The sequence below is a fragment of the Pollicipes pollicipes genome, unplaced genomic scaffold, assembly GCF_011947565.3.
Source record: "Pollicipes pollicipes isolate AB1234 unplaced genomic scaffold, Ppol_2.1 Scaffold_7261;HRSCAF=8764_pilon_pilon_pilon, whole genome shotgun sequence".
Lineage (NCBI taxonomy): Eukaryota > Metazoa > Arthropoda > Thecostraca > Pollicipedomorpha > Pollicipedidae > Pollicipes > Pollicipes pollicipes.
Genome location: NW_023597054.1, coordinates 13155546 through 13267903, shown reverse-complemented (window position 1 = coordinate 13267903; position 112358 = coordinate 13155546). Strand labels below are relative to the sequence as shown.

The 112358-nt window shown below is 53.8% G+C and overlaps 6 protein-coding genes across 7 annotated transcripts; 1 reads left to right on the top strand and 5 right to left on the bottom strand.

The window, feature by feature from the left end:
• The first annotated feature begins 16735 nt into the window (after nucleotides 1-16735).
• LOC119111928 (neurofilament heavy polypeptide) lies at nucleotides 16736-30624 on the top strand. Of its 2 annotated transcripts, XM_037235806.1 has the most exons (7): nucleotides 16736-16889; nucleotides 18762-18796; nucleotides 20626-20710; nucleotides 25750-25955; nucleotides 26682-26867; nucleotides 27643-27840; nucleotides 29479-30624. In XM_037235806.1, the coding sequence occupies exons 1-7, from the start codon at nucleotides 16787-16789 to the stop codon at nucleotides 29773-29775; spliced, it is 1110 nt and encodes a 369-aa protein (XP_037091701.1). In that variant the 5' UTR covers nucleotides 16736-16786; the 3' UTR covers nucleotides 29776-30624. The 2 variants fall into 2 exon arrangements, with proteins under 2 accessions (XP_037091701.1, XP_037091702.1); XM_037235807.1 differs by lacking the exons at nucleotides 16736-16889; nucleotides 18762-18796; nucleotides 20626-20710 and adding an exon at nucleotides 25131-25392.
• A 1661-nt stretch (nucleotides 30625-32285) lies between these two features.
• On the bottom strand, nucleotides 32286-37183 carry LOC119111061 (sodium/hydrogen exchanger 1). Its single transcript, XM_037234887.1, has 3 exons — nucleotides 37154-37183; nucleotides 32672-34473; nucleotides 32286-32322 (listed from the first exon to the last, which is right to left on the bottom strand). The coding sequence occupies exons 1-3, from the start codon at nucleotides 37181-37183 to the stop codon at nucleotides 32286-32288; spliced, it is 1869 nt and encodes a 622-aa protein (XP_037090782.1).
• Nucleotides 37184-39785: 2602 nt separating this feature from the next.
• Nucleotides 39786-56702, bottom strand: LOC119111059 (aspartate aminotransferase). The gene is made up of 9 exons (XM_037234886.1): nucleotides 56590-56702; nucleotides 54691-54823; nucleotides 54261-54395; nucleotides 53551-53742; nucleotides 52333-52372; nucleotides 43299-43389; nucleotides 41701-41804; nucleotides 41092-41245; nucleotides 39786-40007 (listed from the first exon to the last, which is right to left on the bottom strand). Exons 1-9 carry the CDS (start codon nucleotides 56668-56670, stop codon nucleotides 39786-39788), a joined length of 1152 nt encoding a protein of 383 aa, XP_037090781.1. The 5' UTR covers nucleotides 56671-56702.
• An 18272-nt stretch (nucleotides 56703-74974) lies between these two features.
• On the bottom strand, nucleotides 74975-88043 carry LOC119111058 (nucleoredoxin). Its single transcript, XM_037234885.1, has 7 exons — nucleotides 87966-88043; nucleotides 87407-87517; nucleotides 86026-86151; nucleotides 82630-82881; nucleotides 81600-81700; nucleotides 75237-75432; nucleotides 74975-74980 (listed from the first exon to the last, which is right to left on the bottom strand). The coding sequence occupies exons 1-7, from the start codon at nucleotides 88041-88043 to the stop codon at nucleotides 74975-74977; spliced, it is 870 nt and encodes a 289-aa protein (XP_037090780.1).
• Nucleotides 88044-88905: 862 nt separating this feature from the next.
• On the bottom strand, nucleotides 88906-97455 carry LOC119113242 (proclotting enzyme). The gene is made up of 6 exons (XM_037237595.1): nucleotides 97424-97455; nucleotides 96646-96838; nucleotides 96035-96152; nucleotides 93434-93599; nucleotides 92869-93008; nucleotides 88906-89192 (listed from the first exon to the last, which is right to left on the bottom strand). The coding sequence occupies exons 2-6, from the start codon at nucleotides 96762-96764 to the stop codon at nucleotides 89037-89039; spliced, it is 699 nt and encodes a 232-aa protein (XP_037093490.1). The 5' UTR covers nucleotides 96765-96838; nucleotides 97424-97455; the 3' UTR covers nucleotides 88906-89036.
• On the bottom strand, nucleotides 96880-108073 carry LOC119111057 (uncharacterized). Its single transcript, XM_037234884.1, has 5 exons — nucleotides 108045-108073; nucleotides 102885-102983; nucleotides 97959-98424; nucleotides 97549-97638; nucleotides 96880-96907 (listed from the first exon to the last, which is right to left on the bottom strand). Exons 2-5 carry the CDS (start codon nucleotides 102979-102981, stop codon nucleotides 96880-96882), a joined length of 681 nt encoding a protein of 226 aa, XP_037090779.1. The 5' UTR covers nucleotides 102982-102983; nucleotides 108045-108073.
• Nucleotides 108074-112358: the final 4285 nt, after the last annotated feature.

Genomic DNA, 112358 nt, shown 5'->3' with positions numbered 1-112358 from the left:
GCAAAATGCATAACTGCGGTTTTCGTGCCTAGTTTTCCGGTTCGAAGATCCGAGGGTGTTCATGCAACAAGCCCTCATAGGCTCAACGACTGCTCATGATTCCACTAAATTTATCACGTAGTTTATGCAGGAGCTGCAAACCGCGAACAAAGCTGCAATGCACACTGGAACTTAGACCAATTCAGGCCACTGATAGACCAGATGCCAAGCAGTCACATTGGCGCATGCTCGGCTAGCTCGCCGGCAGTTTCGCGGTCATGAAACGGCCAGGCTGGCAGCTCATTTCGGCTGTGGGCGTCATTGAAGCGATAGAGTTTGTAGTGATCACTTTAACAAGTTTAATAGACGCTTGACCGAATGCTTTGCAGAAATAGCTTTGGGATCAAAGTTCTTGCCAACCGGTAGCTTACTGCGATGACCTCTATCCTGACCCCATCACCCGCAGCAGTGCAATCCCAGTGGGTCTGATAGTTTCGACCGAAGGATTTTAGCGTGTCAGGTAATGCCATTAAGCGGCCGCCCTGTGCCAGCCTAGCCCTGTTACGACCCTTTCAGTGCGCTGTCGCAGACCAGCTAAGATATACAATATGAACAAGTCATAAAACAACAGTTAAACGGCAACGACAAAGTAGCGAGAATTAACGAGAAATGAGGGTGCACCGTCACTGGGATGCGAACCCACATAGGCCACTACCCTGAAGGCCAGGTGTTTCCCGCGCCGTAAACAGCTGAGTTGCGGACACACTGTTGTTTAGCTGGGAAGGTTTAGCTAGCTCCATGTGCGGTTTAGTGAAAGCACGGAATATTTTGCTATTGGTAATACCAGCGACAACAGGATTTAGGCCGTTTGCATGGTCAATGTGCAGCCGACGCATAAAAGCAGGTTCATATGAAGATGCAAATACATGTAGTAACTGGCGACCAGTATGCGAGGAAACGTTACTGCGCAATTTTTAAAGAATGCAAGTGCTAAATTAGCGTAAATTTGTGTGTTTGAAAGCTACGAATGAAGCAAAAATCTTCATACCCACCCACCTACCCATGTGTTTGTTCGATCATAAAACTACTATCCTCATATTCTGTTACGACCTCAGCTTCTCAACTTTCCATATTGCGATGCTGCTTGAAACATAGTATTTCACTTGTCCATGACTGCTGCCAACTCATTAGCAAACTCGCGATCAAAAGTTCTCCATGTTTCGTAGTTTCCCAGCATGCTCATGCCTTCCTGCTTCGAAGCTCCCGTTGCTATGGATATGCAGGTATCAATAGATTTGAAAAAAAAAAACAAATGCTTCGTGCGTAGGGTCAGAGCAAGAGCTTACAGGTGTTGTTTTCTCAGCTTTCAGAATCATGCAGTGCGGTGCGAAAAGCAACGATGGCTTAAAAAAGCTAATCGCGACCATACTTTAACGTCGGGCGTTTCTGAAAGTTCCTATATTGCAAACGTCCGTAATGGGGTGCGGGGCGATTCCTTGTCGGGTCTGCTGGGTGGCAGTTCGCGTGAACCACGTGGGCGGACGTCAGCGGGACAGCTGCACTAGGGGGCGGGCCCGGCGTAAAGCGGTGACGGTCACGCTGCTCCAACCCGGCGAAGTTGGTCTGTTGGAGACCCGCCGCCGGCCGCTGGATCTCCGTGTCCGCTTCTAGCTGTTGTGGTCGGAGGCGGTGCCGTGGGCGACGGCAGCGCACCCTGTTGTCGGTGCCATGGAGAGTCGCTGGCGCCCCCTGCCATCGTCGGAGCCGGAAGGATAACACGCGTCGGCGCCGCCGGCTGCCGCTCGATCGATCTGACTGACGCCAGGGCGGCGTGACTATCGCCATCTATGCGCCGAAGCAAGAACCAGTGGTGTGGAGGTGGCGGGACGATCGCCGCTCCTGGGTGGTACCGTTCGAAAGTTCTCAGAGCGTGGTTAGCGTAAGCCGGGCCCCATCTGGCCGTGCCGTGACTGAGAAGGAAAGACGTAGCGTTGCCAGGTAACCGGGCTGTGAAACCGGCGTGTTCAGGGCCCTGCGGTCGATCTGGCGTTTTTCGCTCACACAGTTACCGTTGATTGCCGCGGGGAATGGTAAAAACGACTCGGATTGGTTATATAGAGAAGGACATGCAGTGGCAGATGCGTTTGGACGCACAGTGCCTGCGCATAACATGACCTAAACGTACGAAAAGGGCACATGGTACCCATTCACACACCTATTTCCACAATGAGTTCCAGGACAAGGGTGCAAGTTATGGAGACAAGCAACAATTTAATTTGCAACGTTAACCTCCTCCAAAAAAACAGCACTTCATGATATTCCGCACGACTGCAACACGTGCTAAATCACACACACATTACAAAGGCGCCCTGCAGCTAGCAATGCTCGACTTCGGCTGGCGTTCCCGCAGTCCGTCGGCTTGAGCCAGGTCACGGGTGCGGCTTTACACTGACCGGCTGGCGCCCTGGGAGCCATGATCGACTCGGTCCACAGCCATATAGCCTGCAATCACCTGCTTGATAGACCGGTCAATGACCGCTCGAGAAAAGCAGCTCGAACTGCCCTCATTGCGCCGGGATCGGGACCAGGAGCCGGGAGCCGTTAGCCGGGAGGTACGAGCTGGGAGCTGGGAGCCAGGAGCTAGGAGCTCGGAGCCGGAGAGCTGGGAGCTGGGAGCTGGGAGCCGGGAGCCGGGAGTTGAGGGCCAAGGTCTTGTGGCTGGGAGCTGGGAGTCGGGAGCTGGAGCCGGGGCTGGGAGCCGGGAGCTGGGAGCCGGGAACTGGGAGCTAGAAGCCGGGAGCTGGGAGCCGGGAGCCGGGAGCCGGGAGCCGAGAGTTGAGGGCCGGGGTCTAGTGGCTGGGAGATGGGGAGCGGGTGCTGGAAGCCCGGAGCTTGTGAGCCGGGAGCCGGCAGCTGGGAGCCGGCAGCTGGGAGCCGGGAAACTGGGAGCTGGGAGCTGGGAGCTGGCGGCCGGGAGCTGGGATCAGGGAACTTGGCAACCGGGAGCAGGGAGCCGAGAGCCGAAAACCGGAGCCGGGAGTTGAGGGCCGGGTCTAGTGGCCGGGAGATGGGAGGCGGGGGCTGGAAGTCCGGAGCTTTGAGCCAGGGAGCTGAGGAGCTGGGAGCTAGAAACTGAGAGCTGGAAGCCGGGAATCGAAGCTGGAGCAGGGTGCCACAGTTCAGGAACTGGGAACTAGGGTCTGAAGCACGGATGTGGAGCGGAGGGCTGGAAGCCAAGACACGTGCGTCTGGAGGCTGTCTGAAGTCGCTTGGCCCACTCGGAGATCGGCGTCGTTAACACCGTCCTTCAGTGCGTTTGCTTGGCCTGGTTCACTGTCTGGCTTGACGTGGCTTGGCTGGATTCGCGTGTTCTGCCCCGGTCTGTTCCGGTTCATAGTGATCGGATAAGGCGTAATTTGGTTTGGTGTGGTCTGGTGTAGTCTGGTGTGATGTGATGTGGCAATATGGTGTAAGCCGGAGGCCGGCGTATATATATATATATATATATATATATATATATATATGTGTGTGTGTGTGTGTGCATGTGTGTGTATGTGAGTGTGTGTATAAAGATATATGATCAATAAAGGTGGCTATATACCAGGTGCAATCGTGCTAAAGAGAATGCCGTTTTTTGCAAATCTGCTTCATGTTCATATGGTTCCAACTAAACTAGTCTAACCATATGACAGCCAAAAGGCCTCAATGCGTTCGAATTTATCTTTTTTACGCGGCGTGGTGTTGCTAACGCCGGCGTCAAATACCACAACAAAGGGGGAAGTATTGACGATTACTGAGACGTAAGCGCTGCTTCGTCTTTCATTTTCGCCGTCGACTGAGTGAGCTGGCCGTCCTGTGCCATTCGCCGTCGCTGAGCGTACGGGAGCTGTCCTATGTCAGCTCGCCATCGCTGAGCGGGTGCGGGCTGTCCTGTGTCAGCTCGCCATCGCTGAGCGGGTGCGGGCTGTCCTGTGTCAGCTAACCGTCGATGAGCGGGCGTGGGCTGTCCTGTGTCAGCTAGCCGTCACTGAGTGGGCGTGGGCTGTCCTGTGTCAGCTAACCGTCACTGAGCGAGTGCGGGCTTCCTGTGTCAGCTAACCGTCACTGAGCGGGCGCGGGCTGTCCTGTGTCAGCTAACCGTCGATGAGCGGGCGCGGGCTGTCCCGTGTCCGCGAAGTGAACAATGCTACGAAAGTCCTGAAACTTGATCGTCACCTGCAACGGTCCAGCACACTGTCTGTGTTTCAAGCTGAGTGTTTCTGCAACCTACTGTGGGCTGGTGCGGTTGTGGTGTGAGTGTGGTGGTCTTGCTTGTCTATATCCTTTGCAAAATGTCGGCATTTATACACGTGCGCATCAGCATGGAAAAATGAACATGCGGGAGAGAAGCCCATGTTTCCGGCGCCCGCCCGCCCATCCCCCCCCCCCTCCCCCCTATCGCCTGCGCTGTTGGAACTGCAAACATTTTTACTGGACGGCCTCTACTAAATAACCTCGTGCAGCGCATCATTAGGGCGCAGCTTGGGTCGCGGGACTGGGTCGAAGTATTGACGTTATCGAACTTGATATGCATTGTTCTTAAATGATATGACACTCGTAAATGCAGACGGCGTTTAGAGGGTTCCACTAAGATTTGTTTAGGTCATTTACCAGGATCCCTTTCGCATTAGGCGCTGTGCATCACTGTGCATCATTCTGTGCATCGTTTCAATAGGAGGAAGATGATAATTATCAGGCGTGCGCTATTCTAGCCTTTATCTTTAAAACTCCCTTAAAAACCAGGATGCCTCGAAACACGTGGTGGACGTCATCGGTTTTGTAACCGACAATTCCATCTCCGATAGAGAATAAGACGCTCATGCACTACGGCAAACAATGTTTTAGCCTTGTGGGCGTTGCGTGTTGGTATGCTCGGAATGTTCGACGGCAAGGTTCAGCTCGAATTAAAATGGCGTGGTTCTTATCATTGGTAAGCATTTCCAGGCCCCGGCTAATACTCAACCAACCGCAAATTCCAGTAGTCTGACACGCTGCCACCCCACTCCATCTCGTCTGGCAACCAACCAGAATGCGGCAACGTAGTGACCGCAAAATGCCTTACGTCACTGGTCACCACTTCAGTACAGCATAGGGGCGCGGAAATCGGACCAGATCAGGGGGGTGTGCGAAGGGAAAGACTCCAGCTACCTGACGGTTAAACACTGACCCTATCGGCGTTTTCTGGAAAGAAAGCACCAACGAATATTATGCCCACCCTAGCTTTGAAGAACTTCCATTGCCCCCCCGCTTCAACAGATCAGGTCTGCTTTTTAGCGCCATGCTCGCGGTCCGCGGCGGTACGGGGCCCGATCTGCGTGCCGCACCGCTCCGTCTCCCCCGGCGTCTGGCACGAGGTGACGGCCGGGAGCGCCGCTGGGTGCCGTGATCCGGACAGCTTCCGATCGGACCGTCGCGCCGCGCCGTGGGCTCCAGCGTCGGTGCAGGCGGCGCTGCCGGTATCGACGGCCGTCGCCGTCGGATCCGCCGCCCCGGGCCAGCGTCACTGCGTCTGGCACGTTGCCAGGGCAGCGGCCGGCCGCGGAGACCGGCTCCGCGCGCGGAGCGAGCCGCCTCGAGGTAGCCGCGGGTGCCGACGTAGCCCCCCGGCCGCGCCGGCGTCACGGAGCGCGCCACCCTCGAGATGGCCGTGGGTGCAGACGGAGCCGCCGCGCCGACGCCGCGGGCGCGGAGCCCGAGTGCACACAGCGGGGTGTGCGGCAAGTGCGCACTCACTGCGAGTCACGGGATCAAAGCACACGCAACAACAGGGCACTCAGGGTCAGGGCACACACACACACACACGCAACACACACACCACACACACACACACACACACACACACACACACACACACACACCACACACACACACACACACCAACACACACACACACACACACACACACGGTGCAAGACTCAAAGTCAGAACACACATACATGGGTGTTGGAGCCGAAGTCCGAGGCAAACACATCGGTGGAAACAAGGTTGGGGGCAACACTCGCTGCAGGGCACGTCTGCGACGTCGAGTCAGACGTCCTGCGCAAGGCTGGCACGCGCCTCACCCAACGTTACTTAGGCTCACAGGCGGACCAGTTTCGGTACTGTTTGTGCCGTTGGGTCCTGTTGGGCCTGTCGGTATTATTATTATGATGGGACACTTGTCATGCATTGGTTGGACGTTGCAAGCCCATTAACCCGTAGATGGCCAATCTTGATTGGTGAAGCGGAAGTTAAATTGCACTTATGTGGTGAAAACTTCGTCAGTCTACTTACCCTTCCACTGCCGAACCAGGGTCTCCATGGTATAATTAGCACGCTGCGCAGCGCTGCACTGGGAAATGGAACGAGCCTGTGAAGAAATTAAGGTGCATCATTTGGACTTTGAAGCGCAAACATGCCCATCGCAGTCAAAACAGTGGAATGCTCATAGGTGACCCGTGTGCGTTTGGGTAATATTTTTAAAAGACCAGGCCATGTAGTCTACGTCACTTCCAAAATAGCTTCGCCTGGTAATACTGGCATGAAGTGACTCAAACGCTGTTGTCAACAGCGCTACCCTATCTATTTTTGTCGACGAAATCAGAACGGTTCAGTCTGAGAAAGGTGATGACCTGTTTCAAACCATGACATAGCGCAGGTGCTTGCGGGGAATGTGCCAGCGGCTAATAACGAACTTTATTTACGGCACGCCACCGCACATGGTGGATGCAGGCAGGGAAGGGACCATCGCTAACAAGTAGATAACCCCATTTCAGATTCGTTACATTCCTGTTATTTATTGCTTTGTTATCTGGGAAACCGATGTTTTATGTGACGCTTGTGGTGTCTGACTCTGCCGCGGTTCGTCAAGGAACTGTCTGGGTAGGGACCGCGCCTATCGCTGGGTGTCATCGAGCGCGTCTGGACGAGTTCCCGTTGCTTATGGCAGATTCGGAACCTGCAGGTACAGGACGAGGGGCGTCTCGCTCTTTGCAATGGCTATTTTGAAGGCTGGAACAAATGCTCTCGCGCGTAATCAGAGGTACATGACGTGCTCGGCGTTCTGCAACCTCATCTCACAGTAATACAGTGAGCAGGGAGGAGGGTGGGGAGCCCTCAGAGTGATGGGTCCCCGCCCCACCAGCCAACTATACTGGGCTTAGTTCGCCCACTTTCCGGGCAATTCCGTCATGCATCGATTGCCGGCTGGTCCCTATTGAGTGGCCTTGGCTGGGCGGGCTGGACCGGCCCAGGCAGCCGCTGCCGCCGGCCGCTGCTGCCGCCGCCGCCGTCCGCCGCCGGAAAGGTCACTTGCCCTCGGCAGGTGACGGAGGCCGGCAGCGGAGCTGGGAAGCCCTCCGAGCGCCGGCGTTCGGAGAGGCCGCCGCGCCGCCGCCGCGGAACCGGGCACAGACGCGGCGCGTCGGCCGGGATGCCTGGCCCCAGCCACGGATCGACCCGTCCCAGGCGCGCAAACACGGTGCCGGAATGCGGCCGGCGGCGGCGTTGCCACAACCGAGGCGGCCTTCGGACGGGAGGCGCCACACTGGCCCCCTGACCGGCCGCTGACCCGCCGGCGGCGCCGCCCGGTGGCCGGTCGGGGACGAGGCGTCGCCGCCGGCCGCCCGCCTACCCGCCCGCCGCATCGATTACCTATGGCATGCATGTGAACGCGGGGAATGCGCGGCATGCGGCCCCAGTCCCGGCGGCGCCTCGGGGGGGGGGGGGGGGGGAGGCTAGAGAATGAGGGAGGAAAAGGGACGGGCGGGGTGGTGAAGAACTGGTGTGGTATCGGGCTAGATCTAGGGTCCTCGCTTTTACTGGGAGTCGGTGTGAAGATGGTGCCGATACCGGTCGCTTTAGCAGATCCAGTTTAAGACAGCCCGGACTAAAGGGTCCCCAGTGTATGAAGCTCGAAGAGTGTGGAAGTTAGTTCCCAGAATGCGTAAGCCGGATGGAGCGAAAGTTAGCTTCCATTGCGCGTAGGTTGGAGAGTGCGAAAGTTAGTTTCCATTGCGCGTAAATCAAGGAGTACGGAAGTCAGCTCCCGAGTGCGTAGGTGGGAAAGTACGGAAGTTAGTTCCCACTACACGTAGGTCGGATAGTTTGGAAGTTAGTTTTCATTGCACGTAAGTCGGAATTCGCGGAATGTAGTTCCCGGTGTGTCTAAGTGGGATAGTGTGAACGTTAACTTCCAGTGTGGCTAAGTCGGAAAGTGCGGAAGTTGATTCCCAGTGTATGTGGATCGGATGCCGCGGAGGATATTTCCCAGTGCGCGTACGTCGGATAGTGCGGGATATATTTCCCAGTGCACGTACGTCGGATAGTGCGGAAGGTATTTCCCAGTGTGCGTACGTCGGACAGTGCGGAAGGCATTTCCCAGCGCTCGTACGTCGGAAAGTGCGGAAGGTAGCGCGCGAGTCGTGTGGTGTTCTCAAACTGAAGTGAATGTTCACATGCCATTTGACGCGACATGGACGCATCCTGTGCAATTTCAGAACCGCACTCTACCTGCCAACCAGCTTTGCCACCTCTAAAATACCCTTCTGACCCTGCTATCTGCCTGGCGGCCGAGATGCGGCAGACACCCCGGCTGAAGGCGGTGGTCTGTGCAGCGTCTCACACTCCAAAAGTGATTGTGGGCTCCAGGATAGCTTGGGATTTTTACAGCCTTGTTTCCCTGCATCAGTGTTGGCGTAACGTCACAAACTCTGTTATTGGGTCCCGAGGACCACCGAAGTGTAAACAGTGACACCCTGTGCAGCGAACGTTCTTGACGACTTGGGGTCGGTGGTAGGAGCGACCTCAAAGCGCCTCCTGACTGTGCTGGCCAGCTCGCACCCGCCGCGCTCTCAAACTTGTGCGGCCACTCGCGAGCAGGACGGAGCAGTTAATTGACACGTTGGCGGTAGTAGTTAGGGTGTAACGTTCCATCCACCGAATTATTATATCCGGAATTGTTCATATCCGGGCCCTTCCGCGTCGATGCAGCTGGAAAGCTGGCGTTGCGCCGGCCCAAATTTCGTGCAGGAACTGTTCTGAATTTTTACCTATGCATCGGTTGCTCTTGATGTTGGAAGGCACATGTCTGTGTCTGATTGGAGCTGTTTGGCGCACAGTGCGGACGCGACAGTTTTAATCCAGCTTCGGAGGCCGGTTCTGCGCATGGGCCACCGCTGCTTGTCATTTACTAAAAATGGCTAATCACCGCGGTAATCACTGCCTGCTGTTCAGGGCGGAGGAACACGTCCATGACCGAGTTCAGGCAGCTTTTGTCGGAGCTGACCACTGTCTGCTTGGCTAGGTAACACGGAAGCCCTTCGGTCTCCACGGAGCTTGGGTCTGACTCAACCGACGCCAAGCCCAGAGCTTTAGCCGTAACAAGCTTGGTCTGAAACGGCCGCGGTCAACCCAGCGAGGAGCGTCCCTGCCCAGCTGGCTACCGGCAGTGTCGATACCATGTCATCCCCCCGACTCACTCAGCATTTAACAACCCAGCGAGGAGCGTCCCCACCCAGCTGGCTACCGGCAGTGTCGATACCATGCCATCCCCCGACTCACTCAGCATTTAACAACCCAGCGAGGAGCGTCCCCGCCCAGCTGGCTACCGGCAGTGTCGATACCATGCCATCCCCCGACTCACTCAGCATATAACAACCCAGCGAGGAGCGTCCCCACCCAGCTGACTACCGGCAGTGTCGATACCATGTCATCCCCCGACTCACTCAGCATTTAACAACCCAGCGAGGAGCGTCCCCGCCCAGCCGGCTACCTGCAGTGTCGATACCATGCCATCCCCCGATTCACTCAGTATTTAACAAGCCATTTTCTTATCCGTCTTCCCAACCTCCAGATCGTCGTGGTGTTTTTGCTGAACGCACACAGCCATTTTGCGAGATGGTGACCTTGACGACCTCTTACTGAGAAGGGGTGTCACATGCGCCCCAACATGGGCACACATTGGCTTGGGTCATACTCGGTACCGCTACGTACCTATATGATGGTGCAATCGCTATTTATCGCCGTCTCGTTACATAGATGATGTATAAACGTAAATAAATAAATGAATCAATATATATATATATATATATATATATATATCAGTAGTCCAAGTTATTTGCGAAACCGAACAGACCCTTATAATGTTTTTTTTTTGTTGCAATGGCCAAGTTCACAAGGTTTGTTTTTGGTTTGTTCGTTCGTATGTTCGTGTTTGGTCGATTGGCATCCCTCAGCGAAAACCAAAGATGCGGGCCGTATTCAGCGCTACACGACATGGATTATCTCATATTTTACATAAAAACCAACCTCAAAGCGAAGCGAGCGTTGTTTGCGCAATGCAGCGATTTCGACAAACAACCCTCAAATCATTGACCAATGTGTCGTTGGCATGGGTCACAATGTGTCCTCGTTGAATGTGCAGACATAGAAATACAACCTCAACTGTATATACATATATATATATATATATATATATATATATATATATATATATATATACATATATCATCTTCTACAGTTCAGCTGCAGTTTCTTCTGCTCACAACCTGTATTAACGTAACATCAGCCTCTGAATCACCCAACCCGCCTGAATCCACCGAGGCAAGTATGATGCCACTCAGGCTCCATGTTCAGAGTCCACCACACAGACGACAGCCACCTCGTCCGGCTCCCAGGTCACCATCACCTAGTGGGAGTCGCACGACCCTGACGTGACCTATTATTCTGGACCCTCGGCCGACCCCTCTTCCGACCACGTGATCTCCGCTCACCAGCTGATCGCGACGTGAGGAGGGCATCAACCATACGGGCGATACCGACTGATCGTGGCAGCCTCCAAGCAGGCCCGACGCGAGTCACAACACCACAATACACATGTGTACCTGGCCAATATACGGTCGAATCGAGAGAAAACAAGTTTGTGATTTAGTGAAATGGATAGAGGCCTTTAAGGACAGCCCTATATGTTCATTCGTTATAGTCGAGCTTCTTGTAACGAAAAATGAGACATTATGCCTTTCAAATAAACATGCGTGACACCCAGCCAAGTATGGGCTGCGCCTTGTGTTGCCATTTGAACACGCGTGGGGCGCGTCGCAATGCAAGTTTCCCGTCCGTCAGAGCACATGACCGGCGCTTGGGGGTGCCCTTTACGCGTCCGTAGGAAGGGGGGGGGGGGGTTCCGCTGCAGGGGCTTATCCAAGGATCATGGATTGGGGGACGCAGAGGCGATGCAAGCGAAGAAGTTTTTAAGCTCGGCTTCGGCACATCCACGCTGTCCTTAAATCGTAGCTCTCCTTGGTTACATGGCGAAGTTACCCTTAACGGGCGTGTTCGCTATCCTCGAAAGACTGTTGGTCTCGGCGTGTGGGGGAAGGGGAGGGGGAGGGAGAGGAGAGGGGAGGGGAGGGGAGGGGAGGGGAGGGGAGGGGAGGGGAGGGGAGGGGAGAGAGGGCCATTTGAGTTGAGTTTTAGTTTTCCTGTCGCTGAGCTCCCAAATCCGCCAGCATTGGGAGCTCAGCGACAGGAAAACTATGATAATGTCACGCTCAATATTTTTTTGGTGTTTTTGAAGTGAAAACTTCCAGTCGGCAATTCACTATATTATTCATATTATGTTATGTTTCGCCCGAGATCGTAAACGTGCTTATCTTGTGTGACAGCAACCTTGCTGCTGTCCATGACATCTAAAAGTAATCTGATGACACAGCGGGTATTTCTTATCTTTCTTTTCACTGAAATCGCCACTATCGCAAGATTTGGCCGGTTGATACTGCTCTGCCAAAGCCAACTGCACGGAGCCGGGATCGGCGCGGAAGTCCGTGAATTGGCTCGAGTTCTGTCTGGTTTATTACCAACCTGATACCGAAGCGATCTTTGTTCGCGCGGTGTAGTGATTTCGACGACCAAAACTTTTTTCATCAGTGTGACCAATATGCCGTCGGTAAGAGTAACAATGTCGTCTCGAGCAATGCGTGGCCAAAGAATGTAATCGTAAAGGTCATAAGTTGAGTCTTAGCTTATGCATCCTGCGGCGCAAGGGCAGCTGTGAAGGAAAACAAGAATTTCCAACCGGGCGTCTGAAAATAGAAGATACATCTCTCCCAGAGGCAGGAACATCGAAGGCCTGCCAGCTGGTGTCTGGCATGGAGAAGGCACCGCTTGCGGTTCCCATGCATGCATTCCAGAACGAATTCAGAGAATAGCGTCACTTGGAGCTCCTGAAGCTTTCGCTGGCAGGGAAAGCACCGTCACCCGCACCGGCAGCGCACGAGCGGAGCGAGGCGGCGCGGAGCGCCAGGCGGACCTCCAGCTCTGACCAGGAGCGCAGCCAGCTGGCTGAGGCCGACCAAACCAGCGGCGGGACCGGACCACCAGTCGGACGAGACCTGCGCCGGAAGAACGGCCTCTGTCGAGATGAGAGCAGCGCCAGCAGCCAGCCGGCCGGCAGAAGTGGCGCGTCGTGGCCGGCGCATCGATCGCCTCCTGACGTCAGTGGTCGGTGGCTGCATTCCTGCCGGCGGCCGCGGGTGGCGCCGACCGCACTCCGCCCTGGGGCTCGCCGGCCGCCGCACCGTCGCCACAGGTCACGCCAGGTCACGGCGCCGCTCGAGCTGTGCCGCCGCCGCCGCCCAGTGGTCCCGTCCGCCTCCCGTGTGCACGCGTGAATGCTGCGCACCAGCCGCGCACTTGAGCACAGTAGCACGCGCTCTGTATGCATGCGCGCACAGGCTTGTTGGCGTGCTACATGCACTCGTGGGGGAAATGAGCTGTTCACTGTACACGTGCCTGCAGCGTGAAGGGCTAAAGCTTGACACTTGAGAGGTTATGTTGATTGTTGTTCCTTGAGGCGTCTTGTGTCGCACTTCGAGTGCAACAGAGCTGGAAGAATATTTCCCATAATGGACGCGGCAACATGAGGTAAATAATATAATTTGTCACGTGTGGCCCATAATGAAATATTTTGTTAAATCTTTGCCGGTTGCTTGTTACAAGATAACAGATAAGCACATCATGGCTCGTGAACAACGACTGGGCTTTCGCAATGTTTTTGCTGTGCTCTCCCTGGGCGAGATTAAAGTGTCGGGAGCTCTGGACTTGGTACTTTAAATTGAACCGTAACGTGTTCTAATATCACATTGAGTCAAATCGTCTTGAATTTGATTCCCTAGAAGGATGCCATTTTTTTTTTGAGAGAATCGCTCCGTTTATTGATTTCAATATCTTTTAACTCTGTCAAATCTCGGGTCCTGGTATGTTTTGAGGTAGCGCCTATGCATTCGCAAGGCATACGTTGTATCGCCGTCAAGCTTCAGGTCGCCTTCAGGCATGTTTGTTTCGGTTCAGCTGCACCTCCCATCACATTCAGTGACATGCGAATTGCAATGGCTCATGATATCACAATAGAGTTATTTTACTTTGTCTAATTCTTTTTAAAGTGTCGACAATAACCGAACGTAACTTGCCCCTACAGTGGCTGTTGCCATAATCATGTGCATCCGAAACGAGCGCGCTAATGCCCGCTCCACATCACCAAGGTCCGGCCACGCGCTGCTAATTAGCCGGCAGGTCTCACCTCCATTGAGGAGGCACTTGTTTTCCGCCACACACTTGGCATGCGCGCGGGCGTTCCGTATTGCTTCTGTCATTGTCGGTCGTGCTCGCCCCTCGCATCAATAGTGCATTGAGATCAGGCTTGACTGCACACATGGCTCGGGCCACTTGCGTGTCGTTACCGGGCGTTCATCATTGATTGCGCCGTGTCGTTACCGGGCGTTCACCGTTGATTGCGCCGTGCGAGGGCATTTGACCAGCCGGAAAACAGCCCCACTGACCTAGCCCTCGGTGGCTAAGTGTTTAGCTAGAGGGCCAATACAGAGGTCACTAGACACAGCACGGAGGCTTGGCTCGGTACAGGAATGTTGCTGGATACAGGCACTAGTGATGATGGGAGTGATGGAGGCGGCTAAATATATCAACTCGCCAAAACGTTAACACAGATTGGCGTAGAAGAGCAAAAAGCTGCCCCATGAAGCCACCGTTCATTGCATTATACCTATATCGAGCATGTCATTCACGCCACGAATTAGCTGTGACCGAGGCTCTGTCCTATAAAGAGAATCATGCCCGGAATATTTAAGGATCCGTAGGCCTCGCGCCACATGCAACTCGCCGAAGCACTTGCTATGCATGCATTCATCATGCATGAACATCTGCACATTCGATTTGTCAATTTATGTACTTCCACGGCCCCTAGGGAGTCTGCTTTTCCACAGTGCTGCTCCCCATCGTCATAAAGCAACAGGCGCAACGTGCGTGCCCACTGGGTTAGATCCCAAGATATCGGTGGCTAAGTGGCCCAGCGCCCGCACCCCGCACCGTGCACGCACCGCTGCCGAGCGGCGGGACCACGGGCGCTGACGGCGGCGCCGGGCCGCGGCCAGGTCTCCTCCAGATTCGTCGCCTCGGAGCCGCACAGACGCCCAATGTCGGAGCTGCACCCGGAGAGCGGCAGCCGGCCGGGCTCGGCCAGCGCTGCTCGGGATGGCGCCACCAACGGGGTACGCGCCGCGGCCGGCCCGCCGATGGTCCCGCTCGTGTCGGAGAGTTGCTTCGCCGGTTTCGGTCCAGACGCTCGTTATCGCGGCTCCGCCGTCGAGCGCCGGTGAATCGGGGTCTCTTTGTTCTAGATCGATGCGTCCGGTTCGACGCGCTCCGTCGACTCGGCCGACGGCGCAGGACGGGCGGCAGGGCTGCCGCTTGGCGGCTTCCAGGTGCCGCCGCTGCCGACGGCTGATTCGCAGGGCTCGCTGGATGCCGAGCGGCTGGTCGGCAAGGTGTTCAGCTCGGTGCAGCAGCAGCTGCTGACTTGCGACGTCGCCGTCGGCGACGACGCGCCGGCCGACCCGCTGGCGCTGGCGGAGGCCAGCGCTGGCACCGTCGACACGGTGTCGGGCGCTGTCGGCGCCACGGCGCTCCACGACGACGGCGACAGCGGGGCGCACGGACACGCCTCCGACGATGACGACGTGGTAGTGTCGCCGGCACCGGCGCCGCGGCCCGACAGCGCGACGGCCGCCGAGATCGCCGACGAGTCGCGGCCTGAGTCGGTGCTGTCGGCCAAGTCGTCGCGGCCGCCGTCGGTCAAGTCGAGCGTGTCGTCGCGACCGCCGTCGGCGCGCTCGGCGGTGGCCGCCTCACCGACGCCGTCGTCGGCGCGCGGCTCGCGCGCCTCGTCGGCCCGGGCCGGCTCGGCGGCGGGGCCGGACGGCGCGGTCGAGTCGCACCGCTCGGTCAGCCCGGAGGTGCCCGAAGACCACTCGTCTCCGGAGGATGCTGATAAGGACAGCGACGCGGCCTCGGTCGCGGCGGCGTCCCCATCGAGGCCCGAGGAGGCGGCGGCGTCTTCGCGACCGTCCACGGCGGCCAGTGGTCGCAAGGCCTCCGAGGCAGGCTCCGAGCACAGGCCAGACTCGTCGGCGTCGGTGGCGGAGACGGGCGGCCAGCCTGCGGCCGCCTCCGCCGCCGGCAGCGCAGCGCCCTCGCCGTCACCGGACCCGGCCGCCCGCGTCTCTCCGGCGCTCTCGTCCTCGCCCAACAAGGCGGCGTCCCCCGCGCCCAGCAGGGGCTCGTCCGTTGCCGCTCGCGACCGAACACCCTCTCCCGACTCGGCCAAGGGTCCCTCGCCATCGCCGTCCCCCGCTCCCACTAAGGAGGCGCCGTCCCGCGCGTCCTCCGCACAGTCCGCCGCGAAGCCGTCACCGTCGCCATCCCCGGCGCCGAACGGCAGCCGAACCCGACGCCTGCTTCGGGCCGGCCGGTGTCGCCGTCGCCGTCGCCTCGTCCGATGAAGGAGAAGAGCCGCACGCCGACGCCGGCGTCTGACAACGAACGCGCTTCCTCGGCCGCTCAAGCGAAGGAGGCATCCCGCACTCCGACGCCCGCCGCAGCGAAGGAGAGCTCGCGCTTGCCGTCGCCGGCTCCCGCGACGGAAGCGGCTCGCACGCCGACGCCGGCGTCGGCCAAGGCTCCCTCGCCGGCGCTCTCGTCGACTCCAGCCGGGGAAACGAGCCATCGGGCGTCTCCAGACGCCAGCCAAGAGGTGCCCGCCCCGACCACCGACACCACAGACCCATCGCCTGCGCCGTCCCCCTCTGGAGTTTCCGAACCGGCTCCGGAATCGGCCGAGACTGCAGCCTCAAACACCGCGGCCGAGGCTGCTGAGGCGGGCGCGGAGGCCGTCGATGAAGCGGAAGAAACGGGAGCTAAGGCAACTGACGAAACAGCAGAAGCCGGGGCTGAAACCACTGCTGAAACAGCAGCAACGGGACCTGAGGCAGCTGAAGAAACACAAACGGGCACGGAAGCGGAGCCGGAGTCGGAGTCTAAGCCGAAGCCGGAGCCGGAGCGGGAGCGGGAGCCGGAGCCAGAGCCGGAGCTGGAGCCGGAGCCGGCACCGGCACCGGAGCAAGAGCCAGAGCCAGAGCCTGAGCCGGCGCCGGGGTCGGAACAAGGGCCGGAGCCGGAGCCGGAGTCAGAACCGGGGCAGGTCGAGACGGGCGCGTCTGAGGCAGCGCTGGCGGCGGCGCCGATCGCGGTAGCCGCAGCGACGGCGGCGGCGGCGGCGGCGGCGGCGGCTACCGGATCCGACCCCCCGCCAGCAGAGGAGCCGGCGGCGCAAGGTACCACCGCGCCCGCCGAAGAGCGCACGGGCAGATCGGCGGACCGGAGGAGAGCCTCGCCCAGGAAGCGGCCCGCCGCCGGCGCCGGCGGCGGACCCGTCATACGTATGACGCGCGCCCAGGCCCTGCTGCTGGAGAAGAAGAAGCAAGAGGAGGCAGACTTCAAGAAAAAGGAGATACGGGGCCGGTCGCTCTCGCGGAAACGAAGAGGTGGGGGAGTTCTGGGGAAATGTTGCTGAACATGAACAGCTTAAGTTTTACCCGGCCCATGCTTTCGAAAAGCCATACAATCGTCCCCGAATAGGCAATGCTTAATCTATCGCGGAACAGAATGTTTCCTCAATAACTTAATTCATGCCTCCGTGGGTAACACAAGCGCAGGATGTTTGGTGATAATGGTTTTAAGCTCCATGAAGGCTATAATTAGCCTAGCCGGTGCGAGATTTGCGACGTCTATGACTTTGTACAATTACGCAAGTTGAACTGCGACATATTTTATCGAAGCTGTTCATGAAAGATCAAGGTTAGGCTGGATCTTTCTTCACATATGTCTTTTGCGCACGCCGGTCTTCCTCCTATTTTTACCAGCAACCAATACGACCGCGTTTCTATGGCATCACATGTTACACGTTCGGGTACCCTCCCAGATAGCCATAAAAATAATGATACGAATTAAGTTTCTCCTTAGATGCCCGCGAGCACTTAAGCACATAGCTGCGTGAAGTTGCGGGACCAAGTGAATTGTGTCAGTTGTTGGACGACATGGCTACAGTAAGTAGGTGTCGGTATTTCACGTTGGTTCCGGTATTTAAAAAAACTTTAAAATGATTAACATTGCGTCGTCTTTTCTGAGGGCCCGCTAGATGGTGATTTACGACATTCGTGAAGGATTCCTCTTCACATCAATGAAGAGGGCTCACGGTCTACTGATAAGACAGAGGGAAACGTCTGCTGATTTTCCTGTTCATATTAGAGTTATCTGTTACTCTATACGAGAAAACAGCCAACAAACATCAAGATGACCGATGTTGCTCTGCCAACCGTTGTAACTCCGAGTCTGAGTTAACACAGCACTGCTGCTCGTTTTCTTCGTGGCTGTGGCCATTCATTTTTGGATGCTGGGCTGCCTTCCGAGACCTAACGAAGGAGGAAAAACACACTTTGTTGCATTTTTGTTCGGTATATCGGCACAATACTGATAAACATAACTACGATAATGCTAAGATGAACTAAAACTAACTAAAACATGAGGGTACCGGAATAAGGAAGCATGGGACGCCAAATTTGGCGGGCTAAATGGACTGCTTTATATATATATATATATATATATATATATATATATATATATATAACAGACAGCTGCACATTTTATATTCTTTAGCACGATAAGTTCGAAAGTACTTGTGCAAATACAGGTGTTTGACCTAATGACATGCGAAGATATATATATATATATATACATATATATATATATATACATATATATATATATAAATATAGATATATATACAGTATATATATATATATATATACATATATATATACATATATATATATATAAATATAGATATATATACAGTATATATATATATATATATATATATATATATATATATATATATATATATATATATATATATATATATATATATGCATGCTTTTTTATCGCCGTTTCATCCTGTTTTATGCGACACATGTAGTGCAGGCAGTGCGGAAATAACCGCCTTTGGATCGTGTGCCTTGTTAAATGGACACGAGTTGAAATTTCTGAACATCAAATGCAGCTCGTTATGGGTGCATTCGTACATTTATTTCGCACACGATTCAAGCTGTAATTTCATGTTGCTTGGTTACTATCGGTTTCCTTGATTAAGCCGCAACAATTTCAGGATTATGCAGATCGCTTCTCGGAAGCTGGAGGTTTCGTCAGTGATGCCGCATTGAAAACGAGTCATTGAAGCTTTGTAGGCAGGGCTGCTCAGCAGTTTTCGGTTTTCACGCCGCACTGGTTGTTCGGAAACCTCAGTGCTTATCTCTGCGATAAAAATCTATCTGAATCTGACCGTTTTGCTCTGGTTTCAGACGCTGATCGGGACTCGGGTGTGGACGAAGGAAAGGTAAGTGAGCTGCTTACGTACATATGATGCGGCGACGCTTTGCCTTTTCTTGCTGCTCTCACCTTTTGCTTTTATGAACGCTTTAACTACAGATTCCGAGTTATTCGTATTCCGGGGACGTTAAAAGGAAAGTGAAAGAGCGCGCCCTATCTCGAATTTCAGGTACTTTATGATGGTCATGTTTGAGAATGCAAGGGACTTGAATGTGTTTCCCTTCTGATATTGAAATGCGGTCTTGTGCATTTATGTGAGCTGCACAGAAGTCATAGGATCACAGGAACTGCGTCATTGCTCATTAAATTCACTAAATTAGTAATTATTAGCGTGTAGAAGGAAAAATAATCGATATAAAACATTATTAGACACTTCAGACCAGATATCTTGACTTCATCATTGTGTCAAGAGCTATGTGTCACACATATCCGACCACCTAACGCTCTACAGTAAATCTGATATGTAAAATATAACAACTGTTTTATCACACGTTAAATGTTCTACGTGAGATACCTGTGTTGGTGTCTTATAGACGGACAGCATTAGGTCAGCTAACTCTACTTAAGATACCACCGTGTGTAGAAAGCACGTGATGGCATCACTGCACACGTGGTGGCATCACTGCACACGTGGTGGCATCACTGCACACGTGGTGGTATCACTACACACGTGGTGGTATCACTGCACACGTGGTGGCATCACTACACACGTGGTGGTATCACTACACACGTGGTGGCATCACTGCACACGTGGTGGCATCACTGCACACGTGGTGGCATCACTACACACGTGGTGACATCACTGCACACGTGGTGGTATCACTGCACAATATGAAATGTTATTCCGTGCTGATGAAGCTCCCCCCGAAAAATAATATTCATTGAACTTTAACCACCTTGATCTACCTGTTTCTGGCACTAACGATTTTTGTTTTGAAGAACAGGTGTAGAACCTTTAACTTATTACTCACTGACCCAATCACCCAAAAATCAGCATGCTTTTAAATGCGCAGAAATAGACGCAACACGACCATGGTGGTCGACGCGCCCTTTAACCCCAATCAGCAATACAAACATGTGTAGAAGACTTTGACATCTCATGATACATATTTTTGTGACATCATTTTTGCGGGTGCTTTGCTCTCATTGGAAATATGGTGTTAACAGACAGCTGCACATTTTATATTCTTTAGCACGATAAGTTAGAAAGTACTTGTGCAAATACAGGTGTTTGACCTAATGACATGCGAGTGTGTACATTTAATACCATTTTGGCGCGATCCAAATGGTTTGTTCAGTAGCTTTTCAACATTACTTAATAAATACAATTGCGATGCTGTCTTTCGGAGCACTTGGCAGCTCTGAAGGCCTCCTAGTATAATGCTTATGACGGCACTGGCAATATGTTAATAGTTTTGATCAGGATACAAAAATTTCAGATGACATGACGGGAAGGAGCAAAACGTGAACCAAAATACTGTTGTGTTTATATTACTGGAAACTTGGATTTTGCTTTAGATATTTTCTTGACCTGTTACCCAGCTTATTAACATATTATTTGGCCCAATGCATGTACCTTGCATCTATTGTGGCAGATAATACACTCATAAAACGCAGGCTTGCGAAGCCTTTCAACCAAGCTCCATTAATCTGACTGATTGGCGCACCAGCAGCTATACTGCATACCCAAGGATAGCTTTTCATTACAAAATACGAGCACATGAGTCTGAAACGTGCGTAATTGTACGTTCAAATGCCAAGGGCGTAGATTCATTTCATGTATAATCCGATTTCCAAAGATTGCTGGTTGTTTGCTACATTCTTCTGGTTTTACAGGATGTCGACCAATCAGTTTCCCCTCAGAAGAGCCGCTCTCCGACCAAACGCGTCCAGCCGGCCACATCTCAAGAGAAGCAAAAAAGTAAGTGACTCATTTAGTGGCATTTGTACGGTGACGATATATATATATATATATATATATATATATATATATATATATATATGCATATATATATATATATTAAATCGCTACATCGACTAGGCCACTTTAAACACAAACATGCTGTGCACCCGCCAGCTCACGGATCCCGACTCTCTCCAGGTCGTACGGTCCTCCACTCATCGGGCCACAAGGCCCCGACTCTCTCCAGGTCGTGTGGTCCCCCACTCAACGGGCCATAAGGTCATGACCCTCTCCAGATCGTGTGGTCACCCACTCACCGGACCATAAGGTCACGACTCACTCCAGGTCGTGTGGTCACCCACTCACCGGGCCATAAGATACCGACTCACTCCAGGTCGTGTGGTCACCCACTCACCGGGCCATAAGGTACCGACTTTCTCCAGGTCGTGTGGTTCCCTACTCGCAGGGCCATGAGGTCCCGACTCTCTCCAGGTCGTGTGGTCCCCACTCAACAGGCCATAACGTCCCGATACCCACCAAACCGTAGGATCCGTTGTGTAAAAATCGTCATGGTGATAATCGTGTAGATCAAATACGATTATATTAATCGCATTTGAAATACGGTTGCACATTATATGCCCGTTACGCCATAAACAAGTTTGAACCGCTATACAATGCTCGTACGGCAAGCGCGCTGGATTTTCAGTAATGCGTTCTGGGCTACAAACAAGCTATTTGTGACAATAATGATGTGAGATGCATGGCTATGAGCAATATTTACTGCTATCTTGGGAGCACAAAGGCTGTTTTGCTCGAAAAATGAAAACAATTAGCAATGATATATTTCAAGACAGTGGCCCAACCATGTCATATTGTAAGTTCTCATCCGACAATAATCGGCCTACAATGCAAAGGAAACTGTAGGTTAAAGGAAGGTATGAGGCAATCGTGGTGCCATTCCATGAAAGCACTCAGTTGAATATTTTCATAATCGATCTTAATGATTGCTTACGCTCTTCGTTTAACCAATAGCTCCTAGTACATTGATGGCTGGCATATTTTGACCTACATGCTCGCAGTACCAAAGACCATGAGCTACATAAGCTGCGAAAATAGTAAAGCAGCACATACAAGAAATTATCCATTTAATCTAACTGGCGTCAGCACTCATTCAACAAACGATCAAATAACAGTTTGATGCCCACATTATAGGTAAGCGACGTATCGCGATACATTTATGATGCGAATGCATCGTTGATATATTAACTCCAAATCGCCGTCAGCAAAGTAAGTACTTACATAGGTACCTCACAAATATAGCAGAGTAACGGTTATCAAAGTAGTCAGTATATCAAGACAGATCATCAAATCTGTCTCAGTCAAATGACAGCGCTCAATCAAAATGCACACGTGAGTGGCTTTGTTTTCAATGTTTTTAGTTTAGTACGCGGACTTATGTGACGCACGAGGCCAAATCATTATCAATATGCTGTGGTTTATTTTTGGGCCTTCTTTTTGGCGTACAAATTATCCATTATCTATCGGATAAATTGTTTATCTGTAAAGGAAACGGATGGCTCTTTCGCCATCCAGCCATACTCCCCAAGCAGCACCAGAGGTGGTAAATCGGGTCTCTTCGAATGACCTTCAGAAGAACGTTCAGAACGAAAGTTCGAAGTCTAGCTCAGGTCAGGCACTTTACTCCATTCCAAGAACCAATCTGGAAAGGCCGGCATCTGCTGGCAGCAATGTGCCGCTACCTGGAACTTACTACCTAAAAGCGAACGATGCGCGTGGCAAACATATGATACAGTATGTGTACGCGAACTTGAGAGACCCAAACGACTTATCACTACCGTTGCATGTTAGGGAGAAATACAAAGAGATAGAAAAGGAGAGGTCGCGAGGATTTCAACCGCCGGGTGGTTGTCGTGGAGTAAGTCCTAACAGGCAACATTCTGGAGGATCTCAAAACAATTCAGCGATCAAGCCAACCAGACCAGCGAGTGCCAACTGTGAGAGAAGAGTTGCTCATAGTCAGGGAACTGCGCTGCATGCACAGTACCATCTGAAGCCGAATAAGCCTGATGCCGAAATTTCTAGGGGATTGACCACCGTGAAAGCCAACCAGAAAGCAAACACCACACAGATTCAGCAAACGCGAAGCAGCAATGCTGTCACATCGCCGAAGCGAGGATCCAGGTCTCGCAGTAAGACGGCATCTCCACGGCGTCGGAGGCCTTTCTCTATAGCGGCAGACAGCAGCGACACCGATCCCATAGAAAACCAGCGCAGTGTTGAATCGATTGCTCGCAGCCCACCACGTATGGCCCGCGGCAGGAATGTTCGCCGACAGCAGTATCTGGCTACGAAGTTCAAACTAGCCGCCAAAAACTCCAAGCACACGCAAACATTCGTTGCTGCTAGTGGTTTAAGCGTGGAGGAGTCATCGGGATCGGCAACTACTGTGATCTCCAGACACCACTCAACGACTCAGACGGACGCCTTGGGCAAGAAGGCCGCCGAAACTACCAGCAGTCAGCCGGACTGTCAGACGTCCACCAGTTCTGCGCCACACGCATCCGATCCGGTCTCCGAGGACCAACCCGCCGTCGATGCAGATAAACCTCCGATTTCCCCACAAAGCGCTGTCAAGCCAGAACAGAAGACAGCGGTACCAGTCCAGAAAACTCCGGAGAACATGGAGTGGAAGAAGGCCAAAGTGCGCCTCAGGTCGACCCCCGGAAGCCCGTCGCCGCCGCCGCCAGAGAGCCGGCATCGCGTGCGGTCGGCCGACCGTGTTCGGTCCGTCCCCATTGAAAAGCCCTCGTGCCTGACTGGAGCTCGGGCCACCTCTGGGCAGAACGCGCTGACTACTCAGCACAGCTCTGCCGGGCGGTTAGGCTCTCCAGTGTCCGAGAAAAGGTTTGCTTCGTCTGCCACGCAAATTGACGAAAATCCTACCAAGAGTACCGGCGTTCAGGTCAAGATTAAAAAACGCTCCTCCTCGCACCATCACTCGCGGAATCAGAGACGGTCACCGTCCCAGAAAAGTATAAATTCCAAGATGTCTCTACCTGATGACACCAAACCGAAAGATGAAAAGAAGAGAACGAAGAAAAAGAAAAAGAAAGTGAGGAAAAGTCGAGAACCGTCCGTTCGCAGTCTCCGCAGCTTGCACAGCTATCCAAGTGATGTGTCCACGGGAATCTTGAAGCACGTGAAACTAATGCCTGCATCACCGGCTGCCTCCCGAAGCGGAAGCAGGAGAGCTGCGTCAGCTGCTGCCATGGTTAAGACCAAGAAGAAAAAGTCAAAAAAGAAAAAGAAGACAAAGCAGACTTCAAGTAAGATTGCCAGATTTTTAAGGCAGTTGAGTAGAGATAAGGAAGCCATCCAAGTCATCAATAAAATGGCGTCCGCACATAAGAAGAAGGCTTCTAAATGACTGTACACACATTCCAAAAAGCTGCCCCTGCTTAGTCCCTTAAGTATCACCCTCAGCAATTAATAAAATAATAGTTCGATGTACACGTCATAGATATGCAACGCTCCGCGATTAATTCGCAAGGTGTAATTGCATGCGCATTTTTTGCGCATGACGATAAACTGCCGGCAATAAAATCGTTGGCGTGAGTCTGTCGATTTCTCGGTATTCAGACAGGGTTGCGAACGGGTTAAGAAAGCAAATATCTTGCCAGCACAATTTTTCACAAGAACGTCACCATAAGCTTTGCTGATCTTTCATCCGTTGCATTTCGTCACAACCTCGTTCCTTTGCTCATCCAGAAAAGTAAAGCTGTATGCACTACGCTGATGTTGTTTTGGCATAGAGCACTTTCAGAATGAACTCCTCTCTTAGCGTGCTCAGTTTAACCTGGCAAATATATGAAAGTTGTTTTGATGTGTTTTTACCCAGAAACCTCGAAAAAGGAGGCAACTGTTCAGCAAGCGATGGAAATTGTTGGCACCCGGTAGTGCATTCAAATGTTGCAAGTTTGATGTCTTGCGACCTCATACTTTTTATTTAAATGTTTGAATCGGTGAGGAGGACGAGCAATGGTGGCGCAAGTGCAACGCTCATGAGCTTTCAGTCGTATCTCTGGCAGTTGAAGGCGTCTCTGAAAAAGATCAAGTGCACTGTTAAGTGAAATTCAGTATCGAGCTCAGCTGTATGGGGTCAAATCCATTGCTGTTGTGGAAAATCGTATTCTTTCTTCGCAGTTTATGCCGCGTCAACATATCAATATTTAAGTTTGGTCGATACGTCGACGTGCCAGTATGGAAATTGAACACGATGCCTCGTAGATCACGATTGTTTTGGTATTTTGTGAATCCGCTTTGGGAGTTATGCACGCAGATGAACTACCTGAAGCCTATGTCACGTGTTGGATTAGAAGAAAAGGTTATGAATTTCATGTTAATCCCAGAAATACCGAACAGCAACTCCCTGTCAATGTAGTAGGGCATGGAAATCCGTAATATTTTGGAACAATTTAAAATTCCTTGTCAATTGCTAATGTAAAACAATTTTATTGCACCTATCGTTGATTTGTTGGCCATGAAAAGCCCTCATATCCGTCCCGTTGTGTATCGAACTTTGTCCGGGACGATAGCTTACGGTCCACCACCCCGCGTTCCGGACCTGGGGACATCCAGCTATGACTATGCAGACAATTTGTGCAGCGTGAACAGAGAAAGTAAGCCAATGCTAGCTGAGTTTTCTGATGACATAATGGCCATGTATATGCTTTCGGCGCTTGATATCACAGATTGAATTGTCCGTGTGAGTCCGCATTGAAAAAATGTATAGGTTATTTCCCCAGGTATTTTCGTTTAACACCTTGAAATATTTGAGCGAATGGTATATGCGTAGGCATGGCCCCCAGATCAAATACTGAAGTTAAATGGACTTACTTCATCTCCAATTTGTAGTTGATCACGAAGCTGAGGACTGGGGTCCTAGCTTAACGTTGAGCGCCGCAGCACACTCAAGCTGTATAGATAACTTGTGTCGCCCGTGGGACGTGTGTTACTGTACTTTCGGTACGTTTCAGAAGTACCCATGAACAAGGTGCAAGTGGGGACAGCTGCTTCGCCGAACATAAAGAACGTCAAATCTCGCATCGGGTCTCTGGCAAATTCAAGCTACAAACCCGGTGGAGGGAACATCAAAATCGAAAGCCACAAAATCGACGTGAGCAAGGCCTCGACAAAAATCCAGGCGAAGTCTAGCTACAAACCCGGTGGTGGCACCAAAAAGGTAAACATTAAAGAGGCAAACAATTATAATTGTAAATCAGATAGACCCATAAAGTCTAATTACAAAACCGGTAGCGGCACTACAAAGATAAAATTTAAGCGGTGAATGATTATAGCTGTGCATCGGATAGACGCAGATTCTCGGTCACCCAACATCATGTGAGAAAACTAGCCGCATAATAGTGATGATTTGATCTAAGTTTGGGTGCGTTTCATGATGAGGATCCTGTGTTCTGGTGATGCCAATATCAGTTCGCTTTATGGACTAGCTGCCATAGGTGTGAGGGACGAGGCTAAAAGGGGAGGGAGGGGGTGGGGACACGGAGCCCATGCCCTCCCCGCGTTAACGAATGGGTTTATACTAAATGCTGAGAATTTCGCGGGAATTCAGCCCAAAGTCAGAGGAGATCGGAGACAACTTTACATTTTTCCTTTTCCGTAAGGGACGTCCGGGTACACGCATATAGGTGTGCTTCGGATTTATTAACAGTTTTAAAATAGTCCAGCTGCTTAGTGTGCCTCGGGTGGACAGTTGTTCGGTACGGCTGGACGTGCGCGCTGCAAAGGGCCTGGGACCCCGACGATCCCGCCACATGACCCTCCGAGCTTCCCACTTTATTATGTCCCCAGCGTGATAACGAGCAGCCACCCTTGCTCCGGACCCTCCCCTTCGCTTCCACCTCACTGGCAGTCAAGCACGCGTGTGACCAACGCACTGTACTTGCAGATCGAGTCAAGGAAGCTGGAGTGGAAGTCGGAGTCGAAGGTCGGCTCCATGGGCAACACGAACTACAAGCCGGGCGGCGGCAATGTCAAGGTCAGCAACCAGAAGCTGGAGTTCAAGGAGCGCGCTGCACCCAAGGTCGGCTCGCGGGACAACATGCAGCACAAACCGGGCGGCGGCGATGTCAAGGTACGCCCTGACGGTGGCAGCGCCACCTGGCTGCCTCCGAGCTGCAGGCAGCGTCACTTGCTCAAACGGTGGCGGCTGGCAGTGCCACCTGGCCGTGCCGAGGTGGCGTCCACTGGGCACAGAGGTCGCTAGGGGTCACGCTCGGACAGCGGGGTGCACCGGTATTGGCTGGAGAATGCCACGGAATGTCTGGGATGTTTTCACGCACGGCACTGGTGCACTGGTGTAAAGTATTCTGAAAATTTGCCCGTTCTCATTCTACACCTGCCCCAACGTGTCACATTAAGTGTCTGTTTTACACTGATCAGCCGTAAAATCATAAGACATTCAAGCATGATGTGGTTGATGTGCCAACGTTCAACAAAACATGCTATGTATGCTGTGTGCATGAAGCTTGTACCACGTTGAAAGTTGTGACCGCTGAAAAGAACGCCTGCTCAGCTGATATATGCTCTCAGTGTCACCACCACGAGCTGTTTACCCACTTTGGTCGTCACGTTACCACCAGAATAGCGGGTATGGCATGTGCTTCGTTTGTGATGCGTTCAACGTCCAACGGTATCGCCACACAGAGACGGGCATTCGTTTTCTGCAGCACCTCACAACACGGCACGCGGTCATTTATTTGTGTGCTGCGTGCAGAACATGACGTCACGGTGTATGGTCATGCTATATTTGGATGTGTTTGGGCTGCGAGGAGCACCTCGCGAGAGAAGCATGCGGCGACTGCACCGGCTGCACTGCACTCATGCCCTGCGGGCCGCCGCCCTTTCAGGTTGAATCCATCAAAATTGACATGTCCGCGGTGGGCAGTAGAATTGGCTCGCTGGATAACGTGAAACACAAGCCGCAAGGTGGCGACAAGAAAATCTTCAACGACACTGAGTACATTCGCCAGATTAGCTCTGGCTCTGGCGAGGGCCGTAGCAGGCGCAAGTCTCAGGCCAGCTCGATAGATGACGCCACGGAACCGGTGAGGGGTTGAGCCCGGCTCTGACGGTGAGTATTCCTTTACAGGTGGATTTCGGCTTACTAACATAGCGCCTTACAAGCCTGCAGGCCCTGGTGAACAGCTGGCCGCTACTAACATCAGCACCTCAAGTCTCTGTCTGTAGTGTTTAGAGCCGTCGGTCCTTTTGGATTGTACATTCAAGGCACATCCATATGTTCAGGTGGTTGGAGGGCAAGCTAATAGCAATCTTGACTGAACGTGATTTCTGTACTCTTTTCTTTAGCTCCGCATGCTTCTACAGTCTTTGCTGCCCCCTTACCTGACTGACGAAGTATGCCATGTTCTCAGACGCGATGCCAATTACCGACAGCACGTGAGAATGCGACAGGACGTGGCCTTTATTTTTGGGGTGGCATACGCACCACGTATGCAAATTTGGGCCGTCATTCTTAGCTCATTTATAGAGGGTGCATGAAACCCGGTGTGGAACTGCAGCACAAACAGGGTTGTGTTGGCAGCCTTCAACAAATTCAACATGTGTGTGTGTGTGTGCGTAGGTGCTTTGGGACACGCGTCACACGTGACCGATGTCTTTATCGACGAACATTCATGCACACAGCGCAGATGAACAGCTCAGTTTCCGACCCGCAGCGCATAACTCCTCGTCAGAAAATGCGCAGCGCCGACACATGGAGAACCACTTCCTTCCATTCCTGTTTCTGAGGCACCTGCGCATCGACGCTGGTGGTGGGCGTCGTGGGTTGAGGGGGAGCGGGAGGGGGCCGCTCCTCGCCGGTTGCATTTATCCTAACGCCAAGCTAAAGTTGTGACCATATGATAGCCTACTCGAAAAAGGAGCACGGTGGCTGGATCTGAAGCTTCCTCGGTATCTTTCAAAGGCGTTGCTAACTTGTGGCCCTCGCACCCGTTCCTGTAGGTGATCTGCATTGAGCCCCAAGTGCCCCGGTTTGAGAACGTCGAGTTTCTGGCCATGGCGTGCATGGCGAACGTGGTCCACTCCTCGCCCGCCTCCTACCTCGTGCTGCTCTTCAAAACGCTGCACTATCTGCGCTGGTTCCTGCCCATGGTGTACTAGGTGACCTGCCTGCCGCTAGCCAGTCCCAGCTGTGCCGCCTGTGCCAGCCGGCATATCTCGACCCGTGCGGCACACATACGTACTCCCGGTCAATGGACCTGCCACACGCTCAGTGACGGTGATTTTCTGGCCATGATGGCAATTTCTGATGGAAAATAGCACGAGTAGTTTCTGTCGTATGCTTTTCATGTTCTTAGTATGTAAGCAAAATATCAATTGCACTGTTGTCACATTTCGACTCAAAATTTTAAACCCACGCGCGCACATGATGTCGTGAAGAGGACATGGACGACAAAGCGCATGGGCGTTTTATATTTTGTGATATTTTAAAGCCCCCGTTATTGCTATTGTTACCTGCCCATCACCGACGATTTGTTCCACATCTATCTAATTTTCCTTACCTCACATTATGCAAGTAGAAAAATCAATATTCATCGCAGTCGACGGAGAGCTCGTCTTTACATCATGATTGGGATGACTGGCAAACTTGGTGCTGTCTTGGTTGTCGCCTGCTTATGGCTTCGAATGGTTGTATTATGATTGGTGCCCGATGACTGTTTCAGAGCACGGGTCCGTCTTCGCCAACAAAATCTCCCAACAAATCTCCAGCAAAGTCTCCGTCTTCACCCGCGCAGCCAGATAACCCGAAATCTCCCGAAGCTGATACCAAGCCACCGCAGCCTGAAGACTCGTCCCAATCTGCGGAGGCCACATCCCCGGCGGAGGAGACCAAGTCCCCAGAATCCGACGCCAAGTCTCCGAACCCTGAGGCCAAGTCCCCAGAATCCGAGGGCAAGTCCCCAGATTCCGGGGCCAAGTCCCCAGATGCGGAGGCCAAGTCGCCCGCTCTCGAGGCCTAGATGTGCTGCCGCGCGCGTTCCGTCAGTCCGCGGCTCCCCACGCACCGGCTACCGGCGCGGCTCGCTTGCACGCACCTGCCCGGCTTCGCTGCGCGGAGGAGGGGGAAGGGGGGGGGGACGTTCGGTCGACGTCCGGCGGGCACCTCCGGCCCCGGCGCCAGCCGAGCTCGCCGTCGTTCGCTGTGTTCGTGTGCGTGCGCGTGGGTGTGCAGGTGTAGGCTGCGCTGGCTGGCTGACTCGCTCGCCGCGCTCGGGCGGCTCGCGAGGCGTCGCTCGCTCCCGTCGGCCCTCCGATGGGTGGCTGGAGCGCCAGCGAGGTGGCGCCGAGTGTCGGGCCGGGCCGGCACGCCGGCTCGGGCTGTGACGTTCCCCGCCGGTCGCGGTCGGCCAGTGATACCGCCGCCGCCGGAGACTCGCGCTTCTGGTCTTGTTTTAGTCTTTAGATGTGGAGGCCGGTTGCCGCTGCCAGGCTGGAAATGAGAATGCGATGCGCGTATGGGTGGCTCTCGAAGGAACGGCTTGGAAGGATGGCGGCTGTTGCTGCATGCCGTTTATATTGGATACTTCTCTTAAGCTTTCCATTGAACACATGCTGCCGTTTAAATGCAGACTATATTGCATGCCGCGTAAAATTTTAGACTAATATTGTAGAAGGCCGCTATTCTGTTAAATGTTCCAGCACTGCGTAGTTTATTTTCGAATGTCTGTTTACGACGTTTACTGGAAACTCAGCAGTTTTTTGGAAGGCTAAATATGAACATATTTGGCAGGCCGGATGGCTAGCTGCGGCTTTCAACGCCTCGGTGCTCGTTGTTCTGTTCACCTCTGGTGGTGTAGCACTGAATAAAATGACACGTTATTGTGCACTTGCATTTTACCCGCTGATGCGTCCGACGTTGACCATGGAAGACTTTTCGAAAGGAAGACCGAATCACACAATATTCGGTCTGCTAGGGCATTTGATTATCAATGATCTAAAAGCGTCAGTCAAGATGTATGTTTGATTCCAACGGACACGTCTGGCATCAGGAGCGTAGCTTTGCAAAATGAGTTGATGGGTGAGGGTGGGGGGGGGGGGGGGGGGGGGGGGGGGTAGCTGGGCGATGAAAAATGACGCAACCTACCCACAAAATGCGCCAAAAAAGGTTCTTCCCCAAATTTGGCCCACTTTCTGTGTCAAGTTGGGGGAGTGGGGGGGGGGGGGGGGGGGGGCTGCAGCCCAAAGCTGAATAGGAAACTTATCCCCGTATTTCAATATACGTATGTGACTAAAGTCAAGCGACCAGCAGCTCGGTCGTCCCGCTGATTTGGTTTCTGCGACGAGGTGGTGTTCGCGAGCAGGCGTCGGTGATGATGTCAGGGCAATCACTGTGCCGGCCCACACATACCGCCAGGCCCCGGACCGGGTGTCGAATCGGAATGCAACGAATCTAGTCATGCCCCCAAACAGAACCGGTCTCCTGCTTTATTGCCACTAAACGCCCCAGCCCGGGGTCTGGGCCTCTGATTGCGGAGCTCAGTCTGCGAGCGCTGGCATTACGAGAACATCAGGCACTAATTTGCCGTATTGCTGCAGCGGCCGCTGCCGCTGCCGCCTCGGGCGATTAGCGGCAACGTGGGAGATCAGTGCTGCTTATTGGAGGGAAAGGCCGTGAACCAGCATTTCTGCTGCCGTTGCCCCCATGTCCGTCGGCACTCGGACGATATTTTGAGGGGAGAAGGTAGGCGATATGACACCATACTGCCGCCGGCATCGCATCCGTGAAACCGGCCGTTATCACTACGCCTATTTTGGGGGAGAAGGTAGACGATATAACACCATATTGCCGCCGGCATCGCATCCATGAAACCGGCCGTTATCACTCAGCTTTTTTAATGATGTCGATGGTTCATGGTGACATACGCGGGGATTTGGTTAAACGCAAGTCTAAACGCGTTGTCCACTTTGCTGTTGACACGATGCGCATGCGTGACTATCCACTAGCAATGCCTTAAAATGGTTTTCATAAGGCATAAAACGGTGTAAAATGGCTCAGCTAAAATACATGCTATGAAATTGTTCGACTCCTGGCATCTTCTGACCCGTGTTAATCATCCAAAACAGTTGCAAAAATGACATAAGATGCAAATTTGGTACAGCACAATGCCATGCATGTACATGATATGGAAACATGAATGATCGTCCTTGCCACGGATCTCCATATCATCAAGTCCTCAATGCGTTAATTGATCTCATTCCCGCCGCACGCCATCCTAACTCCTTTCTTCCGACTTGTCTGCACAAAATTCCAACAGTCAAACAGAAAATGTTCTCATTTCTATGACCCAGGTGCCATGTCATCGAGTACGGCAATGCGGCGTAGTGCACTCATAGTCAACATCGGCCAACTTATCAGGCCGCCCTGCGATGTGGATATGGTACAGTCAGCTCACAGTCGGCTGTGCGGTCAGCCAACAGTCGACTGCACGTTCAGCCCACGATCGGCTGTACAATCAGCCCACAGTCGACTCTACAGCCAGCCCACAGCCGGCTGTACAGTCAGCCAACTGTCGACCGCACAGACAGCTCACAATCGCCAACGCAGTGGGCTCACAGTTGGATGTACCGTTAAGTAACGGTCGTGCGTACCGTCGACCCGCGGTCGCGGACAGTACCGCGAGCTCAAAGGCGGGCTCAGCTCACAGTCGAGTGTACTGTAGGCCGCCCCCGTCCAGGGTAATTAAATCGCCGCCGCTGCCGCGCCGCTCCTCGTCTCGCCTGGCGCGGCCGTGCTCCGACGGCTCGCTGCCCAGCCGGCGCCGGCCGAGCCCGGCCGAGCCGCGCCGCGCCGCCTCGCGCAGCGCGCCGACCACCGTGCCGTGCCGCGCCTCGTCCGGCGCCGTCTGCGAGGCGCGCAGCAGCAGGCGCGCGTCCATGTCCTGCGCCATGTGCACCTGGTCTCGCGCGCTCAGCACGGGGTTGGGCAGCTGCGCGTCCTGCGTGACGTGACGGCGGTAGCTGAAGCGACGCTGCGCGGGCGGCGCCAGCGCCGGGCTGCCGCTGGCCGCGTCCGACACGGACAGCGAGGAGCTGGCGGTCAGCCGCTGGCTGCTCTGGCCCATGTTGGTCACGTCGTTGTAGTTCTGCATGGCGTCCATCATGACCAGCCTGCTGAACGTCTCCATGATCTTGGGATCGCGCGCGCGGTTGTGGTGTCCGCGCGTCAAGCACGGGAGCAGGTACTGGTGGTTGAACTGTTTGAAACGGTGGCGCACGTTGTACGTCAAGGGGTGGCCGACGATGTTCTCGACGCCAGCCTTCAGGTGGTCCAGCGTCCGCTCGTGGATTCGCTCGTTCATTGTTAGCTTCCGCTTGTTCGCGCGCTCGACACCCAGCCGCTTCACCAGAGGCTTGATGGTCATGCCCTGCACGAACACGGTGAAGTACACGACGGAGATGGTGGTGGTGAGGAACATCTGCTGTTCCTTCACCAAGTGCGGATCGATGAGCATGACGAGGGCGAAGGCGACGGCCCCGCGCAGGCCGCCGTACGCCATCACGAACACGTCAACGGCGGCGATCGGACGCAGACGCAAACGGTTGGCAAAGGCGGTCAACACGACTACACTTATCGAACGGAAGACAACACAGAAGAGGATGGTGGCCAGTACAAAGGCCAGGTTCCAGTCGTGGTGGTTATGCACGGTGGCCACTCCCAGCAACATGAAGATTGCCGTTTCCGAGCAAGAGGCCAGCATCTTCATCATGTACTTGATCGTAGTGTGCGACTTAGTGGATACGTTCGTAATGACATAGTTCTTCATCGTCAGACCGCAGAAAGTGATGGACAGAATGCCGGAAAGATGGAAGATCTCGGCGTTCAGGTACGCCAAGAACGGCATGGTGAACACAAAGATGGGCTCCATTACACGAGCCTTGTCCGTGAAGCGAGTGAGGAAGGCGGTAACAAAACCCCACACCACCCCGATGAACGTGCCGCCTACAGCCGCCGAGGCGAACTTGACGAACCCCTTGCCGATGTCCGTCATCCGGAAGGCGCTGTGACCGAGAATCATGTACTCCTCGAACATATGGTACAGGCCGACCGTGACGGCGTCGTTCAGCAGGCTCTCGCCGAACACGACGATGTATAGCACATCATTCACCTGGATCTCCTCGAACACAGCGAGCACGGCCACCGGGTCCACGGCAGAGATGAGCGCCGAAAACAGCAGGATGTCCAGCAGCGACGTCTCCACGCCGTACACACCCGTCATGCCCACCAGGTACAGGCCGCCGGCGATCGCGAACGTGCTGAAGATAGTGCCGACCACGGCCATCAGCAGGATCGTGCCCAGGTTGTCGAAGAAGAGCCGATTGGGCATGAAGTAGCCAGCGTCGAGGATGATGGGCGGCAACATGTAGAGGAAGAACGTGTCCGGGTCCAAGTGATGCGAAGCCTCGATGTCGCCCAGGCACACGTACAGCAGTGCGCCGACCCCGATGCCGAGTCCGATGAGCAGGCACGACTCCGGCACCATCCGCGACATGTGAGGCACACTGTGAAACGCCATCTTAGCCAGGCCGGCGATCAGGATCCAGCAGCCGATCACGAACGGCGCCTGCACATGCTCAAAGTCCACCTTGCCCACCTCGAAGTAGCGCACGTGTGTGTAGTGCCGATTCGGGTCGTACGGACCGAACAGCGGGTCGTGGTACTCGAGCGTGGCGTTGGGCGGCGGCGGCGGCGGCGGCGGCGGCCCGCCGGCCACCGCTCCGCCACCCGTGCCGTTGCCGTTCGCCGCTCGCTCGGCGGGGTCGGCCGGCGGCGCGGCGTCCACCAGCACCAGCGGCACCAGCAGCAGGAGCGCGTGCGACCACCGGCGACGCGCGGACATGGCTGCCGACCGCCGCCGCCGACGAGGGCGCCCCCTGACGGCCTGGCGACGGTGGCGCCGCTCGGCCGCCGGATGTCGGCGGCGACCGCTGGCGGATGCGCCTCATTCCCGCCCAATGCTGCCCAGAATCGCGACGTAATGGTACTCAATGCGAGCGCGCTCGGCGCGGGCGGACGCCGCCGGCTCATTTTCGCGGGTCCGTGCGCCTTGGCGGGGCACTGAACCCCACTTCCGAGAGCGGCACCAAGGAGGTCTGAAGCGGCAGAGGCCTTCTCGGGAGCTAGCTGTCCGCCAGTGCGAGGAAACACGACCCTTCGTTTGTCGAGTTCATGGCTGTTGCTAAGGCCGGGATACAAAGGGCTATTTACCTGCCCTCTCCGCTCGAAGTGAGGCGAATGATGACGAATGCAACATATCTGTCTTTGAACTATGCAGGCCGCGTTCCAAAAACGTTATACCATTGTGCAACGGGCTTAAGCGCATTTAGTTGGCTGTCATTTTGACCAACAAGGGCCACTAGTAAAATTAAATCTATTGCCTTAACTCTCAAACAAGTATGCTTCAAATCGTGCACTATTACGTACAATCCGTCATTGTTATCTCGGGTGCATGCCAAAAATATCACGGCAACCTTTTGATCCGATGCTGAACATCCCAGCTCGATGACGTCTTTCGTGGACTTAGCACAGGCATACTAAGGTAGCAACGGCATGCAGCTGGAACATCACGGATTGCCACAAACTTTTCGTTTACCACGCTGGGACCGTTTCGAGCAAAACATACAGATGTTTGTATATATATATATATGTATATATATATACATATATATATATATATATATATATATATATGCTTATATATATATATATATATATATATATATATATATATATATGTTCCAGACATATTGACGTTTTTTACTGTGGTAGTCTGATAGGACCTGCAGTGATCTATTGCTTGAATGTAAGAAACACATGTACCCGACCACCTTTTCCCTGACGCTAAGGCATCTAAGCATTTCTTACAGTGTATTCAGGTTTCTTCTTTTGCGTATGTGTTGGGGTGAATCGTTGTCAAATTGAGTTTTAGCGTCAGCAAAGAATTAAAAAAACAACGCACATTTTCTTGTCAAACAAATCAAAGGGCAAACCCAGGAATCATTTGATCCAAAAATGAAGAAGAAAGCATTTGGTGAGTGAAGCATAACTATTTCTTACTAAAAAGTATGGGCAGTCAACAAACTTATTTTCACACTCAGTCACCTTGCTACCTACGCTTTTTGTTTGGAATAGATTCAACAGGTTTTCGGCCTAGAAAAGTTGCATGCGGGACTGGACGTTGTAAGCAGCGCAATACCAGGCGTACCGAACTCCTCCCTGTGGCCTGCTTACGTGCTATCCAAACAAGCGTTTTATTCGTTTCGAAGCTGCACTGATTACGTGCTGTTGTGCGTCACGCTCCGATGGCCACGCAGCGCGAATATTTCTTTTTCCGCTTGCGTGTCAACAGACGCAGCGCGCTTCACGAACTTGGCGATCACACGCGATCACGCGCTTGGCGACCACAGCCGATCATATAACCCGCCCAACGAGAACAAGCGTATACGGAGCAGGGTCGTTACACTCGCACGCATCCCAATGCGTACAAACAGTATACTGCACGCACTGCCTATGTCCGTCCGCCGGTCAGAGACCCAGACCTGCTGCGGCTCTGACAAACAGGAAGCTCTCGTTGTCGGGTTTATTGGCACGTCCTTGACCCCGTCATCCTGTGAACCACATTTGGCGCTAGGTGGGCTCATTGGGATCACCACCATGAGCTGCCGAAGGCTGTGGTCTCCCACCCACATACAACGCAGGTCTCATCAGACTGATTTGCGCGTTGTGGGACCTTCAGGCGCCATGTTTACACATGCACACTTCTACGAAGATGCTCACCGAATCGGGATTACTTGTACGTGTACGCGCCGCGTATATGAGGGGGCACGTGAATGCCAGGAGTAATAATAAAAACGGCGAGTCACAGGAGTCGTGTCCACAGAGTCCGACACACGCATGATATAGGGTCATCGATTTACGCAGAGCTTGATGGGCGCACGCGCCTTCATTGCGTGCAGGAAAACACAGGCAACAGCGCTGCCTGCTCCCGCGCCACAGTCCGCTCTGAGTCAGCGGGCGCTGCCGAGGTAGCCCAGCGCGCAGCGGGGCCGATCGGCGCCGTCTGCTGCACGGTGCCGGCCGCGGACGAGCGTCCCTGCGCTGCTGGCGGACGTGCCGCGGCCAGCGCCACGGGGCCGAGGCGGCGCTGAGGAGTGTCCGGGAGGCAGGCCGGTGTAAGCCGACCCGGCGCCGGCACGTGACGAGCTGCTGGCACGAGGAGGGCAGAGGTGGGACGGGGAGGGCGGACGCGGGCACTGCCGAGTCGCCGGCGCCGCTCTGTGCACCCGAGGCGGCATGGAGACAGGCGGCGCCACTTTGGTGATGCTGCTTTATTAACGTACGTGCTTTGCATCGAAGTTTCGGGCGAACATGCTTGCTGTCAAAGCGGTCAGGCTTCAGGCAGCGTTGATAGCTTTAGTGCTATTTCAATGAATATGTGATTATCGTGCTATTATAAATCACAACAACACATGTAATATTAGCAAACTGTTTGAACAGTAAGATGCACATTTGAACACATCATAACAATCATGATGATACATTTCAATAAATATGTGATCATGTTATTATGTATCACATAACATGTCACAATAATAACATACACATAATACTAGCAAACTGAGCACTGAGATGCACATATGAATGCATCATTCAAACATTTAGCTCAATCGACGTTTGGCACATGTATTTATACCGTGAAAGATTCAGTGAAATTATATAACGTTTAAATCAAGCTGGAAATTCAGTCAAGTCCTGAGCCGTGTAGCCAACTGCCAAAGGTGCGTGCAGCTGCCACAGCCCTCTCCCACAACCGATCCAGGGAACATGTCCCTATCTGACGCCCGGAGCTGCCTGATGCTGACAGTGCTCACTGCCATGAGCTCCAGGCCGCATCGCAGGCACTGTTTGGTACCGGGACAGCTGAGAGGCAATAAGAAGGCGAATCGAGACCACGGGTTAAGGCTCAGCGAGGCGCAATATCCGGCACCCCGTCAGGTGTTAAGCCTGGCAGGCGGCCGTGCCATGCACGGTAGCCAATGAAATTAGCTCACATTTGGTTCGGTGCGACCACCGCCAGATTGGGCAGCGTCACGTCGTCATGGGTTGGGCCGTGCTTGGGATCCATGCACGAACCAGCTGATTAGCGTCATCACACTAACGCTGCCAGAATGAAGGGAAGCGAGGGGAGCATGCGGGTAATCGCTAATCAGGCAGGGTTACCAAGCTGGACAATTAAGCACCACCATTACCGGAGAAGGGGACCAGGCACGTAACGCGGCTCGCGGACAAGAGAGGTGAATGACACTTCTCCCGAACAAAGGAGATGAATAACACTGCTCCCGGTCAAGAGAGGTGAATAACACCGCTCTCGAACAGGAGAGGCGAATAACGCTGCTCCCGGTCAAGAGAGGTGAATAACGCTGCTCCCGGTCAAGAGAGGTGAATAACGCTGCTCCCGGTCAAGAGAAGTGAATAACGCTGCTCCCGGTCAATAGAGGTGAATAACGCTGCTCCCGGTCAAGAGAGGTGAATGACGCCGCTCCAGGTCGAGAGCAGTGAATAACGTTGTTACCGGACAAGAGAGGTGAATGGCGCTGCTCCCGGTCAAGAGCGGCGAAGAACGCTGCTCCCGGTCAAGAGAGGTGAAAAACTTTGTTCCTAGACAGGAGAGGTGAATAACGCTGCTCCCGGTCAGGAGAGGTGAATAACGCTGCTCCCGGTCAGGAGAGGTGAATAACGCTGCTCCCGGTCAAGAGAGGTGAATAACGTTGTTCCTAGACAGGAGCGGTGACTAACGCTGCTCCCGGACAGGAGAGGTGATAACGCTGCTCCCGGTGATAAGGAGAGGTAAACAACACAAACTGCTTCAGGAGATGACAGGAGGCGAACAACCTTGCTCCCGGAAAGGATCAAAAGCAGCAGCACTGCTCCCGGAGAATACGGGAGAGGAACAGCACTGTACCCGACCCAGAAAAGAGAGGTGGGAAACAAACATCCCTTCCAAAGGATGGAGAATACTAGAAACTTTAGAGGAGGTAAAGTGCATACAATACCCATGTGACCAATTGATTTCGCCATCGGGGAACCTGACACTCCTTGAAAAACACTAGTAACCATACAAAAGACTTCGGCTAGCCTACCGTGAAATCATCGCTGTGCCTTTAGGTAAAACTTAATTTTGACCTTAAAACATGCATTTCGAAGCAGCCGCAAAATCCAAGGATAAAAATGCTGATCAGCCACGACCGTGGCTTGCGGTATACTGCATAAAATCCGCATCTGCATACTACATCCTCCGGTAGCGTTCGCATACTATTCAACCTTTTTAATCAACGTGCTTTCCATGTAATTCTACCGTAGTCATAGTCACAAACTGCAGATTGCATGGAATGCCGTACGCGCAGCGGGTGCGGAGTGGGCGGCGGCGCAAAGCGTTCTCCGCCAACGCCGCCTACTTCACCGGCTCCGATTGTGCTGCCACCTTGTAGCGAATTCCATAAACACTGAATACAGGGCTTGCCGGTAGTTTGGAGTTTATGGGATGGTGAGACATATTTGACGATCGCCGATGCCCTTTTGATACTTATTTTCCCCATAAAAATATCAAAAATGCTCTGGCGCAGTGAATTAACAAATGAGGCACGTTAGTCGAGAACAGCAAGTATGTGTCTTTGCAGGTATCTCCGTAATGAATGATATATGTCACGTCATTTTTGGAAGACTCATACAAAGCAGTTCTCTTCATCTACAGTGTATTATCCAACACTTCTGATATACAATACCCAAGACACGCATAGAAACTCTGCTACATAGTACCTGCCTTTACAAGCTCTCTGCCACTAACACGGCGATAAGTGCTCTACCACAGCGAGAGGTTCCCCACCACTGCCCCTGACCCCTGCGCCGTCTCGGTCGCAGGTCCCTGGCCTCTGCACCGTCTCAGTCGCAGCGCTGACAGCCTCTACCACGCCGTCAGACCGCACCACCTCCGACCACGTTCGAGTGGCGTCTGACCCAGGCCTGCAGGCGGCGCACCCCGGCCACCAGTACGGGGCAGTGACGCTCGATGAACGCCTCGTCTACCGGCCGTCCGTCGGCGACCGCCTCCAGCGCCGCCGCACCGTCGAAGCAGACGAAGCAGAAACGCGTCACTAGGGCCGAGTCGGGCATCAGGAAACACGAACTGGCCATCAACTGCAAGGTGGAGCAGAAGGTCAGGTGAAGCAGGAGGTCGGGGTGAAGAAGAAGGTCGGATAGAACAGAAGGCCGGGGTTGCATGGTGCTTTTATGTCGGTGACACGGCCTGAGTCTGTGACAATGGGTTTCGGTGATGGCTACACCACTAGTGAGCAACACTAAATGCCCGGCATTTGTCCCAATGACACGCCTTTTGCATGATTATAAACAATGCTTTACCTTGCGCGCCCAAAATGCAAACGAGGAAAAAGGGGTAAAAATGCACGAGTCCTACGACTTTGAAAAAGAAAACTAAGGAAACCCAAGCGTGATAAGAAACGTGAAATGTGAGCGCATCATGTGTTAGTCTTTTCAATGCTGCTGTCCAGAGGTGATGCTTTTTGAAAATCCTCGCCAGGAACATTGGGGGCTGTGGTCCATTACTGCTACATAATACACCCAACAGGCATGGAAAGTTGCGCTCATGTTTAGATATATACCGCCCAAATTCCCAAAATATGCGGCCGTTGACACGTGAAAGAAAAGCTACCTGCGCTCCGCTTCAACTCATCATGCAAATGTGTTGAAAAAGACGACGATGGATCAAAACAAAGGACGCGCTATAACGCCCAGCCTGATTTCATGAATAAGTTTGACCACGGCCTGCAATGCAAACCGTTCTCCTGGCGCCCTCTACACACGGAGATCAAGCAGCTTACTCCTGGCGCCCTCTACACACGGAGATCAAGCAGCTTACTCCTGGCGCCCCCTACACACGGAGACGAAGTAGCTCACTCCTGGCGCTCTCCACACACAGAGGCGAAATATCTTACTCCTGGCGCCCTCTACACGCGGAGGCGAAGTAGCTCACTCCTGGCGCCCTCTACACACGGAGGCGAGGTAGCTCACTCCTGGCGCTTCTACACACGGAGGCGAAGTAGCTCACTTCTGGCGCCCTCTACACACGGAGGCGAAGTAGCTCACCCCTGGCGCCCTCTACACACGGAAGCGAAGTAGCTCACTCCTGGCGCCCTCTACACGCGGAGGCGAAGTAGCTCACTCCTGGCGCCCTCTACACACGGAGGTGAAGCAGCTGACTCACAGCGACATCTGCCTCCTCGAGCATGGCGTCCACCATCTGCTGGCCGGTGAAGAGGCCGCGGGCCGCTAGCCCGGCTCGGCACACCTCGAAGTCAGGCATGAAGTAGTAGCCCGCCTGACTTGGCGTGCCTTTGACACCGACGAGCGCCAGCTCTCTGCGGAACCGCAAACGTAAGACAGCGGTCGGTACGAGCGAACTCGTCAAACGCTGCGCTCATGCGAGCTGGCATCTTCCGACGCCTTTGCTAGTCTGTCGCCCACCAGCATGCATCTAGGCAATGAACGCCGAGGTTACTGTAATGCATGATGCGTCTTGGGTGACAACGCCTCACAATCAGCACACGCCTAGCCTTCCATCGTTGGGTGCGTTACCTGCGGCGGCCAGCTGACCATTCCGTGACAATCGCAAACCCAACACCACGCCAAGCCAGCCGCACGCGCGCACCTGGCGCAGAAGGAGCCGACGGCTTCCAGGAGGCGGGCGCAGTCAGTAGCGTATCGTCGCAGCTCGGGGGCCTGCTCCGGCTGCAGGGCGGCGGCCAGCGCGTACTGGACGGGCGCCGCCGCGCAGCTGAACGTGTTGGAGCCGGCCGAGCGGACGGCGGCCAGCAGCGGCTGCAGGCCGGGCGGGTAGTGGGCGTAGCCGAGGCGCCAGCCGCCGGCGCTCAGCCACTTGCTGAAGCCCGACATCAGGATCGTGCCCTCGGGGTACACCTGGCGGCGGAGGCGCGCGGTTACCAGGTGAGGCAGGGGTCGATGCACACTGCTGACCTGATTGGATCCATCGGAGGTCACTTGCGCTGAGACGTGGGAACGACTAGGTGTTGGGTAAAATCTAGTCGATCTGTAACATGCAGTGGTGTTCCGCCACGCGACACAGCAAGGTTACACAGCGACACATCCGAGCTTTTCCGCTGCCTCGTACTGCTTACGTAAGCGCATGCGCCTGGGTGGAGAGCTCGGCGTGGCAAGTGTAGCAGTGGTCAGTTCAGCTCGCCTTGAGGTTAGCGTCGTTCCAAGGATATTCTACCGAAAGCGGTCATGCCTGCAGCGATGCCACACCAGCGTTTCTTCTTTTCATCGCCCGCGGACGCGTGAGCAGCACATTTCGAAACCAGTCTGGTTCGCTTCCGACTTGTGAATGGAACGTGCTAATATGCGTGACTCGCCGAGCCGTGACCCTGGGCGACGTATGCCACGTGGGCTTAAGGCGCGGCAGATGGTAGCTGGGCCCAGAAGAGGGATCAATGATCTTCAAATGGTCCCATCGTGACTCCGTCTCCGCAGGAATGTGACTGAGTGCAGCAGAGCCGACGGGCGTTTGGCCGAGGTTGTCATTAGATATTTGTGAAAACTAGTGGGAGATCGTATGATTACGAAGATTTGCACTGGCATGAATCCCAACACGTAATCAAACATTCTTCTTAAAACATGCGTTCATATTAAAGAATTAAAAAGTCTTGTTCAGATAAAGGTATATCTAGGGACCGAATTAAATCAGATTTTTTATGCTGTGTCTTGCTTGCTAACAACATGGTGCCATACAAAGGAAATGTACTTAAGCGGGAGGGGCTTACTGCACCTTATGCACCTTTGACAGAGTAGCGTTTTCTTTTGTAAGGACATTACACGAAACATGCTCAATGCGATGCATGCTTCATTAACGAAGTCACCAACCGTAGTATGATCTGGAACGCTCCACTGGAAATGTGACTTTGAAATTCTGATCCCAATGATATCAGTCCTGTTTGTCACATGCGACCGGAGGGATGCACACACCGGGGTTAAACGACCAATGGTGTGACTTACAATCCTGGAAAAAAGCTACACGGCTCTGTTTATTACAACTGGCCGTCAAGGTGCACATCCCGCGAGCAGATGCCTCTCAGTCGGAACGCAAACACCGAAGACGGACCCCGGGCCGCTGAACAGAGGACGACCTGCGGGCCCGACCGACCGGTGGTCAGGCAGGCAAGGTCCGAGGCCGCCGAACAGAGGACGACCTGCGGGCCCGACCGACCGGTGGTCAGGCAGGCAAGGTCCGAGTCGGCGCCGAACAGGGGATGACCTGCGGGTCCGACCGACCGGTGGTCAGGCAGGCAAGGTCCCAGTCGGCCGCCGAACAGGGGATAACCTGCGGGTCCGACCGACCGGTGGTCAGGCAGGCAAGGTCCGGGTCGGCCGTGTCGTCTGTGACGTCAGACGGACCTTGGCCATGCTGACGTGGCCGCCGCCGAAGGTGAGTCGGCCGTAGATCTCGTCGCAGAGCACGATCACGCCATGGCGCCTGCAGGCCGTGCTGAAATCGAACAGAGCCACCATGCTGACAGCTGGACAGCAGGGCAGCTCGGGAACACATCGCGTCCGACTTAGGGGTCGGCAAAAGGGTCATTGTTGCATCGAAAGTTCGCAATTGAGCCTGATCAGGATTTGGACCAACGTTTGAAGAGATTGTCAGTCGGCCGGTTATTTTACCAGGCGATCGACATTCGCCAGTGGCCAAGAACGGATCTATATAGCAGGGCACACAAAGGGTACATACCCTCCCTTTTAGGTCCCGTATAGCCTGAAGGGCCCTTTGTGACCGACGATCCAGAACACGACCGGATGGCCCGAAGAGCCTGAGAGACGGGGCCGTAGGTCGCGCTTTAGGGATCCCCGTCCCGTAAGACCGGAGTTCCTTGGAACTAAGCTATGAAGGATCCCCATAAGTAAGTCGGAATGCCTTTTGTAACAACTGGAGACCCCTGTGATAATGCGAGCCTAAGGCCTCCAACACCGAACACTCAGCTCCGTATTGGTCTGAGCCTTGGGGGCCTACTTCCCAAGCAAGGATAAGGCTTAGGCCAGCGATTTGCTTTGCTCAGAACCTCTGACACAATGAGAGAATTCGCTGTGTCGGTCAAGGGCCCACAGTGTCTAACGGGAGGTCCTGTGTCGACAAGGGGCCCCGAGTCGGTCGGGGACACATTTGCTGAACAAGGACAGGGACGGGACTCCGAATGGTAGAAGGCCTCCTGCGTTGGTCGGGGCCCTTTGACAATGGAGGGAGATGTGAGAGCTTGCGATGCGAGATCTCAATGAGACAATGGAAGCGCTCTTTTTCTGTCCGAGGCCCTACGCGGAACCATTTCAGCCAGAGACCCGATCAGCGAAACTGGAATCCCTCTGCTAAAATATTGGAGCCATTTTCCCCGTAAGGGATCCTTTTGTGTCAAGAGGGGCTCCCTGGGCGATCCAAGGCAAACTGCCCCGATCAGAGGATCTCCCGCATCAGGGAGAGGACCGATGTAGCGTATGCCACTCCAATGGCATCCGAATGGGCAGCGTTTGTTCAGTTATTGGATTTTAAGGGCGCGTCAACGGCAATGGCCGTTTGCGTCCGACGTCCGGCGTTGCAGTTCCCATAGGCTGCGTGGCATCAATCCCGAGGCCAACAGCAGGCGGTAATAAAAAAGGGAACGAAAGCGACCACGTTTCAAAAGAAGAATTGCTTAAACGCTTTATAAAATCAACTTCTACGTTTGGAGGGTAGTCCGAGCTGTAAATCTCACTTGAGTGGTTTTCGGATTGGTAATTGGGAGTGTAGTCCGAGCGATTTACGGCTCGGACTACACTCCCAATGTAACAGCTGATTTCATAAAGCGTACAAACATTCTTTTTTGAAACGTGATCGTTTTCGTTCACCCGACGACCACCGCCCGCTGCTGGCCTCAGAACCGACGACACGCAGCATATTGAGACTGCGGCGTCGGACGTCGGAGTATTTGCTTATGAAGTTTCGGGAGCGCGCATGTTCAAGACTATATTACATAGTTTTTCACTAATAGAATAAAAGGTGTGGAAAGTCACATGGTGGACATGGGTTCGCGACGTCAATGCAGAGTCTAACACCATTACCATCTACAATATACGTTCAATCCACTAGATCTTCAATACTCTGCAGATCCCCGAAAATCTCCGGCAAAGCCACTGATTTTTATTGTTTCAAAATAAATCACTGAGCCGTTGATAAATAAATTGGACCGGTGGCTTCTTTGATATTGTCATTTATTGCCTGATTAATTCATTTCATTGCCTTTTAAATAAATACGTAATTGCATCTTTCGGTCGCTTCTGGCCTTTGTTTCATCTAAAGAGCTTTAACAAATAAGCCGAAGAAAATCGAGCCTGTCAAAATCAAGTGCGTCAAGTCCAGCAACTTTTATAGAGAGGAATTTTCACCAGCAGAAGGCCATCCGTCATTCCTGATGCCCCCTGCTTATCAAGACTACGGCTGTGCCCGTGATAGCAGAGGAACCTTAAGTTCCACATACTCAAATTTACGTTGGAACAGAAACTGTACACATTTGCATGATTTGGAAGACTTCCTCGGACTTCATGAACAATATGGGAGTATTCTCTGAAGGCTGTTTGAAGAGGATCACGACAATCTTAAACTTTCCACGCAACATTGGACACGAGGCGATACGAAAACAGCAGGAGACGCGGATAAAATAAACAACACCAGCGTGAACGGACCATTTTAACCGTTTCCTCCAGTTTAACTGACGACAGCGACCATTCCATTTTGCGGGTGCTGCAGGTTCCAAAACGATTCGATTCGTCGTGGTCTGCTCACACCGGCCATTGAGTTACGGACGCCAGACACACACACACGTGGCCCTGTGATACGCCCGGGGCTACGTGTCGCCTATCTGCCGTCCATCTGACCGCGTAATAACTTTACTGACTGCTTCATACTTTGCAATAGCTATCGCGGCTGTGGACAGGATAGGCTTGCTTTCTTCCGCCATTTCCCGTCCAGCCACGCTGGGCGTGCTTTTAGAGAAGAGGAGCCGGTGCATTCCAGCTGAATGCTTGGATGCCCAGCGCATAACTTATGTTTTGCCATAGCTGTCGTCGAGTACCAGGGGTTTGTGGGTTGCATCTCTTTGTACACGCAACTATTTACGATGATTTAAGCTGCCACTGAAACCTTAGATACGACTTACATTACGACGTACAGGTCGTCGTGGATTCCAACCTGAACACCCTCGAGCACGCCCATGGTGTTCAAATTGTAGAGCACACGCACATTCTTCCAGATGACGTCACTTACTTTTGACCCGTGCCAGATGGGCATGAAAACAGTATAAAAAACAACATAGGCCTCGTCAGGCTCGTCTCACGCAGACGACACTCCCACGGTCGAGTCGAATCGTCATCGATCAAGGTCATGACCTTCTCGGAACGTGAGGTGGATAGTGACACGCCGTGCAGGGACACTATCTGGGTAGGGTGTTTACTGGAGACTTACGAGGCGTGACGGAATGCGGGCTTCCCTATCGACGTTCCACACAAAGATGTTTGGTGATCGCTACGACAGGCGTAAAATTATCGGTAACCGCTAGACAACGTATCAAAGTCGCCGTTGATCATCCATAAAAGAATATGACTTCCCACACCGCAAGAGCATCAGCATCACTCAGGGACGGAACTACATCTTTGGCATTGAGGATGGAAAGGGAACCGGCAGGTAGTGGCATGATTCGGAATATGGGGGGGGGGGGGGGAGGGGCGAGGATATGAATTTCACGGTCCAGGTGAGAGGCAGCTATGGAATCCATGCTCCCTTCCTCACGTCCATCCCAGAGGAATCCCGCCAGCTTTCCCTTGGACCAAAGTCCTTACACTTTTTACGTTTTGCAGGTACTTTATGTTTAAGTTTTTACAGGCTCTTTAGTTTAAAACATCCGTAGTGCAAAACATAAAAAACTGGTCCCCAAGCCATCACTAAACGATCCCCAGCATAAGAACGCCCCCGAATCAAAATCAGCGCCCCTTCACGCCGACGAGGACTCTGCTGGCCGGATGGCCCCTATGATTCGACTTGGCACCCTCTTGATGAAATCCTGACTACGCAACTCTGCACGGGTGGTGTCGAATGCGCTACAAAAAGCTGGACTTTCACACCGGAAAAAGGGATATGAATTTCGTCGAGCTTTTTGCTGAAAGGAGTCTTGTTATCAAATGGACAGTATTCGAATACCATTTCCCATATATATATATATATATATATATATATATATATATATATATATTCTATAATTTTGAAGTCCAACAATGCGTGAAAAAACGAAAGCATTCTATCGATAAAGATATGTGTCTGCAAGCTGATCATGAGGCAGAAGTGGAGCTTAAAAGTCGCGGCGACCGTGTAAAACGTCCATCGCATGAACAGGAGGCAGCTGTCGATCGCGCAGAAATAGCATGCATATTTTCGGAATTTCAATGAAGAAAAAGCAAGCGTGGATCCATTGGAGCGAACTTCTCACTGATAGCGAGGCTTGTCATCCGTTATCCAGCCCTTAAACGAGGTGGTCAACGTCTGAGATCGCAATACGCGACAAAATCACAAATATTGCGCTACAAAACGTAGCAAATGCTACAATAATCAAACGTAAAGCGGAGATAGAATTAGGACAGTATTGATACGATCAAAAGCTAAAAATGGAGGCATTTACCTACTCTTCGCAGCAAAGGCGAGTAAGGTCTTCCATCTCAGTGCAAAAAATGTGACCACGGTTTAACTTACACCGAGGTTCTCGTTGGGAGGGAGGCTTATCATGTGATGCCCCCCCCCTCTTTCTTGTACTACTTTAGAGTTCCACGTTTAATGCCTAGAAATCATAATGGCAATAAAAATGTTTTGGATAACGAGGAGTGATTTATGACAAAAGATGTACAGCGTATCTGCTCCAATCGCTTTGAACGCTATCGGTGATCTCGTCAATCGAGTGATCAGAACTATAGGATGGCTTTTCCCCACTCTTAAGGTACGGGGCGCCGGAACTTCTCAGCACCAACACCCTTCCATGTTACAAGAAGTTTGGAGCCCCACCAAGCATAAGCTCCGAGAACATTTGAGGCGCATAAACTTAATGAGTATCAAAAAGGCCTGAATAAAGTTGAAGAGGCTGAAACGATCACAGGCTTCACAACGTAAAAGGGCACAAAATCGCCCGGGTCCAAAACAAAAAACTTATTAACAAACGCAAATTGTTGCTGGTATGGTCCAAAATCCATCATTCGCTCACACAGGCCCGGACAACCTGAAAGCATTCGCGCCCGAAGTCATAAGACATTCTGTTAGCTCAACGGGCTGGCGAAGTTCCGAGACGTTTAAGGTGGCCAGGCAGTGGTTAGAGGATCTCTGAGACGTCACGGGGTCCAGAGCGGTCTTAGATCCACCCAAGGACAGACAAGGGGCCCGGTGTATGCCCGGGAGACTCAAGGAGCAGGGACCGCGAGGTTCACATTGGCGCCTTAACGTTACGAAAACAGATGACTCTGCTGCCGGTACTGCCACCTAGCTGAATGGAAGTAAATGCTAAACCCGGGCAAGCGTCGAAACGACCGTTGTAAGCGCAGTCATGTGGTAAAATAGCTACATTATCGCACCATTAACACATTCATGGCATCATAGCATCTTGCCATTTACAAATTATAGTCAAATCTAGCTTAAATCTATCCCATTTCCGACGTAGCTTTAAACTTTTTTCTTCTATATTTGCATCTTCTTCGTACCTTAATTTGTAGGCACAAGCAATGATTACGATGATTAATGATTTAGATGCCTGCAACGGTTTGAAACCTTTTAAAAATTATTTGAATGCAGGACACAGCCATCTTCCTCTACGTTTGACAGGTCCTGAGCAATGTATCTCCGATTAACATGCGCTCAGGTGGGGGTCCAGTTGACCCCTCGAGGGTTTTTCCGGAATGGATTCCGAACGGCGTGGTGCAGCCACGCCAAATTTGGAGTAGCTGTGGATAATTGAATGGTGAATCGTATGATATAAAAAATAGGCGTACCTTATAAGATCGCTGACCTATGGCAGGTCAAAATCAAGCCAAGGATTCAGCGAAGTCAATTTCTAGGGAATCGTTGAATCTGGTGGAACAGCGGAGCTTTAGACGACGCTATACATCTCTGAGATACTTTCTTAGGTAACACAATAATCAAATGAACAATTACATTGACCTAGGGTCAGGCATGAAGGTTACACCAACGTCGAAACCAAGCTGTTTTATTTCCCTAGGGCCCGTTACATGGGATAGTTTCTGGTGCTCATTCCGAATCTGTTGATAACAGGAGCCACACTGTACATCTTCCATGGATTTCTTAAAGGTCAAAATAGATCACTGACCTGAAATGACCCAGGCCAACATTTCGTTTTTGGGAACATACTGCCTAGCGTGATCTTTGTTACTTATTCAAGTGCAAAACTCGAAGCGGTCTTAGATAATTTTGGTCACCATGACCTTCGAAAGGTCAAAAAAGTCACTGACCTTAAATAATAATGTGATCTTTTACTTAAACCAGGAAGCTAGGTTCTGGAAACACTTTGGAGACCACCCTGGAGTTTGACCTTGTTTGACCCTATTTGACTCGAAGATCATGACCTAGTAACCTCAAAACTTGACCTAAGTGAGATCACGTAAAAGCTTATACACCCTGTGGATTTAGTATCTCTAGCTTTCTCCTTAGTTCCTGAGATCTCAGGGTGTCAAATTGACCCTCCTGAATTCGAAGGAGGTCGTACTGCTCGATTTGCTGGCAGATTACAGTCTTTGCAGACGAGACGATAACCCCCAATTGCTGATTTCAGGGCAGCTGATGAGATGACGCCCAACTTTAAATTCGTAAATATTTTAAGAAACTTGATTCTGCTATTTTCCATGTGGTTTGCTGTAATTACTTGGAGTGATGTAGGCATTTGAGTTGTAGCCTTGCTGTCCGCCTACTTAGCAAGGCTTCGAGAAAATCAGCTGGTCAGCGTTGGAGCACAAGCGGAGATTTGCGTGTTTTCGGAGGCCTTGTGTTCGTGCTGTTTGCACCTAACGCCAAATGCAAGGCTCATATCAACCAAAACGAAGGTCCTAAAGGAATGAAAAACGACAAAAGTCTATCTTTTCTATATCGCCCTTTGACACTCAATAGTTGGACGCGGCGTTGCTGTGCCAAACTTTTCATAGCTGCAGAGAACTGAATAGCGCATTTTTGGTGTAAAAAATTAGATGCACCTTGTAAGGTCGCTGACCAATGGCAGGTCAACGTCAGGCCATGGCAGTCAGTGGAGGGCATTTCTAGGAAATCGTTCAAGGTGATGCCACAACGGATTTTTAGACCAAGCCATACATACCTGAGATAGTTTTTTGTGAATAAACCAGTCGAATTTAGACGTAAAACCATTCCATCGATCTAGGAGCATGCATGAAAATCACAACAAAATCAAAACTGACGTGCTGTTTTACTTGGGAGCTTGGTTTTATAGGGAAGTTTCTAGTGCTCATTTATAATCTATTAATGACAAGAAGCGCAACAGATATGCTCCATGGACTTTTTGAAAGTCAAAGTATGTCACTAACATAAAATGAACCAGATCAACATTTGTTTTTAGGAGCATACCGCCTAATCTAACCACTAACGCTTATTCGAATGACAAAATAGGAGCAATCTCGTTGGTATTTGGTCACTCGACCTACTAAAGATCAAAAAGGTCACTGAACTCATTAAAATTTTGCTTAGAACAAACATCTAGCTCCACAGCGGTTGCATGGGGGGGGGGGGGGAGGGGTCTGGGGACACTTGAAACGCCAATCTAAAGTCTGACCTTGTTTGACCTTATTCAACGCCAAAGTCATAAGCTAGAAACTCCAAATTTCGACGCCACTGAGTTCATGTACAGGCCAATCTACCCTGTAAATTTGATGCCTCTAGCTATCTTAGCTTTTGAGATCTCAGGGGGTGAAATTGATCCCCGAGAGAAAGGTATTCAACCGGCCACCCGGGTGCGTGTTACGCTCTTTGCTCAGAAGAGAATGAGTGTCTGTCGTCGACCTGAAAGCTTGTGCATTGTGTACTAGGCCCTTCTCTATTCTTGACTTAGAGCTTCGTCGATTGGTAGTGGGGATGACGAATGTGTTTCATCTGCCACCACAGGAGCATCCGATCGTATGCTGCTGCGAATGCAAACTATTTAGGATTGACTGTTTACCTTTTCCTAGCTGAAGTTGTTCCATCTGATGACATTAGAAGTGTCGATGAACGCATTTGACCCACAGGCAAATAACGTGGACTACAGTCCACGTGATTTCCATGTAGGTCAAATGTAAACTTTCAGGAATGCCCTGGAGTGGGTCACAGGAATGCCCTGGAGTGGGTCATTCGTGACAGCGGCCAGATGTGTATTTGGGATCACCCTGCTTTTACGAAAATACACACCTTTTATGAAATAAAACATTTATGCGTCCTATTTCAAACGTATTTGATTAAAACAAATGACATATACTGCCAAATAACATTTTTTAAAGATTTAGTCCAACCCATTTGAATCGGTGAATTTCTGGGATCAGAGCTCGCGCTCAGCAGTGCTTGTTATGTGAACCCCGACCCATACCACCCGATCGTGAAATATCATGTCAACGGCAGAATTGGGTGCCGAAAGTTTAACGTGCCTCAACACTCGGCTCGGTCCGTCCTGCCTTCTGACGCTACCTGACCTTTAGCGCGGCCGCTGCCACCGGTCGCAGGCCATGCCTGTCAAGGCCAAACAGCGAGCGCCTAACTCGACTGAAACCCACCCCGCCACTGGCGGGTGGATCGGAAGGCAGACGCTCTGACCAACTGAGCTACCGGGACGCACAATGACTCCAACCAGCCCTAATTAGGTAAAGTTCTGATAAGAATTCATGCCGCATCAGGCCTGGTAAATTTTATGGACAACAATTCACTATTCGTGTCAATTGTTGAATACACACCGACAACACCGGGGTACATATGCGCTCGTTGGGGATGTCTTGTTGCAGCCCAGAGTAAACGTTAAGCTCCACATGTGACATCAGCACATCTTACGTGTATCAGAACGGGACCAGCAGAAGTCATGCGTTAAAACATGTTTTTTCAACCAAAAATGGCGCTACACCTCGCCTTGAAGAGCTTGGGGACATCCTCCATTTTGCGCTGTTCGTGCCAATGAGATCGTGTGACCGCATAGGCTGTAGGCCGGAGCTGCTCTGGGCCCAGACCCATGAACGAAGAATTACTAACTGGAAGTGTTACTCCACATTCACCCGAAGTGGGCCTGGGACCGTCTATCAGGCCGCAGCACCCAATTACGTCGCAAGACTAGCGCTTGACACAGACTGCCCGACAAGAAAATCAGAGCGAGCACGGTAAATGTTTAGTGAAGCTTACCTCAGTGCAGCCAGCTCTTGCTCCGTGTACACCGTTCCCGCTGGGAACGAAGCGTTTGTTTCAATAGTAATGGTCACGGTGAGGAGGGGCTGGTTTTCGACAAACAGACATCGTAGTGGGAGCTACCTCCATGACAAACAGACATCGCAGTGGGAGCTGCCTCCGTGACAAACAGACATCGCAGTGGGAGCTGCCTCCATGACAAACAGACATCGCAGCGAGAGCTGCCTCCATGACAAACAGACATCGCAGTGAGAGCTGCCTCCATGGCAAACAGACATCGCAGTGGGAGCTGCCTCCATGACAAACAGACATCGCAGTGGGAGCTGCCTCCATGACAAACAGACATCGCAGTGAGAGCTGCCTCCATGACAAACAGACATCGCAGTGGGAGCTGCGTCCATGGCAAAATCTGGTCTCATTTAGGCTTGGCACACTGCATTGCGGAGGTTCTTAACACTTTTGGAAAACTCCGGAAGTCGGTGCGAACAGGCCGTAGTTCAAAATGCATGTGTTGCGTCGCATACCAGTCCAAACGTCTACGAAGATCTACCATGCGACATTGTAAAGGGGTCCGTCCATAATCAACCTTACGCAACTGAAAATTAAATACCGTTCATTACGTCACCCATTTCCACGCCGTTTTACAGCTCCCTTTAATTAAGCACTGGTTATGCTAGGTGAAATCAACTCCCCGCCCTTGTTATGTTGTGCTCAGCATAACATCCCAAAAAAGGTGACGCCCCAAATTGACCTAGAAGCGCGAAAACAAAACATACGGTGTGCTGCTCATCATGACAAGAAGCCTACGGCATCCTGCGTAAACGGTCATAAATTACCTTTAAACTTCTTAGCACAAAGTTAACAACCACACCTGAGCGTGACGTTACGCTGTATATGCCCTCCGTAACCCTTGTTACGCCTATGTTACCTTTCACTCCACCCGCTTTTTGCGGAACGTAATTTATGAACTGCCACTTTCATAAAAAAGAAGCCGGGCGCTCGTCGCACGATCTTTTTTTGGAGCGCCAGCGACTGCAGTGGCCATATGGGCGCTCGCGGATCATTTCACAACCAAGATTCGAACCCGGGCCCCATCGTAGGAGCCAAAGGTATTAACCATTCGGCAATTACACCCCTGTATGAACGGCCCCCAACTGAGCCCGCAACTGCTGTTGGTAGACTTGGCGTTTTGCTGGGCGGCACTCTCCCACTCACTGGGATTTCCTGGGTTGGTGAGCACGAGCATTCTGTGCGGCTTCAGGTTTCGTGAGCTGAACAGGTTATCCAGATCCGCTGGCGTCAGCTTGTAATGGCTCTCAGCGTGCGTACGCAGAATAGTTGCCTGATGTCCCGCTAGGCGGCTCTGCGGCTCATACGTGGTCCAGGCGGGTGCCACGAGTAAAATGTCTGTGGGTAGCAAGCAGTCGGTGACAAGGATTTTCCGAATAATCCGACGAGTCATTGAGGAACGCCGCCAGACAGCCAGAGGCAATGCTAGGAAGCAGACAAAGGGCGGAGGATGAGTAGGTCATCGTGAGGGTCGATCAAATTCGTCTTAACGCTGTGCAGGGGGTAAAATTAATATTCAATATTCACGTACTGGCTCAGAACGGATTTCCACCCGGAAATCGCAAACTGGACCGCAAACCATCGTGGAATGCCGTTCTGAGGTTTCAGCTCCCGCACCCGGTAGGCCTAGTTGCGAGGCTTTTGTGACGATCGCGCAGATACCTCAGTTGACTGTTCTGTGTAACTCATAGCATACCACGGCGAAGCAAAAACCGCTGTCTCCAGATGCGCGTTATTGCATCGCAAATATGCAAAGCAGTAACGGGCACCATATGCACCCCATTCGAAATGAGCTAATGTCTTGAGACACGTGGCCGTAATGGATGTGTAAACAAACAATGCCACAGGCGACTGACCTCCACTGAAGACGTTCATGGTGAGATAAATCAACTCCTTGGAGCCGGGACCCACCAAAACTCTGGCGGGGTCCAGGTCAATATCATCATATCTCTTGTGCAGACCACAGATGGCTTGCCGCAGCTCTGGAATGCCTGAAAATGCGTACGCTTGATGTCTGCTTGCGAGTACCATAAAAATGAGTGCTGGCAGCTATGCGTGTTTCTCTCAACTGTCTCAGATAGATGGGCATGTTCGGGCCCGGCTTGGATGCGTTGATCTGGCAGGACATCCGCAGGCGGCCCACGCCCTCTGCTCACCACCCACCAACAGATAAGCCGATAGCAGATAACAGATTCCCTCACCACTCACGGGGAGGCAGTGCTGCTTAGCCATCCCCCCCCCCCCCCTAGCCACAGGGCAGCCAGCATGCCTTGCCCTCCCGCTCACCGGCCACCGGTAGGTAAGCGTGCTCGGCGGCGTGTTCTCTCAGAGCGGTGACGGCGCAGGTCGGCACAGGGAACGGCGCCTGGCCGAACGCGAAGTGGCTGATGTCGCGCCCACTCCGCTGCAGCTGCTTCACCTGCCGATCAGAGGCACACACTCAGCTGCAGCTGCTTCACCTGCCGATCAGAAGCACACACTCAGCTGCAGCTGTTTCACCTGCGGATCAGAGACACACACTCCGCTGCGGCTGCTTCATCTGCCGACCGGAAACACGCACGCAGCTGCAGCTGCTTCACCTGCCGATCAGAGACACACACGCAGCTGCAGCTGCTTCACCGACCGACCAGAGACACGCACACAGCTGCAGCTGCTTCACCGACCGACCAGAGACCCACACTCCGCTGCAGCTGCTTCACCTGCCGATCAGAGACACACACTCCGCTGCAGCTGCTTCACCTGCCGACCAGAAACACGCACGCAGCTGCAGCTGCTTCACCTGCCGATCAGAGACACACACTCCGCTGCAGCTGCTTCACCTGCCGATCAGAGGCACACACTCAGCTGCGGCTGCTTCACCTGCCGATCAGAGGCACACACTCAGCTGCAGCTGCTTCATCACCGATCTACCAGAGATACACACTCTACTGCAGCCGCTTAACCTGCCGACCAGAAACACACACTCAGCTGCGGCTGCTTCACCCGCGGACCAGAGACGCACTTTCAGCTGCATTCAGCAGGAAGGCGATCTGGAGGACGGTGGTCACGTGTGGTCTAGAGGCAACTGGCCATGCATGTTATAGAGGCAGGCGGTCTCATGTGGTCTAGAGGGAGGTAGCCACATGAGGTCTAGATGTATGCGGTCGCATGTGGTCTAGAAGCAGCCGATTGCGTGGGGTTTAGAGACAGGCGGTCAAGTGCGGTCTGAAGGTACGTGGTCGCATGTGGTCTAGGGGCACGTGGCCGCCCGTGGTCTAGAGGCAGGTGATCATCTCCGGCCTACAGACGGGTGGTGACGTGTAGACATCAGGCGAGTGGCCACCTGCTCGGTGGCCTCTGCAGACGGCCGCCTCTGACCCACAGACGGGCAGTCGCATGTAAACCACACATGCCTAGGGCGCCTGGCCTACCTGGAACTGAACTGAACTGGACTGGACTGGGCTGGGCTGGGCTGGATTAGAATGGACTGAACTGCATTTGGCTGAACTGAACTGGGCTGGGCTGGGCTGAGTTGAACTGGATTACAATGGACTGAACCGCATTTGGCTGAACTGAACTGGGTTGGGCCGGGCTGAGTTGAACTAGATTAGAATGGACTGAACTGCATTTGGCTGAACTGAACTGGGCTGGGCTGAGCTGGGCTGGGCTGGGCTGGGCTAGGCTGGGCTGGGCTAGGCTGCGCTGGGCTGCGCTGGACTCGGCTGGACTGCACTGGACAGGACCGGGCTAGGCTGGGCTGGGTTTGGCTGGGCTGGACTGGACAGGACTGGGCTGGCCTGGGCTGGATTGGACAGGACTGGACCAGACCGGACTAACTTCTCCGAATCGTCGGAGCTACATGAATGAGAAATGCTGTCAATTTTATTTTATTATTCAGTACGGATCACAAGATAAAAGATAACATACAAGTACCCATCGCTAGCTTCCCAACCTCGAGCGACATGTACAACTGACGTGGTGAGAACAATGAACGTAGCTTGCGAACAGTGCGCAAGTAAATACAGTGCTCATGGTGTGTTCAATGCGTGCACATGAATCCAAGCAAGTCCAAGGTGTCAACAACTAGTCACCATGGCACTTAGGACGAGCCGACAGCCCGGGCACCACGATATCCGCGTCGCACACGCGGCCTGCACTCCCTTGACCATCCACTCCACCAGTCCCACCGCGCCTCGGTCAGCTCACCTTCTCGTTGAAGGCGAGGTTGGACGCGCCGCGGTCGCTGCGCACCTGCTCCCTCACCAGAGACTCGTCCCACTGCGACATGGTGGCGGGCGTCGGGTGCGTCGTCGGCGGCGCGGGACCGGCGACTGGCGTCGATTTAGACCTCGTCGGAGGGGCGCCGCCGCCGTGGAGACTGCGCAGACGCATCTGCTCCTGGCATCACCGACCGGCCATCACTCACTCGCTCACACAGACGGCCGCAGGACAACAATGACGGCACCGGCTGGCGCCCGATGCGCATGAATGAAGTCTTAATAAATAGAGAGCAGGCAGCGGTGTTGCGTAACGAAGTGAGCGGAATGCCATGCCACTCCCGAGTGCCATGCTGTCATGCACACTTATTCACCCCGCACCAGTGCTCCTAACATAAGCTAACGTGCTCCGAAGGTCATGCCAAACTAGCATTTCCCTTTCAGCAAGAAAGACAACAGTGCAAAGCAGGTGTGTCTTTAAGTATCGCACCTTCAGTCAGCTGATTGTTTCCCCGGGAAAAGTACTCCCGACATGTCAGATTCCATGATGACCGTCGTGAGCGCGCCGCCGGCCCTCGATACACCCGCCTTCACCCCCTCGCCTTCCGGGCGCCCCTCCGGGTTCTCCTTCCCGGCGCCTCCTTCGGGCGCTCCCTCCAGGCGCCCCCTCCAGTTGCCTCTTCCGGGCGCCTCCTCCGGGCGCTTCCTCCGGACGTCCCTTCTGAGCGCTCCTTCCGGTCGCGCGCTCCAGGTGCCCCTTCGGAATGCTTCTTCCGAGCGCCCCTTTCGGGCGCGCGCTCCAGGTGCCCCTTCGGGATGCCCCTTCTGAGAGCTCCATCCGGGCACTCCCTTCCGAGCGTTCCTTCCGGTGCGCGCTCCGGGTGCCCCTTCGGGATGCACCTTCCGAGCGCTCCATCCGGTTGCTCCCTCTGGATGAGCCCTCGGCAACCCGCCTGGTCAAAATCAAATCCCTCACCATCTCGCGGAGGTTAGGGGCCGTATAAATATAAATTCGTATAAATTACGTTACACGTGGGTTATGGGGAGGGAAGGGAAGAAGATGTTGCGTGAGCAAAAATAGCAAGGGGTAGGGCAGCGTGACAATACTCTCAGATGAGGTTGAAAATCATTCCAAAATTCCTCACAAACAAATTTTACACTCTTACAGACGGATACCGTGTGCCACCTCACCACACCTCTAGCTCAATAACGGGAGATAATGTTTTTTCAATTTTGATTTTTTTGGAAATTTGATCCGAACACTTTGAGTGGATGGATTTCTAGGATCGGTGCTCAAGCTAAGCAGTGCTTGTTGTGTGAGCCCTGACCCCTGCCATCTGATCGCGCAATTCCAGGCAACGGTAGAATTTAGTGGCGAAAGTTTAACGTGCCGCAATGCTCGGCACAGTCCGTCCTGCCCCCTGACGTCAGCTGACCTTTAGCGCGACCGTTGCCACCGGCCGCACCCTATACCTGTCAATAACAAATGGCGAGCGCCTAACAGCGCTTGGACAAATAGACGATGCATTTTCCGGACATGCTTAAAGAGTGTCCTACCTTATGGGGCATATTTAAAAAGCATACTCTCGTGAAATCTCACGACTAGTTGCGTGTTATAAGAGCACTGGGTAGTGACACTGCAGCATCGCCAATATATAATAAAGATGCAATTCTTAAGTTACTTTAATTACTTTCGAGCCCAAATTATGCTGCGAATGCTTTGTAACCTACGCTTCTTTGCTGCATTCGCGACCACCGTCGTCGTCAGAATAACCGTGCGCACTTGGCACCTTTACTGGTGGCAATAAAAGGTTTGTGATTTACCAAACGGGCAAGAGCATGTTACTGAGGGCCTGATTGGTTAAAGGTTGAACCAGTGCACCACATGAATCATGTGATACTCCCGTTCCCAAATCCAAAGTGCGCCTCGAAAAGAGCCGCTGTAGTAAACGCCATAAGGAGAAATCAGATCCACAGTATAACGAGTCGCTGAACTCGCGGATAAAAGCTTCATATCCGTACATCTTTTTGCAGAGACAGAGTGTTTCAAGCTTTCATAGCAGCTATTGCGCACATTTAACTCATTAGTGTGTTGTAGACATCACAGAACACACCAGTTGGAAAAAGGGAAATAAATTGCTTTACTTTCACATTGGTGAACAGAAAGTCAAATGACATTTCTCTCGCAGGGTTGGTTACTTCAGATAGAAATCCCGACCCACTCAGAATGATTTCGGAAAAACCCTGGTGTTATTGATCAACTCGTATGCGTCTAATGTAGCAATGAATGAAATGTGCAAAAAGGTGGGATGCTCCCTTTAATATATCGCTGCGAGGCAACGGGCTATTCCCCAGCGTAATCAATGGCTAACCAGGGGATGGGAGATGAAAAAAGCCAAATATACGTAGCGTAACCTGCGAACTTACAGGGGAACGGCGGCGGAGTGGGCGAGGAATGGGGTAGCGAGGAGACGAGAACCCCACTAACCTCCCAGGCGACCAGGATATGACCCCTAACGGCACCTATCCCACGGCCAACGGCCGGCCGTGATCCGTCCGGTGGTGATCCGCCTGGTCGTGATCCATCCAGTCGTGATCTGTCCGGTCTGCTGCCAGCGCAGCAGACGGGGCCCGGCTGCTGATGTTCGTCATGAGCTCTGATCGGCTTAGTCTTGTCCGTGACCTTTCAACAGCTAGGAAAACTGATCAGTTGGCGATGCCCTTCTTAGCCACAACTTTTCCTCTGTTAGAGGAAGCTGTGTCCGCACTTGTTTATTTTTGTGCGTATTTATATCTGTGCCTGTGTCTGCAAAAGACTTCCCACTGTTTTCACCGCTCTCAGACACGAGTAGCGTCATCAACAAGCCATCAGCCTTGTATCTTACCACACCTGGACCTTTGATAAAATCAGCTGGAAGATCGGAACACAGATTGTCAACCTTGACCAAATGCCGAGGTACCCAGCCTGCTGGCATGCTGGGTACCCCAACAGCCTTCAGCGGATTATTGGCGAATGCAGCTGAGGGCCGGGGCACCTGGTCTGCTGGGGTGGTCTCTGGCGTCGCACGCAGCCTGATCTCTGGCGTGGCACACTGCCTCTCGCCTGATCTCTGGCGTGGCACACTGCCTCCCGCCTGATCTCTGGCGTGGCACGCTGCCCCCCGCCTGATCTCTGGCGTGGCACACTGCCTCCCGCCTGATCTCTGGCGTCGCACACTGCCTCCCGCCTGATCTCTGGCGTCGCACACCGCCTCCCGCCGACGGATTCGGCTCGTGTCATCAGGCCCACATTAACTTCTAGTTTTTGAAATATTAAATCAGGACGGACTGCCTGCCACAGGTCAGCGACGGGCTCAGAATGGGCAGGTTGACTATGCTCAATTATTGACTCGTTGCCGATCAGTTTATCGTAATGTTTACCAAAAAAACTTTACTCTTCATTCAACTTGGGTATCTCTTTGATCTTTGAACTCCCTTTGAACGTCCTTGGCAGTATCCAGATCGCTACGGCCTTTTCTGACCGCTCTCGAATTCCTTGACATTCCAGCGAGTGTTGTATTCTCACCCTACACCCAAATGTGCAACAAGTCTATTTCGTCTGGGTTGGGGGACAATGTAAACGAATAAGTAAGCTGCACTTAGAACCGATTCCGTCCGGATACAAGGCACCTTATTTTGCTATCATGCGCACTGGCATTCCCATCCAATTTTACCAACTTTGTCATACAGTGACTACCAGTTTCGTAAATGAACTCAAGCGATAACCGTCTACGATGTTCTGGGGATGCTTCTCCCAACGAGCAGCCATCTACCTGCGTTGCTCCACGCGACTGATCCGTAGACTCCGAACAAGCAGCCATCTAGCTGCGTTGCTCCACGAGACTGATCCGCAGTCCCAGAACAAGCAGCCATCTAGCTGTGTTGCTCCACGAGACTGATCCGCAGTCTCAGAACAAGCAGCCATCTAGCTGTGTTGCCCCACGAGACTGATCCGCAGTCTCAGAACAAGCAGCCATCTAGCTGCGTTGCTCCACGAGACTGATCCGCAGTCTCAGAACAAGCAGCCATCTAGCTGTGTTGCCCCACGAGACTGATCCGTAGTCTCAGAACGATGCCAATGGCGTGGGCGCAGCCAGTCTTGGCAAGGGGGGGGGGGGGCACGGGGCATCATGAAGGACCGTCAGTAAAAAGACCACTTTCTCCCAAACAACAATAAGTTTATTTCGAGGAGCCCGATTCTCTTCTTTTTTATCCAGCCATGCCAACGGGCCCTCGTGCATTGAGGGGGCCCATGGGTTAAACACCAATGAGCAGCGACACCTCAGCTTTCCCGAGCAAGGGGCCCCGTGGGTAGATCACTAGGAGACCCATTACCTTCTTCGGTCAAGGCTGGGGCCTTCCAATCTAAGCTTCCAACTTTCAAATAAAGATACTGGTGTGCGTCGGCATGTGGTGGTGTAATAAGCCCGTTATTGGGAGCGAGGGTATGCAATGACGGTGCCAGCCCGACCCTCCTCCAGACGCCATTCATGAGTACTTTGTGAATGTAAGCCCTACGACTGCCGTCCGTGCAGGTATCAAAGCCAGGTGTGATTCTGCCACTCTGGTGCATGTCAGCGACGAGTCGGGCAAGGGCGTGTAGTTTAGAAAATGCTTGCATAAAGCCTTTATTTACTGTTTTGGCGGCGTGGGCTGCTCATTCCTTGACATCATCAAACATTGACAGCAGGGTGTCAAGTGCGCGGGAACACGCCCCTGCACAGTCCTCCACAAAACCAGCCGCATGGGAACACGCCCCTGTACAGTCCTCCAGAAAACCAGCCGAATGGGAACACGCCCCTGTACAGTCCTCCACAAAACCAGCCGAATGGGAACACGCCCCTGCACAGTCCTCCACAAAACCAGCCGCATGGGAACACGCCCCTGTACAGTCCTCCACAAAACCAGCCGCATGGGAACACGCCCCTGTACAGCTCTCCACAAAACCAGCCGCATGGGAACACGCCCCTGTGCAAACCTCCTTGACCGACATCCACTGTGCCAGCAACAGCTAAGATTATCGAACGTGCTGTGCACCACCAATGTTGTCAGGTACGTTCGCAGCTTTGCCACAGAGACCGCGCCTGTTGTAGGAACGAATAAAATACTTGGCGTGGTTGGTAGCGGCGACCCGCCGCGCTTGTCCTGACTGATTTTTCAAGGTGTTTCGAGGTCGTGGACCATCAGGTTCTCTCCTTCAAACTCAGCCTACCGCGCCACCTTCACCGCGTCCGTTGCGACGCGGGGATGCGCGATGCCAGCAGGGTCACATCGCGCTTCATATTCACACCTTGCACGAGAATCGTGCCATGTGCCGCGGTCAAAGGAGTCTGAAAGGTCTCCAGAAGCTCCATTTCAAACGTGAGCCGAACAGCAATGTGCTCTAAACCCTCAAAGATGTTTTTGTGGTAGCATATGTATCTCCGAAAAACATGCGGCAAGACGGGAATTTTGAAATAGGTCAGGAAATTAGGAAATGGGCGGGGTGGCTCGCCCCTGTATCCACCCAAAGCCTTTGATAAATATACAGCTGACAAATAACCGGTCAATTTAAGTGGTCGTATGGAAAACATTTATAACACTTAGCAAGTAAAACAACAATAATATCCACAGCACTGCGTGTGATCCTGATTAAGTCAAGGGATTCTGGAGACTGCCAATATGTGCATAGATCTTTGGATATGTAGTGATCACAACTACTTTAGGTGTCATCGAGAGGATAATGGGTCTGATAATCCCAGAGGTCAATATAATGTGACGGCAAAAATAATCAGCCATTCATCACGAAAGTCGCCTTGATGGCAAGCTCGTTCATTGCAAAACAGTTATTTTGCAGCCATCACGCTGCTTCCATCTGTCGTATAAAATCTGGTCGAGTGAGACAAATACCTGCTGCTCGGACAGTGACCGCTCTACCAAGCAGTTCGGCCAGAAACAGCGATTACCGAAGTGTTCACCGGAAACCGCCATGAGCACCGTTGGCCGAGATCGGGGGCAGCTGTGCTCGCATCCGTATCCTAATCAGCCAAGCCGCCCAAACCAGTTTTCAATCCAGCCACGTCGTTCGGAGCCGTAGCGCCCTGAGTTCAGCGACACTGAGGCCCGCTGTCCCCACCCTGGTCAGACGGACGGTTTGAGGCCCGCCTGGCTCGCTCTGAGGAGGGGTGAGGAACGCCCGGCACGCCAGGCGAGACGGCGGCATCGACTGACTGGTCGTCCGAGAGGCCCTCGCGTTACTGACGGGGCTCCGACGCTGGTCATGCGGTCCGATGCCACCGTCATGACTGTGGCTGTCGGGACCGCGGTACTGGAGCTGGGGTCCGTGTCGGGGCGGGCCGCCGCCGGGGCGGTGACACCTGGCGGCGACGCTGCGCGCACCACAACGTGCGCGAACGATCGCTATCGACGCCCGTAAAAGGCGGGCGGCGACCGGCCGGTCTGCAGCGTTTCACAGTTCGCCGGCTGCAGCGTGCGCGGAGGACTCCCGGGCCGTCGCTGCCCTTCCGGGTCTTGGCCGTCACTGTCGAAGTGAGCTGCCTGGCCGCAGATATACCCCCTCTCCCCAAACCCCACTGCCCGCACGGACGGGCGCGGGCGGGCAAATGCGCTAAGAGGGACGGGCTGGTTTGTGTGCGCGACAGGCTAACCCTGAATGTCAATCGGCCCGGCGGAGGACGCGCGGCACTGCTCGAGACATGCCGGTATGCCAGGCCCTCAAACAGCTGTCAGGCGGGAGGAAATTCGCAGGGTAGGGCCGGGCAAAAACACCCGCGCCTGCCGATATCACGGCCGAATCGCCCCTCGTATGAGCGCCAGAGGTCGTTGCCTGGGCGCATGAAGTCCTTCGACGACAACGAAGGTCATACGCTGCGGGCGCATGCGTCACGGCTGAAGAAAATCTGACGCATGTAAAAAAAATATTTGCAATGATCCCGTGCTGATACACTAATGGACGGACCAGAACTTCCTGATCTCGAGCGTCACAATCCCCATTTTTATCGGAGGGGTTTTTAATTTTAGAGCCCCTATCCAGCGGAATCCGCGCTATACACACACACGATAATGATCCCACCCCAATCTGTGTAAATGACACCAACTCAAGGTTTCATTGCCTGTAACTGAGGAGGCGGAGTTCAGTGTCCTTACGTTTTGCCTGTATCATAAAGGCAGGAAAGAGCGCAGGACTTCAACATACGAGGACGGTGTGTCGTCCTCCGACATGACACACATTTCCAGGGCCAATGGAAGTCCCACAAGATTTGCGGGAGAGTGGGGTGGGAGTAGAGATGTGTGTGTGTGTGTGGGGGGGGGGGGATCTAAACCAGCATTGGCTCTTTTTTACTGGTCAACGCCCACAGAGCCAGTGGTAACTTTTCAGAAAGTTGGGGAGATGAGCCATCCTGCCCCCTAGTTCTCGCGCTCGTGGTTCTTTCACCAGCCATGAGACAATTGAAAAGGCATTGAACCATCATTATTACAGCACGGTTAAAGACATACCTTCAGGTATCATTTTACACAGTGCATTTCAGCACGCCCTAACTAACGATCAGTGCCGCCGACTAACACCAGCCTTCCATGAGAGTTTTAAACCAACGAAAACAAAGCGATAAGGCCGTTCCAGCGCCATTGGCATAGAAGCCGGCTTGACGAGACGCAACCATGTGATGACTCATCACTTCCGCAGTATGAGGCTCTTGGACTGCCACCGCGACCCCACACACATCCCGTTGTGGTCGACCGTGCGGTCACTGCTGCCGCTGTGGCCGGTCCCGAAGAGCTGTGCCCCATGCGTCCGACCAATCAGCGCAGGCTGGGCGCATGACTTCCCACGGGCGAGCATGACTCGTCGAACATACAAGCCAACAGGTCATGTGGTCCGGTCATCTCGCGAAGACGCCGGCGGCGCCGGTCGGATCTGAAGCCGGCCGGAGCCGCCGGACGCGCGCCGCCGCCCCACGCTTGGAGCGGCGCCGAGGCGGCCGGGCCAGGTCACACGCGGGCCGCAGACACTGGGTCACTGTCGCCCGAACTGCTCTGTAAGTGTCGCGGGAGGCTGGGCTGAAGGCTTGCTGGGTAGGAGAGGGGTGCTGGTAATGCGGCAACGCTTTGTCCAATGTATGCTTGAAGGACATGCCTATCACCTCCAAGCTTTAACACGCGCTCGGATCGGGGTCAAATTGACCCTCGAAGGTTTTTCCAGAATGTTTCCGAACGGCGCGGCGTAGCCACACCAAACCTTTCATAGCTGTAGACAATCGAATAGTGGATTGTCTGACGTCAAAAATTTAGATGTGCCTTGTAAGGTCGCTGACCTATGGCAGGTCAAAATCAGGCCATGGTTTCAGCGAACGCGATTTCTGGGGAATCGTTCGATCTGACCCAACAACGGAGTGTTAGACGAAGCCATACAACTCTGAAATACATTCTTAGGTGACAGAACAGTTGAATGCACAAAGACCTAGGGTAAGGAATGAAGGTCAGACCAAGGCAAAAACCAACGTGCTACGTTATTCAGGCGCTTGCTATATGGGGTAGTTTCTGGTGCTCATTTCGAATTTATTGGTAACGGGAACCGCATTAGACACCTTCCATATACTTTTTGTAGGTCAGAATAGGTCACTGACCTAGCATGACCCAGATCAACATTTTGTTTTCGGAACATACTGCATAGCGTAGTCTTTGCCGCTTATCCAAATGCAAAATTCAGAGCGATCTTGTATGGTTTTGGTCTCATGACCTTCACAAGGTCAAACAAGGTCACTGGCCTAAGATGAGCATGTGACCTTTTGCTTAGAACAGTTATCTAGGTTCCAGGCGCTCTTTGAAAATCAACCTGAAATTGGACCTTTTTTGACCTTATTGGACTCGAAGGTCACGATCTAGAAACTTCAAAATTTGACCTAAGTGAATTCACACACAGGTCAACACACCCTGTAAACTCAATGTCTTAAGCTCTCTTAGTTCCTGAGATCTCAGGGGCGGGGGGGGGGGTCAAATTAGCCTTCCACCCGAGCGAAGGGCATCCTACCGGCCACCCGGGCGCGTGTTGAAAGGCTCCTGGATCGCTGCAGCGCTTCTTTGACAGGCCTGATTTCTTCACGCTAGAATTTCGCACGAATTGCACATGGGGTAGGAGAAACTTTACCCTCCCAGCTATCAAGCCGCTGTATGCCAATTGACTGCATATCACCCATCACCCAAAAACATCATTCCTGGTGTCGCCTCCGCAAGACGTAGGAAACTGTAACTTCCGTGCTTCATGATTTGTAGCAAACGCACCACATTTCAGAATGCCATTTAACATTAACAGATTGGAATGCAGTTATGATATGATGCAGGCTTCAGCCAATAAGCTCCCAGACAACGTGAAAATGGAGTCGCCTATTGCGTCACGCATCGTCTTACGTCATACATACCACGATCAATAAGTTTGCTGCATGCGTGCAGGCCCGAGGCGTCATTTGCAACGCAGTCCGATCAGAGCCCAGATGCCAGCTCAAATGCAAGGCGGCGCCCAGCTCTTCGACCTTGGACATAATGCGGCCCCGATGCGGCGCTGATACTACCGGAGGTACCTCACCGCGGCAGTCAACGTCCTCTGTACGACTACAGCCGCCCGCTGTGGATGCGGAAGGGCTCTGCGTAATGCGCGGTCCGCTGAACTCTGCTGGGCGTCACAGCGTTGAATGTCTCCACGCCGCGCTGGTGCTGTCCACGGACTCCGCTGGCGGTGTGCACGGGCTCCGCTGGTGGTGTGCACGGACTCCGCTGGTGGTGTGCACGGACTCCGCTGGTGCTGTCCACGGACTCCGCTGGTGCTGTCCACGGACTCCGCTGGTGGCGTGCACGGGCTCCGCTGGTTCAGTTCTGAACTGGAAGGGCATGTCGGTTCTCAGGCGTTACGTATTTGTAGGGAGTGTGCGTGCGTCCTGGTTATGTTCGCAGCGAGCTGAGAGCACGGTGGTGTTTGTGACTGTATGGCAAGGTTTTGCGTTCAGGACGGGGATGAGATTGAAAACGACCGTGTTTCCCAGTTCCAGACAACGTGAGCAGACTACTGCCTTCTTCCCGCTGTCGACGCACAGACCCATCGGCATGGAAGTTGGTACGTTCTTCCATGCATGTATAATTTGTCATGTAATCATTCTACATACCCACAAGCCCAAGCCATGATCAGCGTTCGTGATGCTATATTTAACATATTTTTTCTCCGAGGGATCCAGACTCGACCTTCGCGTTGCAAATTATGTCACGTTCCAAGGCTGCGGCTTGACTGACGCCACATTCTATCATAGCTCATCCGCTTACGCGGCACGAGCGGCAACCTCAGGGTAATCCCGTTTTACGGATGTCAACATCCACCGGCTACCGCTCATTCAACAACAACCGATTTATGTGACTCATGTTTTCTTCATCACAAAAGCTACGAGTCCAACTGGAATGAGGGTTGTGTTGAATTAAGTGCCTCAAACGGCGCGTTGCGACGGATGATGTATCGAAGTCGTCAAATGGCTGGTGCACCCGACATGCACTTTACATACGATTACTGACGCTGACGATCAGTTCGCACACCGATCTGATGCATCTGTAACCGCTGACAAAGCGCCGTGTGTTCGGAACACGCCTTAAGGAGGCGCTCTTTCCCGTCACCGCATTCCTTTAGAGTTTTATCCAAAAATTGTCGTCAGCTAAATGGTAGGTAAGTCAGCAAGAAATCACCGATAGGTCGCCAGTGCCGCACTTCGGCGCCAGCTCTTCGTCATGGCCACACCCCAGCCATATCCTGCTCGTCACCTGCAACAATGCACGCACTTGTGTGAGACAATGGCCCCATTGAAGCCGCCCCACGCCGCGATGATATGCGGCTGGAGTAGCGCTGACCAGTTATCTGGCCGAGCCCTCGCTCCTCAACATCGCTACTTGAGCTGCCTAGTCACTGCAGCGGCGATGCCAGAGTCCGATCACCTGCATGAGAACAGGTGTAATGCGGTCTGCAAATCTGGCTACAGAGAAATCCGAGCAACTCAGTGCATTTCATGTGGCTGGATTTAATGGTCGTTGTCAATTTAATGGTCATTCCCGCCCGTTCAGTCCTTTTCGCAACAGGGCAGCATCCAGTTATACGGCAGCTGTGGATCAAACACTGCACATTAGTAAAATATCAATCTAGGTAAACAAAGCCATTTGAAGCACCACATCACGATTACGGACATTAGTATCCGGCCGTCGAATTTTTCCCAGGGTCCTGCACATCAGCGTCCCTGAATATCTCCAATGTGAAGAATCACCCCCCCCCCTCCCCGTGAGCGGCCAGTGGAACGGAACGGCCCCAGGAGCGGCACCCGTTTGCGGCCGAGGCACCCCTGGCCGGTCCAGCCGGCCGCGTGCCGCGCCGGCGATGTTTAAAGGCCACTGGCCCGGCGACGGTGACCAGTTGCCTGTCGGAAGGAACGTGCGCCGGTTCACTCGCCCCGCTCCCGGTTCGGCCAACATGATGACGCAGACGGTAAGTGACGACGCGGCATCTCCTGGTGGGTTTTATTTCCAGTGCAGGGTTACGCGCTGCTCGCGCATGGTTTCATTTGCACACTCACGAACTGGTGCCATCGGTCGAGTGTGGTCAGATATCGACCCCGCTAGGACTGATGTATCTGAGCGGAGATCCGTGCCTCACTCGCCGTACTGCGTATCGGTCGCATTTCAAAAGGGTGGCCGATGTGTCCGCCGCATATCATTTTCGTGGCTCCGAATGACCAGGGTGAGGGTCCCTTTTGGAAATTCAGTTTCTGTTACCTTGTTCCTAATATTTTAGGAAAGGTTACCTTGTGCTCAGGTGGGTCGCGGGGCATCAATGGACAGCGCCCACGGGCATATTCCATGCCAATGTTGAGCGGGGTAGTAACAAGGCACTGATTCTCTTCGAACTCCGAAATGTGCCTCAACAACGCATCACCAAGTAAAGGATCATCAGTCCTGAGCACTGCTCAAAAGGGGTTATCAGATGCAGTGACGTCTAATGGGCATCATCACCATAACAGGAATAAACGGCCTTGGCCTTAAAATGCATTGTTCAAAATACATACAGGGAACTGGGCTGGTAACGTTACATTTTGCTCCGTCGCCCTGTAACTGAGATTGTATGATCTCATGATTTTTGACACCTCCACGTCAAAATCGTTTCATGCCGGTTACAGCTACATGATGGAGTATAAGTTGCAATACTCCATGCCTCTTCCGAATTCGGACTTTCAAATATCTTTTTCTTGTCCCAAGCTGGGCCAGCGGGATCACATAGAAGGCCAGGCGAAGCTTGCGCCATGGGATGGTCGATGAGCTGATGCATTTTTTCCGACGGAGACCGGTGAAACCCACGAGAAACGGCGTCTGTCTCCTGCGTCGCACCACGACCCCAACACCTTGCTGCTTGTATCCTATAGCTGATCATGTCGCCCATTACAGCCACATGATTTTTCTCCTATTCAATATGGGAAACCCTCCACCGCTAAACGTGTCCGTACAGCACAGGCATCTCTTCCACATATTCAACCACTTGCGCAGGTTGGCACACGCCACATACATTTCCTGTCGTGTACAGCTGGTGCGCCAATCGTTTGCATTATGTGACACATGTGCCAACCTGCCCTACAAATACGCTGCTTGCCACGGTGCCGCAGACGGAAGTTGCTGGAAGTTGGAAGAATAGGAAGAATAGGGGAATGATACATATCCAGCCACAACCGTAGTAAGATAAAAGTTATGAGTTATGTTTCAGAACTTTCCTGAAGAAGTAGGAAATGCAAGATGTTAGACATTTGCCGCAGTGAAAGATTTTATAATGAGACTTACCCACATGAAAAATATATGATCAAGAAAAGCCTCGGAACTAGAGCGGCGCTCTCCCGTGCACCTCGAAGAAACAAGCCCTTGCCCCGAATGCGCCCGCTATCTCTGAAGGAATAACGGGTGCCTGTTTTATTTGTCGTGTCTGTGCCTGCTTTAAGTCCATACTTTGATTAAAAACGCATCAAAGCCCATGGATAAGTTGCGTAATAACACTAGCTTACGCACATGCGTACACTGTACATTTAAACGAAAGGGAAAAGACGAAAATAGGTTTCAACATTAAGAAACGCGTTTTGTACCACCTTTGACGTTCATCGCTTGGCGCGATGACTGCACATAAGAAAGAAACTAGCTCCAATGTGCATGTGCAGGGTAACTACTGGGCACATATCTTATCCACCTCCCAGCATGACACTCCGTCCGAAGCAGGCTGGAAAGCAAGGCGGGTTGGAAAGCTACAGCATTATTTCCAATTTGCCTACGCCTTTGCCTCCAATTTGCCTCCAATTTGCCTACCTACGCTGGTAACTAACTAGCTTGGTCTCCCCTTGAATGCTACAAACAGGCCCAACCAGCGATTGTCTTCGAAGACATTACAGTATGCAGCTTTTAATGAAGATGATAACGACACTTCGTTTGCATAACAGGGCCCGTTCGGTCACACTAGTACATAAGTTTTCACCCGTTCGATATTTACATATTTTCCAAAGTTCACCATGTGAATATAATAATCGCATAATTAACTGCCTTACCCCTAGTCCGCTTCACCATCACCATCGCATTAATTTACATCGTTAGATCAACATCACCCTATGATCTCAGTCCCACTGCTTTCGTCGTAACTGACAACTGCAACGTAAATAGCAAAAAATCACGATAGACCCCAAAACGCAAGAACAACAGCCAATTACCAGGAGATCTAATGTGTGGATGATCTAATTCCTGACTGGCTAAGTCACCGTCTTCAGAGCGCCCGCCTCGTAGCACCAGCACGCGCCCATCCTACTGGAAACAAAACTGAACTTCTTTCAAGTTGTACATGGACGCTAGCGATGTTAACTGTAAAGCCGATAAGTAATCACGCCCTGCATTTTACAACGAGCAGCATCTTCACACCGATCTAATACGATCCGTAAGCAATTCGTTGCGAAGGTTATATTGCATATTACACGGGTATGTAATATGCAATCGGTCAGCAATTATCTGCAGAGGTTACAGCTACCAATAAAAGTTTGTACTTTCTAAATTCCTCAAAGTTCTACTGCTTAGACATTTGAAACGTTCTGGGATTGCCAAACTTTTGGGCAACCCCAAGAGGATATTTGACCCTACCATGCCACATAATCATGCCTATCAACTACAACTAGCTGATTTAAATGCCCGAGGGAGCATTGTGGTGTCCGTTTGCATATCTTCCATTGCATCATTGCGTTGATGTAATGGAATATATGCAAACGGATATACATGCGTTATTTGATAAGACAAACGTCTGGTAGATCTTCCGTCGTTGAAGTATCTGTTAAGTGGACAGTGTTGTTGTTGGTCATATCGCCTGTCATCTACATTTTATTTAAAGCCTGTCTTAAAAGCTACAAAAAATATTCTGCGTCAAGGCACTGACAACCAAGAGCAGCATTCCACTGTTAAGATGTCTGACCGCGACAGAAATGTGCTAGCGATGACATGACGCCAGCCGATTAGTGCTTCTCTGTCGACTCATATCTGTTCCTTTTCAAAAAGTGTGCACACATTTCAGTGCTACTACTTCACACATTCGTTTCCGTGTCCCTACATCAATGTCGGCCGCACAGACTGGCTTCTGCGAGTACCTGACTGATCCACGCTCTAGGCGCCACCTGATAGCCTGAGCGCCACCTGTCACCGTCAGGTTCTGCTGCTCGCCGCTGCGGCGCTAGTGTGCTCGGCTGCCGTCTTGCCGGAGGATCGAGCCAGCACCATCGTGCGCACGACGGACCGGCGCGCCACCGACGGCGGCTACGACTTCGGCTTCGAGACCAGTAACGGGATGGCCGTGCAGCAGTCGGGCGTGATCGACCCCGCTACCGGCGCGCTCTCGGTGTACGGCGTGTACGAGTACCTGGACCCGGCCACCGGCCAGGTGTTCCGCGTGCAGTACATCGCCGACGAGAACGGGTTCCAACCGCAGGGCGAGCACCTGGTGCGCTCCGCCGGCGTCCGGTCCTTCTAGCAGGTGAGAGCCCCGTCATCCACCGATCGGTCGCGTGGTTGCCATCGGGGCATTAGGGACATTCGGTCACGTTCGTTAAATTTATTACGGGCTTCGGTGAGTAAACGTGTCGGGGAATCCCGAACGCGGCCAGCATAAAATCAGAATCTGAGCTAAAAGGGGCAGGCCGGTGCAGTCTTAAGCTCCTTACCGAAGCATTCAACGCTCCTCGTAAATCCGGACCCACTTCGGTGCAAACACCGAGCCTGGTAAATTAGTGGATCGTTACCGTGCCGCGGCAGGGCCGTGGTGAAGCACAACCATCGCCAGATGAAATCTGAACAGCTTTGGCCATGTGTTTGAACCTCCGTGTCGCCGCGTCCCCACGTAAGACCAGTAACACCCATCGTAGAGGCGACTTTGCCTCTCAACGACAGGGAATAGTGAGCTACAACACACCCACGGACTGAATATTTCGATGCAAAGAACTAGCAGTGCCTTCCGTTATATTTACAGCGACGGGAACACGTTTTCCTTGTCATCTTGTCTTCGTAAAGTCCTGACTACTTGCAAGCAAATATTAAGAGGCAACGATGCTGAAGTCCACACTGATTTAGCAGCAACGTCTTACGTTGTCCCCCACTTCAGTCAACTGATACTGAGCAGACAATAGCAGTGTTTTGCAATCGTCTCAGAAAAAAGCATGAAAACCAAAAGACCTAAGCCAACGTCCCGATGCAGACCAGAGTCATCCAAAAAATCAGTCAATCCATGAATGTGAGAGCGAGGTAGCGGATGCGGATGATTACGAGGCGTACAAAACTGACGGCCCGAATGATCCGTAAAAGGTGTCACTTTCCGCCACGAAACCTTGAATTTTGACACATTTGCTGGAGTGACTGGAGCCTTCTGCCTTATGTTTGCTTCCTTGCTTGTCATTGAGCAGGTTTTTAAAACGAATTCACTAAATCACTGAATATCTTGCACGGGCACAATCTCTTCTTAAGATAGAACAGTGATCATAACGATATGATACTAATGCCTAATTTTCCATTCCAGGCTATAGTTGGCTAACGCCAGCACGCCACATCGACTTCTTCAAAGAGCCTACAAATCTGTTTGCCGCAAGGACAAATGATTTCTTGAAACTACCCGGTGCGTTCACAGTTACGTAGGCATATGACTAGTACGCAATGGGAGAGGTGATCGCTGTCATGCAGACCATGGCTGATGGCAGGATTCATCGGATTCACTACTTGGGCATTCAGTCATATAACAATGGCCTGCGGGAAGCGGGTTACCTCAGGGTGGTACGTTGGAGTGTCACTAACGCGTAGTGGCCTCGCGCGCGGTTTTTGGTCGTAGACATCGCTGAAGAACGCCGCACATCACACTAGAAGCTGTCGAAATAGCACTGTGTCTCAGCAACGTACCTCCCACAGTGCAGTGTCCTCACGGCAATACACGGCGACAAACACGTGCACGCCTCGTGTGAACGTCTCTCGGCTGGCTCTCGCACCCGTGCCCCACGCAGGCTGCCCCGCGTGCAGCGCGCGGCACCGGTCCGTCACCAGACGGTGCGGCACGTCCGCGCCGCCCCGCACGCCCCGCGGCGACACGTCCGCCCCGTCACACAGAATCACGGCTCCGTCCGACGCAGTACCGCTCTCGGCCAATTGCGTCGCTCTGGCGCCAGCTTCGGAGGTCCAGTGGCGCCATGTTGCCCGGGCGTCCGAACTGCTGCACCGAGCCGTGACAGTCGTGGCCGTGACCCGTCACCAATGTCGTGACGGAGCAACGCCGCCGCGTCACGTCATGTCACGTCACGTCTCGTCACGTCACGGTGTGTCGAAGAGCGTGGGCTCCAGCTGCCGCCGCCGCCAGCGCTCGACGAACTCGGCCACGCGGTCGGGCGTGAGGGCCACGCCCTCCTCCAAGCCGAACCGGTGACCCAGGCTCAGGTCGATGATGACCAGCTGAGGCACCGCGTCGTCCACGCCAGCCGTCTCGCGCACCTGCTCGGCCACCTCCGACTGCCGGACACACGAGCGCGCCGCGCGTCAGCCGAGCCGAGTCGACTTCGACTCCGACTCTGACACGCCATGCGCCAGGCCTGAGTCATCGATCGGCGACGGGGCGAGTCAGCTCACGTCTCGTCCGGTAGTGGATGTGGCGCTCGGTGCTGAGTAACGCCTGGTTCGTTCGGAGCCACCCCCATATTTTTACACGGCCGCACTGTCGCAGCTGGTGCGTGAGTTATGACTCAGATGTCCTTTTACTATCGCTGTATTCTGGTAGCGCCCTGGCTCCGGTGCGGAGCACCCTGCTTTGCATGCTACGCTGCGTCGTGGGTCGGGCTCAGCGAGCCAAACAGGACATTTGCGTCAGGTTGACCTCCATGACATTTACGGCCAGCTGTAAATTCAAATCCGCAAAGGGGCGTCATGTTTGTGAATGAGATTACGACCTCCCTGTGCGGCCCACGGCTCACCCGCGGCGTCGTGACCTGGTCCGGGGTCACGGCGCTGGCACGGTCCGTCGGGCTCCAATTTGAGTGGCGCGCCTGCCCGGTTGTGACCCACCTCTGTGCCGATGAAGAAACGGATGAGGTCGGCCTGGTCGGTGCGGTACTTCTGAGTTGCTTCGGCAGCAGGTGTCAGCACCTCTCGAGCGAACCGCACCTCCTCCGGCTCGGCGTCTAAGTAGGCACAGCAACCGCAGTAATGACCGGCGACTTATCGACCCACGGGATGTACTACTGACATTTACCAATTACACGAATGGAAAATAGTCAGGCATCGGGGAATAAGCCAGGTGATTGGTGGCGCAAGGACGGAATGTTAGGCTGAATGACAACAACGCGGCATGCGCCAGCAATACAAGTACGTCTGAACTGGTCTCAAAATAGCCCATTAAAGATGGCATCGTAATATCACTTTACCCTTTCGTAACCGAGTGAGAACTTAGGTTCCAGCAGTAGAAGGCTAACGCCATTTTCAAAGCCAAGAAGGCGTCACTGATGAGACAGATCGGCGTGTCACGTGACCCGTATTTATAGACAGTTCATGCGCCACCAGAACAAGACAACATGAATGCATCCAAAATATAATACATGGATCCAAACTATCGCGTCATTAGCCGTGACCACGAACCGCAAAGCATCCATGAAACAACCAGCCAATAAACCGGCAAGACCTACCCACGAACAGCACCAGCAGCGGCTCGTCCAGCAGGTGACGATGGCTCTCTGCCAGCTCCTGCACCAGCGCGGGTTGCCAGGGAAAGCCTGCGACACGACCAGGGGTCAACACTGGCGGCAGTCACCGGAGGGACCAGGCAGCCGGGCCAGCTTTTAAACGGCCCGCCTGCAGTCAGATGTGCTGTAATGTATACCAACCCTAGTTCCGATACCAAGTGTTAACTAACTTTGCGCAGGCTTCAATCCGCCCCGACTCCATCATATTATCCGCAACACCTTTAAAAAAGACCCCAGTCAGGGCTACGTCACAGCCCTGGATTTATGGCATTCTACGCGCCTGCCCTGACCGGGAGCGCCCAGCACTGACCTGCGCCAGGGGGTCCTCGGCCACGTGCGCCCTGGCGTTGCGACAAACCAGCCGGTCGTGCTGGTCCAGCACCAGCAGGCTGGGGATGCCCTGCACGCCAAACCGCTCAGCCAGCTCGCGCCGTCGGCCGGCCTGCGCGTACGGCACCGCCAGCCACGGCGCCGCGCCGCGGTGCTGCTCGAATGACTCGGCCGTCCTATGGACGGGTCAGGTCAGGTTAGATCATGTGAGGCCAGGTCATGCCAGACCAGCCCAGGTCAAGTCAGGTAGGCCACAGCACCAGCTAATGCACCATGCCGGGGTGCAGCCCATAAACTCGGCCGTCCTGCGGACGGGTCGGGTTAGGTCAGGTCAATTTAGGGCGCGATACCTCCAGCCAGGCGGCATCGCACCCTAATTTGGCAGCGCCGCGGTGCAACTAAAATGGCTTGGCTACCCTGTGAAAAGGTCCTGTTAGGTCAGGTCAAATCAGTGTGAGGCATCGACAGCCGAGGACGGCGTCAACTGCGGCTTCCTGTCAGCGGATCAGGTCAGGTCAGGTCGCGTGATGGTAAGACACTGTCAGCCTAGGGCTGCGGCCATGTGCAGTCCACATGGCTACACAGTCCTGCAGGCGGGTGACGACAGCCGGGTCATGGTACGATAAGCGCGGGCCAGTGACCGGCCTTCGTCTGTTAAGTTCACCCAGCTAAGTTCGCCCAGTTCGTTGGTAAGGTTCAGTTAGCAGCCTGGGGGCCGTGCTGAAATGATGGTTCGGCTCAGTTCGGGACGAGCGAATAATGCTGTTGTTAATCACCTTCCGCCAACCTTGCGTTGCAGATCAGGCGTCACAGCTGTGACGTTTCGGCAGATCACGCTCCATTTGGCCAGATCGGGTTCGTTGAATCGTAAATATAGGATATAAGAAAAGTGGAAAGTGCTATGTGTAATAAGCCCTGTTTGTATCAGTGTATTGCAGTTCTGCAGAATAGACCAAACTTACGGACCCTATTTTTCTCCGTCCCTTTTTAGAGACTCGGGAGAAATGAAGCAAATCGACGCTTTCAGTAGCCATCCTACATTACGCTAAAATGGGAAAGCTGGCTGATATAGAAAGGTAATGGGGAATACCACAGCGCGGCACCATTACTTTATCGTTAGGTGATTCAGCCGGGCATGGAACTGACTGGGTCGTTAGCGCCGCGTCGCAACTCCTGGCGCCGTCCGCTGCCGAGCAGCATCCGGCGATCGTCTGGCTACGACTCGGAGCTGCTTCAAAGCTCTTTTTAAACGGCACTGAAAGCCATCGTGAAAAGAGTGAAGGCTTCCATTAACAGTAATAGACGGTAAGGCGATAGCGGCTCCGTTCTTTAGCGGATTAGTTTGCTAAAACGCTTCCACCTTGACGACCTCTGAAAGGAGGGGAAAGTGCTTTGATTAAAACTATTTTTCGACCACAACAACTAGAAAACAAGGGGAAATACTTTTGTGCCTGGTATGCGGTTCCGGCCCCCTGAGCCCAAGCACCGTACCTCGGGTACTGCGCTACCATGCGCCGTTCCATAACTTCACAAATGTCTGTCGCGGCTTGTCACGAATTAAGGGTCTGACAGTCTGAATGGGATGCGCTTTTCATCTCTGCAGTTGGAGAGATGTGCCTAATAGCGCATTCGTATGAGGTCCAGTAATATAAATGATACTTTCGCAAAACACAACCTAATCGATGCGCATAATAAGCACTGATATCCCTAAATTACACGTAATGCCCATCTAGTTCTAGGCTCGGTGAGGTGCTGCACCAATTGCCGCCGACCGGAGGCCGCTGCAGGAGGTGCCATGGTTCAGCATTTCACCAAACCACACCCTGGGGCTCAGTGGGCCGCTACATCAGATGCTTTGTTCATTAGCTGCCACACCCGGTATCGGCGTCAGCAGGCACAGGCCCGTGCTCACCCCCGCGTGTCCCCCTCCTCGTGCCCCGTAATGAGCCGCCACCTCCCGCCTATGACGCCCGGCCGCGGTTGAAGGGCGGCGGGGGACGGCGATTTACGACTGGCCGTCGGAGCTGGTCAATACTGCAAGCGAGGCAAGCGGGGCTGAACGCGCACCGCGACAAACAGCCAGCCTCCGGCGACATGCAGGGAGCCTCCGGAGGTGAAGAGAAGACCTCCGCACGCGAGGGTAGAAGACCTCCGGAGGTGAACAGAGGACCTCCGGAGACATGCAGGGAGCCTCCGGAGGTGAAGAGAAGACCTCCGCACGCGAGGGTAGAAGACCTCCGGAGGTGAACAGAGGTTCTCCGGAGACAGACAGGGAGCCTCCGGAGGTGAAGAAAAGACCTTCGTACACGAGGGTAGAAGACCTCCGGAGGTGAACAGAGGACCTCCGGAGACATGCAGGGAGCCTCCGGAGGTGAAGAGAAGACCTCCTCACGCGGGGGCAGAAGACCTCCGGAGGTAAACAGAGGACCTCCGGGGACAGGCGGATGATCTCCGAAGGAGGACGCAGGGCCTTTAGGCGCGAATAGATGACCTCGGTGGGCAGACAGAGTACAGAAGCGGACCTGCGGGGCAAAAACAAGGTTCCATGGAAACAGACAAAGGATAAAAGGACAGAACACCTTCAGACAGACAGAGAGCGACCGGAGGCAGCCGGATAGTTTCTGGAAGAGGACAAATAGTACACGGGGATGAACAGATGACATCCGGGTGCGTAAGAATCACTAAAACTTGAATAACGCACCATAAATGAGGCCAAGATGATACGAAGACACGGCCCACGAATGACATATCCCGCGGCAAAACACTGAACACTCGCGCAGCTCAACGCAGCGCCGTTACAGATGACACTTTAAATAACCTCCAGCATAGAAGACCACCTCTTGAGTCAAAGAAATGACCTCTTAAGACACACATGTGCACTCCAGAAACCAACGGCGACTTCTGAGCTAGCTATGGGTGCATTGTTCACAGACAATCATTCCGTTGTTCCGAACAGCTCGAGCCGTTTATGACAAAACTGACAGCCCTTCTAAACAAGCATGCACTCCCCGAGATGAGACGTCGGCTCTCTGACTTGTAGACCTGCGTCGGGTGACAGCACAAAAACAGCTGGCCCCTAGAGGCGGGCTCGGCCCGGGCACAAACACCGGCGAGCGGCGTGACAAACAGCGGCGGCGGGACAGGCGGCGCCGGCCACGCGCCCTTTAGTATTCATTGCCGCCGGCTGCATCTTTCAGAGCTCTGTTTACGATCGGGACCCGTGGCGCGCCGTGGAAGCAGCGTAACGGCGCTGGCCATGGCCGCCCGCCAGCCGCGCCTGCCCGCTGTCCTCTCCCGCCGCCGGGCTCAATGTCCTCCGGCCGACAGTTCGTTTTGGGCGGCGTTCTGACGTGGCAGAGCCGGCTGTTTATGGAGCCGTTCTCCTGGGGCTCGCCGATCTGACATTTTGCTATACAAAGGAAATCGCGCGCGTGGTATCATGGCGACGTCCGACCGCTCGCCATACAAAGCGGACCACACGCATGGCCGATCCTTCCGAAAGTTAGCCGCACATGAGACGGCGTTTGCAGAGGCCGCCCGCCAGACAGCTCGCTTGACAGGTGGTGGTCGATCGCAGACGGCGGCCGTTCGATAGTTTGCTCCACGGAAAAGAACGAATGCCGTGGCCACCCGTCCCCCATGTCACAGCTCGTTAAACAGAGCGTGACTAGCAACGGACTCGCTTCTTTTGACAGGTCGCTGCACAGATAAGGACGCGTGCATAGCCCGGCCGTCCGGCAGTTGAGCACACAAAGCCGGCCGTGCGGCCGTGATAAGACATATTCCCTGGTTCGTGCGCAGAGGAGGTCGGTCGAAACACGCACGTGTGCGAAAACTCGCCTCGCCTGGAACGTCTGTACGCTAAATGTATCACAGAGAAATGCCCATTCGCGAAAACGACCGGTTTGCCCCCGAGGAGGTATAACAACATTCCTCCAAAGGTCCGCCGCTCGGGAAAGCATGCATGCGGTGGCCCGTTGGTTCACCGTGGTTGGCTGAACAGAGGAGCTGGTATGCAGTGCACCGGGCGGGACGGTGATGCAGAACTAAGTCGGTGTCGCTGTCGAGTGGGGCCGTATTGATTTCACATTTGCTCCGGAGTCGGATAGGGCGAGCCGGCCATCCCTGCGATAATGGGTGCCGACGGGCGGCCGGCGGCCCCTGCTCGCTCAGCAGATCAGCGGTGCGCCGCTGCTGTCACCGGAGGTCCGCGGCAAGGGATAGCTCAACGGAGCAGCCGTTCACCCCTGCCGTCACCACCAGAGGCCTCGCCACCAGAGGCCTTGCCACCGGAGGCCTCGCCACCGGAGGCCTCACTTCCAGAGACCTTGCCGCCAGAGGCCTCGCCACCAGACGCCTCGCCACCGGAGGCCTCGCCACCGGAGGCCTCACTTCCAGAAGTGTCGCCACCGGAGGCCTCGCCACCAGAGGTCTCGCCACCAGAGGCCTCGCATTGCTGCTGACCGGCTTAGCAAGGTCGACGGGGTCGTTGCTGCCACTGCATCGGGAGAATGCCGTTGGGGTAGATCGACGCAAACGTTTTAACAGCCCGCTGCTGTCGCCGAAGGTCGGTGGCATGCGCGAACAGCTGTCACTTGGAGGTGCAAAGTTTGGAGGAGTGTATCCAAGGCATGGTGAAAATGAACTCCTCAGTTCGGCGAAGAATTTATACCGTTCTGCTGGTATTTAAGCTCATGGCGAAGCTCCACACACCTGAGGAAAGGCTGAGATTTTCAGTGGAATGTACAGGGTAGACATGGGAATACGGGGGTGTAGCGCTAAAGAGTTTTTGCTGACTTCCTTGAGGGTTGGCAGCCTACATAACAGAAGCCAGAAGCTCACCATTGCACATTTCGTCTCAGATAGCCTCTTTCAATATGTGAAGAGGCAAATGGTACCCTAAAGTAACATAACTATTTCCTCTTTGGAAAACGTAGCTGAAGTAGTAGCGAGTGATATCTCCGCAGCTTCCTCGAGCGGCAGGAAAGTCATTCCCCGATCTAAGGCAGACTCGTCTGGACTCAGCAAGAGTCAGACCGTCTTAACATTTTCACAATTATCACTGACGGCTCACCACTATTTGAACATAATGGGATACATCAATGAATTCCACATCAGGGAATGAATTGTGTTATGAGTCACACACCCACACACCCACACCCACACCCACACCCACACCCACACCCACACCCACACCCACACCCACTCACACACAGACACACACACACACACACCACACACACACACACACACACACATATATATATATATATATATATATATATATATATATATATATATATATATATAAACCATTCCACGATCACGCATTCCCAACGTTGTATTTCATATTTGTTTAAACATGCCTTTGGAGGTGCCTGTCCCTTTTTTTATCGGTGGACAGCCCGTTCCGGAGCTGATGCTTTTGTGTGGCGCGGTGCAATCAACACAGGGTGTTCCAATAACGGAATGGACGCACGGCTCCGCCGTATTTTAGCCTGGCCATCGTTCCCAGCTCCTCACAGGACCCACAGTGTGATTACTGCAGCCAGGGGCCAATAGGTACATCGATCGCGATCGAGGTTCAAGAGTCGTGGAAGGCGCGCGCGGCCGCCGTCTCCGGGGATGGAAGCGGCGCAGCCGGCTGGCGCCTCTGAGTCAGTAGCAGCGCAGGCTGGTATCTGGCGGGTGCATTCGTGGATGGCTCACAGTGGCACTGCATGCCACCGCAGGGAGTTTTACATGGCTGGTGCCTATGAGCGGAACTTTACCAGAAAAGTTGGAGATGTAAATTGGTTTGCGTGTCCATGCCCTTCATGCAACGCCACATAACTGCCGTTCATTTTCTGACGTTCATTTTGCATCCCTAAAATAGCAAAAGTTTCATCCCATGCTGGCGCCTTTCAGTCACGACCGGTTCGATGATATCAAACGCAGCGCAATCTATTGGCGACATGCAACCAACCCAACTGTGTTGCACTGACAGCGTCCTTCGTATCCACTGCATTTGCATTCGCGCTGCAGACTTCTCCCGGTACCGCGAGGGCCGCGCCCCCTGCCGGCGTCTCAGCTCCCGAAGCATGCTATCCGCTGGCACCCCGGCTTCGGTCCAGTCAGACGCCGACCGGCGACGACAGCGTACACACAGCTTTGACATGCAAATTGACCCATGAACTATCACCAAATTCGGAAGAGGAAGCAAATAGGTTATAATGCCGAATGCAAAGCGGGAGGTATAAGCACCAACCTTCTATGGACAGGCGCCCATGAGTTGTGACTAGAGTGGTCTCTGAAGTGGTGTCCATAAGCTACGAGTGGAGGCGCGTCTGCGCGTGGCGCTCACCTGTCTGAAGACACGAGGATGACCTCGAACTTCAATCCTCGGCTGCAAATCCTCCCGGCCATTTCTCGGAGTTCTGGAGTGAAGGCCTTGCATGGAGGACACTGGAAACAGGGCGGCCATCGGCGCCCACGGCCATGGAAAGGTCACTTGGTAATCTGGCCTACTGGCAAGACAGACGCCGTCTGCCGCGATCGTAAATAACTGGACCGAATGGCCAGACTTATGCGGTCTGGCGGGTTAGTTTAGTGGCGGCGTTAAATTGACCCAGTTGCAGCGCTCCAACATAACTTATGCATGTTGCTCCAGCAAAGCCTCCTCACCAACACCCCCGAGGGAACTGCGCCTCAAACAGCCCTCAGAAACGATTGCTTGCAATCTAATATTTACAAGGACCATGGGGGAATCGCTCCAACAATAATGCCACTCTGGCGTGAATTGTGAGCGGATGCAGTTTGGTTGGACCTGTTACATAAAGCTTTTGCGAACTTATTACCTCGTCAAGTTTCATTTTGCACTCTTATCCACTAACGCTTAGAAATCCGAAAGGCTTCGGGAATGCGACAGATGTGCTGATGCATACAGTAATGGATGAAACGGCTGGTAAACACTTTTTCCCTACAAAGCGAGCATTTTACAGAAAAATAACACCCCAGATGTGCTACCTTCTGCCAGCCCGAACCTTGTATCGCAAGCGCTATGCTTGGGAGACTGATACACACCGTCGCTGCTTGGGAGACTGATACACAACGTCACTCTCGGATCGAGCTGTGCTTGGGAGACTGATACACACCGTCGCTGCTTGGGAGACTGATACACACCGTCGCTCTCGGATCGAGCTATGCTTGGGAGACTGATACACACCGTCGCTGCTTGGGAGACTGATACACACCGTCGCTCTCGGATCGAGCTATGCTTGGGAGACTGATACACACCGTCGCTCTCGGATCGATAGCTACTCCTTATGAATCGGCATTTGAACACCACTGAAATGTCGACAGCGGTTCTGTTTAAAACCTTTTACAGCACTCACCCAGTTGGCGGCGAAGTAGAGTGCCTTGAATGCGCCCTGGATTCGGCTGTAGTCGCACAGTTGGCCGTCCTTATCCAGAAGGCCGTCCACCATGAGCTGCTCGTAACTGCGCGGTCGCCATGGAAACCCACGACCGTCTGGGTGCTCTCGAACGAGATCGCAGGCGTTCGAGATGATAGTCTGCCCAGACGCCATATCGACCAGCGACAGGCAGGGGATGTCTTGAATTTTGAAAAGGCAGCGCATTTTGTTCTGAAAGAAGAAAGCGAGCTCCATGAATGCACGAAAAGAAGTAGGACAATCATGCCACCTTGACTAGGTTCTAGAATGATTTCGACATATTGAGAGGAAATTCGACATAAATGCCGATATGTATGGGGTTTAATCAAATACAGGTTTACACCATGCTTACATCGGCTTTTGAGCAGTGTTCTAAGAACCAAAGCTTGTAGGGGCCATTTGAGCTTCTTGCTTGGCTTTCCACCATAGATACATATCCAGACGGCGTGTAGGATGGACACGCTGTGTCCACGCATACATGGGGATCGGAAAATTGCAAAAATAGGAAAAGTTTATTTTAATGGAATGTGGTATACATTCGGCTGTTATGCATTGGGTTGGTATCGTACGCATTCCGTTGGTGTTCGGTTCTGAGGAGACCGGATGTCGTAGGAGGGCCAGGCTTACAAACTGCCGGTCGTCGTCTGCTTAAGCATTTGTTCATAAACGTGTCTGAGCTGTCCAAAATGTAATCCAGATTGAATAACCTGAATTGATCCATCAGAGCTGCGCCATATTGCCAGAAATAGTCCCGGACGAAAATGTTTCAGACTGCTGCCAGCGTCAGCAGTACTCGTCCAAACTTCACCGCCACAGACAAAAACTTTCGTGAGGAAAGAATTAATATCGCAGACAGCATAGCCCAGAACCTGCACAGTTGCGGATTTGGGGCGCGGCACCGCCACTGCCTGCCGCCATATTCCCGCTGGGACGCGTGACCGCTAATGCCTGCCGTCATATCCCCGCTGAGACGCGGCACCGCCACTGCCTGCCGTCATATCCCCGCAGAGACGCGGCACCGTCAATGCCTGCCATCATATCCCCGCTGAGACGCGGCACCGCCAGTGCCTGCCGGCATATCCCCGCTGAGACGCGTGACGCTAATGCCTGCCGTCATATCCCCGCTGAGGCGCGGCACCGCCACTGCCTGCCGTCATATCCCCGCTGAGACGCGGCACCGGCAATGCCTGCCGTCATATCCCCGCTGAGACGCGGCACCGCCACTGCCTGCCGTCATATTCCCGCTGAGACGCGGCACCGCCAATGCCTGCCGTCGTATTCCCGCTGAGACGCGGCACCGCCAATGCCTGCCGTCATATTCCCGCTGAGACGCGGCACCGCCAATGCCTGCCGTCATATCCCCGCTGAGACGCGGCACCGCCAATGCCTGCCGTCATATTCCCGCTGAGACGCGGCACCGCCAATGCCTGCCGTCATATTCCCGCTGAGACGCGGCACCGCCAATGCCTGCCGTCATATCCCCGCTGAGACGCGACACCGCCAATGCCTGCCATCATATCCCCGTTGAGACGCGTGACCGCTAATGCCTGCCATCACATCCTCGCCGACAGACTGTAACAGGAACGCAGCCGCTCACAAAAACGCGGCCGTGGACGTTTGCACCGAGCCGGTCGCACCGGGGAGTGCACCTCGTCGCCGTTTGCACCGAGCCGATCGCACCGGGGAGTGCGCCTCGTCGCCGTTTGCACCGAGCCGGTCGCACCGGGGAGTGCACCTCGTCGCCGTTTGCACCGAGCCGGTCGCACCGGGGAGTGCGCCTCGTCGCCGTTTGCACCGAGCCGGTCGCACCGGGGAGTGCGCCTCGTCGCCGTTTGCACCGAGCCGATCGCACCGGGGGAGTGCGCCTCGTCGTTTACACAGCTCCCCAATCCCGTGTAAATGAACGCGGGCACGGACGCGGGTGGCCATACGACGCTTGTATACACTGCGTCGACGCGGTGCAAACACGCACAAACAGGGCCGGGCGTCGGCACCGGCGCCCGCCGCACCGGGCCGCCGCCGATGCCGAGCGGGTAATGAACGAGGGCGGCGCTTCCTAAAAGCCCGCCGTCAAAACAGCCGGCCGCGGCGTCGCCAGCTGCGGCGTTGGGCAGACGCGCTGGCTAATGACCGACAGATTCGGGCGCGGCGGCGTGGGTCCGGCTCCTTCCCCCCCCCCCCGCCCGGACGGAGGCGAGCTCAGGATGGCCGGCCGTGGGCTAAGTCTGCCCGGTTTAGGGTCGCGGCGGCTGAATAATCACTGGCGCGGCGCGACGAGGCGGGACGGGCGCCGCCACAAGCGGCCGTCTGAGCAAACTGAGAATCAGCTCTTCCAGGGCAGTCTAAATGTCCGTGGTCAAACAAAGTAGCACCTGGCCTGCGAGAGCCTTCCCGTCGAAACCCGATGAACTGAACTGAAGCGGAATTCACATCAGCGCCACGCCTTTCCGGTGGATGACCGCCCTGAGTACCAACGGATGATGCTCGCCGGCACACTCAGCAACGGCGTCTTCCGCAATCTGGACGGCGCATGCAGCCCCAATCCAATAACAGCAGTGGTCCGACCCTGGACACGTGCAGAGTTCCCACCGTTTCCGACGGGGCGGACCATAACCGCCGGCGGTCGGTGCAGCCCCACGGCGGACCCACAGACGACTGCCGGGAGACCTTCCCTCCGACGGCAGCGACGCTCCGGACATTGGATCAGTCACCGGTCCACAGAGGGGACGGGGGGGGGGGGGGAGGACAGCTTGCAGGGCTCCGGCCGGTCATAGCTCAGCGCAGTGGGTATATGTCCAAAGGCAAAAGTTAAATTGACTGAGGCATCGTTAAATAACTCGAGCAAACAAACTTGGTGTGCGGCGGGGGTGAGCGGCCGGGAGCAGCGACGTTTTAAGGCCTTCTCGGCGGCGCTTCATACTCAGCCCTCCAGTGGAAGCCTTACAGGAGGCAAGTATGGAATTCGGGGGGGGGGGGGGGTAGGGGCAGCGAAGCATTCAATTCGGGCACGGCAGCCATTAAGCGAAGCTCCGGCTTCGGACGGCGCATTCGATGGTTGGAGTGTGAGCGGTAATCGATGCTCCCCGCCTATCATGCCGCCAGGACTGTGGTTCATGCATTAGCTCCAGGCGCACAGTTCCTCTCTGCCGGCTCTGAACTTTACACGAACATGCCGTCGGTGCGCTCTGAAGCGACGATCATCGTAACCAATAATTACCGTCGTCGATAACGTCAGGGAGCTGCCGCGGGCGCTTATCTCAGTTGTGACGTCACTGGCCGGCCCATCGGCGCTGCGCCAGGTATTTGACCGCGCACTGATGTCACCGCCCGACTCACCAGGCTGGGGAAGTCGTCGAAGTCGATTCTCCACCAGGGCATGTCGGCCGAGAGGTGCTCGAAATCCTCCCTGTCCTTGTCGGCAGAGACGAACACCACCTCGAACTGCTCTCCGCTGTCGCGCACCTGACCGACGAGGTCGCGAGGTCACAGGATGACTTCTGAGAGTGAACGTCGCGTGGACAAAAGGCTCCGAAATCATGGCCGAGTCTGTGGCGTGGGTCATGACCAGCCCTGTGGCGTTATCATGTATCCACACCGAACTTATGGAGTATCTGACGTCAACCAGAATCACGGCCGAGTCTGTGGTGTGGGTCATGACCAGCCCTGCGGCGTTATCATGTATCCACACCGAACTTATGGAGTATCTGACGTCAACCAGAATTTGATTGGGTGACCAGGTTGCGGCAATGACATAGAGGAGTGTGGACAACGATGGGCCAAAAATGCACTTGGGAGCCCTCCGTTAGCAGGACGTCCGGGACAGGGACCCACCTCAGTAGCTGCGGGCGCTAGGTTGGTGCTTCCGCCAGGGTCACTTCCCAGTAATGGCTGATTCACACAGCTCACACCGGATAAACAGCGCGTGCGGGGATGCTGAATGAAGCGTGAATGAAGACAGGATGGCGGACAACTCAGACCGTGGAAAAAACGCACCAAAAGCACGAGACGTGCTCGACTTGGCGAGTCATTCATTACCAACAACAAAGGGCGTCTCGGCATGGCACAAAACAGGCCTGAGGGAGCGACTGGCAGAGCAAAACAAGCCGGCTGCTGTCGGCGGCTGGCTGCGGAGCGTACGGTAGCTGCCTGCTGGCGGGTGGCGGCCGAGCAGGACGGAGCGCTGGACTGCACGCAAACCTCACCCGACTGGGGGGACGGGGTGGGGGCAGGTAAACCGGCTGGACCACTTTTAGTCCAGGGCCGACGCCACCATCCGCTGGCCCCACAGGCGTACACACTTCATCATACCCCCAGCAGGTGGATACCTCAAGCCATCTCTCCAGGCGTTTTACCCTGCGATGTCGTCACCACAACCGGTAGGTCAAGTCCGGTCGCGTCGTCTCGTGTCACATCGCAATGCAAACTGTAACCTCAAGTCACGTCAGCTCATCGGCCGTCGTACAACGTCTCGTTGGCACACCAACTTCGCGGCAGCACACCGCCACGCCACAGCACGTGACCCGCCGGTTTCACACACGGATCATGACCTCGTCATACTACGTTACGTCACGTCCCGTCACATCCACACACGCGCGGTCACCTCACGCCACGTCACATCTGCCGGCATGCACGTCACGCCCCCCGCCACCGGCACGTCCGAGCGCGCCCATCGCCCCCAGCACGGCCGGGCACGCCACGTCGCCCGCCGGCCGGTCACCTGGGCGTAGCAGCGCCGCAGCAGCTGGACAAACTCCTCGCAGGGGCCGCACCACTTGCCGGCGAACAGCACGCCGATCACGCCATCGGTGCGGCCACTCAGGTCGGCCCGCTCGCCGCGCGGCCCCGAGCAGCGCCGCCAGCAGCGGGGCGCAGCGCGCCGCCATTCTGCCGCCGTCGGCGCCGACTGAGCCGGCGTCGGCCGCGTCGGTGCGTCGGCGAGCGCCGCGTCCAGGTGCGCCGTCCGGGCGCGCCGGTGCGCTGCGCGGCCGCGACTGCCGCTCAAGGTGGCGGCCCGCCGCAGCCGCCAGGACGCGACAGGGGCGGCAGCGGCGGCGGCGGCGGCGGCGGCGGCGGGCGGCACGCGCCCTGCCGGTGCCGGCGGGCGGCGCGCGACTAGCCGCCGCCGCAGGAGGGGCGGGCACGCTCCTGGCGCGCCGGGCGCCTGCAGCGGCGGCGACCGTGACGGCGACGGTCGGGTGAGTCAGCGGCCTGTTGCAGCCGCCGCGGCCGCCGGGCAGGGGTGTGTGTGAAGGGGACGGGGACGTGCGCGCCCTCGCCTGTCGACGCGACAGCGCTGACAGAGAGGCGGCCGTGATTGAATTCCTCGTTTGATCGATGGCGTGCCGGCGCTCCATCAGAGTCAGTGTTAACAGGAAAGTGGAACGCAAGCTGCCGGCCGTGAGAGATTGAGCGCCGGGCTTTAGTCTGTCGGCGTGTTGGTAAAAAAACTTGCTTCGAGCTAGCAGCGTATTAGCGTCAAACGTGCCGCTCCTAAAGCCGTTTTAATGTGCGTGGAGGGAGAACAAAGCTGAAGGTTCATTTAGTCTGGCATGTATTTGGTCACGGATTTTAACACACATCTAGCAACAAGTTAATGTCCCTAGCGGCTTAAACACACTATTGATGTATGGATCAAGGTGTAGACTATTCTGACGTCTACGAACAAGAGGTCCGGCCAATATTTGTAGGAATTCGATGGCTTTGTTAACAACGGTATAATATGCACGTTATGAGTACCTCATATGCAGCGAATACAAGTCATGCGCCTCGCACACCCGAATAACACCATCGAGTAGCTTCGCTGACTTAAGACTGGCACTGGACAGCATTCGAAGGCACCCAGTACACCACCCCTTCTCGCCGCACTTGGCCACGTCGGGCTCACACGTGCCACGTGCGGCCCCGCGGCAGCCGGCTTCTGGCGCGGCCGCTGAGGCAGGCTGCTCCCGCAGCGTGCGCCGGCCTCTGCCCGGGCGTCGGGCGCGTGCGCCGTTCCGAGATCATTTTCACCGGCCCGTGGACCGGGAAGAGCGCCCTGCACACGAGCGCAGCGGCGAAACGGCCGGTCCTGCCGCACCGGAGGCGCGGCCGGCCGGGCGCCAGGGCGCCGCGCCCGTCACGCGCCCCGACCGGCGCCGGACCCCGCCGCACGGAGGCCGCCGTCCGCCCTCAGTCGGCGCCGCTGCACGGGGCTTGCCGTACTCGCGCCGCGGCTGCGCGGGTCAGGTCATCACAGGATCCCGGCCGCGGCTGGCGGAGGCGGGTCGACACGCCGGGCGCGCGGCCGTCGCGTGTCCCAGGCCGGACTCGCGAGACGGCGTCAAAGCAGGTGTCACGGTGACGGTAGCTCACGCCATGTTCTCCCGGATCCAGGGCAGGAAGTGGGTGATGCGCGTGTAAACGCCCGGGTAGCCGGCCTTGGCGCAGCGGTTGCCGAATGATACGATGCCGATCTGCATCCAGTGGCCGTTCTCGAAGTACAACAACGGGCCGCCAGAGTCTCCCTGCGGGCGGGGGCAGGGTCAATTCAGGTCATCCGGACGGAAGCGCGTTCTCTGGTCATAAGCCAAAGGTCAGCGGGCCTACCCCTGGTAATGACCGTCATCTTGAGTCAGAGGGCGACTCTCACGGTGACTTTTGCCGGGTCAGCGGTGCTGGCCATTGGTCAGAGAGTGCCGCCGCAGTGACTTCAGCGTCCCCAGGTCCATACGGACCACAGACGGCAGACGGTCCGGGCTCGGTTAAAGACGCTGTAAGTCCTCCAACTGGCTCCGGCACCGCAAGGCGGCTAAGTCAGCGCAAGCTGTCGGCTTAGAGCTGGAAAGCGGCCGGAAACCGGCAGGAATGCCGACGCTGCACGCCCTGCCGATTACGTAAATAAACCGGCCCGCGTGCGGCCTCAGCAGTCTCTCCCCGATTCGCCAGGGGTTTGAATGACGCATGGTTTGGGCGCGTGAGCGTGCGATGCGACGTCGTAGATTTTCGTTCGGGGTATGAGTTGGCGCGCGCCTGCACGATGCCGGAGCCGACGAAAAACAACGCACAAACCGAAGCCTGCGTCTGGCTCAGAAGACGCGTGCTCCGCTCCACTTTGGCAACATCGACTCCGATCCCGACCGGTAGGGTATGTGTTCGGATTCAGCGCAGGCACGTCATGCTTTCAGCACTACTTGCGCGTATTTCATGTTGAATTCTGACCTCAAAAATTATTTTGAAAGAGTCGAAGCTTAATCATAAGTACGTTAAATGGGCATCATGTTTGTTATCGTTGAGCTGATTCATGAATCCGCCGGCGGCCAGCCGCCTTGGTGCACGGGCGCGCAGCCCACAGCCTCAGGCACAGGACAGAGGCAAAAACACCAAAAGGTAGCACTAGAGCAGCGAGCAGGGACCAAACTCTGAACTCACCCGTCATATATGAAACTCTAGAGTAACGAGCGGGGACAGAACTCTGAACTCACCCATCAGATATGAAACTCTAGAGTAACGAGCAGGGACCGAACTTTGAACTCACCCGTCAGATATGAAACTCTAGAGTAACGAGCAGGGACCGAACTCTGAACTCACCCGCCAGATATGAAACTCTAAAGCAACGAGCAGGGACAGAACTCTGAACTCACCCATCAGATATGAAACTCTAAAGCAACGAGCAGGGACCGAACTTTGAACTCACCCATCAGATATGAAACTAGAGTAACGAGCAGGGACCGAACTTTGAACTCACCCATCAGATATGAAACTCTAAAGCAACGAGCAGGGACCGAACTTTGAACTCACCCATCAGATATGAAACTCTAGACTAACGAGCAGGGACAGAACTCTGAACTCACCCACCAGGTGCGACACGCAATTGTTCTTGTTCACATGAGCAATGATCCGCTAGCTTTCATGTGCTACAAATTGAAACCGGAAACGAGAAAGTCCTCTCGGGGGTGGCCGAATCGGTGCGCGATGTTCCGATGTGGGATCGACGCCCCCTCCCCCTCCGATGAGCGCCGTCCAGCGCACCGCTGCCGGAGAGGGGATGGGGTGGGGTGGGGAGGGGGCGGTCGGAGGGCCGATCACACATGATTGCAGCGCGGAACAGCGGCTAGTGAATGAGCGCGTCAGGCCCCTGACAAGACCGACCCCTCACGCGGGCGCGGCATCCATCAACCCGTCGCAGGCGCGTCATATCGGCACATCGCCCGAAGCTGCAGAACACCGACCGTGCATCCCAGCCGAGCCGACCGGCCGTTGCCCTGGGTGGAATGGGGACCGTGCATGCCAGCCGAGCCGACCAGCCGTTGCCCTGGGTGGAAGGGCGAACGCCGTGGGAGTAGCTGAAGCCGCTCGCAGGCAGCTGCAGATGGGGACCGGAGAGCCGCGCCGCCCCCGTCCGCCCTCCCCCTCCGAGTATCCCAGTAAGCGGATCACAGTCCGTGAACTCGTCATGTGGCTAATCTGATCTGCTCACTGGAGATGGGGACAGACTCAGCCGCCGAGCGATGGGGGCGCCGCTCCTTTGGTTTATTTGTTGAATGAATACTACCAATTTGGCGGCATTCAAGAATACCTTAATGACCCTCCCAACTACTGGATTGAAGTTGCACGACATATAAATATGCATATTACCGCAAAGACATAAATGTAGATAAACCAGTTACACTGGTTTTCACCCTAATAATATGCAACTACCCCATTACAATCAAGAGAACTACATGGCTTACCTGTCGGTCATTTCAGCCATTGCCACAATAAGCACATCGCTAGGCGTGAGACAGCATCCACAGTAATACTCCATTATAGCGTTTGGCAGGCAAATGACCCACATGCAAATCTACATTTACGTCAGGGGTGCAGTTTCCTTTTCAGTCTCAAACCGGGCTTCAGCCCTTCAAGTTTGAGAAAAAGTTGGCCCAAATCCGGAGAGAAATCTCTCTGCTGGTATATTCTGGGGTTAGATTGTTTAACTTTTTCTGCTCAGCCCTCATCCATTCTGTGAAGCTATGACCCTGATTTACATATGTTTGTGTAGATGCCATGAGGATATGCTCCATTAACTATGAGCTTATTTTTTGCGCATGAGGGGGCCCTGGTTTGTACGTAGCTGCCGTACCATATTGCATGACTCCAAGCTTCATGGCGTCTCTAAGACGACTGGTGGTCCCCGGATCTTCAATAAAGTCAAGCCTTTCTATTTCCTGTCACAGAACGTCCTAGGCTTCAGCGGTAAGCGCCGTGTACGAAAATCAACCCGACACATCCGGCAATTAAGCTGCGGACTAGGTTGAATGTACGACATTGAACTAACTCCAGTCGGTAGTTAATTTGATTGCAACATTAGATTACGATCAAATCACGGAAACGCAACATGAAAGTGGAGCAGCAGTTAGCGACGAAAATCAACACTACATTTCGTGTAGCGAAGTCAAGCATTCCTTAAGCTTTTAGCTTCTTCAGAGCACCCTTTTTCGTTGTTCGGGCCACGCACAGAAGGGCCAGCGTGCACCGTTTCTGATTGGTTGACGATTTTGGCTGGCTGTTGTTATCTCGGCCGGCGCCTCCATCAGTGCGCCGGGAAAATCGTTTGTGTTAGCGATTTTTTAGGCCGCCATGCATTTCCACGCCGGGACAGAAGCTGAAACAGCACGGTAAGTATACAGACCGTTACTTCAGCCGTGCACTTCTGACGTGAGTTCACTCAACTCAGACTGACTGCTAAGTTCAGCCGGAGTCATTCCCGCCGGTTTGTTAGCTGTGTGACTGCCTATGAATGACGCAGTGGTGAATCTGCTTATATAAACCGTGGCAGCTTTCAGATCCCAGGAAGATATGATGTAGTGATGTGCAGTCAGATACGTCGCTAAATCAGGGGTCTTTGGGACATGTAGATAAATCGCCGGGCACTGCGAGTTGTTGGACATTTCAAGCCGCTATGCAGGCCATCATCTCACATCTTGTAGTAACATACAATTCACTGTACCGCCCCTCTTTGAGCGATGCTTTACTCGCCAGCAGCCTGAACATTTGCAAGCGAAAGTCATGCAGAAATATCACAAGACTGCTGCACTTCCCCACTCTACTCGCATTGATAGGAAAGACTGGGCTTTCCTGTGTTCATGCAAGGGTGGCTGGTACATTGGACTTTGTGTGCCCACCACCGCAACTGGGCGTGTTCTATGCGCAGCTGCGGCGTACCTGACAGGCGTCCTTGCCGCCGTCGGCGTAACCGGCGCAAATGAAGATTTCCCTGATCGGCTGGAAATAGGCATTGTCGCAGTCCTGCTGGCCCCAGACAGGCAGCTCTGCATGACGCAACACCGCCGACTCCTGGCCGCCTGGCGGAGAAAAAGGGAAGCTCGAGTACAGCAATAGGGCGCGACTAGAGTTGCGAACCATACACGTGAGAAGGAGAGGAGAGTTGGTTCACGCGGATGCAGATCAGGGCTATGATAATGCTTCGTGTTACAGTGACGTGAGTAACCAGAACAATGGGCGGGCTCATCTTACCTGTCAGTCATTACAGACACGGAACGTTGCCACTTGACCAGCTTTCAATGGAATGAGCTCAAAATGCAATATTACTTTTCCATTGTTTTTCTGTTCTCGCGCCCCTGAAGGTATTGTTGAACAAACAAGCCAGCGAACAGCATTTAACGAAACCGGCAAATTGCGTCAAGATATGCCGCAATGTTCTGGCTTAATGAGGTTCTCTACTCATTTCCTGTTGGTACAGGATTCCGCGTCTGTTCAGAGAGCGTACCGTAGTAGGTAGTTCCCCAGCCGATGACGGATGGCGTCCGTCCGACCAGGGCGTCCAGCTGGCTGCCTTCATACTCCACCGGCAGACACACGGGGATCACATACTCGTTCAGATCCACGGGACGCTCAAGCTTGAACAGCGCTATGTCATTGTAGAAGCCGTTTATCTGCAAACGGACGGCAGCCGTGTCAGGTATTGATATCAGCTCCAGGCATATGTTTCGGTTGTTTCTTTGGAGTGGAAGTTGCGGAAAACTCTATAATAGCCATGCATTTGCCCACACGATTAGAAGCGCTCAAAGGCTGGCCGAAATGTTACTTGGCCCTCGCCCTAATCGCCGTTTTTCGTAACGCGAAATGACAGGGTGGAGCTGGTGATGGTGGTGAGGGGAGGGGGGGGGGGGGGGGGGAAGGGAGGGAGTCAATGCGATCCTGGAAGGCCTCTTTAAAGCAATGAAGATAGACTTTAAAAAAAATACATGTGGATTGTCTTCAACGAGATCTCACAATTGGGCGCAGTTTTTTTGTATTAAGGTCAATAACGAACCTTGATATACCAGGTCTAAGGTCAAATCTTCGTGAAAACCGCATTTTTAGCGTCACAGCATCATACATACTGTGATATGCATTGTGGCAACACAAAACTTAAGCATGCATACTCCTTGTTCAGTTCTGAGTACAATGATGCGTACTTTTGTGTGGCTTGAGCTTTATGAGAAAGATTCAAGATATATTGCTTCGACAATGTAACAATGGCGACCCGCTGCGCACATTTCGCAGTATCATCGGTTTCCACCCGCCGTCCGCGGCAGCTGTAGATTGAAGTGCAGTGTTTCTCAGAAATAGCCGCTGCTCCAAAACCAGAAAAGCTAGGAACACGTTTTTGGTGTAAAAACACGCGCGATAAATGCCCCATAGGCAGCTGAAAATTTGGGCGTAATTGCACAACACTCCGGATAAATATTCTCAAAAAACCTTGGAGTTGGTACCGACACCCTATCAGGGTGAACGTAATGCATTATGTCGCCATTAGTAGCATTATATACAATGCACGTAATCGCACTGAACTTAGGGCCATCTCGTAACACCATCATGATTTTGAAGGTCGCATGGGGATTACACGTGCAGACAAATGGACGAATAAAAAGATTGCATTCCAGAGCGTGTGAACGTCTACACACATCGACACATACACTATGACTAGCGAAATTTCAGTTTCTCTCCTGCCTGAACATGTGCTGGCCTCATGTCTCTGTGGCACCCGGTCGCCGATATCTTGGCCCGTGTTCGACCAGTGTTGTACACCTTTTTCACGATAAGCAAAGTTCACAGGTCGGCCACGTTTATGGAATGGGAACGGCCGTATTTTGCTAAATTCGCGTTATCGTAGAAAAACAAACCCTGATCGAGCGGCCTTTTATAAATTGACTGAAAATACATACATACAGAAAATAAAGAAATGTGGTTTTGTTTATGAAGACTTCACGATAATATGATCAATGATCTCAAAAAGTGCTAGCGTCCAGAAAAGTCACGGCCGGGCCGAGCCGGGACAAGCTGTTCACATTGATCGTTTTTCTGTGTAAGAGTTGGCTCTCGGTCCCTACAAATATGCTGAAAAAGGTGACAACTGAGTCTTACAGTCTTAAAGTTTTACATGTGCAAGTTCTCTTGAGTCCATGGTTCACTGTTGAAATAAACCCTCTCAATCTGGGGGACTGCAGAACAAAGTGGTTTATGCAAACTGTTAGACATTGCCACAAATCTTTGAACACGACGGGGCTCAATTTGCGGTTTAGCCACTAACACTTGGTGCTCGATGTGCTCGTGTATGAACAAGATAGTGATAAACCGCGTAAAAAAATGTTAAGGCCCAATTTCATGCCTCATGTTTCTAAAGATAGCTGAGTGCATATTTGGAGTGGAGCATCCATCACTCCTCGCGTTTCGACCTGTTCAATGGAGTCCTTCTGTGGCATTCAGTGAGGGTGGAATACATTTGTACGGTGCTCGAACCAGCGGAAAGCAAGATCATCTGCCACGGAACAACGGTCCCACATGATCTGCACAGCTATGAAGCCGGCCACCCTGACCGGTCCTGATGACAACCTCAGAGCTGACAGGTGGCATTACAGAATGAGCAAACGATCCACCGGCAACCAAAGATTAGTCATAAAACGTCGCCGCATACCCCGCAAACGGTGCAGCATCTCCGATCGATTGGTAATGGCGGCTCTTAACACTGATCTGATTTGACTGAACATTTTCCGTGGCTCGCGACTACGCTCCGTGTAATCTGACTGCTAAATACTCCCCGTCACAATACTTTGTGCAACCGCTGAAGCAATACTCAACAACTGAACCGGGCGAAAATAGCAGCGAATCTTACGATCAGCGTGGGAACACTGTTTGGCCAGCTGAGACAATCCTAAGCCGGCTCAGACGCGGGCTTTGAAGGGAGATAACACCAGTCTTACTTGGTATAGGCCCCTTTTGTCGTCACGTCTTGACCGTAAGCGCCTTCCCGCTCACCGCCGGACGACCTCCGCGTGCCCAGCGTGACCTGTGGCATATGCACTGGGTCCAAGCCGCCTTGGCTTACCTTGAAGTCTGGGTGCGTGCGGTATGAGGTGACAGTGTAGACGGCTGGCGCAGAGGCGTCCTGGCTGGAGCTCAGGTCGTAGTCACCCAGCCGCACCGTGAACTGCCGCGGGTGGAAGCTGCAACCAAGGCAACGTGCGTGCTGTGTACGCGTGCACGTGCGGTGTACGGTGTGTACGTGCATGTGCGCACGCGTGGCTCGTGTATAAAACCTGCACGCACTCGGAAGACGTCGGACAGTCGGAAGGGAAAATCGACCAAGCGAAACCGCTGCGGCGTCCAGTGATGAGAAACGACGCTGAAGTGCCACACAAATGGCTTTGACAACTTCCAACCTTGAGCAGCAGACGCCTACACACTATTCTACGAAAGCTATACCGTGCGGCTTTAACTAATTCAGTGCATGACTACTGCTCTAGAGCGTTCCGAACAACACCGGATATCGGTAAAACAAAACCAATGCGGTGAATAATTCAGCTGCATATACAACGTTATATTCAGCGTTACGTGGACGTTATAACACTGACCAGACGATCTCAAACAACATCCGCCCAGTGTGGCGACGGCATGAGACCAACTCAGTCTCAGTCTCAGACCAACAGTCTCGGTCACCTCTTGCCGTTGGTATCCTTGGTACAGTGGGCGGCCGTCATGATGTACTGGCGAGAGATGAGTGACCCGCCGCACCAGAACTCCTTGCGGTTGTTGCCGTGCAGGTAAATGGCGGCCATCCAGGGCCACTGGCCGGGGCGGGACTCCGAGCCGCCAACGATCCGAAACTGAGGCGCCTGGGGCTGGCCGCAGGCTGCCGGTCACGTAGCGAGGAGTGAGGTCAGGTCACTGGGGTCACGAGATCAGCGGTAACAGCGGGCCACTGGGGTCACGGAGCGAGGAGTGAGGTCAGGTCACTGGAGTCACAGAAAGAGGGCTGAGTTTAGGCTACTAGGGTCACGGAACAAGGGGCGAGTTCAGGCTACTGAGGTCACGAAGTAAGGGGTGGGGTCAGGCCACTTGGGTCACGGAGTAAGGGATGGGGTCGGGTCATCGGGGTCACAGAGCGAGGGGTGAGGTCAGGCCACTGGAGCCACCGAGAACGCATGAAGTGAGGTGACTCAGGCCTCAGGGACATGCGAGATTAGGATACAGCGGTGACGGAGCCCAAGCACAATTAAAAATGTCAAGAGCCAGAATATTTTTCCCCAAAACGAAACACCTACCCAAAGCCCAGCTGCTTCACAGGACAATCAGCGAGTACTACCAAACACAACAGCGTGGCAGCGAGAAACCCATGCCAAATCGCCGTTTGCAAGCAACACAGCACCTGCAGCCAAAGGCGGACAGGGGTGCAGTCTCGTAGAGCTGCCTCCCGGCCACCACGCGCGCCACTCACCAAAATCCTGCGGCCGCACGGGCGGCACTGGCGCCGGGCGCTGGGTCACGGGTGGGGTCGGGGGCGGAGGCCGCGCCGTGGCCGGCCGCTGGGTGAGCGCCGGTCGCGGCGGCCGCGTCCCCGGCCTCGCCGTCGGACGCGGCGTGAACGGACGCCGGGTGGTGGTCGGTCGGGCCAGGCCCGGAAAGGCGCCGGCCGCCGGCGACGCCGTCCCGCTGCCGACAGCCGAGGTGAGCCACGTCACGAACAGGCATAGCGGGGCGCCGTGTTTGAGGTTCGAGCTTTAGATCATGTAAGATAGGTGACAAACATGCTCATCTTCTTAACGGGCATTGCATGTGATCTTTGAAGAGTGGAGGCGCACTCAACGCCAGAGCTGAAAATATGCGTGCTATCGAACCACACAGCATCTTTTGTCCAGCACCATGCCTGATCCCGGACCACTGTCCTAGTCGAATCAACAGGGTGGGAATCCTTTTCCCAAGTGCGGTAGGCAGCTCGCCACGCTCCTCCGGCCTCTCTCGCACCGGCTCACCTGGGGCAGCAGACGCCCGGCACGAATATCTGCTGGAAGCAGATGCTAGAGCGCAGGTTGCCGAGGTCGAGCAGCAGCTGCGGGCAGGCGCTGAGGTCGCGGCACTCGCCCCGGCCGCCCTGGGGTGTGGTGCAGGGCCGCGGCCGCTCCGGTACCGCCGCCGCCGCCGCCGTCGCCGCCGGCGCTGCCTGATCGTCCTTGTCGGCGCCGGAGCCGGCCCCGGCGCCGTTGCCGAAGCCGAACACGAAGCGGCCGTCGTTGAAGCCGACTGGGTCGCGGTCAGGCACAATCTGGTTGACGAGCGGCTGGGCGATCGGCACCAGCGCGTCCGTCACGTTGGCGCCGAGCACGCGCGTGCCGGCCAGGTAGAGCGCCCCGTTCACCAGGTCCTTGAACAGGCCGCGCGAGTCGTCCGACCGGTCGCGCGTCGCGTTCGTCGCGCCGTCTGCGTCGTCGGCGTCGGCGGCTGGGGAGAGGGCCGACGTGATTTCGCTCGTCAGGTTCGAGATCGCGCTGCGCATCTCGTTGAACTGGCCTAGCGCCATGCCGAGCGTGCCCTTCACCATGGCGTGATTCTCGTCGCCGAGAACCGTGCGGCCGACGCGGTCCATGGCGGAGGAGAGGACCGGCTCGGCGGCGCGACGCAGCAGCTCGGCGCCGCGGCTGACCTTCGGCACCACGTACGTCTCGACCATGTCGACCACGTGGCGCGTGCCGGCCGCCACGTCGCCGGCCAGGCGCACCGTCGTGTTGGCCAGCTGCGGCCAGACGCGCGTGCGCAGCAGCAGCATGCCGCGGTAGGCGCGTCGCCGCACGGCCGGCAGGATGCGGTGGCGCAGCACGTGCAGGCGGCGCTGCGCACTGCGGCGCGCCGCTGGCAGCAGCTCGCCGCGCACGTGCGCCACGCCGCGGTCCACGGCCGGTGCCACGGCCGCGTTCAGCTGGGCCAGGCCGTCCTGGATGTCAGTCAGTCCGTCTTTGAGGGAGCGGGTTACAGAGCGAACTGCGCTGCGGGCTGAGGCGTTAGTCGTTAGCGTCGGGCCTAGTCGGTCGGCTGGTGGTCGTGCAGTTTATCTCGAGCAGTGCAGTGCAGTATTAACAGCGGGATTTGTGCAGTGTTCACAACTTAACTATGCTGTTAGAGGCAAATTATCACTCGGCTCTTACTTTATGGACTCAAACTATACACAGTTATCGCATGAGCTGTGTTAGGTCATTTATACAAATCGCTGATAATAACAACCACCGCCACCACCTGACATGTCTACTAAGCTCTGATATCCCTCCACACAAGGACGAATGTGCACAAAATCCGAAGGTGCAGGGACACATCCTGATTGCTTCTGCTAGAACAAGCAAATGTTACGCTATGCATTTCGAGGGATACTGAGTTTACATCGGCTCGCACAAAATTTAGCCAGATGCATTGATCCACGTTTGTGTTGGCTCAGGACAAGCTTCTGCCGGTGCTGTAGGTTCACGCACCGGTTGTACCATTGATACTAAAACACGATCAGACAGTGAAGTATCTAGCCGTTCAGAAATTCATGGGTTTGATCTTCAGACCAACGTGCCATTTTTTGTTTTCTTTTACACCGAACACTCTACCGGCATACGTATGGTTGAGTGGCGTATGTGGAGCCTGACGTGAGGTTCGGAAAACGAGCCTCGTCAGTCGCATATTTGAGATAGCCGAGGCCTAACCGCCGCGTTACAGTCTTGGTAACGCCAAGTGAGATGATGCATCTGAGTATATTACCGCCTAGTTTTAGTTTCTTATGGATGCATTCATACATACTTCACAACAGTTTTGTCATTTCTTTCCTACTATTTAGTGTGCTTGTGTTCAGTTAATAACGGCTTTGAAATAATTGTGCTTTGGACTGAAGCATTCAATGTGTGAAGTGGGTTTCCATTTCCTCTCGCCGTACGTGATCAACACAGCGGTAAAATGCTATGTTGCCTGCATTATGGAACTCATGAGGTGTTAATTACCGGCATAACCGAAGTGGCGCCACCTCGACAGGAAATATTGCGTCCACAGCCGCGCAAAGTGGTGCGGCGGTGGCACAATTGAACGACTTCCCTCCTGAGCCATCACTGAACAATGAGCACCTTTCAGACGGAAGCGTTGTGTAACGCTCCACCAGCCCCCGACTCTAGCGCTGAGGCACGGGGGCCATCGCTGTGACGTCACGTCAGCCCAGCGAAAGGGCTCAGCAGACCTGGCTGCGCCGTGTCGCAAGCCCCCGCAGCGTTTTTGGCGGGGCCCTGGCGACTGAGCGTGACACCGGCGGCCGGCCGCTGCTGTGTGGCCACAGCCGGGTATTTCCGCCGCTGGCGGTCGGCCCCCGTCTGCCTGGGATCGTGACTGCGAGCAGTCACCCCGATTACGCGGGCGACCGTGGCTGCCGTGTGGGATGTGGCGTCCAGGCTACCGGGGTCACGCGGCGGGCATAGAGCTGGTCTGGGGCCGGGGCCCTCCAAACCGCGACCGCCCGCTCAGAAGGCCGTTGCAAGACAAAACTGCAGCAAGGTAAATTTTTAAGCCGATTAAAGGCCGTTTCTTTGGCGTTCATCCGTTTCACCCCATGCCGTTAGTTCTTGAACTTGCCTTTTTGCACAACTACGACAGGGATTTTCAGTCGTAGTCGTGTCTTAAGAATATTACACGGTGTGCCCTTGCAGGAGCATCGATCGAATTACGGTGATTTGAGGTCAGCTGGGGTGTACATTGCACGCTACATCCGCCATCATACCGACATATCAAAAAGGTCGCATGCGAGGGGATTGCCACAGCTCATGCAGGTCTGCCCAGGATGTCGCCAGAATTTCTTGCCGCCTAGCTCCACAGAGCCAGTGCCGAGGCAAGACCGCAAGGAGCGTGCACGCTGGCGGCGGTGGAAGTCCCAGCCGCGGACGCTCGCGTACGGCGTGCGTCTACACTCGACGCCTGAGGTTGGCGGGATTTCCGTGGGGAACGACTGGTGGCACAGCTGCGCCGTACCTCTCCCCAGCCTGCGGTGCGTCACCCAGGCCGTAGCAGCCGAGCGTGACACGGTCGAGCGGTCAGGCCGTGTCGGTCAGCTGTACCGTACAGCACCCCAGTCACCAGTCCCGTCACCCGGGCGCTGGCCTGGTGGCCGTTCTCAGTCCACCAGACTCAGCACCCCAGTCACCAGTCCCGCCACCCGAGCGCTGGCCTGGTGACCACTCAGTCCACCCGGGTCAGCACCCCCGTCACCCGAGCGCTGGCCTGGTGGCCGTTCTCAGTCCACCAGACTCAGCACCCCAGTCACCAGTCCCGTCACCCGAGCGCTGGCCCAGCGGCCGTACTTCATTCACCCAGTCACCGGCCAGTCACCAGTCCAGGCATGTCGGGGAGTCGCGTCCAAGTCCTTCGGTGCACATCGTGTTCGGCATCAGCACACTCACAGGTAGCTCCGCTCGCCGCCAAGAACGCGCCCAGAGGCGGCAAGCACAGAGCGGAGGCAAGAGCGAAAAGGGCACGTGCTGTGCATCGGGGCGAGTGGCGGCTTGAGAGCGCCTGGCATGTGAGCGGCTCAAATCGTTCAGCGGTTTGGCGCTTGGGGTTCGGGGTGGAGGACGTCGCGGTGCAGCAGCCAGCCCACATCTCAGGCTGAACTCCGATAAGCGATGCCAGGCAGGTGTTCCCGATGACATGGCCGGCTCTGTCTTGCCATGTTGGGCAAGCGGCGAGACGCTCGGATGGCAGACACGGCCAGCTCCCGGTCCAGTGCGGTCTGCGGGTTTGTTGCAACCTTTGGATCCGGCCGGGTGAGGCATGCATGGATCGGATGCTTTTTCGGTGAGGGAAGAATGGACGGATTGGCCTTATCTGAGGCGATCTGGCAGTGCCAGATCTGTCAGATCAAGCATAGCGTGAACTTTTATGTTCATGGGGAAGAGAATGCAGTACAAGCTCGGAGGTGCTGTTGGCAAGTGCTCGCAGATACCAAGTATCCGTTGTTACTTACTGTTTATTGGCAGGAATGGTGATCGCTCTAAAGGATGGAAAAAAACTTATTAAACTCTGACTACATTCTTTTACAAAGAACCAGACACCACAGGACATCCCATGACATGCTATCTATCTATCCGCTGAATGGTTCACAGGTATTCGCTGACCAATGCAAGTTTGATAACCAATATTCAAATATTATCGTAGCACCCCTAAGCCTTGCTGTTCGACGAGCCCAGAGCATGGGAAAATGAATTCCACTACACCACTACGCGCCCAAGCAATACATGCTGGTATTTTTTGTATGAAGTGCAGAGTTCCCGTTGCCTGTTCCATGCAAGCATATATAGACATTTAGGTAAGAAGTTGCTAATTTTTGTCATGTGACTGCGTACCGCTCTAATGAAGAAAATCGCAATCTTTGTAGTTCATGTATGCACCTGCATGTCCAGCGTACCACGCAACGTAAGCCTTTTGAGTTGGTCCATGTGTCTAATCAACTGTTGATGTGCTGCTGTTGACTGTGCATTATGAGCTACTATTTTATTTGTTCATGCGTGCTTAAGTTCTTAGCGTCCCGATTGACAAAGCGAAGCACATCCCGCAACCACAAGCTTGCCTATAATGTGGCATGGAATTCGCATGCGCTTTATTAGTGTTGTACGTCAAGAGCCAGCTATTAAAGTATGCGATTTATACCGGACAGGTTTTTTTACTTCTCATAGTGATGGTTACGGAATGGTACAGTTAAACTGATTGAAAAGGAAGTGAATAAGCTATTTCAATCATCACCACAATGTACAGAGGAAAGTAAAACAATCAGTTTGACGGAAAAGCTGTAGCCGCTTTTGTACAACACATATTTGAAATGCGCACAACTCAGTTACCTATACCACCGCACACTACCCACCGCTTGACGCCGTCGTCACCGTCATCTTACTCACTTTGCCGCCTGGTGCGTGAATCGTCCGCTTGCCCGCTGCTGACCATACAGAGCAGCATCAGCAGCAGAGCGGCCGGCAGTAGGCGGGCGGACGGCATGTCTGCGGCAGAACGGCGTACCGCTGCTGAAGCAGACGCAGACGCTCGCGGATGCAGGCGAGCGCAGACAGCGCAGGCCAACGCCAAAAGAATCACACAAACGGAGACAGACTCAGACAAGCGCAGACAGGCGAATACAAGGGGGCAAACAACCGGATGAAGGCACACACAGACGGAGGTGTAGGGTGATGGGCGATCACGAAGCGAACAGGCCAGATATCAAAATAAACTGTAGAGATTTCTGGCAGCGGTGAATAATAGTGAGGAAAACTTTCGGAGCACTGTGAGGAAAATGTACAGTAAGCCAGTGTGGTGAGGAAGCCCACCGTAACAATGAAGCAATGCACTGAAACACTACGACTCCCCCAGCACACCTGCCGGGGCACTTGCGATGCAGTGAAAGCTGCTAACACTAGCGTTCTGCGAACAGTGCTCACGTACACTTGGGCCTCCGGCACGGGTCGACGCGTTTCTCTCCGCGACGCCGGCCGCCGCCATTCCTGAACGCACGGGGGCTGCCAGTCTCAGGTGTGACGCTTCGCTGGCCTCGGAGGAATACCAGCCGAGACCCCGGCGCTTCTCAGCCGCCAGAGCCGGAGCCCGCCGGTCCGGCTGGCTGCCTGATCAGCTTCGGTTTGTCCAACAATGACTCGCGCTCTCAGGCGTGGGAAAAGAGATTACGCGTGTGCGACCGTGTCCACCGAGCATAACAGTTCTCCAGCGGGCTGCCGTTGTGGCGGAGGTTTCACTGGGCAAGTCTGAGAGTGTTTACGCCGTGGGGGCGGGCGCTCGGCGGGCGCCAACGGGTGAAAATGCCATCCCATGCACCCGCCGTCAGCTTGAGGTTGTTGCGAGTATCAGCTCAACGCAGTAAGTCCGCGGCGCACATCCAGCATGAGTCGAATGTCAAGGGTTAAAGTGAACCGGTTGCGGCTCGGGCACGGTGAGAGAATGTTTTGTAGTGACAACATCGCCCTGCGACTGTAGGGTGCCCGCGGTATCGCTCTGACATTGATGTGGTAACGTAGGCGGAGGGCAGGAGACTGGGAGCATGACATGCCGTCTCCCATGCCAGTCAGTGTGTTGTTTGTCAACACATTCTGAGGTTCGTTTTTTGGGTGAGGCTAGAATAATTCCGAAGCGTCTGTCGTCTTGGAAATGCATAAAGTTTAAACACACACACACACACACACACACACACACAACACACACACACACACACACACACACACACACACACACACACACCACACACACACACACACACACACACACACACACACACACACACACACACACACACACACACATATATATATATATATATACATATATATATATATATATATATATATATATATATATATATATATATATACCCAACATATGCACTGACACCAAACGCAAGTAAATTGAAACTGCGCACTAACGCTGCGTTGATGCCTCGACAACTTTCGCATTCTTTTCCTCCCTACAAAGTCACAATACGCTCTTTAGGCGGAGAAACTGCACGTGCAGCTGGTGCCAGTTGGGACGCCCACGGCCACACAGCAGTGAGATGATCTAATACGTCCGCCGCGCCAGCCATCTCCCTGTACGACAGGCGCACAACGAAAGTGAAATCGTCCCCGTACATTGGACGCACTCAGTGCCGGCCACCTTCATCGATCACGCAGGCGAGGCGGCTCCAAACAGGGGCGGAGCAAGGCGCACTGGTTTGGGAGGGGCATGCTTGCAGCGCCATTACGAATTCGCCGACATTCGCAACTGTCGTCGAACAGGTCGCCCTCCATTTGGGAACAGTGCTTCCAGTGCCCTCTCACTGAATGTGACTAACGAAATAGCCCCGGAAATGGCCCAAGGTGCTCGAGAAGCGAGTGCCGCGCTGTGTCTGGCTATACAGCCGGTAGCAGAAATACTATCGAAAGCGAACGCAGAGTCTGATCGTTATCACTTGTTCTGAGCAACTGTCGCGCGAAGAAAGTGACCTAGTTTAAGGTTAGTTTTTAGGGCTCCAGCATCCTTGAGCCTTCATTTAAGGCCACGCGCGGTGATTCCTTGCTCTTCTTTGCCTTATGGGAGTACGTCAAATCCCTATTACTGGTCCACAGAATTTCTCCACGAACGTTTAGCGCTCAAAGCGGCCAATACTTATGGACTCCTCTATTGAAAGCGAAAGCCTGTCTGTGCGTTCACTGAAGACAATTTCTTTCACTGACCCGACCGCCACTTCCCATGACCTATACCTTTCTAGAGGGCAACGTACGATAATTGCACAAGTATTGTCTTGTCCATTTATGGTAAGATGCACCATGCGCCGGTGTCACGTATTTGCCGATTTTGTTGGCACACTTATGAAGGTCCGAGCCAAGCTGAAAACAGCAGTTTCATATATACAGGCCCAAGCTGAAAACAACGATGGGCAAAGGCGTAAAGCCTCACGTGCTCACAAGGACATGCGTACGATTGATTGCCTATATTGAAGGAGAAGTGGGGCCGATTGATTGCCTATATTGAAGGAGAAGTGGGGCCGATCGATTGCCTATATTGAAGGAGATGTGGGGCCGATTTTGGATGGCCGATGCAAGACATGCACCTTCGCGATGCAGCAAATCACTCCAAATTCTCCGACTCTCTTCGCGTTTCAGCTTCCAAATACTCCTCTCTTCTCAGTAGAGGATATGCGCCGCGCCGAATATTCCTCAAGCCGCGACAGTACCGGCGTACGTACGTGCATTCAGCCCAAGCAGATGCACGGAGGCGGACGGCCTTGGCCGGCACCACACGTGGGCAGAGCCCCGTGACCGTGCTCTATGCCGACCCAGGCGTCACCTCTGCAGCCCCCCCCCCTCGCTAGCTGGGCCCGGGCCACAGCGAGCGAGGGCGTGAGGAGACGTGCGGCCACATCGGCCTGATCACGTGACGTGGCTGGAATTCCCGAGTCCGCGAGGCTTTGTACGCACCGACAAAAAACAATGTGCCTGGCTGGGGTTTCACGGCTGTTTACAGCGACGGACTGGGTCAATGTCAGGGTTCCCATGCGTCGAACCCGGCTTTCTGTTTCACTCGGATGAGGCATTGAGGTCAGGAGACGCCGGTTGGGAAAACCCGAGCCGATGTGAGTGCGCGGTCTCGTAACTGGCGACTGGTGAGCAAACTAGATGCCTGGTAGCTGCAGAGACGGGTATGACCTGCTCCCCGCGGTCGTCCAGAAAACCTCCAAAACTCACCGACCAGACCGCAGCGATATGCGCCTAATCTGTCGTCGTGCAGTGGACGTCACGTGACGGGCGCTGCTGAGAGCGGCTGGTCTCGGGTCATAGTCACGTGGTGACAGGTCGTGCGGTCAAGGCCGTGCCGTTCCTGGAGAGCGGCCACACGGGTCTATCGGCCGCAAGGAGCCGGATTTGTCTGTGATGAAACGCGGCGCGGCCCGGTCCTCGGCTCTGCTGTTGCACAATCCGGCGTCCCGCGTGTGTTATGGACAGCTAATGGAACTCTGTCCGGGACGGTGCGTGAGTGGGCGTCGCTGACCATTCCGCGTGGTGGTGACGTCACGGCCTGCGTGAGCGACCGCTCGGCATCAGATACGGGACGCGTCATGCTAATACATTGTAATGGTGAGAGCTGCGTCAGCAGCTGCTGTGAACAGCCGAGGTTGGGGAGGCGGAGTAAGGAGAAGAGATAAGAGAGAAAGTAGAGAGAGAGAGAGGGAGAGAGAGAGAGAGAGAGAGAGGAGAGAGAAGGAGAGAGAGAGAGAGAGAGAGAGAGAGAGAGAGAGAGAGAGAGAAGAGAGAGAGAGAGAGAAGAGAGAGAGAAGAGAGAGAGAGGAGAGGAAGAGGAGAGAGGAGAGAGACGAGAGAGTGAGAGAGAGAGAGGAGAGAGAACAGAGAGAGAGATGAGAGAGGAGAGAGAGAAGAGAGAGAGAGAGAGAGAGAGAGAGAGAGAGAAGAGAGAGAGGAGAGAGGAGAGACCCCAAAAGTGTCTTTCAGCCTCGGACAGCGCTGAACAGACTCAGCATGCACCCAGCAGTCTCGGCTGTATGTTTGCCCTCAGTGAGTGGGCTGGTGAGGATGCCACATGCATCCAAACGATAACCTGCTGAGAGACGAGCAGCGCTTCATTGTGAACATCGCTGGTCCTTATCTCTGAAAATGAGTGCCAACTGCTGCTATAGGACATTTTACTGCTTCATTGCCGCTACAGCTTTGTGGATATTGGGAGCAACCAACCGATTCGTCTCAGTCTTTTTATGCCCGCTGAAATCACTGGAGATGCACACAGTGCAGGCCAGGTGAAATAAACCTCCAGTGTACATACTTGAATACCGTATTCAATTTCTGTCTTTAAGATATTCCAATAAATACTCGTATACCAGCCTTGATGAATTACGGAACTGTGTCAAAAGTGACCATTTGCCAATTACAGTTGCCACCTGCTGGGAGGCGGACGACGTCCCAGGCGACCTTGCTTGCGACCCGAGGTGCATAGGAGCGTAAAGAGCATGCAGCGAAGTGAAGCGCCTTGAACCATTTGCACGGATATCACTGAAGAAAATTTATTAGCTACTGCATTTAGCGCAAAAACATTTATCATATATATGACCAATCTCACTTAAAAGCGTCGTATATTTCGAGAAGGAAGTACAATAATCGTTAAGGCAAAGCCATGATGCCAGTACACTGCAAGCGCTGTCGCCCTTAAGTGACTCCTAGATTAATATTTGGCAAGAATGAATAGTGAAAATGAGTGAAGTCTGAGCTACACGCGGGGCCGTGAGTTCTGTTTCAGCCGCATGGTAATCTCTTGTTCTGTACCCAACCACAATTGCATCGGTTAGTCAGAACCGGCTAGATCAGTTTCACCACCCCACTTTGGACATAAGAGGCTGATCGTTTGACGTCGACCTCTGGAGCTTTCCTCCCTTCCGAACAAGTGTGTCACTGAAGGTTCCACTGTCATCGCATTCCCCTAACACTCATCCATCCCCGACAAGTAACATCCGACCGCCGCGCGCGGCGCGAGCACACACCACCGCAGCCTCCTTTCCACGCCTGCCTCACCTGGGCGGGCGTCTGCACGCGCGTGGAGATCCTCCGGTCTTGTGTCAGTGTCCCACGCCGCAGCCGGCTGCTCCGCTGCGCCCTCCGTCGCCGACCGAGCGCGACTCGCCACTGACCCAGGTGCGGCGGGTGTGACCTGGGCGCCCGTGTAGCGCCGCCACCGCCCGGCCTGCGCCAAGTGACCGGCGGCCGTGGCTCCCTTTCACCTCGGAGGCTCGCGCAGCCGGCCGCTGGGTGGCTGAGGCCCGCCCGGCCGGCCTGAGACTTTCCCGGCCCCGAGAGACGATGATCAAACACGACTGGGACCCGCGGCCCTGCAGCAGGCCTTGTCACGGCGCCGCCGCACAGTCGTCTTCATTCATAGCACCTTGTTGATGGAATTGAAGCCGATGAGTTTTGCGTGACTCGTCTGTGCGCTTGAGCTTATTCGTTGCTCTGATCTGTGCCCTCATTTCCATCCTCATCCTATCTCTAATCCCCGCTACCGCCTTTCACCCTTTGCCCCTCACATGCTCCTGTAATTTTATATCCTTGTTATCGCAGCCCCACATCCCGCAGCCACTTTTGATGGCAGCTCTCTGGCCATCCAATAATTTGCTGCATTGTAACCGAATCTGTTCCTAAGCAACTGCTGCGAACAACATCTCGTGTCATCCCTCGTCTGCTGGCCTCCCAGTCTCGTGTCCCTGAGGCTGCCGCTGTTATTACGTCAGGCACCCTCCCCCGAAGTCGCCTTTCCTTCCCTAAAAACCGCCACTGATGACAGCACTACCGGCCACCCATTCAGCTGCGCTCCCCTTCCTCTTCCGGAGTTGAAAGACGAAATAAGAGGAAGTCGCCACTGATGACGGCAACTCAAGCCATTCATTATCCGTAACCATCCTCTTTGCTCTTTCCAGAAGCGGCTGCCGATCGCAGCACTCTTAGCCACTGCTATCCGCTGCCGCCCCCCTTGCTCTTGCCTGACACCGCCGCTGATGACGGCGCCCCTCGCCCCGTCAGCTGCGGTGGCGTCAGGGCAGCTGGCGCCTCTCTCCGTCTTAGGAACACCTCCGGGGAGGGATCGCCGCCAGGTTTCCCCTGGGACTGTCAGCTGTCGGGTGCCGGTCCCGGCCGTCGATCACATGACACCGACCACAGTCACGCACTTTCCCGCCATCTCGAGTATTACGTGGATGTCATCATCTTTACGACCAGGCTCACGCAAGACCAGGTGCTTTGTTTTTGGGTGAAGAGTGCATGGATGCCCATGTTTGTAAGACAATGATGTCGGACATATACTTTCTGTTATCATTTATTGGTGCCTGAGGAAAAGAGTAGATTTTGCATAAAGCACATGCTAAGCTGTTTCTTTGCTCCCGCAAAAGAGGTGGCACCTAGAGCTTCTCTTGCAAGATAATGGTCTATGAGTCGGTTGAGTGTCGCCATCCGGTCTTACCGTTGCTATCGTGATACCACCCGTTCTAAATATTGTAACTTTGTGAGAACACATTGGTTTGTTAGAAATAGTAATACAAAACTGTAAGGAGACGGTCTGCAATTACATGGATATGCCATTAAGTTTTACTGCCATTATTAGCTGTAAGGAAATTCCCGCGTACCCATATCAAAGGCACATAGGTGCGTTATTACAGAGGCACGGAAGAGCACAGCGTCTATTCGCAGGGAATGCTATCTTTATCTCAGATGTCAGCTGTCCTTGCGCCAGGTTGAGAACAGCTTTCTTGCCAGCTAGCTTGGCTTGCTGACGGAATGAGCCGCTGCTGGGTTCACTGGGGCGAGTGTTGTCCTGTTTGTGATCTCCGCTCACCTCTCCCTAGGAGCGGCGGCCGCTCGGGCGCGGCGGTTCACGGCCGGGTTAGAAAGTGCGTCCGGGGAGATCACCAGGCCCTGCCTCTGACAACTGCCGGACCTGCCGCCGCCGCAACGCTGTCTTCGGAGCCCTCCGCAAGTGGACGTGGTGCAGCATGGACATGGACAGCATGTACATGACTTGGGCAGATACATTTTTCAATAGGGGCCGGATGGACGCCTGCGCGATGTTTCTTCTTGAGGGAAGATCTCCATTCTGGTGCAGGTGTAATGTCAAGAACTACCGATGTCCCGGGAAGGCCTAGCGGCGTATCAGGACGCAGGTGTGGAAAGGCCATGGGCGTAGGAACAGGGAGAGGGGGGGGGGGGGGGCAGCAATGTTACCTGGGCCCCCACTTTTCAGATTAAGGATGCATTTGGCTTACTTTTGCACTACATCAAACATGCATGCCTATTTACCCAGTTCACCAGGCATCTCCCTTAAGATGTTCATCTTTTTCGTCTGCTCATTGGCCATCGCTTAGTGTTGCAGTCACAAGACTGACGCCACACGGTCCGGAGACTGCAACGCCGGGTGTCGAGGCTGCTATTGCTATGAGTTGCGAACGCACATGTTCAAGACCATATCACGTAATTCTCCTATCAGTTATCCACTCTGACAGGATCTTGAGCATTTTAAGATGAGCATGGGTTAGCCATGTTAATACAAATTAGGAACCCCATTTATCTACAGTCAGGGAGAACTCAATATCTCTGAAGAACACAGAAAACACGAAACTGAAGTCTATGCCACAACTCTCGGACTATCTGCGGTGATGAGGGATGTTGCTGCGTCAATGAGGGTTCCTGTGTTGATCCGGGGCTAACTGCGCGGGTCAGAAGGCCTCCCGTGTCAGGGATGGGAGGAATGTGATATGATATATTCTTCTGATGGCCTCCGGATCGACTAGGAGATCCGCCCCGATATGGGGTGGGATCAGTGACAGCCAGAAGACGCTTCGCCATGGAACGGAATGGCCCTTCAGTCCTTGAACGCGAAAACGGTAATGTACCCCTGGTGTTCCGCTCAAGAGGCCCCTTGGCCGAAAGGAAATAAGGGGTCTCATTATTGTGGAGTAAATGTGTGTCTCATTATTGTTGACTAGAGTGGGTCCAAATCAGCTTAAAAACCCCCAAGGCCATGCCATGTTTGCCTGAGAACGTTCATTTTTTCAGAATGGATTATTGAAACAAATAACATCAAAATGCCTGAACATGCCTGCCCGCAACCTCGAGAGCAAGGACAGGGATGGTCTGGGCTGCAACTTCCGCAAAACCGAAAAGTTTCGGCCACAGCAAGTGCCACCAGACGGCGGGTGCCGTGTTAATCTGGCTTGGGAGTAGACAAAAACCTGCAAAAACACGAAAATAGATATTTTACCTTCAACTGCTTCCAGTTCAACCACTAGATTCCAGCCCCACTTCGCGGTGCTTTACAGCCATTCTGTTCTTTCTATCAGCCTGAAAATTGCACAAGTGAAATATGCGCATCAGACTTGCCTTCTAAATGTAAGAGCTGATGTCATGAAGCGTTTCAAGGATACCTTTTCAGAGGCGTCGTCATTGTTCAGTATCCATTCATTGGCCACAACTTAATATTAGCTGCTAGGCGGACGATACGCGGCCTACGGAAACTGCAGCGCCTGGTGTCGAGGTTTTGTCGTTTAAGATTTGCGAGCACGCATGTTAAAAAACACGTTACCATAATTGCATCACTTATCGATTGTGAATGAATGATGGGCAGTTTGAGACAAACATGGATTGGCTATGTTGATACACATTGTTGACCACTCGATCTGCAATCAAATTTTCATCTTCAAATTTGGATCAAACAAATTGATCTACAATCTACCTTCGCAATGTCCTCAATGTCTGTAGAACCGAGATAAAATTTTGACCAAACATCTAAATTCTATCGGTTTAGAGAGAGTCACATAACCACTGTAAATGAAGAGCGCCAGTGATTTCTTCCATGCAGTCGTTCAACGCCTGGTTTCTGCAGTTTATTGACCTCTCAAAATACAATCAGAATCGAGCTCACGGTAGCTACTGGTTTTTGTTCTGGCTACAAGGTAAAAATAACAAGGAATGACGACAACCGTGTCACTTGTTAACAAGCAAGCTATATCCGGGGATTTTGGGGGGGATCACCATAAGATGGGCTTTTGTCAACCTTGCGTTCCCCTTGGCAAGGCTCTGGCTACGCCCCTGCCTACACACAAAAGCTAATCAAGTGGTATACGTTGCAAGATGAACAGCGAAGTGGCCGTCGGGCGAATTCATTCCTAAGGCAGACAGCTTCCCGGAGACTATTTTTCTGCGATAGCCTGGTATGAGGGAAGATAATTCGGAAAAAGATACTGCTGCAGGTGTCCAGCACATGTTTCATACAACACGTAGTGGCAACAATGATCCAAAAGCATACAACAATACAGCCATACGATCAGTTCGCAGTCAGTCATG

Coding starts and splice junctions, on each gene's coding strand:
- LOC119111928 (XM_037235806.1), top strand. CDS start 16,787: ATGACGCGCGCCCAGGCCCTGCTGCTGGAGAAGAAGAAGCAAGAGGAG. Junction 18,797..20,625: donor CGGGTGTGGACGAAGGAAAG/GTAAGTGAGCTG, acceptor CTGGTTTTACAG/GATGTCGACCAATCAGTTTC. Junction 26,868..27,642: donor CGGGCGGCGGCGATGTCAAG/GTACGCCCTGAC, acceptor CCGCCCTTTCAG/GTTGAATCCATCAAAATTGA.
- LOC119111061 (XM_037234887.1), bottom strand. CDS start 37,183: ATGTTCGCCCGAAACTTCGATGCAAAGCAC. Junction 34,474..37,153: donor GAAACTTCGATGCAAAGCAC/GTACGTTAATAA, acceptor GCCACGCTCGAG/TACCACGACCCGCTGTTCGG. Junction 32,323..32,671: donor ATGGACGCGCGCCTGCTGCT/GCGCGCCTCGCA, acceptor TGCGGTCGACAG/TTGGCTGACTGTACAGCCGG.
- LOC119111059 (XM_037234886.1), bottom strand. CDS start 56,670: ATGTCGCAGTGGGACGAGTCTCTGGTGAGGGAGCAGGTGCGCAGCGAC. Junction 43,390..52,332: donor CAAGAGCTGGCTGCACTGAG/GTAAGCTTCACT, acceptor GTTCGATTTCAG/CACGGCCTGCAGGCGCCATG. Junction 41,246..41,700: donor CCGCCCGGCCTGCAGCCGCT/GCTGGCCGCCGT, acceptor GCGGTTCCGCAG/AGAGCTGGCGCTCGTCGGTG.
- LOC119111058 (XM_037234885.1), bottom strand. CDS start 88,043: ATGGAGCGCCGGCACGCCATCGATCAAACGAGGAATTCAATCACGGCC. Junction 82,882..86,025: donor TCGACGACTTCCCCAGCCTG/GTGAGTCGGGCG, acceptor TTCTTCTTTCAG/AACAAAATGCGCTGCCTTTT. Junction 75,433..81,599: donor ATCCTCGTGTCTTCAGACAG/GTGAGCGCCACG, acceptor ACCCGTCCATAG/GACGGCCGAGTCATTCGAGC.
- LOC119113242 (XM_037237595.1), bottom strand. CDS start 96,764: ATGGCCGCCATTTACCTGCACGGCAACAACCGCAAGGAGTTCTGGTGC. Junction 96,153..96,645: donor AAGGATACCAACGGCAAGAG/GTGACCGAGACT, acceptor CCTTGGTTGCAG/CTTCCACCCGCGGCAGTTCA. Junction 93,009..93,433: donor CTGGGGAACTACCTACTACG/GTACGCTCTCTG, acceptor TTTCTCCGCCAG/GCGGCCAGGAGTCGGCGGTG.
- LOC119111057 (XM_037234884.1), bottom strand. CDS start 102,981: ATGCCGTCCGCCCGCCTACTGCCGGCCGCTCTGCTGCTGATGCTGCTC. Junction 98,425..102,884: donor TTCACGCACCAGGCGGCAAA/GTGAGTAAGATG, acceptor CCCTCTCCCCAG/CCGCCGACGCCGACGACGCA. Junction 97,639..97,958: donor CCGGGCGTCTGCTGCCCCAG/GTGAGCCGGTGC, acceptor GGCTGTCGGCAG/CGGGACGGCGTCGCCGGCGG.